Raw genomic sequence first — 120,394 nt, 5'->3', positions numbered from 1 at the left:
TAAAAGGGTAAAGTACAAGTTTGATCACTTATACTTATCTATGTTTACGTTTTGATCATCAAATATTAAAATATTATTATATGCTCATCACTTAATCTTTTATGTCTCATTAAATGTGCGCACAATTAAACTCCAGAAAAAATGAGTAAAAAGGAAACAGAAAAATTTTATATTTAGTGTTTTAAAATAAAATAACAAAAATAAAATCAATCAATCCTATGTGGAATTTATGTGACATCCATATGTAGAAGTATAAATGAATTAACCAATCACATCTGCTTACATTTACATCTTTTATAAGAATTAATGAGTGAATAATAAGGTTGAATTTCCTAAAAATATTGAAATTAAAATTTTTTTATTATATTAAGTCATTTTTTTGAAAAATTACGGGACTAGGTCGATTTTACAAAAACGCTTCTAGCTGGAAGTGTATTTTCCAACTAGAAGTGTTTTCAGCTGATTTGCAGAAAAAACGCATTCAGTTGGAAGTGTTTTTCTTGTCCGTCCTTCTAGGGCTAGGGTTTAATTTAAAAAAAAAAACAGGGTTAGGGTTTTGTGGATTTTAGGTTTAAGTTTTTGTAGTTTTTTTTTATTTTTTAAAGTTTTTTATATATATTTTATAATTTTTTGAGATGTAAAGTTAATAATATTCAAATTGTAATTGAGTTTTGATCGTTATTTGTAGTGCATTATTTTCAAACATTGATATTTGTTGAGAAAATATATCACAATAATCTTGGGATATATGATGGTTGAGTGAGGAAAAGTTTGTAGTTGAAATTACTAGAGGAAAAATGCTATTTAATAATATGAAAAGACAATGACAACCAATTTTGATGTAAAAACTATATTTATTTAAAAATATAAGGATGTACAACATCGATACAATTAAAACATTTCATATTTATTTAAAAAATTACATGACAGGTACAAAAATAAAATAAATCAATCCAATCCCTGGTCATAATGTGTGCCATATCGGGTGGTCAACGATTGCGAGTGAAATTCCTTCTTGGTTCAACCTCTAGTACAGGTTGTGGTCTCGGCCTCTCATCTTCTTCGCCTTTGTCTATAGTTGATTGCGACCGGTTGCCATTGTGTATCCTCCGATCTAGGAATAAGTGGTTGCAAAGATGGTTCACCTTGGTAGAACAATGATCCCGGAGGTGTTTACGACACCATCCGCGTAGGGGTATAACTATATTGTGTCCCATAAACTAATGGCATAACGATCGAACTCTCGGTCGATATTCCAAACATAGATGGCCTATATGTCGTCATCAACATCGTCGTCATTGGAAACGTCAATGGCATCGACATGGAAGATGCCGGGGATGGAGGTTCATAAGCAAAACCTGACATCGAAGTAAAAGCAGAGAAATGTGTTACAATATGTGGTACTTGTGTAAAAAAGACAGGGTTAGTATAAACACCAGAATAAGTTGAGTCATATTGACCGGGGGTTGGTGCGGCCATTAGTGTCAGTTCTTACTTAGGTGTAGACAATGGCCCCGCCTCTGCAGCTCCGTCGTAGCCTCCTCGTCTTGGCTCCTAGGTGTCCGTCGTAGTCTTTTCGTATATGGTTGCCTACCCCTTGCCTCTTCACCTAGCAGATATGACTTGCCATGGACATTAAACCATGGCATGTACTCCGGATAGCAGGCTAATTTAGAAGTGACAATGGCGTCGCGAGTATGTAAAAACTCGTACCTATTGCTCCAGATGTTGATATATTGCGTGTGGAATTTAGTCCAATACCCATTCGTTCTTCCCCGCAAGTCAATATGATACAGATCTTCGATGTCTTGGGGTGTCGGTGAAATCGATTGCCTGAACCTGAATTGCCGCAGCACTCTATCTAACTCGTTCAGCTCCACAGAAGTGTACACTACTAATGGCACATTCACGTGCCAAATGTTGGGATTGACCAAGAATTTCGACGATATGCATTCTTGAATTATCGGATCATAGTAATGCGTCCATTCAAACTATATTAAAATAATAAAAAAATTAATTATTTATATACTACTAATTTTTAAATGAATTACGTTAATATTATATAATTCAAATTTAAAAAATACATACCTCCGCTTCTGAGAGTTGGTTTAACAGAAGCCACATATCTCGAAGCTCATCAGTTAGTGACATAACTTGGTCTGTGGAACACTTGGTCCATGGTTCCACCTATTGAGATAATATGTTAACGCAACAATTTAAATTTTAAATTAATTTATTATGGTAAATATATTATCCAATGGATTTTACCTTGTTATGAGTGAGAATATATAAGGGTAGTCCGCTCAAGAATGTAAAATTGGCAGTCGGTGTTGCACCCATTATTGTAGTTGAAGCATGCAACCATCGATTTTGATTTTGTGCGGTTTGGTCACTCAAGACATCTCCCTGTACAAAGTCGTCAACACGACTGCCCCAACTGAGTTTGCCCGCTTCTTTAAAGTCAACGAGTTTTAGAAGTCACCTTAAATGGATGAGATTTCGTGACTTATCGGGCATCAGGAGACCCTAGATAATCATAAGGATGTATGCCTGAGCATGTTGTTCTCTTTAGACTTTAGTCAAATCCTCATCGAGCTTAGTCTTGTAATTTTTCAAAAAAAAAATCTAATCTGATATTTATTTTTAATTTTTGGCATTTTAAAGTTATTTTCTCGAATAATAACTATAATGTAATAAATTAAATACGTTTAGTGAATATATAATAGTTTTTATAAAAATTGGATAAATTAAAGACACAAACGTGGACACCATGTTTCCATCATTCTTAAACAGACAGACCATATCACTCTTCATACGTCAAATCGTATATTTAGAATGTGATATTTAGTAGGTATATTTCCATCACACAAACAAAATCCAAACAACATATATGTATCTAAAAACAGTACTTGTGGTTGTTGTTTCTTCACTACTTTCTACCCTTTCTTTAAAATTTCCACCTCACTTATCTCATTACACTCTTTCTTTGGCTTGTTTTATAAAAAAAATATATTAATTAATTAATTAATTAATTACGAAAATAAATTTATAAATCCTTTTATTATAATCGTCAGATCAAATTAGTCCTCTCAATTATTAAATTAAATTAATTATTATTATTAAAAACAATTAAATAAGTTTAACATTTATTGATAAAAATATCATTTGTTACACGATTTTAAAAAGAAAATAATAAATAAGAAAGAGTTTATGAAGCAATTATCCCTTGTGTCATGTTTGGTGCATCCTTAAGTTTTTTTTTTCAACAGCCAATTTAAAGGAAAAATTTTCATATCGAGTCTTTTATGGTTTTTTATCACACTTCAATTCAATGTCGATAGTGTGTCAGGTAACACAAATAAAAAATTAGTTAAAAAAAGTGATACCCCAACCAGTCAGACTGGCACCTATATTTTCTATAAAAAAACATCTCATTTCTGTAATTAATTTATTTTTCATATTATTTTCGTAATTAATTTATTTTTAATATTATTTTTATAAAAAAAAAAGCACCCCTTCATCTTCCCTTGAGGTGTCTAGGGTTTGTTTCTCGTGGGTTTGGGCTGGGCTTGTTTGGTCTTGTGCTAAGTGTCCTATTTTTTTGGACTTTGAGCCTTTATATTATGTACCGTTTGATGTTTTAATGAGATGCTTGAAATTTTTCAGTCAAAAAAAGAAATGCATGGACTTTTCATGTCAAAAAAATAAAATAAAATAGAATTCCACCTAACAAAAATAAAGATCATTCACCTAGGTTATAATTAATTCTAAAAATTTAGGATCCTATATATATTTTTTATTATTATTTTATCACATCTATATTTATTGTTTGCATATAGAAGATACATTTATTAATCATAAAAAAAATATAAATATTTATTATAAATTAGGAATAATAGAATATTTTCTTTTATCTTTGTTATAATAATTAAGTTATACAAACTTTTAAGATAAATAGTAATGGTTTATATTGTAGGTTATGCGGAAAGTTATTGATGATGGAGGTTTAAAATTTTTTTTAAGTAGAGTATTCAGTATATGATGTCTTTCTTCTTTATCTTAGAAGAGAAAATATTTATAGGAGAAAAAGGACTTGAAACCTATCCATTATATCATGATTGCCTCATTGGTAAGCTGGGATATAGAATGAAGTTAGAGTATGGCTTGGATACACTCAATGTAATTATCTTTAGAATTATTGACTTTGAAAAATTGAAAACATTAATAAGATTTGATCTATGTGAATATAATGGTTGTTACCAATGACATTGTGAGGATACTCCCTTCTTATTGGCAATGTTCTTTTTTTTCCATGGCATAAAATATATTCAACGCTTGAGGTATAACAATTTCTTTTATACAATATTAAAGACGAGATAACATAATTTGAATAGGTGTTAAAGAAAACCATTCGTAAGTGATAGAACTATTTTGATGTAAGGCACTTAGGTATCCAAAATAGTATAGGAGAACACAATTCATGCATGCGAGATATGCTTTTGATGCATAGCATTTTCCACTTCAACAAGTTTTTAGTAAATTCATGTAATCTTCGTATATTTAGTTAATTCTTTTTTTTTTAAATTTGAAAAAAATTGAAAATTTAATCGTTAACCCTATTAAAATTTTACATTAATAAATTCAATAAAAAATTAATAGTGCTAATAAATAGACCTAAATTCTTTTATTCATAATACAAATTGAGGAGAGAAATGAACAACAACAAAGTTTGAACCTTAATATTTGAAGTGCTAACAAGAGACTTAACTACTATTCCCTTGGCAGTAGACAAATGAATTTTAATGTTGAAATCTAAAAGTAAAAAGACTAAAATTCTTAAAAATAAAAGTATAAAGACTAAATTCTAAACATGCAAAGAGTAAAACATTTGGAACATATTTTATTTTTTGACTTACCAAATGTGTTATATTTTGTTAAAAAAAATCTCAATTACCAATAATTGTTAGATGTAATGATAAAGACATGTTGCACTCCTAAGAAGAGAATGCGGGTTCGAACCTTGGGGAGCAGATTGTTAGGAGAGGCATCCCAAACATCAAACATGACCGGTAAAATGAACATAGATAATGCTAAAAAAAAAGGCACAATGACTTATTTAGTCCTTCAATTTTACAAAAAAAAATTATTTTAGCCCTCCATTTACTTTTCACCTCTTTTAGCCCTTAAACTTGCACTGTTTGTCAAATTACCCTTAAAATAGATGGAAAAATTAATGCTCTTTTTAACTTTACTGACGTAGCATACACGTGGATGCCACGCCAACAATTAATTGATTTTTAAAAATTTTAAAAAATATTTTTGAAAAATTAAAAAGTATTAAAAACATATTTTAAATTTTAAAAAATAATTAATATCTAATGGCACACATTGATGCCATGTGAGTTAAATTTTTTTTTAGCTATTTTAGGATGATTTGATAAATAATACAAGTTTAAGTGCTGAAAAATGTAAAAAAATAAAATAAATGGAGAACTAAAATGACTTTTTTTTATAAAGTTAAAATGTTAAGTCATTGTGTTAAAAAAATTCTAAAAATAGTATATTTAATATATATAAAATTATAATTAGAAGATTAAAAGAAAAAATGTGCATGACATTTTTCCAATTCAAATTTAAAATCTACTTATTTAAAATTCGATCTATTGGAGGGAACGGATGTCCTATCGTTGAAGACAATAAAAAATTAACAAATGTATATTTTATTTACTGAATTTTAATTCTATTAATATTTTTATTATTGCAATAATTTGAATATGTCGAAGTCGCTGTCAACACCAAAAAAAGTCCCGTATGGTGTGTTTATATTTCACTTGCCGCATACTCACAGACAGTGTCGCCAATCGCCATGCCTTACTTAGATAACCTTATCGAATACCCCCGATCTCACTATTTTTTAATTGGTCGACGTCATTCTCTACCTGGATTTCACCTTCATGCTTTTATCCTTCATGTCATTTGGGTTTATCCGCCCCCACCTTTTAAGATTAAAGATTAAGAAACAATTTAAGAGCAGAACCGGGTTTGGTCTTAGGATCCCAACACCTAATCCCGACAACCATTTGTTTCATTTTGATTATATTATTCATAAATCACTATCCTCCTCCTCCATTTAACAATAATTGTAGCTATCCATCAAAATAATAACAATAGGTAAATTGTTTTGCCTTCATAGAAATAACATTAATAACACACACACACACAAAAAAAAAAAAGGCAATCCAATGGAAGCTAGATACATACAACCAACTTTTAAATCAACCTCTCTCACTGGTCTTTCTTTGGTTTAGATCCCATTTGGTTTCAACATGTCTTTAAAGTTGCTTTGGTTTGTATCTTCCCAATCAAACTTGGGGTTCCTTCATCATGGGAACCGGTCCTTGCCATGTCCCAATTTGTTGTTCCAACACAGAGCAGGTAAAGGTAAGAACCAGAGATGGAAACCCCATTTTTGTTCTTCAAGGACTCATGTTCCTGGTTCAGAAGGGTTAAGAAGAAGCAAGGTGAAGGTCACTGTTGTGTCAACCATGGCAGCCACTAGCTCAGCAGGTGAAATAGCTATGTCATCAGAGGAGAAGGTTTACAATGTGGTGTTGAAACAGGCAGCTTTGGTTAATAAGCAATTGAGATCACCTCGTGTGGATGTCGTTGTACCTGGTGATTTGAGCTTGTTAAATGAAGCATATGATCGTTGTGGTGAAATTTGTGCCGAGTATGCAAAAACCTTTTATTTGGGTTAGCCTTTTCTAATTCTTGTTATACAGTATCTTTGAATTAGAGTTTCGATCAAATACTAGAAAAAAAAAACAATTATGCTTAATTTTGCCTTGTTTAGGAACTTTGCTGATGACCCCTGAAAGACGTAGGGCTATATGGGCTATCTATGGTGAGCTTTTAAGTGTATGATGGATGACAGTAATTATTTGTTCACTTTCTTATGATGTTATATGCATTTATACAGTATGGTGTCGGAGGACCGATGAGCTCGTTGACGGACCAAATGCACCGCATATAACTCCCACTGCTTTAGATAGGTGGGAATCCAGGTTGGAAGATCTATTCAACGGTCGTCCGTTTGATATGCTCGATGCCGCTTTAGCCAACACGGTTAATAAATTTCCAGTCGATATTCAGGTTACTCGCATTAGATTGGCTTGTGCTTACCTTAAACTGAGCTACAGAACAGCTTCAAGTTGGCATCCAACTTATATTGCTACCCATAGATCATTTTCCACTCTGTTTGCAGCCTTTCAAAGACATGATAGAAGGAATGAGGATGGACTTAAGGAAATCCAGATACAAAAACTTCGACGAACTATATCTCTATTGTTATTATGTAGCCGGCACTGTCGGGTTGATGAGTGTGCCTGTGATGGGCATTGCACCTGAATCTTTAGCTAGCACAGAGAGTGTGTATAATGCTGCATTAGCATTAGGGATAGCTAATCAACTCACTAATATACTCAGAGATGTTGGGGAAGAGTAAGTTACATGGTGCTCTATGCATTAAAATGTACATTTTTTAAGTCTCATACAACATTTTGTACTTGAACTACCTGCAGTGCGCAAAGGGGAAGAATTTATCTACCACAAGATGAGTTAGCACAGGAAGGACTATCAGATGAGGATATTTTTAGTGGAAAAGTAACAGATAAGTGGAGGAACTTCATGAAGAAACAAATAAAGAGGGCAAGAATGTTGTTTCATGAGGCAGAAAAAGGAATTAAAGAGCTAAATGTATCGAGTCGATGGCCGGTAAGTACTCAATAAACTCGTCTTTCGACGTAACACGGAACATAATAACCAGTAATCAGTGTTTAAATTGTTAAAATGCAGGTATCGGCATCATTGATGCTATATAAGCAGATATTAGATGAGATAGAGGCCAATGATTATAACAACTTTACAAAGAGAGCTTATGTAAGCAAAGCAAAGAAATTAATTGCCCTCCCTGTTGCATATGTTAGATCTCTCGTGGCTCCATCAACAATTCGTTCTTCTCATCGGACTTAATTTCACCTTCTATTCAAATAAAGCTTAATAGTTCATTGTATAGTATTTGAATCCATGTATATTAGCATTATCTTTTTACGAATGTTTTGAAGCATGGTGGAAGCATATGTGTATATATAGTAAAATCATTTATACGACTAAAATATTCTAATAACCAAATAGTTAGATTTACGTTTGTTGCTTGCATTTAGTTTTTTTAGAAAATTTTACTTGTGACTGGTGTTTATCATTGTATTAATAGTAACATTTTTTTTCGTCTCTTAACTATAAAAAGCTACAAGATATTATCGAACTATTTAATTTTGTCTTTTTGATTACTAATTGACTAATGGTGACAGCTTTTAAAATTAGCATATTAGTAATTTTAACCCTCAACATTTATAAATTTTGTTAATTTAGTCTTAACTCTAAAAAAGGTTAACCCTCAACATTTACACGCCAAGTAATTTGGTCTCTTTTTGGGTAAACTACATTAATAGTATTCCAACTATGATTTTTTTCTTTTTTGATCACTTAGCTATGAAAAGTTACAAAATGGTCACCCAACTATTAGTGATTTTCTTTTTTAGTCACCCAACTATGAAAAGTTACAAAATGGTCACTCAACTATTCAATTTTGTCTTTTTCGGTCACCCAACTATCTTAAATTTTTGGGTGTTTCCATTTTTACCTCACCCGTTGGTGATAAAAAAAGACAAAATTGAATAGTTGTGTGTCCATTTTATAACTTTTCATAGTTAGGTGACCAAAAAAGAAATTTACTAATAGTTGGATGACCATTTTGTAACTGTTTATAGATAGGTGACCAAAAAAAGAAAAAACCATATATAGTTGGATGATTACTAATGTACCGTATATAGTTGGATGATTACTAATGTAGTTACCCTTTTTCTTTATGCAATTTTGTTTTTCTTTGTAACATTAAGGGTTAATTTTAAAAGAATGAGAAAAGATAAAAATTATTATCTTGAGATTTTTTGGTGTTTCCATTTTTTTTATATATTTCAATCAAAATTGGCTGATAAATTTATTTTTTTAGCATTTTAGGTGAAAGGATAATAAAAAACACACCAAATTACACAATGTGTAAATTTTGAGGGTTAGAATTTTTAGAATCAAAACTAAACTGATACAATATATAAAATTTAAGGGTTAAAGTTGCTATTATGTTAATTTTAAAACCTACCATCATTAGCTTACTTGTACTTATGAATAAAAACAACAAAAATTAAATAGGTGAATGAAAAATAAAATACTAATAATTGGATAACTACTAATGTAGTTTATCCATATTTTTATTTATTTTATTTTCTCACCATAATACAAAGCTACATGGGAACTTTTAATTCGAAACCTAACTAAAAATACTATATTTAAGCTAGATTAGATTAATAAAAAGACATTAAAATTTATTCTTTGATAATGAAAATAGTAATATAAGGTGATCAATAATTAGCGAGCTTCATGAGTTTCTTCCAAGCAGCTCGGTTAGAAATGGTCTCCCACCATGCATTTACATGCTTCCGTTGAGACACCATGTGCCACATCCCAACATCGTCGACCAAGTATCGAAGAGCGGGTAGATGGCTAAGGTCGGCCAAGGTGAATGAATCTCCAGCAAGATAGGCGGTGGTGGACAAGCGTTGCTCGTAGATGTCCAACACTTTTTCCAGCTTTTGTTGGCAGCTGAGCACTAAGGCCGTATCACCCTGCTTGCCCATTCGTGGGAGGATCAACAGTTGAAACACCAAAGTGTAGGCCAAATCGTTGAAGTTGTGGGCTTCTACTTCTAGCCATTGATCCACCATTGCTCGTTCTTCCAATGAGTTTCCAAGTAGGTTTGTACCTTGCTTTTCATATTTGGCTGCATAGTACCTTATGATTGCCCTAGACTCTGCCAAAAGCAAAATATTTACGCATTTGAATATAAATATGAAAGAGTAAAATACACCCAAAGTCACTAAATTAAGTTTACGTTTTAATCACTCAACTTCAAAAAGTAAGTTACAAATGATCACTTAACTATTTATAAGTTTTCATTTAAGTCATTGGCTATTTAACTTGTTGATGCATGGCCTTCTTCTCTATTTACAACACTTGCACCAATCAAAACATCACAAATCTACAAACTAAAATCTAAACAACTTTCTTCTCCAATTTTCGACATTAGCCATCAGATCAATTTGGATATTTGGTATGTTCTTCTACTCGTCAATAGGTACTGATCGCCTAGGGACGAAGCTAGAAAATTACTTTAGAATGGGCCAAAGATGAATCATAAATTATTGGGAGCTAAAATGTAATTTTATCATTATACTAACATGTACTTTCATAAAAATTTAAGGGATTAAATGACAAATCTACCATTTGGGGAGCAAGTAGGGATGGCAGAATCCAAGCCACCCAATGGATTCTAAACCGATTTGCTCTCTTTTGAAAAGTAGATGCGGGACGGGGCGAGGTGGACTTTTTTCTTTTGGAGTGGGTATGGAGTGGTTATGGTAATTACTTACCCCATCTCGACCTTCTCTAGATTATCATTTTATCATTGTATATATAAATTATTAAAAAGGTAAAAATATAATAATGTAATACTAAAAACAAGCTCATATATTTTGTGTTTAAATATTTTTTTGAAGAATTGTGTATAAATATTTACTAGATTTTAAAAAGATAAAAAATATTAAAGATGAGTAGCAAAATTTGAATTGAAGCAGAGCGGGGATAGATGTATTTAATATCCATGGAGACGATAATAGTTTTTAAAATTATACATCTATAGTGGAGCAGGGCGAATGGTGGAGCAGAGTATGCCAACTGTGGAGTTGTGATGGATTTAGCAATATTCGCTCTCGCCCCACTTCATTGCTATTTTTAGGAGCAAGGTCATTGCTTGCCCTCTTTATTTTTGTCCATGATCTACTGTACCAATTACCGAATCGTCATATAGATTTTGTTAGCCAGATTTTAAAAATAAAAAAATTAACAACACAATGACTTAAATAAAAAAACATTCGAATAGTTTAATGATTTAAATAAATTTTTTTAAATAAATTTTTTAAATAATTTAATAACCATTTTGTAACATTGAGGAAAACATAAACTTATTAGTTTAATAAGAATAATTTATCCTTAAAAACTTACAGGAACACATCCCAAGAGCCTTACCAAAAAGTTTGAAGTCGCCATCCTCTATAGCTGGGACTTGTCCAAACGGCTGCAAAAAAAGAAAACGTCAAAATACTAAGAACCAAAATAGTAAATATTATAATATAACAATGAATAACAAAGCAAAGAGACATGCAGTGCAGTACTTGACGGAGGAGGAAATCGGGTTTTTTATGATCGCCGGCTTCGAGATCGACGTCGACGATCTGAAATTCAACCTCTTTCTCAAGAAGGCATGCCAATACCCTTTGAGGGCAAGCTGCCTTGATTGGACCATACACTTTCACTACCATTCTTAAATTTTATTATTATTATGAACAAACTGATGGATTTTGATTTTAATTATAATTTTGCTAAGATATATATAAGATTGGGGGAGTGGGTATGGGGCAATGCTACTCACCAACCATAATATTGTTTCTTTGTGGGGGTTATCACGTTCTAATATTCAATATTATGCTATCCTCCACATTCCATACAGTATTTGAGCTGCCTTCCCCAATTCTATTTCTTTCCCTTAAATAATTTGTTATTAGTCCCTATTCTTTGTAAAGATTGTATGTTTAGTCTTACTTTAATTTTATTAATTTTAATCTCGACTCAAACGGTAATAATTAAATCCGTTCAATTGAATTCAATTACTAGTTCTATACTATGCATACAAGTGTATACTAAGTTCATATTCTACAATTAGATCATTCTAAGCTTTATATTTTTCGAATTTTGAAATTTTAGTATTGACACAAATGACTACCGTTAATCTATTAATTGAATTTTAAGTGAGTAATATGTGCAAACAACAAGCTGATATAGCATTATATATATTATAGTATGTTTTTTGCATTAGATTCTGAAAATAACTTAATAAAATTTTAATAGTTATCATTTGATGAGGACCAAAATTTTAAAATTTAAAAAGTACAGAAACTAAAAATGACTAAATAAAAATACATGAACTAAATCCTCAATTTTTGTAAAATATAAAAACTAATAGCAGAATTTAACCATTTCTTTACTCGTCAGTCAATCTCATAAGCAATCATACTCTTCCATTTTCCTTGCAAATATTAAATTTAGTCCTTGTTTTGTTTTTTTCTATTTCAGAATAATTTTTTTAAAAAAATCTCAACATATTATTATTAATTCACAATATATAAAGAAAGGAATAGTGTTTCTCTTTTTGACACTAAACTGCCTCTATTAGAGATTATTTATATTTTATTTCCAATTTTACAGTTGACATGTGAAATTGATGCGGAATTTTTAATGAAGTGGATTTTTTTTAACAGACCTTGTTTTAATGCAAATATTTAATTTCTCCATTTAAGTTGGGTTTAATGATTAAGATTATAAAATCATGAATGGGAAATTTTTTTAAAAAAAATGGATTTCCTCTTAATTTTAGTTTAATTTTGCCAAAAGAATTGAAGTTACCCATTTTTATTTCCAATTTAAAATAGTTGTGAAAGTAATAAAGAAACATAAAGCTTCTAATTTTGATGTGAAATCTTTCCTCTTTTTATAATTTCATAATATTTAAATATACTAGTATGGAAACAAAACTAAAAATGAAGAAATAAAATCTTTCTAATTTTGATGTGAAATCTTTCCAGTTTATAATATGCTTTAGAAATGAATAAATAGACATGTATTTTAGATAATTAGCCAAAATTTGATTGCAAAAGCCATGTTTAATCTCTTGAAGAAGAAAATGGTGCCCAAGAAATTGTGGAAGAACTTAGTTTTACTATTTCAACCCAAAGTAAAAATCAAACGTCTTACAAAATCCCAAAATCGAAAAAAAAAAACCTTCATAAACCATACAGCTTATGTCGAACCTCTTCCAGTTATTGGAAAAGAAGTTGTTCATACAATTACATCAGAGATGGAGTTTTTTAACAACAACGATGAAATATGGGAGGATCCAAGTGACGAAGAGGGCATTCCACTGTCAAGGGAAGTTGATGTGAAAGCAGAGGAATTTATCAATCGGTGCAAGGAAATTTGGAGGCTTGAAAGACAAAAATCCGAAGAGGAATTTCGAGAGAGGTTGGCTCGTAGTGCATGAATTTCTTTTTCTTCTTTTATGAATATTTTTGATATGAGAAAATTTAATTAGATTTAGAATAGATGGTATTTAATTTTATATGCAACTGTCTATAATTTGAGTTTTTCTACTAATACCGACCGGTAATTTGATCAAACGTTCTTCCTTTTGCTAATTTAGAATGAGGTCTTTTTCTCTTTTGATGATTCGGATATAGGATTATATATTTTCAATTCCAATGGTTAGTGGGCGTTTTTAGAAGAGTAAATAAAATTTAATTTATTTAGAGTTGATTATGAGTTTGATTTAGTTTAGGTTTGACTATAGTATTAATATAAATTTTATTTTGTTAGGCTTATATTTAAAATCTATATCAAATTTTTTTCTTATCCTCATATTAATTCGAAAAGTATTAAAAAATAATTTACGAAATTTTATATATTATGTTATTTTTATCATATTCGTTACATATAGATTGTGATGTTCCTATAATTAACTCTTTTAATAAAGTTGTAAGACGCTAGAGTAAACCTATTGACTTGAATTTTAATTGGTCATTCCCTTCATTGATTGTTGTTTTTCAGCTTGCTTTTACTTTTATATAATATATGTTTTTTCATTTAAAAAACTAATTATATAATTATATATGTATATGTAAATATTGAAAATTATGTTGAATTATCTATATTTAAAATCTTAATAAAAATATATTATTATATATTGATGAGCGCTTAAATGGGCTTCAGTTTAACAATCTACAATATGGATCAATATAACTGAAATTTGAAGCCTTTATTTTAATTCGTGGGATTGCAAATCTTGGGCAAATATGAATGATTTGATACCAAATTCTTATTATTTCATTCTTCTCAAGTTATTTATTTGTATATTAATTTGATTTGCTATTTTAAGTATTATTTTTAACCTTGAAGTTTAATTTTTTAAGTTTATGATATATTTTTCAAAGTAAAAATATGAATCAAAGAGACCCAGCCTCCAAGAAAAGGAATTTCAAACCGAATTCGATGACAAACGCAGGAGAAAGGATAAGTTCAACTTAATCAATAAGCTTGCGTAGTTATGTTAATCTGCGTTTTCCAAAAATAACAAAAAATTTAAATTTTTGAATATTTAGTTTTATTAAATACTAACTCATGCGAATTTAAATTAAAAATGACAAAAAATTGTAATTTATTCTTTTTCTTTAGCAGGATTGATATTGTAGTAATTAAGAGGATAACTAGCTTATTTAAGAGTTTATTTTTTAAAAGAATAAACATTATATAATAAAACAGTGTAAACTACATTTAAATTTATTAAATTATTAAAAAGGCTACGTATTAATCACTTAACTTCAAAAAATTATAAAATAATTATTAAAGTATTCATAAATTTTCATTTAAATCACTTAATTATTCAAAAATAAACCTCACCCTTTTTTCTTAATTTTTGTTACAAAGTATAAATTTATTTTCAATTTAATTCATCATAAATGATATAAAAAATTCGCTTGAGTTATAATTAAGATTATAATTATAAACACAATAATTAATTGAGACAAAAGGAATTTGAGTTACGATTGTGTTAGGAGTGGAACATGTCTGAACGTTTGTTTGTGTTGTTAGACTGACATCCACGAAAAGAAAAGAATAAAGCAATGCCCTTCAACTTTTTTCTCCTTCGGGTGGCCTAAGTTTCTTCTTACACAAATTCTTTCCTTGATTTGATTAAGACTAGCATTGCATTCGAATCTTCTTTTTCTTCTCTTCATGCATTTGCATATATTTCATTATTCCTATCCCCCATCTGCACTTTATCATATACCATAACCCCAACCCCAACCCCAACCATATATATATATGTATGAACAAACTAGTATTGCATATTAAAGAAGAAACAAAAAATGACGTCTACATCGACCGGGAAGCTTAGTGACTCCATAGCTTACAACATACGCAATGCCTTGAAGCAGAGCCAGTCTTACATGAAACGTTGCTTTTCTAAGTACATGGAGAAAGGAAAAAGGATTTTGAAAGCCCATGAATTGAGGGATGAATTTGAAAAAGTAATGGATGATAAAAATGAGACCTTGGGCACCATGTTTTCTTCAGCTCAGGTAAGTTTATCACATGCAAAAAAAGAAATGGAAAATGACGTTTTTTGAAAGATTATGAGGTGTTTTATAATTTGCAGGAAGCGGTTGTTACTCCACCTTATGTTACCTTTGCCGTAAGACCGACTCCGGGATGTTGGGAGTTTGTTAAGGTGAACTCCGTTGATCTCTCCGACGTCAAACAAATATCCTCCGCCGAGTACTTGAAACTCAAAGAGACGACCGCCGATGAGAATTGGTATGTCAATTTATGCTATGGTATTGTATCTTCAAAAGGTGTATGTGTTTATGTCCGTGTGTGTGTATTTAAGTGTTTAATGAATACTACAGGTCGAAAGATGAAAATGCATTAGAGGTGGATTTTGAAGCATTTGATTTCTCGATGCCAAAATTAACATTGGCTTCTTCTATTGGAAAAGGACTTAATTTTGTGTCAAAGTACATTACTTCTAAACTAAGTGGATCTGTGGATAATGCCCAGCCCCTTGTAGATTACTTACTCTCACTCGAATATCAAGGAGAGGTATATCTATATATATAAATATATGCATATGTACATATATGTACGATAAAATGCAAATTAATGGTTGTTTTCTCAACCTGCAGAAACTTATGATAAACGAGATACTTAACACAGCAGCAAAGCTTCAATTGGCTCTTATAGTAGCTGAAGTTTCCCTCTCAGATCTTCCTCGGGATACCCCATACCAGAGTATTGAGCTAAGGTAAAAACAGAATAGAAAAAGATATGGTTCTATCATGCTTGATGATTGCTTAGTATGTGTTTAAATTTTGTTGCAGGTTCAAGGAGTGGGGATTCGAGAGAGGGTGGGGTGACACGGTTGAAAGAGTGCATGAAACGATACGGTCACTCTCGGAAGTGTTGCAAGCACCTGATCCACAGAATTTGGAGAAGCTTTTTAGCAAACTTCCCACCATATTCAAGGTTGTAATCTTCTCTCCTCATGGATATTTTGGACAATCAGATGTGCTTGGTTTGCCAGACACTGGTGGACAGGTTGTTTATATTTTGGATCAAGTGAGGGCCATGGAGGAAGAATTGGTTCTCAAAATCAAATCCCAAGGCCTCAATATTAAGCCTCAAATCTTAGTGGTGAATACAAATTTCTCCCCAATAGTAGCAATTTACAGTTAGTTTCTAGCCTGAATGGTGCTTGATGAATGGTAATATTTAAGCATAATAGGTCACAAGACTCATACCTGATGCCCGAGGAACTAAGTGCAACCAAGAGTGGGAGCCCGTCATCGGCACCAAATACAGTCAGATCCTCCGAGTGCCTTTCAAGACTGAAACTGGTATCCTACGCCGATGGGTTTCGCGTTTCGACATTTATCCTTATCTTGAGACGTTTGCTCAGGCATGTGTAGATCTCTCTACTCATCCATCTGCTTCCATTTTGGTCTTACTAACTACCCACTTTTATTTGGATATCATTAGGATGTTACATCCAAGATCTTGGATGCAATGGAGGGTAAACCAGACCTTATTATTGGAAACTACACTGATGGGAACTTAGTATCATCTCTAGTAGCTAGCAAACTCGGGATAACACAGGTGTCTGTTGAAATTACACACACACACACACACACACACATGCTAATTTCTAACAAGTATTTCTATGTAGGCTACGATTGCGCATGCTTTAGAGAAGACGAAATACGAGGATTCAGACATCAAGTGGAAGGAACTTGACCCAAAGTATCATTTTTCATGTCAATTCATTGCTGATACAATTGCAATGAATGCTGCAGATTTCATTATAGCAAGCACATACCAGGAGATTGCAGGGAGGTTAGAGAATTAGCCATATCGAACTCCAACTGTTCATTTTTCTTGAAGTACCAGATCCAATATTGCTCACTTGTAACTTATTTTACCATGATTTGTGACATTGAATTCAATCATGTTGTTTGCAGCAAAGAGAGACCTGGACAATATGAGAGCCATGCTGCATTTACACTCCCAGGGCTCTGTAGAGTTGTTTCAGGCATCAATGTTTATGACCCTAAGTTCAACATCGCTGCTCCCGGTGCCGATCAATCTGTGTATTTCCCGTATACGGAGACCGGAAAACGATTCACATCATTTCATCCTGCAATTGAAGAACTTCTGTACAGTAAAGTGGATAATGATGAACACATGTAAGTGAAGGTCTATTGAATTATATTTTGCTTCAAATCACTTGGGATTATTCAACATCTTACTGAATTATTTTGCTTCAAAACAGTGGTTATCTAGCAGACAGGAAGAAACCTATAATTTTCTCAATGGCAAGACTGGATACAGTGAAGAACTTGACTGGATTAACTGAATGGTACGGTAAAAACAAAAGGCTAAGAAGCTTGGTCAACCTTGTAATAGTAGGAGCCTTCTTTAATCCCTCTAAATCAAAAGATAGAGAAGAAGTGGCTGAAATAAAAAAGATGCACGCACTCATAGAGAAATACCAACTCAAGGGCCAAATCCGATGGATAGCCGCGCAGACAGACCGTAACCGAAACGGCGAACTCTACCGTTGCATTGCCGATACAAAGGGTGCATTTGTTCAGCCAGCTTTATATGAAGCATTCGGTCTTACAGTGATCGAAGCAATGAACTGCGGTTTGCCGACCTTCGCAACCAATCAAGGAGGCCCTGCCGAGATCATCGTGGACGGAGTTTCCGGTTTCCATATTAATCCCACAAATGGAGATGAATCAAGCAACAAAATTGCTGATTTCTTTGAGAAATGCAAAACCAATCCTGCATATTGGAATCAGTTCTCAGCCGATGGATTGAAACGCATAAATGAATGGTAATAAAACAAGTTACAACCATGGCTGCTCATTTCTTTTGCAATATTAAAGCGCTGACTTGGTTTTTTTTTTTGGCTTGTAGCTATACCTGGAAAATATATGCAAACAAGGTATTGAATATGGGATGCATGTATAGGTTTTGGAAACAATTGAACAAAGATCAGAAACAAGCTAAACAGAGATACATTCAAGCATTTTATAATCTAATGTTCAGGAATCTGGTATATATATATATCTTTCTCTATTGCTGGTTCACCTTTCATTGCTTTGATTTTATATCTGTTTATTAATATTAAAAAAACATTTTACAGGTAAAAAATGTTCCTTTAGCAAGTGATGAAACTCAGCAACCAGACTCAAAGCCAGCAGCCAAACCACAACCTACACCGAGGCATGTCTAACTTCCATTAAAAACCCTTTTTTTTAAAACCCGAGTCTGAGTAATATAATTTCTACTATTAAAGATTTCTGGGAAAAAAACCAATTAACAAATCTACACATGTTCCATTTATGCAGCACCAAGCGATCGCAGTCACGACTTCAAAGGTAGAAATGATGTTTTCTTTTTTTGGATTATTATGTTTCCATATTCTGTAATGTATGAAAACTCACTGAAAGCATTTAACGATGGTCTCCAGGTTGTTCGGAGCTTAATCAACGTACACAGCTGTATATTTATCAACACTGATCTGCAATGGTGGATGTTTATTTGTTTCATTTGGAGATTATTGTTACATTATTAATCATCATGTAATAAGTTGTTTCAAAATAAGATAATAATAAAAAGTACTTTGAGGCCACTGATTTTATTATAACTTTAATGGATTTGCTACAAGTTTTAGCAATGTTGAGCTTTCAGCAAATGAGCTTCTGGTTTTTTATCATTGATTTGACCGAGTCAAATAATATATTTCATTCCAATAATGTTTTTATTACATTGGATAATAGAATTTAGGATTTATTTGAATGGCATCTCAAGAGATTAAAGGTAAACTTCATTGCTAATTACGCAATTGATGATCAGTTTTTTATTTAATTATGAAAAATTATAAAATGATTATTCAACTATTTAATTTTTTTCTTGGTCACTTGAGGTAAATAGTTAATAGGAAGATGATGTGATGCCTTTTAAATTTGATATACAATAACTTTAGCCCTTTTAACATTTATATGTTATATCAATTTAATCTTAATTCTAAATAAATTAACTCTCAAAATTTATACATAGTATAATTTAGTCCTTTTTATAGTTTTGTCTTCTTCTTCTTCTTCTTCTTCTTTTTGCTTAAAAAGCTAAAAAACAAACTTAGCAACTAAATTTGATCTAAAATATACTAAAAATAAAAATACAAAAAAATCCCAAATAATAATAGTAATCTTTTCTCTCACGAAAAAATAAGAAGCAAAACTACAAAAAGACCAAATTACACAATGTATAAATTTTGAGGGTTAAATTGTTTAGAATCAAATACTAAATTGACATAATGTATAAATGTTAAGAGTTAAAGTTGATATTATATAAATTTTAAAAATTACCAAATTATCTTTTTGGTAGTAATTTAATGGCGGACAATAAAAAAAATTCATTTATAATTTTTTATAATTGGATGACCGAAAAAATTTAATAATAGTTAGATAATTATCAATACGATTTATCCAAAAATAAATTAATATGTATTGAGTAGAATATTTAAATTGGAATGTAAGAAATATGAGGAGCAATCAGGAAGTTGATAAATCAAAAAACAAAACCAATTCGCACTAACAAAATTTATTAATAATTAAGTCATAGTTGAAGAATTAGCCCTTGATTTAAGAAACTGAATCATAATGCACAACCCCAACGCTTTTTGAGTAAATAAAAAAGAGGGCCCAAAAACAAGAAAAGAAGAGCCGGAGAAAAGTTGAGCAATAATAATTATTTATTTGCACAGTGAAGAATGCAATGGCAAGTTCACATTTTGATGAAAAAGATGGAATCGATTCCGCTACATGTTATTTTTCAGACACCAATCTAATTAAGCTCTTTAACTTTCCTCTGTTCTTTAGTTTACTGTCTCTTTCCTTTGTTTTGTCTCTAAACAAAATGTCGAACCTATCTTCTATAACTGCAACTGCAGCTCTTCTTCTCTCGCTCATCTCTACTGTCACTTCCCATTACTCTTCCTCCTCCTTCTCTTCTTCCCCACCGGCGCCACAGTCCACCGTCTGGCACTCCGCACGCGCCACTTACTATGCCGCATCGGATCCTCGCGACGCCGTCGGCGGTGCTTGTGGGTATGGAGACCTAGTCAAGGCTGGGTACGGTATGGCGACTGTGGGTTTAAGTGAAGCTTTGTTTCAGCGTGGACAGATCTGCGGTGCTTGTTTCGAGTTAAGGTGTGTGGACGACCTGCGGTGGTGCATACCTGGGACATCTTACATTGTCACCGCCACTAATTTCTGTGCTCCAAATTATGGGTTCACGGCGGAAGGCGGTGGGCGTTGTAATCCTCCTAACAAACACTTTGTACTTCCCATTGAAGCTTTTGAAAAGATTGCTATTTGGAAAGCTGGTAACATGCCTGTCCAGTATCGAAGGTATACAAATCTGGGTTTCTTACATTGTTGGATTTGTTGGGACAAAACAACTTAAATTCTGTCTCATTTGTCTTAAAACAGGATAAAGTGCAGAAGAGAAGGAGGTGTACGATTCACCATTGATGGCTCAGGGATCTTCGTGTCAGTTCTCATCAGCAATGTTGGAGGCGCTGGTGACATAGTTGCAGTTAAGATTAAAGGCTCAAGAACAGGGTGGTTACCGATGGGTCGGAATTGGGGACAAAATTGGCATATAAATTCTGATCTAAGGAATCAACCACTTTCATTTGAGGTCACTAATAGTGATGGTCTTACACTTACATCTTACAATGTTGCTCCTAAAAATTGGAACTTTGGCCAAACTTTTGAAGGAAAGCAATTCGAGGTCTAAGATGAAAGAAAAGCATCATCATCAACACAATGTAATGTTGGGTATTATTTATTTTATATATATAGACCAGACTGTCCTATTCTTTTCTTTCTTTTTGTTTATCTGTTGTTTTGTACTGATTGGGGATGGAAATGGAAGGGTAGAATTGGCGACTTTTTTATTGTGTGTAAGGACTTAAAATAGCAGGATATATCAATTTTGCCCAAAATTTCCATTTTTTCGTAGTTCTATGAGGTTTCACAAAATAGATGCTTCTGGTTGAACTAGTGAACTAATTTAATGTAAAAAATAAATATATTGGATGATTAACAAGAAATTGTATTTGACTTAATGAAGACCATGTGAACCATGGTGATATATGCAAACTTAGCTTCACAAATTGCCTTCAAAGCTCTTTAGTCAATAAACTGCAATATGACAACACTACGATGACTGGAGATTGTACATCTCAGACAAATTTCCAAACATGCACAATTCACTGCAGCTGTTATTCTTTTTACTATTTTGGATACTTAGGTGAATGGGAATCACTTCTACCTAACACATGCAAGCATTTATTGCAACAGAAAAGAATGCTGGAGTGTCCCGCAATACATATCTGCATAACTAACACATAAAAGGGGATTTCAAGTATAATCACAAGAAACACATACAAGATACCACACTATCTACACATCCATGAACCTTCCTTCTAAAAATGTAATACAAATAACATAACACAATTTAGGAAACCTATGACATTAAATAAAAAATCAAGCATAAAAAGCTTTTTATGTCAGGTACATGACAAATGAATCCTGCTACTCCAATCATTCTTATCCACCACCATCTTCTTACCTATAATCGATCTTGTGTAATGTCAATTTACTCGATCTTTCAAACACATGCATCCCTCGATCCGTGCCTTATATCGCCAAACCAATGTAAATGGTTTTCTATCACCTTACTCAACTTTGAGATGAATATCATCATATCTAACTACATCCTTAGTCTTATCATACATCTATCTTAACATTTGTGTCTCGGCTAGACTGGTGTTTTGTATATATTGCTTCTTGTTACCGCAACATTCCCTACCGTATAGCAAAGCAGGGTTCTTTTGTCACAAGTCTCCACCTTTAACCCTATAGTTAACATCTCCATTAATTTCTCCTATCTTTCTTAATTATACTGCCCCTAGGTACTTATAACAGCTCTTGACAATCAAATTGCTTCTTCAAATAAAGGTACACAGCTATAGACTCGATTTTCAATCTATACTCAATTGCAGTTATATATTGCAAAAAAAAAAACGGCACTAGAAGATGCAACTAATATTGTACAACAATAAAATTTGTTCACAAAAATTTAGATTTGAATCAATCAAAGTGTGATGAAGCTATAGTATACAAACAAATGAATGTTTGGTTTTCAAACATGTAAAAAAAAATTGTCATACAAAAAAAGCATACTTGTGTGTTAATCCAAATCAAGGGAAAAAACTGGCAAGAATCAAGCCTCTTCTTTCTTTCTCAAGGTTGCTGTAAAATAATAGGTATAATGAAAAAACAGCTAACAGGATTTAAGAGTAATCAAAGAGTTTGATGCGATTCAATAAGCAATGTATTTAGCATAATCTGAACAGCAGCTTCATAGATAGCTCTATCATAATGCATGCCATCAGATGTACAATGCGGGCCACAATTCCAAGTTAATGACTGAAAATCCAACAAAAACAGAGGGCCACCGGTTTGGCGTAAAAGCTTACTATCACCGAGTGCTTTATCATAGGCATGCCACATTGCATCATTCATCTTCGCCCTCTTCTCCTCTGTGTTCAACATCCCATTGATCAGCACCGGCATCCCGAGCCAAAACAGGTGGGATGACTTGATGGGGACTGAGCCAGTTACCGGTTCATTCATGGCTAACTCAGTTGAAAATGGCAACAAGGAAACTGCTTGAGTTTTTAATATACGCAAGTGCAGATCATAATCTGATGCATTGGTGAAATGAAGCATGTGCCAAAGACCAGCACCCATGATCATAACATCAGGGCAATTCTTTTGGGTCTTAAAATTCATCACCAAATTGGTCAAATTCATAACATAAGGTGCCCAAATGAAATCCAATTTCATACCGGTTTCGTTAACTAAAACGCTGTAATCGCTATGCCTTTTGAACAAATCAGCTCGAACTGAATCCATGCTTTGAGATTGAGGACCCAAAATCAGATTTAACAAAGAGAGGGTGAACAACCGTGCTTGTGAATCACCGGCGATGACCACCCAAGAGCCGTTCAGCAAGTCAGAAGCATCGGATTTAGACAATTTCGTAAACTCACAAGCTTTAAGCTTATAAGAATCGGACCAATCCCAACGCTTATCGTAAAAATCAGCAATGGAAGAGGAATTCTGGGTGTTGTTGAAATGATGAAAAGAAGCGTTGGGCTTGACTTCCCAAGAAATCTCGTTGACTAAATTGATACAAGAAGAACGGTGATCGAAAACAACGGCGGAAGAAACGGATGTGACGAAATCGGGAACCGAAGGGAAATAAGGAGTTAAATGAACACAAATGGCGAGAGAAATGAAAAGGGCACCACTGAAAAAGAGCATCTTGTTACGACTCAAGTGCCAACCAGCCATTCCCATTGGAACTAAAACCACCACGCACGCCGCCGCAGCCCCTAATTGCACCGCCCCTAACATCATCATCAACATACTCTAATTTTCATCATATTTTTTTGTTTGTTTTTTCCTCGATAACAGATCTGGGTATTTCACGATACTACAGTAAACACAACCGGTGAAATGGCCTTTCTTTCTCTTTAATTGCCTTGGGAATAAAGACTACTACACCTGAAAGCAACCGTACAACAATAAGCTTGGCTTTTTATAAAATATTAGAGTTGTTAATGTTGCAAATCTGGATTCTCGGCTGTGTAAAAATTCAAGGTAAATTGCTGTGTTAATGGCATTACTTTAGTGATATCAACTAAATTAAAGGACTCACCAAAAACAATCAATTAATCTTCAGTTATGGTAATTCTTTTATTTTATTTTAACCATTTTTACAATTGATTTTTCAAGGAAGATATTAAACACCTTAAAAAGGAAACTACTGTTAGTGTTGCGCTAAGCAAATCTAAAATTTGGATAATATTTTCCAATTTTAAGGTAATTTTTTGCGTTAATGGCATGAGTTTGGTGCCATAAACTTAGTTTAAAGATAGCAAAAAAAAATATATTTTCTAAGTTGTATCTTGGAACCCCTTTGAGATTGACAAAGCATAGTTGGGCGAAATAATACATGTCAATTCATAAGCACGAGAATAGTTTCAGTCAGGAAATTGGATTCATTTAAGTACCGACGGAATGGTAAAACTGGATTCAAGGTTCAGTGGGGCCGGTGGAGTGTTACGAAATGGAAATGGGGAATATATCCTTGGGTATAACAAGCATTTGGGAAAATGTTTGATTTTTTATGATGAATTATGGGATATTTTGGATGGGTTGGTCCTTCTTTAACGGCATAATTATAACAAAGTAGTGATTCATTCTGACAATTTGTAGTTGATTAAAGGTATCCAAGATAGTTCATTAACAGTTTCAAATTCTGCTTTAATTAAATAGATTGATTAGATTTTGGCACATAAAAATTATTGAATTTTAAAATATGTCTCTAAAAAAAATAATCGAGTTACTGATTATTTAGCCAAAATATGTTTTAATGGAAAAAAAATATTTATAAATTTATGGTAGTGGGTTTATATTTCAAAATAATGTAATCTAATGGGTTGTTGGTGTATATATTTGGAAACTTCAATACTAATTTTATTGTGAGATGTGGTGTAGGAGCTTTATTATATTTTTAAAAATAGAATATAAAGAATTTTCTTGAGTTTATTATCCTTTCCAATTGACTCTAATTTTGAAATTTGTTTTCTTCTTTTTCGGCTAATTTTATTCTTCTTCTGTCAAATTTAATTATTTCACCAAAACTTGAGAATATTTACATTATAAATTATTAATCATTATTTATATATTCACAATTGATCACAGTTTTATTTTTTAAATTTTCCTTCTCATAATCTTATTATATTTTTTTTACCATAAATTATAAATTATTTTAGAACGTAAAATTAATCTCACATGGTTGGTAGTGATGTGTTAAGCAAATTTGGAATTTTTTATGTTGTTGGATAAAGTTGTATCAGCACGTAATTTATTGTGTTCCACAAAATTAAATGATAGTCAATTGATGTATCAGAGAAATCATTTGTAAACAAATTGGAATATATTATAATAATGGTATTAGAGAATTTTATATAGCTAAATAAATACTAATTTTATTGCCCTATAAAATCATCACATTTAGTAATTTTTTTATATTCTTTTACGTAATTATTTTAAATTTGAATTTTGAAGGTGTCGAAAGGAAACAATTTTCTTGAATTTATTATTATTTTTCAGGTTTACTCTTAATTTTTATTATTACTTTCTTGTTTTTTCGGCTAATTTTATTATTATTCTCTCAAATGGATTATATATTTGACAAATTTATTTATTTCATCATGTTTATCATCAAAACTATACTATCAGATAATCTATTTTATAAGATTATCAATTATTAATTATATATTTACATTTTATTACAATTTTATTTTTTAAATTTCCTTTTATAATCCTATTATAATTTTTTAATAAATTTAAATTATTTTAAAATATAAAATAAATACACATAATTAACTTCTGCATTGTATAAGTTTTATAATTTTTTTTTCCAGTTGCTAGTATTGTGCTAAGCAAATCTGAAATCTTTTATATTGTTGTATAAGATTCTCCCACAATGTAAAACTTCAAAGTAATTTATTGCGATAGTGGAACGAGTTTAGTGACATAAGCTAAATTAAATGATAGACACAAAATTCATTAATGTATAAATTAAATATTTTTTATTGGAGAACCGTAAAAATCGACTGTAAACAAAGTGGAATATACTATAATGGTGGTGTTATAGATTTTTGTTTGTATACATAGATGATGCCGATTTGAAGCTGATGAAGGCATGCAGCTTGATTTAGTTGCATGGTTCATGAGAATGCATAATTAAGATTGTTGAGGGATGGGCTCTTTCAAAATAAATTTTTAAAGTGTTATCTATTAAATAATTGACTAATTTTTAACGAGGATTTTGTCTCTCGTACTCTACTAAGAATTAGTGTACCATTAACAATTACCCTAAAATTTTGGTGTACAAAATTAAAAATGCCTCACCTACATGGATATATAGCCACATACCAAAACAATATGAGCATCTCGTCCATGATGGGTTGCGAACCCTAACCTATATAGCATATATATCACTTGTTGAAGAAGATGGTACTTAAAAAAGTCCACAAAATTCTTAATCCTGCCAGGGAAATGGGCCATTGATTGTGTATTTGTTGAGAGTTTTCTGTACAGTGATTTGTATTTTGAAAAACTTTATCATTTTCAATCGTAATTTGGATTTCAAATTTGCAAAAAATTTGTATTGATTTCTTGTACAATTTGCCAAAATGTGAATTCCATTCACTAAAATTATTATTGTTTAAGACATTTGATATTTGATTTTGACAATGAATTCAATTATTTCAAAATCAAGATAAATTAAAGTAAGAGAAAATTCACTATCAACATTTACTTTTTCATTTTCAAAAGTTGAAATTGAAATTTTACTTAGGAACACCAAACTCTTTAACTAAATCAACCCAACAAGCTTGACCTAGTTGCATGGTTCATGAGAATGCACAATTGAGCTGGGATTGACTCCTTTGAACGACTTCTCTAATGTGCTGTCCGTTAGGTAACCAATCGAATTCCAAACAATTGAAGATATTGTCTCCCGAATAATATTTTGCCTCGTGCTCTGCCAAAGAGTTAACATGCCATGAACACCTTGACTATACGTGGGTGTTCAATCACCTACCAAGACGTTCAAACGATTTGAACGTCTCACCTTGATGAGATTAATGAGATTCAAACTTTTGATCTATGACATAGTCACTTCTTGTTGGGGAAGATGGTACTCAAAAAGTTGCATTGATTTCATATGCAAATTACTAAAATGTGAACTCCATTCACTAGAATTATTATTATTATTATTACTATTATTATTTTAAGATATTTGATATTCGATTTTAGCATTTAGTTCAATTATTTCGAAATCAAAACAGATCAGACTAAGATATATTCACTTTCAACACTTTTTTTTTCTTTCACAAAAGTTGAATCTGAAATTTTAGAACACAATACCAAATCGACCCAACACAAAATGCGACGAATTGATTGCAAAATGTAGATATATGTTATTGTTTTTAGAGCTAACAACATGAAAATGACCGCGTAATAACAAAAGCTCGTCCTAGAAGTATGCATCTCAATATTCAACATGTTTTCACTCCAACAAAAATAATAATAATTGTAAACAAAATGGGAATGGTGAAGTGAGGAATGCAAAGTTTTTGTTGGCATCAACTATGGTTTAGAATGGTTCATATTTCATACAACACTGCCAAAGCAGCCCAAAGCACCCATGCGCTTCCAGTCTGCTCTTTTCGTAATCATCGTCGTAGAATCTTTTGATAAACTACCTATCAACTGGTTCTGATAAAGCAAAGGTATGCTTACTTCTTGTGAAAAGGGAAGACCATCCAACTTCCTACTCACACTTGATAGAACGGTAAATGTGTCGAACAAAGAGCAGAGATGCACGGAAGCCAATAGCCCCAAGCATGAGGAAAAAGCCATAGCAAATGCAGGCCATGTACCCAAAGAAGAACGAAGTTTGCATGAAGCCTGACATGTCTGACCGTGCATTGTAATAATACAAACAGTAGGCGTATATGAACAGCCCGGTAGACCCACCACAAAGGAAGGACCTGATAGACCAAAGAAAACATCAATTAAGACCAGCTGATTATCGGAAATGAGACATGCCTCACATGGTATTTGCATGTCGGCTACCCATAAAATGATTCATATTAATAATTCAACAAATGATCCAAGACTGATAGATAAACTAGTCAGGATTCTCATATTTTGTTTGGAATTGTATAAACGGAGATCATGATTCAAAATTCTAGATTAGAGAAGAATATTACAGCATGAATATTGGCAATCCATCAATATTAGAAAAAGTTGTGCATATTATAAGTCAAAGATAAACATGCCACGTAGACAACAACCAATGAACAAACAAACAAACACAAAATACTTGAGCTCCCCAGAAGAATAATATGAGAAATTTTAAAAATGTTCTTCAAGCAGCCATGCATCTACATGTCAATATATGTTGTTTGGGCGTGATTTCCAAATGCATGTGTTTGCTTAGTATATGCATATCAGAAAGCTAAAAACGACATACCTCCACCACCACTCATGGTCTTCAGCAGCAAGTTGAAAATAAGTCAAAGCCACAGTGATAAAAGCAGTGACAATCAAGAGAATGATAAAGACAATAAACAGGATGCTGTATATGGTGTAGATCCTATGTCCCCACACGCTGGCAAATATGTAGTAAAGTTCAATATAGATAGCACTGAATGGCAAGAAACCTGCCATTGCCATCTGAGGAATAGTTTTCCGGTACCAAGGCAATGGTGGGATCTCTCTAGGATATTTTGTGGTGCGACAAGGGGCTTGAAAATCCGCCTTACTATTCTTCCCAGCAATACCTCCTAATACTAATAAAGGTGAAGTGACCAGAGCCCATATGAGAAAAATCACCACAATGGTTCCAAATGGCAATGCTGCTGTGGCTTTATAAGCAATTGCGACAGTATTAAGAAAGCAAAATGTGACAAAAAGAGGTCCGCAAAACAAGCTTCCGGTTAGTAATAAGTTTCTCACCTGTCATGAAAAAGGGTGGGAAGTGGGAACAGTCATCAGAATTTTGACTAACAAGATATTTGTATTTAAGCAATACAATATCACATACAGGAAACAGTAAGAAAGACAGGAATTACATACCCAATTTGTTCCTTCTAGCTGGCAATAGAAAGAAGCTGCAGTGTACCCAGCAATGCCAGATGTAAGGGCATAAATGACGACCAGAGCAGTGAAAAGAGCTCCTCGATTATATGGATAAAAGACCCCAACCAGAGCAAGGATAAAAATGAAACTTGTACTGGAAAAGGATGCAAATGAATAACAGTCAACAGACTGCAGATTGCTTGGAAACTAAGAGCCAATTAACTATGTAAGATGATACTCACAGAGTGAAGAGCTGGGTGCCAGAACCAAGGGCGGCGGCAAACAAGGACTTGTGCTTGGGGTATCTGAACACATCACCATGAATATACTTCCACCCAGACTCCTCCTGGTCATCTGCCGATTCCTCGTCATGTGCATACCTATTAAATAAGGAATACAGGAATTGAGAAATAAAACCAAGTATACATCGAATTAGATATGGAATTTTCCATGCATGAAAAACAGATGGAAACCATTCATACTTAATGAAATCATTCTTAAGGACTCGCATAAGAATGGTGGCCAGGAAACCAGTCAATAGCAAAACGGTGACACATGAGTTGATGATTGAGAACCAGTGGATTTCCAAATGGTGTGGCAAGGAAGAAGATAGCGAGTACTTGTCCATCCGTTTCTCAAAAGGAGTGTTGGTTTCCTTCCATTTAACAGTGTACATAAAATCCACATCAACTGGTTCATCTTCAGTGAGATCCACAAGGGCGTTGGGATCAGATCGAACAGTGACCTCAATGACGCGATCCTTGTTATGATGGATCTCAAAAACGAGATGCTTAAAGAGGTAATATTTGTAATCAGCTGGATCGGTCTTCCCTTCCTTTTCAACTTTCCCCAAGAACCCCCAAATGGGAAGGTCATCGTAGTACATCTGGAAGTAATAGTCTTTCGAGACAGCTTTTCGGAACTTGACCACTTCATCCCTCGTAAGCTTCCTTTTACAAGCAATTTCAGCCTCTTTCTCCGTCAAAAACTCAAGTTTATAAGGCGCACTCACTAGTCGATCGCCATTCAATACTTCACCCAAAGCTTCCTTCTTCTCCTTCACGGGAGCTGAAAGTACACAGCAAACCCTCAAATCACTCAATTTAAAGTAAAAAAAAATCATAAAATAGAAATCGACACGAAGTAAAATCAAACCTGAGGAACAGAACGGAAAATCGAAGTAACGGTAGGTCTCACTGTGAATTAAACAAAAAAGTTAACGGAAAACGAAAGTTGAGTTGAGATCGGAAAGCAAAAAAGGATGAAAGAATACCTGGGATTGTGATAAGGACCTACTTTATTAGCATAAAGAGGAACTTCATCACCAGCTTTGTAACGATGATCGGAAGCGGTGGATCTGACCTGAGGTACGCCGCATAAGGTGACAATCGCCACGGCTACCAAAAACGCCCTTATTCTATCCATTTTGATCGCCGGTTATTAAGGATTTGAATGAGATCGGAAACCGGTTTAAATCTTGAATTTTGTAAGATATGTTATATAGAGAAAAAGAGAGATTAATTTGGAGACAGTGTTAAATAATAGACTCGAAATAGGCTAGTAAAAGTAAAAAGACTATAATATGAAGAGTGAGAAGCACTCCACGGTCCGCACCTTCCGTGGGTAACCGAACCAACGAAATTGACCGCCCAACCGGTAGTTGTTCGGAATTTTTAGGCACATTTGATTTTTTTTCCTACCTCTTCCGCCATGTTTGATTCGCGAGGAATTAAATTAATGAATGGGATCACTGCAACAATGAAATCGAACTTAACTTCCATTTCAAATCTTAGTTATTATGGTCAATATTCATATTAGCAGTAGCACCAAAAAATTAAGCACGGTGATGCTGCTTTTGGGAAAAAAATTATGATTATCGTGTAATATTATTGGTTTTAAGATTATTTAAAAATTGTTATTTATAGTATGTTAAAGATTTTTAGCTAATTTAAATATAATTTATTTATTCTATATTATAAATTGGATACGGTTCAATTATCAAATCAAATATATTTAAATAATAATCAAACCAAATTGAATAAAATTGAACCAAATAATATGATTTGAATCAATTTCGGTTGTTGGGGGGTTTTTAAAGTATATCATTCGAATTAAATTCAAATAATAAAAAACATTCAACTTAATTATAAACTATAACTATTAGGATAAAAAGGTATTCAACTTTAACAAACTTTGTATTGTTTTTTATATTAAAAAAGAATTCCTAGCCCATGTGTAGTAATTAATTAATGCATTGGTTTCCGTGGTCAGGCTCTAGCTACGGTACTCACTCTTTTAAGTTTTAGTTAAAGGAGATGGTTTCCCCTTCTCATACGTTATCTTACCATTGGCATTCACTATCTTTTGCACACACGTGTTGATGTAAAAAATCTGTAAAATATTTTCCTGTAAAAAGTAGGACTATATTTACTGTGAAGTTGATGCACAATGGGTACAAATAGAAAAGGAACAGAAATACAACACCATTCATCCATAAAAGGAATGAACTCCAAACACCGACAGACACAATGGGTACAAATAGAAAAGGAGATAGCCTTATTTTCAAACAAGTTATTGCACAACTATTTTTGCGGTCTTTATTTATACATAAAACTCAACCATCTATTTTAAGTTCTAGAGGAACAGAAATACAACACCATTCATCCATAAAAAGAATGAACTCCAAACACCGACAGACACTTCCGATACCAAGGTTCTGTTTACCCCGAGACAGGCTAACTAAAATAGAAGTGAACATAAACAAGAAAACCAAGCATCCTATATACTGCAAGTCGGCCTAGCCAACTAAATTGTCAAACACATTGACATGGCTTTTATCTATGATTAATCAACTGCATCTGACAATATATATACATGATGAGCAAGTAAGTGTTTCAGTCTGAAACTTTGTCCAGTTCCTGGTGGCGATAAGCATGCCGAGCAGAAGAATAAGCTGAGAGAGCAGATCCAGTCATGCTGAAGGAGTGCTTTGCAAGGTCCATACTTTTCTTAGTACCCAACCATAAAACCCAAAAGAATCCAACCCAACCTGATTCATATTGACGTATCAGATGAGAAGCAGTACTCCAGAAAAATTAAGTTGCTTAATAAAAAGCATAAATCGATTTTCACTGAGAAGAATTTCAAGCTTCAGGGAGATAGTTTGATATAGCAATTATAAAGACATGAAACACATAATTACTTACGGTTACCAAAGTAGAATGAAAATGATAACAGTGCCACAGAAAGACAGCAATTGGAACAAAAGAGAGAAAACAGTGCAGATACGCTCAATAACAAAACTATTTAATGTGCACTAGGAAGTATATCAACTTAGGCATTGAAACATCTTATCCCATTCCTTCCAATTTGGAAGGCATGAAACACCATAATTGCATGAATCTGAAATGGAAAAAGAAGAAAAAATACAGCAACCACTGTGCATGAGGGTATGCAAACTCGCACACAAAAAACCACTCACATGGTTTAGCAAACGTGGTCAGTAAAAGGAATATAGGTCATTATTTTGTGCTAGAAGCTAGGCAAAGCCATACGGCAAGAGAGAGAGTGAGAGAGAGAAACCAATTAACGAACATACTCATGGTGATGATAGAAAGTGCAGAGTAAAAATCTAAATTCAGTTCCCCACTTTCAGTAAAAGGAATATGGGTCATTATTTTGTGCTAGAAGCTAGGCAAAGCCATACGGCAAGAGAGAGAGAGTGAGAGAGAGAAACCAATTATCGAACATACTCATGGTGATGATAGAAAGTGCAGAGTAAAAATCTAAATTCAGTTCCCCACTTATAGGCTGTGACATATCTTTTTTCTACCCTGGGACACCAAAGGGCCACCCCACAGATATGTAAATAAAAACTAAATTCTGTTCCCCACTTATAGGCCGTGACATATCTAAATAAAAACTTTGGGACACCAAAGGACCACCCCACAGATACACTCCAAGGAGAAAATCATGGATTTAGCCCAACATACTGCATACATCGACTTGTTGCAACTTCATTCAGATTACCATCTAAAATAACCCTTAAGGACTGAAATTCATTCAGGGACATGGTTTCCAGCAAAAATTTATAAAGATAAAAAAGTTCAACCCTATAAAAAGATAAAAACAAAAAGACTTCATCTTGTAGCTTCTAACCAAGTATAATCTTAAAACTATAAGAATGAAACAAAGTAAAAACTAAAATAGATGCTTAAAAAGATATACCTGTAGCTACAAGACCAGCTATAATTACTGAAATCGTTGCAGTTGAAATAACAAAAGCAGCAACCGATATGGCCCCAATATAAAAAACTGTTACACAGGCAAAGAAAAGAGCCAAGAAGCCTCCTGCAGCAGCCAAAGCAATGAGGGAAGAGATGATGACGGCATTGACAGTTGCAGCTAGAAAGAAAAGCATAAACACAAGCAATCCTGTCAAGGTAAGAAAAGCAATGGACCCAACCTGCAGAAGTATCGGTAAAAGGACAGTTACAGGATTCTGAAGAATGTAAATTAAGGGAGCTAGCAGACACAAGGCAAAAAAAGCAAACCAACAAATGTGATCAAAGTAAACACCACTTATTTATCATAACTAGATATCAATTTAAGCGGCAAGAAAGAAGAGCAGCATGGTGTATAAGGGATGCACAAAAATAGTTGTAAGAGCAAACATAGAAAAATTATAAAGTCCAGAAGGCACAAAGCAATTTGAAACTCATACCACAATCTGTAACTCAGCTATAGGATGCAACCATTATGAATTTAATGTTTCCAAGTAAAAAACGAAAGACTCATCCAAGATCCTAAAATGACGCGTTTTCTTTATGAGTCAATAGAACATTCTTAAATGAAGTCAGGAAGTAATTGTTCACTGGCCTTCGCTCACAACTGTAACCCTTTAGAGGATAACATCTGCAATACATGTTTCCTCAAGAGACATGACAAAATAAACAAACACTCATTTCATTATTTCATACAACATTACTTTTACTTATTCAAGAGAAAATATATATATATGTATCGTCAATAGTTGGAAACAATATAGCTTCATCTATTCAAGCCTCTCTCTCCACACAACTCACGCAAAAGAACCGATGCACACAAAGAAATCAGTGCCTATCAAAATCAAAAGTGGTCCTATTGTGTTACAAGTCTGCCAATTTAACTATCTCTCACTCAAGTGATGAAAATCTTCCAGTGCCCGGCAAAATTATACTCATTAAAGCTTAACTAGGTTGTTCTTGCTTCCTGCTTCTTTAACAATTGCTCTAAAACAAAATCATACTTGATTAAAAACGAAAAAAGAATGCCAAAAATGTATTACACCATCAAAAATTTAAAACTTGCTTAAAATGATTTCACCAAGGGATTTCTTCTACCTTACTCTACTTTTGTAAGAACAGTAAATCAAATAGATAGAAATAATATTACAAACTTCACATGATTTTGGTCAAGCAATGCGATGATTAAGAATTTTTTCTTTCCTTTAACAATTATCAATTCTGAAGCAGAAGAAAGGCAGAAAGAAATCGTTTAACAAAGAAATTTGAAAAAATTAAACAAAAAGAACCCTCACAGAGATGACAAGAAGAGCACGAAGGGGGCTGCCACTACGAGTCCACCGTATAACAGTACGGCTAGTGTTTCTAGAGGCTTCCCCAAGGCGAGGCCCATTCTCGGAAACAGAGATCTTGATCCGCTGCAGAAGCGGAGCTGGTGGCGATGACGATCCATCGGGGTAGATGATCGTCGAAATCAAACGGCGGAGAGCTTCATGGAGCAGCATTTCCTCACTTTGGGTACAGTTATTTTCGTCTACAGACGCACCGTTCATTTGCTCCGTCATTGTTGATGTGTTATTGCTTTGATGTAAGTTGAAGAATTAAGGAAAAACCTCAAAGATCAAAGATAGAAATGAAGAGTGAAGATGAGCTCATCAATTACACGTAGAATTTTGAATAATATTTCCTCGTTGGTTGTTGGGATTTTTTTAAATAAATAAATAAACTTTATTTTAAGTTGATTACATTCAACTCAAACACGTGTGTTATCTGTACGTCACATGGTTCGGAATGATTTTTTTAAGGGTAAATTCCACTCAAGTCACTAAATTATTATCAATTTCACATTTTGATCACTCAACTTCAAAAAGTTAAATGGTCATTGAACTGTTCAAAAGTTTTTATTTAAGTCACAACTATTCAAAGTTTTTTATTTAAATCACTGAGCTATTAGTTTTTTTTTAAAATCTAGCTAGTGAACTTCAAGCGACCATTCGTCGATTAGTACGATTGATCAATATCTATTGATGAGTAGAAGAACATATCATGGATCTAATTCAATTTGACAGTTAGTGTCAGAGATCGAAGAAGAAAGCTATTTGGATTTTAATTCGTAGATTTGTGACAATCAAAGTTGTTTCATGAAATAAACTAAATTGCAAAAGAGGAGGGAAAGAAAAGTTTTCACTTGATACAAACAATGGAAATGGGGAAGATCATACGACTACAATTTTAATAGTCTAATGAATTAAATGAAAACTTTCGAATAGTTTAGAGATCAATTTGTAAGTTTTTGAAGTTGAGTAATCAAAACGTAAATGTACATATAATTTAGTGATATTGTATGCAGTTTATCCTATTTTTAATGAATATTTATTAAAACGATTATATTGATATTATATGGCACAACAAAATGTAAAATATGTTAAGTTTTATATATATTTTTTTCTTGTTCCAATTCTAATTATATATCTCTTATAAAAAAATTCTAATTATATTTTAGAATATAAAGTATCATTAAATAGATATAAAATAGTAAAATTATGTCCAATTAAATTATAATATCAAGGTTTTGATAAAAATATAATATTTATAATATTTATTTTTTAATTTTTATTTATATGAATAAATTATAATAAAATTTTTAGTAAGTTAAAAATTGAATTACTTTGTGCAGTGTTAAAATAATTATGTTTTAAGTATTTTTTTAGTTGAGAATAACATCGAGTTGATCCGTCCTTAAATAATTCCTACTCCTGTTTTTATAAAAAAAATAATAATAATCTTTATTTGATATAAAAATAATTACATATTATTGAATCCAATTTGTCAAAATATTAACAATATAGAATTTATAAAATATGTAAAGTTAATTTAATTTTGCAATTAAGCTAATTAAAATTTTCTCATTAATTATATATTTAAAATTTAATAGTCACGAATGTCTATACTTTAATTAAAAATTATCCCCAAGTAATTAGATAATGAGATGCACCAAATTCGGATCTCGGAGTGTGTTGCTAGTGGACACAACGGAGCATTGGCCATCAAGTAAAGGTTTTCTCAACGGGGAATTTACATGGTAGGTCCCTTTTTATAAAGGATCAGATGAAATTAATCTATATACTATTAAATAAAAGCTTAATATAACATTTAGTACTTGAATTTGACATTTTTTTCTAATTTGGAATCTAAACTTTTTTTGGCCCAATTTGGTACCTGAACTTTTTTTGGCCCAATTTGGTACATGAACTTGTTTTTTTTTCTAATTTGGTACCTAAGCTTTTTTTATGTTCAATTTGGTACATAAATTTATTAAATGTTATACAAATTATGCAAAATACTAATGATGTTAATTTTTTTATGCTACAAAAATATTTTTAGCATTAGAGGAAATTCATGTTAAAAAAAATATATTCAACCATGCTTAACGAATTAATATTAAATAAGAAAAAAATATTTCAAAAACCCTAAATTAAAAGAAATTTATTATTTTCAATTAATAAAATAATTAAATAAATAAAACTAAAAGTAATTAAATATATAAATATAAAAAAATCATATTATCTATTATATGTCGGTCATACATTGATTATTTTGCTACCTTATAAAAAAATATTTTTATTATATTGGAGTAATTTGCAAAACATTTGACAAGTGCCAAATCAAACAAAAAAAATGGTTGGGTACCAAATTAGGAACAAGAGTCAAGTTCAGGTACTAAATTGAACTCTAAAAAGATTAAGTATCAACTTAAGAAAAAGTGTAAGTTTAGGTATCAAATTGGATCAAATAACAAATTAGGAAAAAGTATCAAGTTCTGGTGCCAATGTTATATTAAGCCTTAAATAAATGAGCAAGTTATATTAGTATTTATTTAATTATTAGTAAGTTTTTTTTGTCATCTTACTATGAATAGTTATAAGATTATCATTTAATTATTTAATTTTGCATATTTTAGTCTTTAGTGAGCTAATGATGCTAGCTCTTAAAATGGGCACAATAACAATTTTAACCCTCAACAAGTATAAATTATATCAAATTAGTGTTGACTTTAAAAAATGTTGATGTAAAATTAAAAAAAATTGTTAACATTGTTAGATTCAAGTCTATTATAATGCTATTTCTCATGACATGATTATCAAGCGAGTAACTCTTTTAAATTTTTAAAATACCAAATCAATAAATTTAATAGAAAAATTATACTGGTACTAACAATTAGACCTAAATTATCAAATTAAAAAATAGAAAGATTAAATTCTTAAAAAAATGTGAATTAAATTTTAAATATATATAAATATAAAAACTTAAATCATATTGTAACATTTAAATTTTAACTATTTAGTCTAAAAATGATTAAAGCTTATAATTTTCAAGGCATCTAAATTTTTAATTTTTTAAGGAGGCCTCACATTAATTAATATTCATTAAATTTAGTCTCTTCTTTATGGTTTGGTTTCCCACTTTTCTTCTCTTTACCGCGCTCTTCTCCATTATTTTCCTTTTATTTCTTTTCATCTCCTTTCTTTAATTTCCCCTTCCTTTCCTTTTATTATTAGTTATCGGCTACGGTAGAAAACCGCCGTACTGCAAAAGCAGAAGATGTATCTACGTAAAGCTGCCGTTAGTTTGCTAAGGAGAGTTCGCCTCCCTTCTCATTCCATCTCCACTTCTGTTTCTCCTCCAAAAACTTCAATGGCTACCGCCACCCCGTTGCCGTTCCCTCTTTCCAGTATGTTTCTCAATTTTTAAATATTTGTGATCATTTCTGTTAATTTCGCTATTTTTCCGGAATTCAATTTCGATTCAGTGACGCTACATTGAATCTGATCAAGCCCTTATTATCCTTTTAAATTTGAGAGAGTTCCAATTCTTAGATTAGAATGCTAATTATTTGGATTGTTCCCCAAATTGTTCATCATCTTTTGTTTATTATGTACCAGTGTTTGTTACTTGTGCTACTTACTTGCTTTAGGAACCAAAAAGAAAAAAAAAGTGAATTTGGATACAAAAGCAAACAAATTTAGAAAATGTAAAACTTTTTGGCAACAAAATGCTTGAGTTTACTTTTGATAGTAGAAATGGTGTTGCCTTTTAGCCATGTTCATGTTTGTTGACTTCCCTCGGAAAAGACGAAGAGGAAATAGTGAACCGAGTAGCATAAGTTACAAATTAACTCTGTCTGTAATGGTCTTTCATGTTTAGCTGTTATATTATCTAGTTCTTCCTGATATCATCGATTTTGATATTATTGCAGGAAAAATCCAATTTCCCAATCAATTTGGTAATGGAAGTTCATGGAGTACGACTTATGCTGATCCTCCTATATGGACTATACTATTTATTCAAGCTGGTATAACTTCTCACTTTCTCTCTCATCAAATTTTCCTTCTTACCTACTATACTAGTCTTTATCTCTGCACTGTATATTTTTTCTTTTGTCATTTCTACTGAAGTTCTTGTACTCCTCCTCAATCACACCCTCAAACATTTAAAAAGGACTCAGTTTTTCTTCTTTCTTTTTTTCAATGGGATTCTCGGTTGATGAGCTACAATACTGCTGCCTTCTATTGACTTGTTGCATTAGATCATATAGGGCGTATTTCTATGTTCTGTAAATCCTTTTATTCCCTGTTGGATATCTGGTTATCATTTTAATATGATTCCTGAAAATTCAAGCACTGTCTTATTGATTTTTTGGGTTAGAAATAGAACTGCAGAAAAGTTTGATGTTTTCTCCCTTTTTTATCGAAGTGTTTTGATTTTTTTGGTCTTTCACAATTCAAAATGTTGTTGAATTTCTTTGTAGCATATGTAGAATTTCTCGGGGTTTCAATCTAGAATTTCTTAACCTATATTGTTGTCTGCCTTCCTCTTTCTCATGTCTAATATATTTGAGAAAAAATGGTTTTTACTATTTTCTATTGAAGAGTATTTGTTTCGAATTGTGCACTGGATAGATATGCAAACAAAGAATATTGACATCTTGATATCACGTTTTAACCTTCTTGTTCTTTGAGTTGATCATAGATTTTTCTAATGTATTAAAAATTTTTCAGGAAATTGTAGTTTGCGTTGATTTTTGCTGGAGATGGTTTCCATATCTGATTCTGGTTTCTATTTGGTTATGGCTACCAAATTTGGTGCCCATACTATTGTCTCCCCCCCCCCCAAAACAACCCAAATTTAAAATCTTGAAGACGAATTGAGAGGGGAAGAATAAAAATAGTTCAAGTGGCCAAAAAAAAAAACAATCCTTGTCATCTTCAGACTTTCCAAATTTTGGGAAAATGCCATGTCAGTTTGTTCAAAGACACAATAACGAAGTCAATGCCCATGTTAGCAATGCCAATGGTGATAATTTGACATCGTTAGCAATTGAGTGGACATTAACAAATAATTTAAATAAGAAGACATGATTTAATATGAATTAATGTTGAGGCACTAAAAGTGTCACTGCGATCAAGTACTGAAATACATAGATAAAACACTCAATTAACCTACAAATCCAGGTTCCTCTATCAACATCTTAAAGATCATTGTGAAAATCTTAAAATCCTCAGAAATTTCTTGAGTTCTTGCTACCCATAGATCATACAAGTCATGACCCTTGGGCTTGTCCATTCATCAATAGACCTTCATCCTAAGTCTGTATTAAGCCATAGCTCAAATCATGTAAATAAAACCGAAATTAAGCATATTTTAAAAACAAATTATTGAAAGCTCAAATCTTAGCTTTGTTGTGCTGGTAAAATAAGATGAAGGGGATCAGCTGGAAATGGGAAAAAAGGGGTATAAAATAAATGGGAGTGAGACAAAGAAAGATAGGAGGAATGACACTGAATAGATGTCAGTGGTTTGCTGTGACTGCTGGGTGCTTGAAGAGAATGAGAGTAATTGCAAAGAAAGACAACAAATGCAGAGAACTTTTAGAACTTGAAGCCAACCATGCAGACACTTAGAGATACATATATTGTGCAAATCAAAGCAATAAATGTAAAGCAAAATGTTGCTAAAATTAACTGAAATTCGTTTTCCTATCAAATGATTTAATTGCTTTTCTTAGATCAGTATAGCTTCAATTATTGACCATTTAAGATATATTAGTTCATACTAATGTCTCATTTTTTCCATGTATTTTCGGTTTAAAATTGCATGCTCCTATTCTTGAAAAAAAGGCAATGAAGCTTGCATGCTGCAGTGCTTTTTCTGTACGCTATCCACGTTTCATTTTTTTGGTATTCATCTTCATTGCTGAAACTATGATCCTTGCATCCTTCTTGATCAAAGGTACTGTTATTCTTTCTTAAGTAATAGAGCTTTTGAGCTGAACTAAAACAAGAAAAAACACATTGAATCCTCTAATGTATAGCTAAACATCCAAACAAAATGCCTTAGCTTTTTAAAAGTTACTTTTAAATCTATCTCCAATCTTTTCTTTGATTGGTTATCGTCTTACAATTGATTACTGCTTATACAATTCTTGTTGATGGCTCTGTTTTCTTTGCAGCTATAATTTTGGGGATAAATGTCCACCCCATTTTTGCTGACGATGGCTCAAATGAAACAAATACAGAGAGTGAAGTCCAAGGCGTTAACATTTCTGGATTAAGTAAAATTGAGGATGGCTCTGTTATATCCAATGTACACACATCTAAGTGGAGGATTTTTACAGATAATGGGAGGGATTATTTTCTGCAGGCAAGCATTTTTTGCTCTACTTTTTATCTCTCTGTTTTAGTTTCTGACTTGCGCTCTCTCCCTCTTCCTTTTATAAATAATAGGGAAAACTAAAGGAGGCAGAAAAGTTCTTCCTTTCTGCAATCCAGGAAGCTAAAGAAGGATTTGGGGAGAGAGATCCCCATGTTGCATCTGCATGCAACAATTTGGTGAGTCTACTTCTCAAATGCCTTTGACTATAATCATGGTAGATGCAACATACATACTCCAAAAACTATCTATTTGTATCTTATCTTATGATTGAAGTACCCTAATGCTTCCAATACTTTCAAGTACATATCTAATACTGCACAAATTAAAAAATATATATATCTTTGATTCTTTAAGTATACTTATTCATAGCTATTTTTTTTGGTATGCAAAATATATCTACTTGTTTGTATAATTTGATAGTGAGGTTTTGGTGACATTTCTATTGTTTAGGACATTGACTGATTTTAAAACTTGCTTCTAGGTGAGAAAGGTTTGAAATATCTCTAAGGCTTAATGCATTATTTAATTTCCGAATTAGACACTTTTTTTCTAATGTAGTACCTTTGATTTTTTTGTCTAATGCGGCACCTGTATTTGACAAAAGTTATACATTTTAGTACCTAAAAGTTAGACTTGATAATGGGCCGGGCCATTGCAAAATTGTAGGCCCATTTTCTAGGCTCAGGCCCATCCCAAAAATGGGCCTAAAATTTTGCTCAAGCTTGGTCTGACTGAAAAATGCTAAACCCGAGCCCAGCCCGTATTAACTTTTTATATATTAATTTTTTATATAAAAATAAATTTAAAAATATAATACATCAAATACACTAAAAACATTAAAATAAATGTTTCCCAACAAATTGAAAATACATTAAAAAATAGTCTTTATACTTAAGTAGCATTAAGATAGTTGCAACTTAGCAAGCAATTCCTCTAAAATAGTAGCAAAATTAATAATAAAACAAGATTTATACAATATCCAAACAATAATAACAAAATAGTAATGATATGATAGGAAAATGGAAGCAAAACAACATCAATATGCCAACAAACAACAGCAAAACAGCAGTGAGAAAAACATTTAGGCAAATTCGGGCCGGGCCGAGCTAAAAAATTTTTACTCGAGGCTCGACCCATTTAGAAAAGAGGCTTTATTTTCTTGTTCAAGCTCATTTTTTGGGCCTATACTTTTATCCAAACCCTCCCACTTTTAGGCATACCTTTGGGTTTAATTGGTGGCCTGGCCCATGATCAGGTCTAGTAAAAGTAATAATTTTAATTTTTAGTGTTTAATTCGAGTTTTAGGGTTAATTTGTTGAAAATTCATAATTAGTTAATAATATTAGCAATTAACTTTCATTGAATCAACCCTATAACCTAAAAAATCACATCAATCAAACTATATTTAACAAATTAGACAAATATTAAAAAAATTCACAATTAACAAACCATGAAAATTCTAACCTAATCATATTAGCAATTAACTTTCATCAAATTAACCTTAAAACTTGAATTAAACACTAAAAAGTATATCTATTTCTACACTGGACAAGAAAAGAGCACTAGTTTTGGCCACATTCTAACCATTCTCTTGTACCAAAATGTATATCTTTAGCCAAACTAATATAGGTACCACATTGGACAAGGAAAAAATACTAGTTTTGGTTTTTTAGCTTGACACAATATATATTTCTACATTGGATCTGCTTTCATCAGTTTCATTTGTTCTCTGCTTAGAGTAATTGCTCGAGAATAACACCGATGCCAATGTTGAATTTGGTTTGGTATGTAATGTTGTTGTGGCTGGAAGCTTTTGACATAGGTGGTCTCTCTCAAGCATGTTGCATAGTCAAAATTTTTTAATACCTTGAAAATTTCAATCACTGGTATGTTTATGTGGGTCCCACGTCTATTAAACAGTGTGGACCCATCACACCTTTGGGAATGCTTAATAGACCATTGGTTGTCTTATATTTACTCTAGGTGTCCACATTGTCCTAATGAAAGTAGTGATGTCAATTCTTTCTTCTCATGAAGTTGAGATAAAAAGCTTTTCTCTTTTCCTTGCTTTTTTCTTCTCTAAATCTATTTATTTACATTGCAATGTAGCTTCTTCTGTTTAAGAAATTCATTCCCTTGTTCCCTTTACTTTTTTCCACTTTTTTCCCTTTCATCCTTTTTAGGCAGAGCTTTACAGAGTTAAAAAGGCATTTGACAAGGCAGAACCTTTGTATTTAGATGCCATCCGCATATTAGAGGAGGCATTTGGCTCTGAAGATATACGGTAACTAGCGCGTTACTTTTTAAACTTACATAAGGATCATATGTCATCAGGATTATATCTCAAGTATATTATTCTGTACATTTTGCTTTCATATAATATTTTAAATTTCATGAAGATGCCATGTTCAGATACACTTGCACAGGTAAGTAATTTTCTAGTAATTATTCATGTTTATGTTGGCATACATTATACATAATCTACGGTACAGAATCTGCTTTGTTTAGTCTTGTAACTGTCAATTCAGGTTAGGATTTGATGTAGAAGAAACTAAGGCGCATGCAACGTAGGTTTGAAGGAAAAGACTAAGATTTGGGAGTTGCCTTTTTGCTTGGGTTTCAGATCTGGTTTAATTTATATCAAGGAATATGAAGAAAAAAGGAATTAATCAGATAAGAGGAAAACATAAAAGCCAAGATGAGAGATTGAAAATCCTACGCAACTTAGTTTATATAATTCTACATATCTGGAAAACATTAAGTTCTTGTTGAAATTGGACACATGTCAGAGAAGCTTGCAAACTTTTCCAAAGTTTGTCTTTAAGTTGAAACCTGATAAACCAATTCACAAGTTTAAGATACAAAAACCTGTCACTGCTACTTCTTCAGTGAATGGTGCTAGCAAGATTGTTTTGTACCAGACAGCTGTACCTTGCCTAATTTTCCAACCATTAAGACAAATATGATCGATAAGGAACCTAAAATTTAGAAAAATCAAACTAATGGAATAACCCATTGCAACTTTCTTGTCCAAAATCTTTGAAACGGTTGAAGGTGTCCAATGGAGATGGTCTTAGTCCAAACATGAGATATATTTGGAATCAATCCTCTTAAGGAAATTAGTGCTGTTTTCCTGACATACTCCATTTTCCAGTTTTATTGTTCAAGAAGGTAGATGTACCTGAACACAGATTTTATATGAGCAGACAGATTTCATTTATGTTAATAATACAGTAGTTTCTTATACTGTACCAAAATAGTTGTAAATGGGTGCAAGCAACTGCCTTATTAATCTTATTTCTTATTGTTCATTGAACTATTTTATCCATATTAATAAAGTGTAGGAGTTGCCCTGCACAATCTCGGGCAGTTCTATCTTGTCCAGAGAAAGTTGGAGGCGGCTCGGGTGTGCTACGAGGTAAGAGAATATGGTTCATTGACTTGGAAACTTTTTTGATGCTCAATATTTCTATCTGTATCAATTTGGATCTAGTGGATTTGCATACGGAGTTTTTAATCATATGATCCAGCTGGTGGGTTGTGTCAGGCATGAGAACTGTGAGCAAAGACCAAAAAATACGCAATTTATTGTGGCCTCCTTTGTTAACAGCAGCTAATTCAGGGTATTAAGAAACACAGCATTTCTGGGAAAAATTGATATCACAGTTGGTGTAGGAGAAATTTTCCTTATAATTTTTGTTCTGTTCAACTGTTGCTAGTTTGTTGCAGACTGCAGTTTGCTTCTATCTAGTAAGGAATGTTTTAATTGGAAGACCAGGATCATATTGTGAGAGACAGCTCCTTAGTTATTATTGGATAACTTGGATTGTTTGATACACTATAAGCATGATGGAATATCGTTTCCCTACTCTGATTACCATGTCAACTAGATGTCAGAGAATTGCAGTATTAGACTTTCTAAATAGCTAGTTGTTTGTTAGTTAAACTAAAAAAAGCTAGTCCTTTTCTGGTGTCCCTGCTTCATTCTAATGCCAATCAAGAAATTATGTATTCTCCTTTCATTTGGGGATGGGAATGTGTAGTTGAGAATCTCGTCAAATTTTAACTTGTAATTCATATGAATTCCAAAGAACATATTGAAGCATCATGTTTGAGTAGCTTTCTATTTTTCTTTTCTTTTCTGTTTTTTTTAAATAACTGTAAAAATTAAAAGTATACTATTATTATTTTTTATACTCTTGTTTAATCACAAAGTACTTAATTCTAAATGGCCTGGCAACAATTTGATAGATTAAATTTATACATGCATTGCAACTGTTTCTTAAACATGTACAACTGCTAGTTGTTTCATGTCTATCGTATTTTATTAGTATTATTAACTTGTATATATGTTTGGCATTAAATTTTATGGTGTGCAACGATAGATTTAATTAATTCAACTCAATTGCATTCATCTCCTAAGTCTCTATGTTTATTTACCTATTTATACTTCGATACTTACAGTTTATGACAACTTCATCTAAAATATCTTCTTTTTTTTTTTTTTTTTTTTGGTAATTCCTTTGACAGAGTGCTTTAAAGGTATGAATCAGATATTCAAGTAGGTATGCCTTTATATACACATGCGTGCACGTGCACCCACACATATGCATCACACAGAGACGTATACATGCTTAGATATCTTTTTACTGATTTTCATCTTAAATGCATTTTGTGACTCAAATTGAAATTAGTTTTCCTTTTCTCTATTATACTTTCTTTAGAATGACAGAATTATGCTACAAAATGGTTCAGATAAAGGGACGTGTTCTTGGACGTGGCAGCGCAGATTATGCGGATACAATGTATCACCTTGGAACGGTAATTTTTCAGATATCCATATCATTTTGTCACCCTTCTGTTGTTTGATTTTGCTACAGCCTCTTGTACTATTAATTAGTTCTCATCCTTGTGTTCTGCATTTTTTCTTTATAATGTGCATCAGTTGTTGGAGGAGATTTACATTTTGTTCATCAATCCACTTCAAGAATGATTAGAATTTCAAATTTTTAAGCTGTCTTCAGATGAGGGATTCTTTTAGTAGAAATAATATCAAATTTAAATCTTGGCAAATTAAAAGTTGCCTAACTTACAATTTCATATTCCATATTGTACATTTTTCTCTTTTTTTCTCTCCCTAACTTCATTATTTTTTTTCCCTCCTCATCAAATTCTGGTACTTCAAATTTCATTCTAAGTATAGAATATATTACACCGGAGTTCTTTAGATTTACCTCGATCTACTCTCTAGTTAAGTTGTTTAGAGATTCTACATCTGCCCCAATGATGGAATATGAGCATTTATCATAAACCCAATATGGGTGTGATTAATTTTGCTTGCAAAACAGAGGCAATAATCAACCTCTTGGTATTTCAATCCAACGTCTCTCATTCTTTATCATGAACTGCAAAAACCTTTAATGTAAGATTTCACCAAAAAAGTAGTTGATTTGAATGCTTAGATTTCTTTGGTCAATTTAAATGAGTATTGAAGAAAGAAACTGAAAAGAATTCGGGTTTGCTGAAAGAAAATTTTTTTCTTGAGTACTTCATTTGAAGTGAAAAAGAGGACAACTTCTGAGCAAGATTTTTTGTTTCTTAAAGATTCACCAATTTCATCTTGACTAGTGAGTGAAACACTAACATTTGTGGATTTGGGATTTAAAACCTTAGTTTTAAGATTCGTTAGCTTCTTTTTTTTTTTTAATTAGAGAGTAATTCAAAATGATGCAGTACATGCTACTCATGCATGCATGCATGCCTATTGAAGGTTCGAGTTTTTAGCAATGCAAGAAGCAGTCTTTTGGTGTGGAGTGTGGGATTCTGAACTGTCGGACTTCAGTGTTTTAGGGACAAAACTGAGTTTCTCGTGTAAACTGGAATTTAATAAGAAATACTTATCCAAACAATGCAATTACAAATGCAGATATCATAATTTATGCTTTTTAAAATGCTTGAAAATTTTCAATTTCCTCATCTATATGCACTCTTTGATTTAAGTGCTGCAAAATGTCTTTTCTGTGGTAATGGATGCTGAGATTCATGCCTAATTATGACAGGAGATATTGTAGTAACGAATTCTTTGTGCCTGTAAAATTGTTATATATCCTACTTTTGCTTCATTGTTATAATCTTTGTCTTCTGCTGTATTCTCATTAATGTGTTTTGATGTTAGAGTGAGTTGTCGTTTACTTGTAGGTATTGTTTCTCCAAGGTAGACTAAATGACTCTGAGGTCGTTATTCAGGATTCTATCAGAGTACTAGAGGTACATTTCTATTCTGGTCAAAGTTAGTGTTAATTATGGGTGTTATATGGTCATGGGTTTGGTGGTTTTCTATTTTTTTAATGTGCTCAACTATATATAGGAAAATGGTCAGGGGGAGTCAATGGCATGCATCAGGAGATTACGATATCTGGCGCAGGTTGTAAATCTTCCTGTCCTTTTTATAGCTTTTTTCATATCACTTAAATAGCCTTTGGTTGATAGGATGTTTACCTGGTTAGAGTAATGAAAAGGCTCAGTTATACTTCATTGGAGGATCTATTGAGGCAAAATCTCGCTTCTTTGTAGTTTCCTATTAACACTTGGTCTTCTAAGGCATCCGAAGGGAGGCCCTCATTAGTCAATCTTGATGGAAGTTGACTATATTTGGCAGGTTTTAATTCCATGTAACCATGTGGAGAAAAGATATTTGTATGCTTATCATGCTAGTTACAAAATTTAGACAGCCATTAAGTTCTAGTTGAATTTTAAGGACACTATATTAGGCCTATCTGGTTTTAGCGGTCATCCTTTTTTGCTTTTTTCCCTTTATGTTACGTTGTGAGCATGTTGTTTATATATTTGTTTGTTAACTATGTAGAAAATAATCTACTTTTAAGTTCTGCAACCAACATATATCAACAGATTGATTTGTTGAGGATGGAAATTATAGTCCCCCTCTTTACCACTCAAGTTAGCATGTTCGTAAAATAATAGGAATTTTACAGCTGAAGAAAAATTATATATTTGAGGTTCAACTTGTTACTTTTGCTGACCTCAACAAGTTGTTTCCCTTGCATGAAAATTTTATTTGAACAGAGGTAGCATCTTAAGTTACAATGCTAAGACTCCAGGATAAAATGTTCATGCTAGATGATGCACATGATTGAACATGTAATCCCTTTTGGTGATATTTTGTGTTGCACATTCTTCATGCATTTTTCTGAACACATGATGTACTAATATTTTCATGTTTGTGGCACTATACCTAATTGTTCATTTCCGAGGTATTGGGTTACAGATGCTTCTTTATTTTGCTTCATCTGACTTGATGCAACAATCCAGAAGTTATATAAATTGGTTTTAGAAATACTATTTATTTTTTTTCTGTTTTATCTGTACTATATAATTTGCAATTATTTTAATGAGTGTCAATGGCTAGGATTAGCTGTTTAGATGGGGTTCATGTGTATCCAAGGGCTAGGATAGAAAGCTGCTGTGACTCTGGGATAAATTGTCTGTTAAACACATTAGTCAAACTTATTATACTTGGGTATCATCATTAATGGTTCTACAAATAACCATAGTTTTTCTTGTTCAAACTTAAAATTTTGTCATTGTAGCATTAGTACAGATTTTCTTTACTGTTCTGGTTTTTTTTCTACTAGTTATACTCCTGTAATGCATCAAATCCACTTACGTCGTTGCTAATTTTTCTAGATATACATAAAATCCAATCGTATTTCAGAAGCTGAAAATATAGAGAGAAAGGTCCTTCATATTATGGAATTATCTAAGGTTTGAATTTTATTCCTCTGCTCATGTATGTTCTTTTACATGTGTAATTATTGTGCTTATGTTTTTTACTTATGTTTGTGGGTATTTCTGGGTGTGTATGAATTTCTGGGTGAAACTTTTCCTCTCTGAAGACATTCTTGTTATATGTTATTATTCATTCCAAATTGTTTGAAGTTCAAAAGATATTGACTTCATAACTTGTATTTTCTGAAGATACTTCTATTATTCCTATTAGTTGATTTTAGGATAAAACCACCTCCTCATGGTTCTTTTATCAGCTTCTACATGATTCATGCAAATCAATGGATGCTTATTGCCATGTACTCGACAAAAAGTTTAAATTTATAAGTGCATGCATTGGACATGTTGTCACCCTTACTGGCACCTTCTAACATAGTTTGTTAACGTTGCTTGATACTTTAAGTATTAGGTTGTTGCTTCACTTGGGGTAGGGCCTTTCCTTTTACCTTTTATACCTCAGGTAGTGAAAGGATCCTGGAGTCTAGAATGTTCCTTGCAACTATTGGAAGAAACATCTTTTAGGGTTCTTTTGGAATTTGTTTCTTTTCTCCTCTCTATTTTCTCCACTCTATTTTCTCCAATGAGCTATGCAAGCACATTTACTGCTGCCCTTGCAACTTAAGTTTCTATTAAGTTCTCACAAAATACAATTCAAAAGATTTTTACTCCCAAAAATCTATCTCAAGAACCGAATTGCCTTCAAATCTCATAAACAATTAGATAACATAGTGATTAAATGATTGCTGTATTGAATCATTTTCTTTAGTGACTAACATTATTTTCTTTCAGGGATGGAACTCATTGGACACTGTAGTTGCTGCAGAAGGGTTGGGCTTAACATTACAATCATCTGGGAGCTTAAAAGAAGCACAAGAACTTCTTGAAAGGTTGGTAGACTTTAATTTTTCTTCAATATTGTGATAGTTTATCGTTCCAGACATCATATTCTTTCATGCATTTTTCTTCTTAGGTGTCTTGATGCTCGGAAAACATTACTCCCTGAAGATCACATCCAGGTTTGTTGTTTTGATTTTGTACAGATAAAAATATCTAAAAATCAGATTTGATATCATTTTGATTAGTTGTTATGATTCAATGAAGTATTTTCATTATACTATTAAATTTCTAACAAAAATGATTGCTAGTTTGGAAAGTTGGAATTAATCACCAAGTGTTCCTAATTTCTTTTAAGTCTTAGAGACTTGAAAAGCATAATTTTGAAGTATTTATTTCTTATGTCGAGTTTCAAAATTCAAATCAATGGATAGTTGTTTGTTTGAACTCAAAATAAGACCCTTCTTATAACTATAAAAAGGGATGACTGATGGTAAAGATAAACATGCATGAACCAGATCAGTTTACTAATACTTTATTTGCATGAACAATGTATTTGTAGGGACTAAGCCAAAAGTTTACTTTCCATTAGAAAATAATCAATTATTTTTATGATCTTTTTGTTGCTAAGTATTAAAAAGTAACAACAATAAAGTAAGATCTGTCTATGTTGATAAAAGGCGCATATGTGTGCCTGTGCCTTTGTACATTGTTATTCTGGCAATGTAGCTAACTTTTTTGTTCTATTTTACTGTCAGCCATCTTGATTATTGGAAACAATATTCTGGAATCCTGGACCAAACCCTTGTAAATAAAAACACTCATCACTAAACACTGGTTGTTAAAAAGAACATTTTTGTTGTCGTGTTTGGTAACATGTTTTATATAAGAATGCTGGCCAAACCTGTCAAAACAAGTGTTTTGGGTTTTGTTTTTAACAACAGGCGAGTATGGTAAATAACTTCAAGGAGGTGGATGGATTTGTCAAAAAATTATTGTAGTTAAATGGTTTTTTATCAGACTCAAATGTACTGTGTACAATTCATGATTGCTTCTCCCACTTTTATGTTGCTTCTCCCACTTTTATGTTTAATGCACTGCTTTTTATGGTCTATACAAATTTTAAAAGCAATTTGGAAGTCTCTCATAGTAATCAATGTTTATGAGAGAAGCTTCAATGTTTGGACATATTCACCAACACTATTCTACTCAATGTATCCCAACATTTATATAAACTTTTGAAATATTCAATAAGCTCGTTTGGATATGTATGTTGAATGAGTACAAACATTGCCAAAATGGAAGTCTAATAATATTTTGTTTCTTCGCTATTTCATGCCATCTTCCTATTTCACATATAAAAATAATTGTAAGAAGAACAAAAAATGTTACTGAGAAAAGCAATAAGGTAAATTTAAGAGGAATCACCTTTGTTTTTCCTGGGGACAGATTGGAGCCAACATGCTTCACATTGCTAGGGTTGTAATGCTTAATTACAATCAACTTAGGGGGATGCATGTTTCTGATGCAATTGCTGAGCTTGACAAGGCAAAAGGTCTTTTAAACAATGCAATAAGGTTAGTGCTGTTTCATTACCAGAAAAAGAAAATAGGGGCTCTACAACCTATCTTTTTCCACTTTTTACTCTCCAATTTAGTTGATAATGATTAACATAGGTTAATTTGTTATTTCCCTAGTAATAATTTATTCTCTGCCCTTGTCTGCATATCATATATTCGAACAAATATGTTTACTCATTTCTCTTTACGTGATAGGATAACAAGGAAAGTTATTAGTAAATCGAAAACACAAAACAAGAAGCAAGGTTATGGAGTTTCTGGAGAAACTAGGCGAGATGGTTATGCAGCAGTGATCATACTGGTTAGTTCCTTGTCAATAATAGATTATGTTGATAATATGAATCCCTTCTCTTGTATTTTCAACAGAAAAATTTACATTGCTATTTATACTAAAAGAGTAGGCCTAACTAAGGAAACATAATCAATACATTAAATCAATAATCCTAATTTTAAGCTAATTCCCTAAAAATCAGTAATGAGATAAGCTGTCAACAGATTATCTGTCAGCTTCTTTTATCTAAATGTTTTAAGATTTTGTTGTCTATTTATGTGGAGATTTAAACAAGTCAACTTTGTTTCCTCCCATGGAAACAATTTCTTGTCAAGTTGAAAAAATTGGGATAGAGGGAGTATGAGATAAAATGATATTGTTTACAATTTGATCATTTATATTATTTTATTTAATGAACTTGGATCCTTAGATTGTTAATGGCCAGAATAAGGTGATAATGATGTAATTAATATACTTCCCAACCATTGTCTTTTATTTACAGTTCTGTGCTGATATTTTATTGTTTATTCTCCTCCATTACCTGATAAAAGAAGGATGCTTTTATTATCACTGCATTCACATTTTTTTGTTATGAGCTACCAGTTGACAAAGTCGATTTGAATTTCTTTCTTTGGCCTAAAAACTAATGAATAGGTGATATCAATATTTAAATTGAAAAAAAAAAAGTCAACATCATGCTAAATGTTAGTTTGTTAAAAATGTGTTGCTTTTAAATTATAATTCTCTTTGTTATCATGGGATGTGACAATTTTTTTTTTTCATTGTGGTTGCAGTTGCAGTCGCTCAATGAACTAGGGCTTTTGGAGATCAACCGGCAAGAACTGCAGGAATCAGGGGTTAGTATTGTTACCTTCTGGTTCTCGGCGTTTGGTTCAGGTTTCTTTGAAACGATTAACGATTTACGGTAGTTCTTGCTTTGGTCAAATTGACATTTCTATTTAGTGTTATTCATTTGATACCCAAGTTATAGTTAATGTTTGATTTGGCACCTAAAGTACCTTAGGTACTTTTGTTTTTCAGTTCGCACAATGAGCTCCCCCACACAATGGGTAAAATGACGACAAATAGTTAGTAAAATGCAACATGAGGCTAATATGCCACATCATTTTATTGGGGTGTGATTTTGTTTTGGGCATTTTTTTAATTTCTGAAATAAAATAAGAAAAAAGATAAAGATAAAGAACATTGAAAACAAATTGGTATGTGAGAATAAAGGAAATAGGAAAAACAAGAGAGGGGCCTTACATATGATGATCTCCATTGAAATCAAATACCATCATGCTTCTCCTATGTTCTTTTGTAATTTTCCCTTTTTAAATTCAATAGTTTGAACAAATGTATCAGATATGTTTTTCTTCACCTGAACTTATCTGAGATGTTTGAAGATATTGAAATGTGCCCATCGATGTCAATTTTCTATTCATCCTTGTGTTCTTTATGTAGTGACATAATTGGTATTTTGGACCTATTTATTTCAAGCTGTCCTTTGACTATTGTACTAATAGTTACTATGGTTCCGTTGGGCTACAGGCAAAGTTGTCATCCACTCCTGAGGTCAAAAATGCACATTTTGAATGCATTTCTTCCTACAAAGAGGTTCGTCGCCTGGCTAATGTCTTATATTTATTTTAATCACTCATTTTATTTTACTCTCTTACATTGGTGGGTTGACTTGTTCTTTTTCTTATGCGGTGCCTGGTTTCTTTTAAATTCTTTCCTTGTCATAACCCATTTTTTTCTCACTTATCCTTTGGAGTTGAGTAGAACCATTCATGTTGCTCAGAAACCTGCAAATTAGGTCAATTATCCCTTTTGTACTATAATTTCTTTATTCCAAATATCATCTATTATATATGCTTTGTATTTTTGGAGCAAAATTGTTTGTCATATCGCATTTAAAAATCTCCTATGCGGCCTAATGCATCCGACAGCACTTTGAAACCAAGTTAAATGCAACTCTCTTTTACCCTTAAATTATGGCTTCATACTTGCATGTTTTCATTGAAATAGAAAGCTTAAATCTTGAATTAAATGTATGTTGTTGCAAGAATGTCAATTGTTTTAAACTATACAATGCAGTTGGCAACTGAAAGGTTAATTGGTGATTCGACGCAAGTAAAGGCGGAGTATCTTTCTTGTTTGAAGCATCTTTCAAGTTTGTTAGATGCTAAAGGCACAACAGAATACAGAGGAACAACGTTGCAGGAGCTGAAGGATGAAATCAAGCGTGTAGAAGATGATATTTCGCAGTCGTGGAGGCATAAAAGCTAAGCCAGACTACCCAACACGTTATTTTGATTCAATTTTGTGAAATATACTTTCCATTCCTGTTTGAAGAAAATTTTATGACTTCTTCAAATAAAATTTTATGCCAATTTCATTCCAATGGATATGAAGGAATTGAAGTGCAAATGATTGTTAATTTTAGAGGGATGGTTATGTTGGGATGTTAATTCTTTTTGAATGGCACTTTTTTTTCTTCACCATCTTAAAATTGCATGTAAACAAACATGAAAAAATTACGCAAATAAGAGTTAACAGTTGGTTCGTTCATTTATTAGATGAGCCATCAAAATCATGTTATGCCAACCTATGACCATTAATTTGTTTAAATGCTGAAGCTAACAAACTTTTTAGAAAAAAAAAGAAATTATATTCGTTTATGATTTTATTTACATGCTCATTAATATTGTCTTTAGCATCTTTCTTTTTGTCGAAAAAAATATGATAGTACTTGAAAAAGCTTCCTTGTGTTTCTTTTGTCCTAATAGGACAAATTTTCTTCTCTTCGAAACTTCCAAATGGAATATAATCTTAAGTAGACCAAAATCTTCGCGATTAGTCAAATGAGTGCTTGCTTGGTTTGTTGGTTATGGGGAATGGGTTAGTTATTAAAATATTTAGATTTGGTGTTCTATTATGTGTAATTAATTATGATGTGTGGATTTTTGATTCTCGTACATATGTAATAGTAAAATTTTCTCAAAATGTTAGAGTTGTATGATCTGAATCCTTATTAAAGAAATATAGTGGTAAAATAATGGGATCTGTCTAAGGCTATATTTTTTTTATTTGATATTGATTAAAATAAAGTTTTTCAACATGCATTATTTGTAATTTATATTATATTTGTACTTATAATTGCATTTATAAATTCTTTAAAAAATAGTCTTTTTAACTCGATATTTAGATTTAATTTAGTTTGAATTTGAATTCAAATTTTATTGCATGTTTGATTTTATGTAAGATGAATTTTTTTTATAAAATTTAAATGTTTTTATATTATCTAATGTTAAAAAAAACCAATATACTAAACTTTAAACTAATGCATAAAACATTAAATTTAAACAAAAATTTTGTTCTAATATTGGGACTAGATTAAATTAATCCTTTTTATTTTTAAATGAATTAATTTAATCATTGCACTATTAAAAAGAATAAAATGAATCAAAATTATAATAGATTTAATATTTACTATATAAAAAATGTCTTGAAAATTATTTTTTTCAATTGTAGTTCAATTTTAAATAGAAGATTTTATTTACAGAACCATAAAAACTTTAAAAATATTAACTCTATTAAACCCTAAATGATATATTTTGAATCTAAATATTTACTATATTCTAATTTGAACTAAATTGATCTATTTAATAGTAATGTTGGGGATTGACTCGATTCAGCAACGAACAAGTAAAAAATAGTGGAAGAAATTGAGAAATTGAACACACAAATTTAACGTGAAAAAACCCCTCCAAAGAGGTGAAAAAATCACGAGCAAAGATAATTTTACTATAATGGCAAAAGAACGAAGAGTACAAAAGATGAAGATAAAAATTAAATCCCGAAACCCGAAAACAAAAAACCCTTAAAACGTAAACACAAAATTCTCCAAAAGTGTTATAAGTTCTAATATTTTAATGGATGCATTTTCTAAGGTTGTAAAAGAGTCTATTTATGAGCTAAATTCATAAGTTAAATAATAAAAAATAATCTACACTAATAAGAGTTTGACTGAAACAAATAAACAGAGTTTAATTGGAAGATTATCTTTCAAATTTGACTGAAATACGTGGCATACTCAACAAATCTCCACCTTGACTTATATTTCCACAATACCATCTTTACCAAAGCTCGTCACGGGCTATCTTGAACTATGTAGGAAATTAACTAAGTCGAATATGTACTTAGAAGCTGAAAGATTTCTAGCCTTCGACTTGTGCATTGCCAAATCAAAATTAACCCTAGTATGATTTTCACAAACACAGTGCCCTAACTTTTCAAAACCTGTATCCAAAAAAGAACCTATCTTCAACAAAATAGTCATACATTTTTCCTTCCTATGACCAAGTTGCATTCGCTCCAAACAAGTTGATTTCGACTCCATAACAAACAAGGGATATACGGTTTCATCGATCACTATAGAACCCTTCTAGAATATAAAAATTGTTGGTCCTTTTACCTTTTAACAAAACGAGAGCCCCACAAGACACTTTAATGCCGCTCGACTTGATGTTAATTCTGCAACTTTTCCAGTCTAAAATACTGTAACACCCCTAACCCGTATCCACTGCCAGAGCAGGGTTTCGAAGCATTACTACCATTTATAGATCACTAAAAAAAATTTAAATACTTACCGATTCAATGCATCATATAAATAAATATATTTCCATTCAATCAACAGTTTGACACTTGTATAAGCATCAAACAGCAACATTGTTAGTATACTTGCACATATCTCATATAAATTCAACATTGATATATCTATTTTCTCGACATATCGCACTTGAGTTTAATAATAGTCTCAACTTACATAATTTCCTTGTATCAACATATCAAAGATAATCATATATGTACATGTCATGAAACATATCATGCTCTTACTGTTTCTTCATAAGCATATATCATTCATTTCATTATATCAATATTTCATGCTCCATCATTTCTATATATTTTATGTATATTTATTCCAATAATAGCTTATATCAAACTTAACATAAATTATATTCCATGTACTTATACTTATTTCGTTTATCTATCTTCATAATTATTTCATATAACCATTCGTCATCTGATACATATTACCTGAATATCAATTGTTCAACAGATGTTAGAGCGTCTCCCATCCACGGTCTTATTTATCTTTGACATGATGCCATAGTGTCTTTCAACTATGGTCTTACTCATTTTCTGTCATGTTGCCATGGTATCTTTCAACCATGGTCTTGTTCATTTCATATCACGTTGCCATGGTATCTTTCAACCATGGTCTTACACATTCCATATCAAGCTGCCATGGAATCTTTCAACCATGGTCTTACACATTTCATATCAGAGAGCACACTCCCGCGAACCTCATCCTTATAGTGGGATTACCAGTCCAGGCTAAATCCCCTGCAACGACAATTACTCTAATGAGCTTGGATCTGAATTACCAGTCCAGGCTAAATTCAGACCCTAATTCGGATTACCCGTCCGGGCTAAATCCATTTTACACGTATTCTTAGGGAGGGCTATATCAAAATAGGATCACCCATCCGGGCTAGATCCTTTTTACCGTCAATTCCTTTTCAGAGATCCATCGAATTTTCCTTTCATTCAACTGGGATTTATTTTCAATTTATATCGAGTATTATCAATATTTCATCAAATATCATGAATTGAACATTCAAATCATATTTTCATCACATAACCACATATTTCAAGTATTTAAAATACAATTCAAGTTACACAAACTTACCTCATTACTTGTTTGTGTTTATAATTTCATTAATCCGATATCTTTTCTTTTCCACGATCAAGTCTCATATTTGAGTCGCCCGGATCTTTATAAATAAATTTGATCATCATTTTCATTCATTTCATCTTCTAATGCATTTAATTAATGCTCTAGGAAAAATTACCATTTTGCCCCTAAACTTTTAATTAATGATGATTTCATCCTTAGGGTCAGGAAAATAAAATTCTTGCAATTTAATACTTATTTCCAGCTATTATTCTCATATATATTGATAACAGTCCATGAATTCTATAAAATATCAGAATTTTTCATAATTTCAACACTTTTCAATTTAATCCCTAAAACATGTTTTCCCCCGATCTTGAACTAAATTAATAATTTCATTCAATTTTGTAATTTAAATAATAAAATAATTCATTTCATGCAATTTGGTCATTTTTGACATTTTTACAAAATTACCCATAAAGTTTTACTTTTATTCAATTTAGTCCCTAAGCCTAAAATATTCAAATTAGCCATGCTTAATGAATATTCATATATGTTTTTCCTCCTCCTACTCTCCATTCCACATCCCTAATCTAGATAACACACTTGTAAGTAACATTATCCATAATTTTTATTATTTACTTTTATGAATATTCAAGCTATCTATCTGCATCATAGTCACTAAATTATTTATATCTGGATCTATAGAACTCAAAATTAATATCCGATAATTTTACCTGAATCTAGACTCATATATATTCTTACCATAAAAATTTCAGAATTTTTGGTTTAGCCAATAAGAACAGTTTATTCTTTAAAGTTACCCCTATTCTGCTGTCTAACAGTTGTGACCCTTCTTCTCTAAAAATTAATTATCTCCTTGTACAAAATTCGAATGATGTTCATATTTGTTTCTATTGAAAATAGACTCATTCAGGATTCTAAAAATATAAATTTAAGCCCATAATTATTTTTATCCAATTTTTTTATGATTTTATAAATTCAGAACAGGGGAACCCAAAATCATTCTGACCTTGTCTCACAAAATTCATCATATCTCATGATTTAGAATTCCATTACTTACATAATTTTTTCTATAAGAAACTAGACTTAATAATATTTAATTTCATATTTTATTCATCCTATAATTAGATTTCTAAAATTTTTGATGATTTTTCAAATTTAGACTACTGCTGCTGTCCAAAACTGTTTTAGTACAAGATATTAATTACCATGTTATAACATCCTTATTTTCTTTTTCTACACCATTTCTCATCACTTTCTCTTATTTTTTCTTCACTAACATATCAAGAACATAGGACCTTATGTAAGAAAACTCTACTATAACATTATTTCCATGCTTTATCAATAATAACAAACTTAAAAACATATTGAAATCTTGATGTACTTACCTTTTCTTATTGACTTCAATCTTTAACTTGATTTTTCTCTCTCCTCCAGCTTCGATTTCTTGAATCCAACTTGATATTCTTGCTCCCCATCATCTCCTTGCTATCTTTCTCTCTTGATGGCTATGGAAATTCTTTCAATTTTTAGGTGAGAATAATGAATTTTTGGTGGAAGGACTAAATTGTAAAGAAAGCAAACTTCTTTTCTTCTTCTTATCTTACGTTAGTTTGCATGGGAAAGGTAATGTGTTGATAATTCTTCATCTTTCCTTCCTTTTATACTAAATAAATAATAATATAATAATAATAAACATCTCATAAAATATTAATAAATAATATTTATTTAATTAATTAATTTAAAATATCATCAACATAATCATTACATTCTAGAATTCTCTCTCTTACTAATTGACCATTTTGCCCTTCATGATCTTTTAGAATTCCATCCTTGAGTCATCACTTAATTTGGTAAAATTATAATTTAGTCCCTCATAATTTTTTACCTATTCAATTTGGTCCTAATTCATCAATTTTTCTTGGTTTCTAGATCATTCCTCCCTTAAAATATTTGCACCATTAGTCCTTCAACTTTTTTATTTTTACACTCCAACCCCTTAAATTTTGAGTATTTACTCTTGTGCAACAAGACTTTTCTCATCTTTGCAATTTAGTCCTTTCTTGAATTAATATATCATAATATACTTCTCAATATTGACATCACTCAAAAATTCCCTTTTTGTCACTTTATTTCCTTATTTTACTATATCACGGATAATATTTTACTGTAAAAATTTTCGGGGTATTACAAATACTCAATGAGATGAGATTCTTTCGTAAATCAGGTACATACCTAACATTTGAGAGTGTCCTAATCATCCCATCGTGCATCCTAATTTCAATAGTACCAATATCGATTACCTTACATATTGAATATAGGATCCACTCGGACGTAAGATCAGAGTTATTGCTCGTTGACACTAACAAGAAATTATCACTGCTTTCATCGGCCAAATTAGCACCGGCTACATCTTCCTCGTTACTCTCAGCAGTCATTTTATTTCGCAGTTTATAACAATTTACTTTGACGTGAACTAACTTCTTACAATAGTAACACATTTTGTCTCGCTTCTTTGATCCTACCAAAACAAAAGCTTGCTTATCTGCATTGTTATCGGAACCAACTCATTGTCGAGTTTGTCTTTACTCAACAAATGACCCTTCACATCCTCAAACGAGAGTTTATCTCTGTCATAAATCAGGGTCTCTCTAAAAGACTTGTATGAAGAGGGTAAAGAGTACAATAATAGCATAGCCTGATCTTCATCATCAATCTTAACCTCAACATTCTTTAAATCATTCGAAAGAATAATAAATTGACTAATTTGATCTTTAAGAAGTTCACATTCGTTCATTCGAAACGTAAATAGCCGTTCAACACTAAATGGTTAGCCATAGACTTAGTCGCATAAAGTGTTTTTAACTTTTCCACAAGGCAGATGAGGTTTTCTCTATCAATACCTCCTGCAATACCCTATTCGCGAGGCACAACTGGATTGCAGACAGGGCCTTTTCATTAAGCTCTTCCCATTCTTTCTGATCTAGATTTTCATGTCTTTTTCCTGGTAACAACTTTTTTAGGCAAATCTGAACTAGAATTGGCATCATCCAAACTTGCTACAGATTAAAATTTGTGACACCATCAAACTTCTCAATGTCAAACCTTGTTTTTGTCATCTTTGAATGGGCTGATCTACAAAAATTGAATTAACTCTGATACAACTTGTTGGAGAGTGACCCGATTAAGCAATAAACAGGTAAAAAATAGCGAAAGAAATTGAGAAATTGAATATATAAATTTAACATGGAAAAATCCCTCCAAAAATGATAAAAAATCACGGGTAAAAATAATTTTACTAGAATGGCAAAAGAACGAAGAGTACAAAAGATAGAGATAAAAAATTAAACCCTGAAACCCCAAAATAAAGAACCCTCAAAACGTAAACACAAAATTTTCCAAATGTGCTAATCTTTTACTAGATATATTTTTTAAGATTGTAAAAGAGCATATTTATAGGCTAAACTCATAAGTCAAATAATAATAAAATAATCTATACTAATTAGAGTTCGATTGAACCAAATAAACAGAGTTTAATTGAGAGATTATCTTTCAATTTTGATTGAAATACGTGGTATACTCAACAAGTACCGGAATTAATTTGATCATATTACTATAATGGAGATAACTCTAGTACATTCGCACAAAAAGAGGCATAACTTTGATTTGATTTGAATGACAAGGAAGGCTCAGAGGTGCGGCTGTGTTGGAAAGTAGAGGGAAAGACATAATAATTTATCGTAAATTCAACTGTTTTATCCTTTATTAGGGTCTGAGTAAAATATTAGATCCAAAAAATGGGATTGAGCAAAAAGATTATATCCGTTTAAAATATAACCAGGGTTTATGTCCGAATCTGGCTTGACTCGTTTTTAAGTTGATAATATTGTATATTATGTTATTCTTTTATATATTATATAGTTTATAACACATAAAAATTAAATCTATAGTAATATGTAAAGCTCCGCAACAAGTTCGAGTGTTCTTGTGGCTATTGTGGAGAGATCGTATTTTGACCAATGGTGAGATATCTCGAAGGCACATGTCAAATGAGAGCCATTGTCTCCGATGTGGTCTATTCATACAATTCAAGATTGTTCTTTCTCAAGAGCAGTTTGGAATGTTGTGGTTTCTTCCAATACTAGAAGTATTTTTTTCTCATATGATCTTAATGAGTGGTTAGTGTTAAACTTGATTAATCAAAGAGGCTTTGGGTGCAAAGAGATGAACTGGCCGACTTTGTTTTCCATTATATGTTGACTATTATGGAAACCTTGTAATAATTTTATTTTCAAAAACAACCATAGTAGTATCGAATCAATAATTTCTACAACATTAACATGGACTATGAGCATGGAGAAATCAAGTACAGGTGATTTTCTTAGACATACTAGAGTTACTTTTAATAATTGGATTCCTTCGAAGCAGGGTTTGGTCAAATTAAATATAGATGGTGCTATTTCGAATAACACTAATGACGCGTCAATAGGAGGAGTTTTCAGAGACTCGTCTGCAAACCGGTTACATTGCTTCACAATGAAAATTGGGAAGGAGAGAATTTTTAAAGTTGAAGCTAGAGCTATTTTAAAAGGACTCTAAATTGCATGGGAAGTTGGCTATAGACATTTGGAACTAGAATGTGATAATGCGATGGTAGTTGAAGTGATTTTGGTTGGAGAGGTTGCTGTTAATAAGATGACAGAGTTGTGACTGATTAATCAGCTCTTAAAACGCAATTGAAGTATACAAATTCGATATATTCCTAAAGACCATAATAAAGTTACCGAGCATATGGCTAAAGTAACTAGTCATAATTTTAATAGTTTACATAGATTTGAAGAACCCCCAGATTAAGCTCTAGAGTTGCTGCATGAAGATTTGAATGCAACGTCCCTTATTGCTATTTAGGAATTTTACTAGTTTGTAAAAAAAAATGAATATTTGGTATAATAATAATGTATTATTTTTATTTTACAAGTAAGCTTAAAAAATTGACATGTGTTGTCAATCTTATTCATGAAATTTAAAAATTCTATTGGGAGGGTACTGAATATTTTTCATTATATAATATTACTCTATAAAGCAAATATTAAAAAATAATAAGATAATTAAATATAAAATTATAATAAATAAGAAATATAAAATCAGTAAATATTAAATGAACTTAAGTTACCATTAACAAATATAGACAGAGTTTGCAAAATTTTAAGGTCATTCTAAAGCAATCTTATGCAAACATGAAATATATTAATAATCCCAACATCAGCCAGCCGACACGACCCGGCCACTAACACCTCTAACAGTAAACAAAATGAAGTAAAGAGAAATGCAAAAACCCAAAACCAGATCGTTAAGAAAAGGGAGTGAAGTGAAGGACGCCACTGCTCACCGTATAATCTTAAGTCCCCTCCAACTACAACCCCCCCCCCCCACTCGCAGTTTCAGAGAGCGAAAGAGAGATGGTTTATCGCAGGTTTCTTTGCATAAAAGATGCCGTAGCTTGCATTAACGACAAAGTTGATTTGATCGCCGTCATTCTTAGCATCAGTTTGCCCCAAACAACCAGAGGCACCGGTACGTACAACTTCTTTACCCGTTTTAACTGTGATTATTACTATCACTGGTTGTGTTAATACAAAAGCCGGACTTACGGCTGCTACCGCTTATTTATGATCCTTATTTGAAATGGAAATGTGAAAGATGATTCTTTTTTGGGGGAAAAAAATCTTTTCTTTTTCTATTAATGTTCTTGATGGTATTTTTTTTCCTGGTTGTTGTAAACTTTATTTTGCTCAACCAGAATTTATGGTTTCTTTGCAGATTATGTATGTAAGCTAAAAATAATTGATGAATCACACCCCGAGATTCCTGTTCATGTATTTGCTCAAGAAATAGACTATCTTCCTTTTGTTGCGGCTGTTGGTGATATTATTCACCTTTCACGTGTCGTGGTATACTCTGAAATTCTATGTGTTTTCCTGTTTTCCTTCTGTTTTCGAAGTTTTTTTTCAAGTTGATATTGCTTGTGTTTGATCAGTTCTTATTTCAATTTTATTTATTATTTTTCTTGAAAAGCTTCTATTCTTTGTTGAAGCTCTTCTCAGTTAAACAAGTGAAGGGGATTAGGAAGAAATTATCTGAATTTAGTATAAGGAACTAATCCTTGGTTAATATTAACCTTATAACTGTACCCATTATCCATTAAATAGAATTTGGTGATTGAAATTAGTATAAAGAGGTTATATGTGACCTTAATATAAAATGACTCAACTTGATGTCAACTGCACTTGCTTATTATTGCACTTGTATTTATAACTACATAGTGGCAGGAAGGATTTGAGTCTCATGGCTAGTAGTTAAGAGGCTTTGGTTGCATGTCAGCCAAGTATCCTAAAAGTTTAAGGTATTAGCTTTGGGTTTGATTGAAACTTAATGTCTAGCATTTTATGAAGTATTTCTTGTTGTATGAACAGTGGTCAGTCAGGTGAATAATTTATTGCCTTCAAGTTTCATATTTTTCATTTTAGATGGTGTTTTATTTTATATAAGTTTAGTTTGAAAAATGTAATTATCTTATGCAGATGAGAATCTATGAAGGAGATGTATATGCTATATTCAACAAAAGGTTCTCTTCATTTGCTTTATATGACGGGAAAGATGTTGAAAATTTCCAACCTTATCAAGTTCTTTTGAGATATGAAGCGAGAAAACATGATGCAATGATAATAGCAGGTCTGAGAAAATGGTTAGCGAGTTCACATGTCATTGACGGTATGCTTCTTGTTTTCTATTGATATCTATATTTCACCTTTAACTGGAAGGTTATTTGTTCTTAAGTATTGATAGTTATAATCTCTCAATTAACATCAATCTAAGTTTGAATGCTCTAACAAATGTCAAATTTGTATAGTTGGAGTAATATAGTTTTCCGAAGCTGTTTGCATTCCTACTCCATTCTCATGCTTCTGTTAAAAAATTCAAAAACTTCATATTGTTATTTTTTGTTTCTGGATTCAATGCTTATCTAACTTTTTTTGGTTGGTCTTTGGTTTAAGGGTTTTTTTCTATTTAAGAGTTTGCCATCAATCACTTTTGTATTATGCTAAAACAATGCGTGGGGATTTCATTTCCATGTGTATATAGATTAAAAGCCATGCATGCGCACTGCCTCTTTTTGTGTGATTCTGTCATCTAATTATGATGCCAAATATCTGGTCATTATCATCAACAAAAGCAAAAAACTCACCATTCCTTTTCTTTTTCGTAGAGCCGAACTTCTCGTTATTGAAGGAGATCAACGAAGTGGGTCTGGTAAATTTAGTATGCAAGGTATTAAACCACATCTTTGGTTATCCTGTACTACTTTTTTTTTTTTTTTTTAGTCTTGGGATTTTTCAAATATATCCAATTTATTCAGATGTTAATACTGCTTTTAGATTATTTTGAGGTGTTCTGATCCATCTTCTTATTTAATGTTTGGTCCTACTAAGGTACTACATATATGCAAAACTACTGATGATAAGTGGATGGCCTTTATTTGGGACGGAACTGATGTGCCACCTATAAGTATTTATAAAAAGTGAGTTGATATCTTTTAGTTTCTCCTCTGTTTATTTAAACCTTCAACTTTAAAGTATAGGTGAAACTTTCTAAATTTCTAAATGTACATAGCAAAATAAGTTCTAATTTTCTTCAAGGGCTGCACTGGCATGCATTTAACTTCTCATATAGAGAAGTTTCTATAGCAGGAATTTAGACCACCTCAATGAGCTACCATTGTTTTGGTATCCTTGCAACCAATTTTTTTCCAACGTTTATCCAAGTACTTAAAACTTTTAATAGTCATTTACATTTATACATAATCAGTGAGTTATTTGGTCTGTATGAGCTGGCTATTTTCTGGTACTATTGTTGTTAACTTTGTTACTTCTTTGATGTAAAAAAAAGGACTATTCATCACCCCCAAAAGATCTATCAACAGTTTTGGGGAACAGTATCTTCTTAAAATTTAGAGTAGGTCTATCAACAGTTTTTACCCTGTTATGATCAAAGTTGACTTCATTTATGACTTATGCCTAATTGGACAGCTTTTAGTTTTACAATCACAATACTGATGCTTGCTATGCGCCTATGTCTAGTTCTTTCTTTCTTTATTGTAATCTAACAGATTTATTCATTTGATGACTATGCTCCCAAGGCCAGAAGATGAAGGGCATAATCCACTCCCTCTACATTTCAAACCGTTGCCTTCATCAGGAGATGTGCTACATACATTTCCTACCGTTGGAACTATATTAAGGCTGATCTTTGATGTTGAGTGCATGCCATATATCCTTCAGTTGCTGAAAGTTCGTCAATGGTTCAAACTTTTTTGTGTGGAATGCAAAGTGCATGAAGGATTATGGTATGGTGTGTTCACATCATATTCGAAGATCCAAGATATACCAAATGTTGATATTCTCATTCTTGAGCGCCAGAGGTGATCTTTTTGTCAATGGATTAAACAAATAGATTGTTTATTCCCTTTTGATTGATATTCTTTTTGGAACTTTTCGATAACTCACTTTCTTACATTATCCATACATGTCAGCAATTATGACTGCCGGTCATTAGGTAATCTAGATCGGATGCCATCCTGGAGCTTTCCGTGGCCGTCAAAAATCACAGGTCACATGTGACTATAATTTGCTTTAATTTCCTATTTATTAATATATTTGATTCAATCTCCTACATGCAGTTGTCACATTTTTCCTGAAACATATTGAAATCGATTAGAGATGCTGTACTTGTGATCTTTTTATATGCCCTTGACCAGAGGTTAACTGCAATGCGCCATTTGCTACATTGATGGATGTTCTCACTTGTCAAAAGGTATTATACACTCCTGCATTTTTCTTTTGATCAAAAGGTATTATACATTGATGGTCCCTGTCCCCTCTTTCCCTTGCTGTCCCAGCCACCTCTTTCTCTTGATCCATTACTTCACAAAATACCCGAGCACTTTTGAAACCTTTTGAATCATCTGCAATCCCTTTTTTTTTCCTCACAATCAATCCCCTACATAATTGGTCTGTCAAGGTCAGGTGAGCTCCGGTTGAGCTTGTTTTGAACTCGGTTTGGGCTTTGTAGTGTACATTCTTTTTTGTTTCAAGGTTGGCTGCTTAATTGCCGTAGTGGTTCCAATTGGCATTGGCTGGCAGGATGGTCTAAGTAGTTTGAGCATTGGTTATTTTCTGTTTTCTTGTGATGAAAAAGATGGTTTTCTTCTCTTTTTTGATTGCAATAGTCTTGTTTGGGTGCTTTTCTCTTCTTTTATCTTGATGTCTTGGATAGGCTAGTGACTACTTTTGGTAGAGAGGACCAAGCTTGAAGGTTTTACCATGTTCAAGGTGTTTCCATTGAGAGTAAAGGGGATGGGGAATGGTCATATTTAGCTTGAAGGCTATGGCCACAGCATTTTAGAATTAGAGAGTAATGTTTTAACTGGAGTAGTGTTTATTTGTTGTTTGGATAACCTTCCAGGTAAGAAAGAAATTCAGGTGTGTAATACGATTCGTTGCTGTAATTCCATGGCGAGTAGAGGATTTCCGCTCTTCTGATGGAGTTTATAGGGTTAAGTTCACCCTAGAGGATCCAACTGCCCGAATCCATGCTTATTCTTATGCTGAAGATGGGGTAAGGACATACATTCAACCATTTCTCAATCATTTTACAGGAACTCTTGAATTCAATGTTGCAGACTAGGATCATGATTGCAACTTTGTATATATCATGGCATTCCTCGTGCGTCCTGTATATTTGGTTAATTCTATTTAATCTGCATTGCTTAAGGAGAAATTTTTCAATGGATTATCCACTGGTGGACTGAAAAGGAAGCTAAATGAGTTGCTTGGAATACCTAATAGTGATGATGATGGACAGGAGGAAATTGAGGGTGGTGCTAGAAATCCACCATGGGTACAATGTTGCTTGAAATCTCATTCCATTAAACGGCGCCGTTGGATATTTGATACCAAGCTTGTTGGTTAACAAGTTTGACTGTACTTGCTTGGTATGTAGGTAGGTTAGGTTAAGCTTAGGACTAACAAGGAATTAATTTAAGATTGATTAGGCCTTTGATTGTGCACTTGCTAGCTATGTGTATATTTCGTAAGACATTAGGGACTACATTATGTGTATATATGTAAATCTGATATCCCTTTGCCTTAATAAAATATATATATGTATGTATATATTTTTTGTATGTCATTGGCCTTGGAATTAGAATACAGGATGAATGCCTCGCATGCATGCTCGTGGGTTATTAGCAAAAGGGCCAACCTCACCCCATCTGGGTTTTGTTTGCTGATCTCTATCAGTTGGCATAGTCTCTCACATCCCTCTCCCAATTTTTGTTGAAATATACAAATTTTCCTAATCGGTAATGTACATGTGTTACTATAGATAAAATTAATAAAGCGCATCACATAAAACATGATTAAGTGATGTATATGTTATCATATACTAAAATGTTAAAACTAAGTAATAAAATGAGTATTATATATAATATCACAAAATGCCAAATATTTCTGATGTTTCATAATTTTTTGTCATAATTTATTTATGTAGCTTTATACTTCATATCTAATATGTAAAAATGATCAAATGGTTATTTTATTAAGTATACAATATTTGTAACATATACATATGTAATACATAAAAATGAGTATTATAAACGTTGTATACATGCAACAGCAAACATATTACAAGAAGTTTTAACAATTTATGTAGTATAAAATATTAAATATTTTTAGTATCGAGTTTATCCTATCAGTAATAAAAAATAATAATAATTAGATCCATGCTATGGCGGGGCATCGCATTTCCAAATTGGAATGTGAAGGGAAAGACAAAACAGAGCATACACATGAAAAAAGAGAGTTCCCAAATAAAAGAAATGCCATTTTCTATTTTTCATAACAAGTAAATTCCTAGGACTGTGACGTGGACAACCCAAAACCCAACTGTTTGGTTTTTGGATTGTCGAAGTCAAGTGAGAAACCAACCCAACCCAACCGCATTAGCTTAACTTTCAACCTCTTCTCTTTTAGTGACTCGTTCATTGCCCTTTTTCATTTAATGCTCTCATTCATTTCTAATAACCAAGCAATCTCCCGATTTAGATCCCAACCACTCCCACCCTCCTCCTTCGTTAAAGCCAAAACATAACTATGACAACCCAATATCACATGTTCTAAGTGACTGAGTTTTCTCATGGCAAACAAGGATTTAGAATTTGTGAAAGCAGCTGCTTGGGCATGGTACCAGCGTGGTAGTTCCGGTTCCCCTATGGCCATACCAGAATTTGATGTCATACGGACTCGACGAGCTCCTGGTCCTGGCCCTTCACGTTACAAGTTAGAAGCCATGAGAAACAACAACAAGAACAGCATGGGATCTTCCACCACCACCACCCATAATTCTCTACTGGATCCTTGGGAAGTCCAAAGCATTTCAAAGAGACTTGATCATCTTATTCAGCTGAGTGGGATCCAATTCTACGAGGAGCTTTTGAGGATAGATGCAGATTTTGTTGTAGATGATCATCAAGACCCCAGGAAAAAGAGCAGCAGATGCAGTAAGTTGAAACGGTTTCTGCTAAGGCGTCGTGTATGTGGCACAAACCATGACATCGTTGAAACTGCATACCGTCGCCCTATACCCAAAAAGCCGACATTTGGTGAATTCCATTAGAATTTTTTGGTCTACTTGTTCTAGGTATGTCATTTCCTTCATTCAGACCCTGCCCTGCCTTGTATCCTATTTGCTTCATTAGTGTTCTTTTTTGGGGTTGTTGTTTTAAATAAATGTATTTTATGATTTAAAAAAAGCAGAAAAAAAAGCTGACTATCAAAGAAAGGTGCTACGTGGTCCTAAATTCAATCTCAAAATATGTTATACATCGCTACTCTTTTTTCTCAGGTGGTGTATAAGGATTATTATGAACCTACGACATAACATTTAATCAATGTTACCAGTTGAGTTCAGCAGGTGAAAACTAATTAGATAAAAATTGAATCAATGTTTAACCGTTATAAAATCAGTAGAATATCGAATTGGATATAACTAATGAATTTTACATTTTATCTTAAATATCATATTTACATTAAATTAAACACTTTTTTTTTTTTGAAAGGAAGTTTCAAAGTGCTTAAACAAGTGAAGAAATCTGTTTATCTTAATTCCATATTTTTACCCTTATATTAAATTCTGATGAAATCCGAGATTCCGAAACAATCATCTTTAATTTTAATTTTAATGTATAGTTTTCTTTTATAATTCATTTTTTACATATATATATATTTAACAAATACTTTTTAATAATATAACTGGAGTTCAATGTAGAGTAAATACTAATATTTTCACAATATTGAAATGATTAACTTGTGCAATATGCCTGATTATTTCGAGACATTCAAACAAAATAATAATTGATTTTTAATAAAACAAAACACAGTGATTCTTACATCCCCAATAATCAATCAATGATTCCAAACCACAAGTGATAAGATAATCCTAATAATAAAAATCACTGTGGGGATATTAAAAAATGACACCAAACGCTGCCTATGTTTTAAAGGAAAATGCACTGTATATTTCATGGCAGGCTGATGTTCCTACAATATCTAAATAGGAACGAAAGAACCCAATGGTTGCAACAAGGAATATGAATATGGAGGAAATTCAGCTTAAGAAAAGAAACATCTCGGCCACAAATCAAAAGGGGCTGATATGACGTGCCAACCTTAACAAAATCTCCAGCACGAGGCGTTTCCTCGGAGGTGCCGAAGCATCCTTGGCAAGAGCTTCCTCATCACCAGCATGTATGACGGAAACCACATGATCAAATAGATCATCTTTTCCTCCTCTTAATGGATCCTGCATAGTAGTAGTAAATTTTAGGGGTATCGGTAAAATTCTTATGGAGGTCCCTGTATTAAAAGTCAAATTGTATTTTGACCCTTTACTTAAAAAATGAATAAATTAGTCCCTATACGTTAGTTCAAAGAGCAAATTGGCCTTTTCTGTTAAAAAAATTCATCAATTTGTACTACAAAATATAAGTATCGTGGACAGGATAAATACGTCACGTGCCATGTGTACCTCATGCTGACATATAAGAACAAATTTTTAACAGTAAAAATAGATGTAATTTTTAACAAAAAGATTAGTTTGCTCTTTGATCTAAGATATGGGGACTAACTTGCCTATTTTTTAAGTAGAGGAGGCAAAATGCAATCCTACTCCTAGTACAAGGGCCTCCATGCTACTTTTATTGAGTTTATTGATGCCATATTGACAGATATTTGTTGCAAATTTAACTGCTCAAGGACTGGAAAGCTGGGAAACCTTCAAGTGCCGTACCAAAAAAAGAAATGCAGTAGAGATCATTGTTTGGTGAATTGGGTGCATTTAGTGAGGTAATTCCAAGCACCAGTAAAACAGCATATGCTAGTTGTCAGTACTATTAGAATTACTGTTTCCAAGTAAAGCTTCAAGTAGTTTGAGCTAAGTTCACAAAGATCTCGGGAAATTGATTCATTTCCCTGTTAAGTTAAACTAAACCGAAGTTCGACATTGTCATCCCAGTTTATATGTATATTTAAAAGGACCATGAGTCAAGTATGATAATGAATGTGAAATGCGATTTTTTTATATTAGTTTATTCACATAACAAAATATTAGAGGTGGATGAGTAGACTGCAGTAAAACAAGACTATTAAAACCTATATTGACATTAAAAAGCTAGCAATAATCACTAACCTGTAAAAACAGATCAGTATGGGATTTTCCTTCATATAAAATTACTTCTGCCTCAGCTCCTACCCCCTTAAGAGCTTCTACAAGGTTTATACTGCACAGTAAACATCAATGTCAAGAAACAATACACCTGTTTCTGTGAAAAATAGCAGTAAATCCATTGCAGCAGTATGATGTCTGTTCATCAAAATACATTCACTACAAAGCACAATCTGGCAGAATCATTCCAATTGCAATTGTTATTACTTAATACATCTTATAATTCCAGAATAAAAATATAGTAATGGAATTAAATAGAAGTAAACGAAGGTATTAAATGGTTAACATCTAGGTGCTATATCCGATAGAACTTAGTTACCACTATGTCAACAGGCATTCTAACCTGGCATCTGATGGTATTGAATAATCTGAAGTTCCATGAAAAAGTTTAATAGGAGGAAGAAAAGAAGCAGCTTCTCTATTGCGTGGATCTTTTATTCTAACTTCAGGAGAAAATTGTTCAAAGGATTCTTCCCCTTCCATGATGCTGTAACATTGAAACAGAGCTTTAGCTGGCCAATAAATGGTACATGGGGTAGTAAAAGGAAAATAATAAGCATAGAAAGAATAGTTACCAGAAAATATTATAGGGACTATACCTTAAAAAGATGGAACGATAAAGGCCTCGATTGTGAAAATGGTCGACCAAATTAAATAAATTGTACCTATTCACAATTTAAACGGGAATAAGCACGTATCCGGGTACAACTAGCAATCTATTTATACAATTTAACAGGGGAATAAGACCATATAATGTACAACTATCAATCAACAGAAAAGGATTAACTGGTTCCATAAGAAAACTAGTTTCAGTTAATGTTGTCTCTTTTAAAAGGCAAAATTTAGTGTGTAGTAACTAAGCTAAATTTCTTTCTGGCATATGACAGGTAGGAAGCAGGTTGCTTACCGGCTGATACTTGAGAAATCAATACACCACAAAATGTCTTTTTAAAATAACATAACAAAAAGCACCGTACACAAGACATTCCCAGTGCAGTGATATTGTCTTGCAAGATATCTTTTAGGAGATTCAGAAAGGATGGAAACTATGATAAAAAAGATCAAATTCCAGAGTGAAAAGATGCATGAAATCTAAGGAGAATTATTTACAAATCATGAACTTAGAACAAACCATCAAAACAAAACAACAGCAGTGATTCAAGATATTGACAAGATGTACTTTCCAAAAAAAAACCATCAACAAATGCTTCACAAAAAAAGGTATAGCTAAATGTCTTTCAGCTGGGTATTATCTGAAGCATTAATGTTCATAACCATTTCAATGAGACAGTCATGCACCCTACATAAGAAGAAATGAAAAATGTAGCTGGTTGCTCATTCATTATTAGGACAAAAACATTTTTATCATACAAAAGGTAATAAAAGGGTATTCAGATAGCATCATGAACATGGTAGCCACATAAAGATCCTGGTGAATCGTTAATCCCGTTGCTTATATACACTGATTAAGCCCCAAAAACTGGGAAAGTATGACATTCTGCACATAATAGATAAAAAACCATAAAAGTTTACCCTCCAGATAAGCCAAAATAAGCTTTTATTTGGGAGACACTCCAGGTAGTGCTTTCTCCTCTAGATTCTTTGATTGCTTGCTCCAAAAGAACACAAGCAGAAATATGTGCTCCCGCTGACTGCCCCATTAAATAGATTCTATTCAAAATAACCATAAAAGAGTAAATTGAGATAATAAGGAAATAGAAGAGGCATGCAAAATCAAAGAAAGCAGTCAGTCACCTATTAGGATCACCTCCAAATCTGTCAATGAGATTGCAGACAAATGAGATCCCTTGAGATACATCTTTCACCATATCACTAATGGTTCCCTGGGGAAAGTTCCTGCATACAAATATCAAGCAAAGATGGTTAGCAGTAGAAGAAAAAAGAGAAGATTCATAAATGAATCAGTTAATAACAGGGGAGAGAAACTGTATGGAGCATAGAGGCAAAATCATTCATTGGATATGGTATTTTGTTAATGAAGTATTTATTTCGACACTTAGAATACTTCATACGTGGGTGGCATTTTTGGCAAACATGAACTCTAGAACCATGCCGTGGCATCAACCAAAGTAATACCTGTAATCAACACATGCTACTATGATATCTCTTTCTGCCAATTGTAGTCCTAGAAGAGAACCCCAAGCCTTGTACCTAAATCAACAGAAAAGTTCAGAAACATAACATTAAAAACAATGAATAATATTATATACTTACAATAAATATTAACGGTCAGCTAGACATGAAAGAGGTTGATACACCGTTTGATCATTCAAGTCCACTGAATGAGCAATTTCAGCCTTAAATTCTCTTTGGGTTTATAAAGACCTCAAATAATAAATTTCAATAGATGATCATCGAGTTCGTAAGAACAACCCAATGCAGAACCCTTCATGAAATATTAAGGAATTTTAAAGCTATATCATGTATTTCATACTTATGTTGGATTTATGGTTGGAAGCAACAAAAGCTTGATTTAGTTCCACCCATTCTTCCACCTCATGTTCTCTCTGCCTCCGTTTTTCCCTTTTATAAAAGTTTGATTTAGTTCCCACTAATTCTTCCACCCCATGTTCTCTCATCCTCCAAGTTCCCACTCATTTTTTCAGTTAATCAAATCAATTCATCAGTTTGGTCAGTTTTATGTCAGTTTAATCAGTTTTTGAAACCGTCTGAACCAACGAACGTTCAACTCTACCAAATTAAATGAAAATGCAAAATCCACAGTTGTATATTAAAATGAGACCGATACACCATGCAGCAATCTCAAGTCACTCACCCAATTATCCATGCTCCCCCAGTCACAAACACCACAACTGGCTTTGGGCCATTAGTATTTGTGGGCAAGTAGAGATCCAATCTGTCAATCCACCATCAAAGAGAAAACAGCAGCATTAATATATGATATGTAACAAGCAAGTTCGTAAAATCTTACTGCTAGTCTTTTTGTTTGATGAGCCAGGTTTGATCCATAGCTACTAGAAGTAAGAGTCCAGCATTCTGCCAGCATAATGCATGGTTCTTGGCCTAACTCCATAATTATATGTGTCACATATTCACATACCTATTCCTTGGTTGATCTCCATAAACAATACTCCGTCGCACTTGGCTCGAGAAAAAGTAACAGTACGCAACTGCAAAGATTAACAAGAAATGCTTAAGAAATCATATTCTATCAATCTGAAGATATTTGAAAGCAACCAACAAAAGTAACTATTTCTGGCATAGGCGAAGAAAAAAGCAGAGAGCTGTATGATCACATTCTTCACAAATATAATTATCTCTAAACTGCCTAAGCATGAAGGCAAACATAAGGCAACTGTCATTTATCCCCATGCAAGCAGCTGTATGATCACAAACTTGACTGCAACTCCCAGCAGACACGAAAAGTTGTCCCCCTTGAATCCAGTTAGTGGGAGAACTATGACACATAGGGTAGAGTTACAGCTCAGTCAATGAATTCACTTGGTCACTGACACTTCAAAAAGTTCTAGAAACATATATTGTTAATGAATATTCTAAAATGACCCCACCGGGAAAGAAATATTGGGTCAATATATAGTATTCAAATATTTTTGTAAAATATCATGCGGGTCATATATATATATGAGCTTGAAAGGAACTCTGATAATTTCAAAAGTTTTTAGATAATGCTACATATCAAATGAGCTAAACAAAAAATAATGAATAGGTTATGCAAAATATACTAAGTTCCCAACACCTTGAAGTCCTTTTCCTTTTTCCTCATTTTTATATTTACCCTTTTTGCTTCTTAGATGATTTACAAGAGGCAACCTCTTGTTAAACTTTCACTTTAGCCAAAATCTACTATTTTCATGTAAGAAGAAAAGTAAATTATTCCTCATAACAAGTTTGCAAGTTCATACAGAAGATATCATCAATCAATAATATAGAAAATACCTTGAAGAAAACCAGGCATAAGAAGCAAAGCATAACAAGCAAGGGCAACTAATCTTGTGTACCACCGGTAGCCTACCCTGAATGCAAATGTATGATTAAAACAAATACATATAATAATGAAGTTGAAAGCAATACAAAATAAGCTTGTGGACAATAAAACATGTACACATATATGCCTATTTGCATGCACAAGCTAGATTGTTTTTGTTGTTCACTGATTCTATCTCTAAAATCTAACGTAAATATACATATTTGTGTAAATGATGCTAAAAAAGGAACTATTTTTGTTCATTAATTTTATCTCTAAATCTACCTTGCTACAACTCTTCATCTTTCTTTCAAACATCCGTGTTTAATACCCATGTCCAACAAACATGTTTGATATGACCCTCTAAGCACCCTCCACGTAAATGAAAAACCTTATAAAATTTAAACATAAGGTAAGTCGGGCTCATATTCATATCCAAAAGTCACACCAGAGTCCAAATAACATGCCTAAAAGTACCGAAAAGATGATCAACAAAACACTATGCAGCAAGCAATTTTGAGAAGAACCAAGCTCAAATGTAGCAGAATAAGGTTGAGACTTGAGAGTGATAAAAACATTTCCATTAAATCATAAAGCGGGTGAAAATTTGCTCAACCTAATAGAGCCGCAGATCCTCAATTGGAACACAACGCGACTCAACCTACTTTCTCTCAACTCCTAAGCAAACATTCAAAAAAATTACGTAATTCACTTTGCTTCTCTTCTTTCCTTCAACTACCTAGGCAACCAAATACCGCCTAGAATCGAAAATATTAAACTAAATTAATTTCAAAAAATATTAACTCGATTCTTATAAAAGTGCCACTTCAACAAAATTCAGTATAAAATGAAAGCAATTGAAATTCGCAAATAATATGTATAATATAATATCAATGTATATTATATACCCGAGATATCGAAGGAGAGTAAATGTAAGCCGCGTAATAAGATAAGTCTCGGCGGCCGCATGGCCGAAGTCTCGGCTAAAAGACGACTGCCTCTCCATATTTTCCGGCTTCCGAGGGAACTGCTGTTGCTGGTGGTTTCCGAAGGTCTCCGTCCCAAAAATGAAGCCGAGGAACCTGCAAATCAAACACCTAACGTCCAAATAAAAATGAGTAGCAGTTTCATCGTGTTGACGGAGGTCATGTATCGGCGGTGACATTGATGCCATCGCCGGTCCCTAAAAATTAAAAAAATAAGAAAGAGCGGGGATCTCAGATTTACGAAAGGAATTTTTTCTTTATTTAAATTTAATCTGATTTTAGTCAATGATTTGTGTTGTTGCCTTGCTTTGCCTTGCTTTGTTCAAAGCCTTTTTATTCTTTTTGTTTGGTTCAAATTTTGTTGTTATTGTTGTCATTAGGTAATTTTTTTCCTTTGCTTTTGGTATTGATGTTACTACTTTGGAGTACGATTAATGTCGTGCCACGTGGCAAGAGATTAAATAGTGGGGTCCATCTTAGAATACCCCAGACACGATAGGATTGGATTGCCAATTTTTTCATTTTTGTTTTCTTCTTTAAGTAAAACAAACATATTTATTTAATACATAAAGTAATTTTAAAATATTCCTTCCAAAAAGTAATTATCTAAAATATCACTACCACCAAAACATCTAAATTATAAAAATTCTAATTTTTATTATGAATAATTTTTGCTTCATCTCTAAATAAATTATATTTAACTTTTAAATTTCATAAAAAAATATTATAATTTATTTCTTCACCTAATAAAATAGATAAGATTGTATTCCATTTTTGGTATAATAATAACATTTATTTTCTATCACTATAAGTTTATTTTTTATTATTATTTTAATCAAATTGTTTTCCTTTAAATAAAAAATTGACGACACCATTAAAATACTAATAGCTTACATAATAATTTTCATATATTTCATAAAAATTTAAAAATATTTAAAAAAATTCTAAATTTTTATATTAATATTGTTAAAATTTGAATAGTTAATATTTAAAATGTTGAATTCCAAAGTGATCTAAAAGAAAAAGAATTAAAGCTAAAATGATAAAACAAAATAAACGTTATGATTATAATTTTATTTTTATAAAAGATTGAAAATTACAAATAATAATATTTATATACGAATCTAAAAGTTGAAGGTGGCAGCTATTTAAATGTCAGAGTTTGATTGAGTAGAAAATGTATATTTTATTAAATGGATAAGTTTGGGTTTAGTGTATACTTCGCCAAAAATAGAAATAATCACACTGTGGCTCATGCCAATCAATGCGTCGTGGGTCATAACCAGATCAGCAACGCTAGTGGATCATGGATGACAGCCTGCCTGTTTGATTTGGCGATGTTGGGTACAATTACATGATAAAAGTGCAACATTGTTAAATAATAATAAAATATGTAGAAACTATATCTAAAATTATTAAACTATTAATAAATTTATATTTGAATTACTCAATTTTAAAATATTACAAAATGGTCACTGAATTATTTAAAAGCTTTCATTTAAGTCATTAATTTATACAAAAGTTTTTATGTAAGTCACTGAGTTGTTAAATTTCTTTTGAAGTTTAGCTAACAAGTTTGAAGCGACAATCTGATGATCGATACAATGGATCAGTACCCATCGACAAGTAGATGAATATACCTTATATCCAAGTCGATTTAATGGTTAGTGTCGGAGATTGGAGAATAGAATAGGAATGAGAGTTTTTTATTGGTGTAGGCGATACCAGGCTAGTTCTTGACATTTTTGGGGCCCTAGGCAAAACAATAAAATCGGATTTTAGGTTCCTTAAAAGTTAATAAAAAAATTTGAGCCCTTAAAATTTGATAATTTTTTTTTTACTTTTAAAACTTAAAAAAATTGGGCCCATTAAAAATTGAAAAACAATATTTTGGACCCTTTTTAACCTTAGGCCTTAGGCGGCCGCACCTCCAAATGACCCCCAAGGTCGGGCTTGGGTTGTACAAACAAAGAAGACCTTTGATTTAAATGAAAATTTTCGAGTAGTTTAGTGACCATTTTGTTACTTTTTGAAGTTGAGTAACTGAAACATAAACTTATTAATAATTTAGTGACTTTGGATGTACTTTAGTTATAAAATATTGGGTAAACTACACTAAAGTCACCAACTATAAAAAGTTCTCATTTTAAGCACTCAAAATAAGAAGTTTACAATTTAAGCACTTACGTTATATAATTTGTTCATTTTAGTCACTCTTATTAAAACTTTAACGAAAATATGACATGACATTTTTTTTTAGAAGTAAACCAATCATTGGGTGTGACATTACCACTTTCAAGAAATAAAATATAATTGGTCAATACTAATTGTTAATAAATAAATAAAAAAGAAAACAATAATTAAATAGTTAAAACCCCCCATAAGTCTAAGCTGACATAATTTTCCTCAAATTTTAACTTAGAATTAAAAAAAATATTTTACTGTTTTACATCGTCTTTCTCATCTCAGATCGCACAAAGATAGATCCAAAAACAATTTAATGAATACAGGAAAAAAATCTGATGATAAACAATCAAAACGAATTTTTTATGGATCTAATAGCAATAAAGAAATAATGATTTAAAAAGAAAGAAACTTGGATGACCAAAGAGCATCAATAGTGACAATGACGCCCCACATGGTGGTGGCTTGAACGTTAGTGGGTTGTAGATGTGACCCAAGCTTAAGGAAACAAGGTCCTTTATCTTACCATTCCTGAAATTCCCAAATTTGATTTGAAAATGAAACCCTAACCCAAATTCCTTTATCTTCCCTTTCCAATTCCTCCTTCTTTACCGTTGCGTTTAAAACTAACACCAAAAGGCTCACAAAGCAAATATCCCAATTTTTTAGGGTTATGCCTCATTTAAATTAAATAAAAAGTTTGGGGACTAAAATGATAATTTTTTTAATGAATGACAATGACATGGATTTTCTTTAATTACATGGAAATCAAAATTTAAAAGAAAAAACCATGTCAACTTACTGCTTATGATTTTAATATAAATGACTGAAATGATAAAATTATATAATATGGATGCCTAAATTACTAAATTTTTATTTTGAATGTCTAAAATGAATTTTTTTTTATAATTGGATGACTATGTATATAATTTCCATAAAATATAATGCAATAAAAAAAATTTCATAATTAATGTAACATTTCAAAATTTATATAAATATCAATATATTTTTTTATGTGGTATAAATATCAGTATAATTATAATACGAAATAAATAAATAAAAATTATTATATCTTTTCCTTTTGTTTGTTTTAGATTATAATATTGAAATAATACAAAAATAATTCAAATCTAATGTGATAGGAAACAATAATATAAATTTGATAACATATTAAATCAATATAGAAAATTATTAATGACTTAAAAATTTAAATAAATTTATTGTAAAAAAATTTTAATATTTTAAAAAAGGATGTTATAACATATAACATGCATGAATTATCATTTTCGATTTTGGGTGATCTAAATCTTATCTTACATCTTTTTTTAATACAAAATCTTATCTTATGTCTTAAATAATAAAATTATAATATAATAATAGTATTATGTGTTAGACTCAACTCAATTTGTTTCTTTTGCACGTTTCTAAAGACAAAGATAATCCCATATCAAATCTATCTTTAGGTTTCGATCCCAAATAATAATAATAATAATAATAACGAAATTCTATGTTTAGCCTTTAGGCTTTCTTTGAGTCGGATTTAATTTGTCCAACTGATTTAAATATTTTAAAATCATAAATAGTTTGAATTTTTAATAAGAATATATCTTTTAGGCATGATTCGCCTTGATTGATAAAATAGTTTTTAAAAATTATAAATTTAAAAGTTACAATAACTTTAAATTTGTGCATTTTTTGTGTTTTTAAAATTTAATCTTTATATTTTTATTTTCACAAATTAAATTTCTTTTATTAAATTATAATTTATTAATATAATATTTTGAAATTGAAAAAAAACTCAGCTACAGAACAAAATATATATTGAAATGGATTTAATTTTAGGAATAAGAATATAGTTTAACCGTATTAACATTTTTTTAAAATTCACCTAAACATATTTTAATAAAAATAAAATATTTAAATGAACTAAAAGTTAAAATATCAAATAATATACAAAAAATAAAGCATAAGTCTCAAACTTAATTTTAGTATAAGAACTATTACTGAAAATTGATCATTGTTATATACTAAGAAAAAAACCCTTAATCATTATCAAGTGGACATGTGTCATGTAAGAATATTGGACTTATCTTTTTCATATACTATCATAGATTGCAAGAAAAAGAAAAACTTCTTCGCATCACTTTCTTGACAGCAAAAACAAACAACATTTTCAAGCTGTCACTTGCTAAAACACACAACTGGGATGTCCATCTTCAATGCAATGCCAAAACATATCAGATTATTATTATTATTGCTAATATTGTGAGACTCAATTCAGAGACTCAATTCAAGGGTTGTAGGAATTATCACATACACTGCTGTCAATGTTCAATTATGTAGTAGACTGTAACTTGTAAGGCAGTACCCATAGTTCTCACGTAGCAAGTTTATCTTGCATTTTGGATGTTGGAATAGAACTTCATTTTATCCCCCCTCCACCCAACAAAAAAAAAAAAAAAGCTAGAAAACGAAGAAAGAATCCTTTGTATATTACTTCTATCTGGACCACCATTTCTGAATTGCAGAAACCGGAGTGTTCAAAAATGGTACATAACGCAGGATAAGTGGATTAATAGTCCTCCCGATCTTCGCCCACACACTCTGGTGGTAACCAGCGCTAACAGGAGAATGGTACATAAGCTTCAACAGCTGTCAGACAGGGGATAAAAGCAAAGCACAAAGGGTTTAGACCGTTTGAAATGCATTCGATGTTGAGAAAGATTTCTATACAAAACTATTTCGTATTTAATATTTTTCCCCATAATATTAGTAAAAGCATTGTTTGCATCAATGAAGTAACAGCTCCATGATCTGAATGAAGTTGAACATATCATTGATACGAACAATGCAAGAGAGAAAAATGGGGACAGAAGCACTAGGAAGGGAAAAGGACATATCTGAAGATCAATCCAAGAAGAAACATCAAATACCAATCTTTATATGCAAAGAAAATTATATAAACAAGTTCAAGAAACTTTATATTCAAAATCATTTAAAACTAAAAATGGAAAAAGAGAGAACTAATAACTTGTATTTCAACTCTTTTTCTTTTTACAGAGCAAAAAAATTAATTCCTGAATAATAAGATGCATAAAAATCATACAGCACAAGCAGAACACATTCATTAATATATGAACAAAGACCAAAGGATCAATAAGTATCTAACTGACAAGTCATATGCTCCAATACTAGTTTTTTGGTAATAACCAAACTAGGTACTGAACCCACCTATCATGCCATTGCCATCCAAAGAATCACTAATAAACAAAAAGGTAAATACATGAAAAGTAAGAAGTAGTGTTACAGACCTGCCAGTACATGAAAGTTTGTACAATGTTGCGTTGCCACCTACAAAATTTAATAGAAAATTTCAGCAAATTAGAAAAGCTATAGGTCATGGAATGTATAAGCTTAGAGGGAAATATGAACCAAAAAGAGAAAAAAGATATCAGCAACTGACGAGAACAAGGAAACAAGTAGAAGCCAGCCAAGTCCAATCTCAGCATGTGATGATAGAATGCTCAGGGTGGTGGTGTTTGATTCTACCCACACACAAGGATCTTCCAAATACTTCCTGTTCAATAAACCCTCAGAGTTACACATGCACATGCATGACGCAAGCATTTCATTTCATCCAGGTTTGAGGTGACATCAAAATGAATGTCATAAAACAAATTGAAGTACTATACATCTGGGGAATTTTTTTTTTTTTGAGAGAATACATCTAAGGAATTGGTTAAAGTGAAAAAAGGGATAAGTAGCATTAACATTCACGAAGTACATTTTTTTGTTTATTAGCACCATTCCTTTCAGCAAAAGTTGAGTGTATAATCTTCCTTACTGTGCCTTTTCAGATAACAACACAATTTCCATCCATCTGAACTTTATGCCATTTCATATAAGGAAATATCACCCAGCAAATTTAACTGAATTTCTTGTAGTGAACATTAATAGTCTGATCACAAGATTAATTTAAAAAAAAAAAAAACCTAAACCACTGTAATACAGAAGATAGTTTATCTGAATAAAGGTCTACCTGTACAAGGTAGAACGACTAAAATTATGCCTTAAGAACTTTGCAATGCGTTCGACTGATCGGCATAAAATGGGAATCAAAGCAACTGCAGTGAAGGTCCATATCAATTCATCATACTACATAATAATAAAGAGAATTCAGGAGCAACAATGTAAAAAGTGTTTATGAGCAGAAGAATGCTTACATTTAAGGCAAAGATGTGAAGTGACAAATGTAAGGCAGTAGATAAAGTAGATAAAATCTTTGGTTGCAATTACTGATTGAAAATACACTTGAACATCTTGTAAAGTCCATGCTCTTGGCCTCTGCATAACATATAGAATAGGTTCAACAGAAAAAACTATCATATATATATATTTTTTGAAAAAAAGAATGGCTGGATTATTATTAAAATTAAAACAAGGCCCGGACTCTCTCAAAACAAAAGAAACTAAAACAGACAATCCAAAAAAAAAAAGAAGGTAAAGAAACACTGTAACCCAGCCACCCAAACAGGCACTTTCCTTATCCAAAAAACTATCATATATTTACCAAATGTATGACAAGTCAGTAGAAATATGTTTACCCCATATAGTGCATACAAAGAGTATACAGAAGAACAAGCAGTGCCAATAAATGAAAGCCGATAAGCCCTATTTGAAAGACTTTTAGGGACAAGTGGAAAGATGGCAAGCACAGCCACAATAAAAACCTGCAAGATAAAAAACAAAACTAAGCAAAAAAGAATCTAACAAAAATATGTACATGAAGTCAAAAATGGCCCAAGTTACAAGACTAGCAACTGGCTAAATATTACATCTTATAAATTTAATTATACATTAACCGCCAATCAGCTCCTCGACAAGGTGGTCTCTCTATGGCAGATGCAAGAATAAAGAGGGAAACAAAATGCACTCTTTACTCATTTAAAAAAAAGGAGGGATAAGAAGGCAAGAATCATCTGCTAATATACAAATATGTTCATGTGGGAGAAAGAAATGGAATAGTGGGGCGTAGTATACCCAAGCATTGACAGAAAATTGTATTGTGTGCCGATCCCAGTGCAGAGAAGTTGTATTTGAACCTGAACCTGCTGATGGCCCTGAAGTTCTAGCTGTAGAGCCTAGATCATGAATTTACGATTGAGTTCAATGAAGGAAATAACACCTTAATAAGGAAGATCAAATAGAAAAATTATCCAATTTTTATGTTATTTATTACGAGTTTAGTTTCTTTCCATAACCTCAATTTCAGAAGCAAAGGTTTTTTACCTGCACTGTGCGCTCGAGCTTCACCATTTGCTACCAATGATGAGGCTGACGATGAAGTTGGTTTTGCTGATCCTGTTTGTGCACTTGATGACATAGCCTCTACCACAAGATCAGGATCCTTTTCATGAAAGACATCCCATAAATCATTAGTTATGAGCAGGTCAGGGAACTAGAACATTATTGAAAGAGAAATGTGTTACAATGTGAATTACCCTCAAATAGCAAAGTAGAACGATCGCAAGAAATTGCACAAACAACATTAACATGTAAGCCAAGTACCATTGAAATAGGACATGCATTCCCTATGATCCTTATGTAGACCATTTTAACAATTAACAACTATGAATATATTAAATTATTTCTTTTACCACTTGCCTTTAGTATTTGGAGTTGCATTACACTTGAGCTTTCATTCTTAATAAATAATGGTCTTGCTTTATACTGTTTACTTAGTTTTTTTAGCAACTCCATAGGAATTTGATGAAGACTTGAGAAGTAAAACTTCCGAAAACAAAATCAAATTGGGTTAGAAGAAAAGCAATTCGAAATTGTTTTTTGTGTTGCTGTCTTATAGTATCTAATAGCCCAAAAAAGCATCATACTAATAAATAATCATATATAAATTAACAAACCCCAGAAACAAAAGTTAATAAATAAGATATTAAGAAAACCCTAGTGGAAAATTCCAAATGTCAATTCCAAGATTCTTGAATATCACACTAAAAGAAGAGAGGAAAAAGCAGACGTGAGATAGCAAAATTCCGTCGTAATCAGCTAAGAAATCAAGATTGCAAGTTGGTAGAGAAATAAAAACTCAGACAGAGAATCTCAAATATACCCAAATTGGTAAAATTATGCAAAGAAAAAGAGAAGAAAAGGAACAAACGATATAGCGCTGGTAGAACTTGCGCTTGAAGTGATCAACAACATCAGAGCGAGAAGCCATGTGAGGAGGAATCAAGATATTGGACCAATAATCAGCCCACCTGGGATCGTTCTCGTAATCGTAGGCGGCCGCAGCTATTTTCTTGAGTTTCTGGGGATCTTCACTCATTTTTAATTTTCTTTACTTTTTGTCGCTAAAAATGGTTACTTTAAAAAAGGAAAAAAAAAACAAATCTGCTTCAGTTGAGAAGGCAGCAAAGGAAGACGATGAAGAAGAAGGAGAAGATAACATGGGGAGTAGTTTTTAAAATGCTGTTTTAGGTCCACTAGCAAGTCTTCTCTTCTCCTCTCCGATGTTCATCGACCCAAAACGACTTTGTTTAAGCCTGGTCCAATATTTTATTTTGGTTAAACTGTCATTAGTCCCTGTACTATTCACAAGGTGGATTTAATTCTTACATTTTGATTTAGTCATTTTTAGTTCTTGTACTTTATTAATTTTAAAATTCTATAAAATTCATTACATTATATTTAATGTGACAAATATATTGTCACATATATAGTGTCATTTTAGCTTGATGTTTCCACATACTACTTGCAAAAAAAAGTACTAACAATTTAAAGTGTAATTTGCATCAAGATTACAATTTTAAAATTCAAAAAGTACAAATACTAATAAATTATCTAATTGAAGAACATTGACTAATTTTACAATTTTAGACATAGTTCAGGACCAATTAAAAATTTTAATCAAATAGATTTAACTATTACTATTTAGTTAGGTTTGAAATTTCAAAATTTAAACACTTCAAAAATAAAAATTGACCAAATTAAAATAAATGGACTAAATCCATAACTTCTGCAAAGTACAAAGACTTATAACAAAATTTGACCTTTGATTTTTGGTCCTCCCCTCAATTTTCTCCTAAACTCAAGTTTGTTATAACTTCGATTTGAGGTGAGATTTGAATAAAATAATTTTTATTGATTTTCTATTCTAATGATAAAATTAATACTTTATAAAACTTTAATTATAAAACATACTTTTTTATTATATAAGTTATCGGAGCTAATCCAATCTAAATGAATTTGAATGAAAATTTTAAAAATTTTCCACTGAATATGAAATTTATAAACACCTGTACTTAATAGAAATGATAATAGGGTAAGACAAAATGATTTTCTTTTTTTTATTTTTACTTAAAAATATTTTTATTGACTTTATTTAGAAAATTATTTATTGTAAAAATATAAAAGAAGTAATGGTGGAGGATTTGAGTATTTATAATTTCAGGATAAATTATTGAAATATGTGTCTCTAATCCTATCATGTGTATATAATATGTATAGATTTTGTAGGATTTTTTTTTATTCCTCGTACTTTGTGTTTTATATTGGTTTAATTTTATATCGTAGTTGGTCAAATATATTTGTATTTATATTATATTTGTGAAAGTATTGTATTTATAATAATAAAACTCTCAAAAAATTATAGTTAAATATAAAATTAGTACTTATAGTTTTTTTTTGTCCACTTTTTTTCCGTCAACTTAATCAGAGTCCAATACCATTAAATTCAGGACTGATGGCAAAATAAAATTATTACATATGACATAAATAATGTCATAATCTAAAAAATATATTTAAAAAATAATAAAATTAGAAAAGAAAAAAACTAATATTAAAAATATTTTTTTATTTCTTTTTCTTTTCTAACACCATCAGCGTCATTATCTTCTTTTATTTGTTAAAGAACATGAAACCTAGGAACTGCCATTCCATGGAAGATAACATTTATTTTCTACTCAAATTTCCAGCATAATGTTTCATTAAAATATGGAACAACAATAAACCTTCAGTACTAGAAATTTACTTAATTATTATCAGTGACCCCATTGTATTTGAAGGTATCATAAAACTAGAGGAACTATTTTAAATGCTAACTCGAATCCTCTGTCATTGTTCCGCGAAACTGCAAACTATTCTAAATCATATATAGATCATAGCTAGCTTAATCTCGAAATTATTGATTATGATAGCTGGCCTTGTTATACTCCCTTGAACCATATCCAGATTCGGTAGTGCATACTCTCTCAGAATCCTCTTGTTGCGTGCCACATTTATATTTGTGGGTAGTTATGGTGGTGGTGGATCTTCTAGATTGTTATTGTTAGCCTCGTCGAGCAATGGATTCTGACGTGGTACGTTGCCTACAACAAGTGGTGGATTTTGCATCTGCTGTTGCTACTGTTGTTGTTGCTGACGATTTCTGTGTAACGACTCGCATTTTATGATTATCAGAAAAAATTATTTTCAGATTTTCATTTCTGAAAAATGGATTCGTAAATATTTATTAAAAATATTTACGAAGTTAATTGAGTGATTAATTAGAGTTTAATAAGGTGAATTAGCTTAAATTGAGGCTAAATAGGTATAAGGATTAAATTGAATAAAATATGAAAGTTGAATTATAGATTAAAAGAAAATGTAAAGGACCAAAATCAGAATTATGCCATTTGTCCTAATTTACGCGGCAAAAGATGGAAAAAACTAAGATTCTTCTTAGAATAATTAATTTATTATTATGGTTATTATTATTTAATTGATATTAAATTATTATATTATTAAATAAATTAAAATAGTGACAAATGTGGTGGTAATAAAAATATACATGTGTAATAAATATTATAAATACATTTGTAATACATGTATGTATTTACTTATTATTTAAGTAAATATTATTATATTAAAATTATTATTGTATATTAATTAAATAAAATAAATAAATAAATAAATTAAAGCAAGACAAATGTGTGATGATGATTTGATACAAGTATATTAATAAAAATACATATATTTGTAATACTTGTATTTAGTTTTTAAATAGATAATTATTAAGTAAAATATATCTATTAATTAAATAATTATATTATAAATTTTTTATGTAATAAATAAATTAAATTATGACAAATGTATGGTTAAATGGATACATATGCACTAATAATATACACATATATAAATAATAAATAAGTATTACTAATTTAAGTATAAATAATATATATAATAGTTTAATGAAAATAAAAGAAAGAAAAAGAAGGAAAGAAACAGAATAGAAGAAACGAAACAAAGAAGGAAGGAAAAAAAAGATAGAAAGGAAAGAAGAAAAGGGAAAATTAAGGGTTTGAAGTTTGAAGTCTAAATAGATAAGTTAATTTAGCCTTTTTTACTTAATGTTTTAAAAGCCTTGGAATAAGGTTTTGATGGAATTAAGTTGATATTTTGGAAGATATTAGATTTCTAAATATGGTTCATGTTGAATAAAATGATGAACTAGGGATTAAATTGATAGAAATTCAAGTTACAAGTGAAATAATGATTGAATTGTAAAGTAATTCATAAGTTTTATGCTTTAGGGACTAAATTGAAAGAAATTTGAAATTATGAATTTATGGAGAAATTAGAGAGTTGAAATTTGGTTTTAAGTGATAGTTGAGTGAAAAATAGAGAATAAATTGCAAAGAAAACAAGTTAGTTTGAATTGGGATTAAATTAGAAGTTATGTAAATATTGAGTTGAAATTGAAATAAATAAAATGAAATTGTATATTGATGAATTTTAAATTGTTTTAATTTCCGTAGCTAACATTGTGCCGAAAATCTCGGCTAAGCAAGAAAAAGGCAAAGTCGACGAGGGTTAGCTCGGAAATTACGGTTTGTATTTCTATAATCCGAACTTAGTTATTAATTGTTATATTTTTTATTCAATGCATTTAGTAAATGTTGAAGTGAGAATTATTGTGTTTATAATGGAAATGGATTAATTTAGTATGTGATGAATTTATATTGATTGAATTAAATCGAATTATATATTATAAATATATATATATATATATATGTGTGTGTGAATGTGATATTGTGCAATTATGATGAACTGTACTGAATGTAACACCCCCAAAATTCAATTGTCATAATTGCACAATATCACATTCACATACATATATATATATAATATAATTCAATTTAATTCAATCAATATAAATTCATCACATACCAAATTAATCTATTTTCATTATAAATTCATCACATACCAAATTAACCCTTAATTTTCCCTTTTCTTCTTTCCTTTCTATCTTTTTTTCCTTCCTTCTTTGTTTCGTTTCTTCTATTATGTTTCTTTCTTTTATTTTCATTAAACTATTATATATATATTATTTATACTTAAATTAGTAATACTTATTTATTATTTATATACGTGTATATTATTAGTACATGTGTATCCATTTATAATCATACATTTGTCATAATTTAATTTATTTATTACATAAAAATCTTATAATATTATTATTTAATTAATAAATATATTTTACTTAATAATTATCTATTTAATAACTAAATACAAGTATTACAAATGTATGTATTTTTATTAATACACTTGTATAAAATCATCATCACACATTTGTCTTTCTTTAATTCATTCATTTATTTACTTTAGTTAATTAATATACAATAATAATTTTAATATAATAATATTTACTTAAATAATAAGTAAATACATACATGTATTACAAATGTATGTATAATATTTATTACACATGTATATTTTTATTACCACACATTTATCACTATTTTAATTTATTTAATAATATAATAATTTAATATCAATTAAATAATAATAACCATAATAATAAATTAATTATTGACATAATTGCCATTTTGGTCCTTTACATTTTCTTTTAGTCTATAATTCAACTTTCACATTTTATTCAATTTAATCCTTATACCTATTTAGCCTCAATTTAAGCTAATTCACCTTATTAAACTTTAATTAATCACTCAATTAACTTCGTAAATATTTTTAATAAATATTTATGAATCCATTTTTCAAACACAAGACCCGAAAATAAAATTTTTCGATAACCATAAAATTCGATTCATTACATTATTATCTTTCTAGATTTGTAGTTGGCTCATAGGTGTTCCCCTACTACAAGTCATACATTAAACCCAAAAAGATAAAATTAGTAGAAAATAAGAAAATTAAATTTATAACTATACCTAAAAAATTTCTAATTATTCTATTAATATACAGAAATTAAAACTAAAATAGTGACGTTGCCTTCCCTGCAATGGTGCCAACAACTTGACCGCCTCCAGACGTACCAACGTCCAGAGTAGAAATCCTGCACAAAAGATGCGAAAAGAGGTATCCGCAAGTATACAGGTCAGGTTGTAATATAGTTACAATGGAGTAGGTAAGTACTCCGAGGATTGCACCCAAGGGAAGCAATCACTAAATTAATTCTAATCTAATCATAAATAGATCTAATTAGTACTTTAATCGAATTATAGTACGAAGAATTAAAAAAAGATTTTTGATAAAAAATAATAAGAAAGGAAATAAATGAAAAACAAGAAATCAAATAATAGAATCGGTATCAAATCTGGGCATGAGTGATTAGCTCGCTTTGGTAGTCATAATCAATTGTCGTCTTGGGCTTTCTTGTTCAATCAACTAGTTAATTCCCTAGCAGGATCTTTCGATGCATCCACTAAAATACCAAGTCAGCAAGAACTATTTTTCTTCTGACCTCACAGTCTAGACCGATTTAGGGTTAAGGAGTTCACGGATAGGCCATACCAATTTTGGGTTAATTCTCACCTTGATGACTTCCTAGGGTTGTCAGGCTTAAGGTTTAGATTCTTCATTTCCAGAACAGCTGATTCGTTAAGAAATCCCTACAAAACAGTTAATTATTCATACCTCCACTCACTAATCCCCCACAAGAAGATTAGTTCCTCATGAATATAATTAACGATATAAACTTGAATGAAAGAATGAACATAAAGAACAATTCAAGAATAGAGTTTAGAAGAAGCCTAATTTGTACTTGAATTTAAGCGCAGAATCCTTACAGAGTTTGACAGTAATTCCAAATTTTGATTTATTCACAAAAATAAAATAACAAGAATAGAAATCTAAAACCTAAGAAAGAGAAAATCTAAAGATTAAATCTAAAGAGAAAATCTAAAGATTAAATCTAAAGAGAAAATTATACAAATCAAAAGGTCTCGGTAACATGTGCTAAATGAGCCTATTTATAGACTTTAAGGTGGTTTTCATCCTCAACCTTAGGTCAGTTACCATCCTCGTGCTTAATATTTGATTGTGAGGACCAAAACGCCCTTGGCACGTAATTATTTCCTGTTCAGAGGCGATGTCGTGACACACCAAGTCCTATGTCGCGACATCGAGGGTAGTATGCTCAGCTTCAGGGTGTCTTCAAGGGTATGCCGCGACATCCTCAGGTTGTGTCATGACATTAAAGGCAGTCTTGGAATTCTTCTATTCTGCTCTTTATGTTGCAACATTGCATGCTCCGTGTTACAACCTAGTGACTAGTATTGGGTTAATATGCCCTCTAATGGTCTCCTACACACTTATTAAGTATATTAGCTCACCTTTAGGCCTCATTCGGCCCCTATGGTCAATAAAGGACTCAAATTGCAAATTTTATTAACATAAGTAATACTTACGAAAATATAATTAAAACTTAACTAAAATGCTCATGTTCAAGCTCCTAAAGTGCGAAAACTAGTTTAATCTGTTACACTGAATTATGGCGAATCAGAACCTTACGTTATGGGAACCCTGTTACATGTTCTGCGAACCCGTATGTTATGCGAATCCTATATATTGTATGAACCAATGTACATGCGAACCCATGTTATATGTGAACCCATGATAAATGCGAACTCATGTTATTGCAAACCTATATGTATTGCAAGCACTGCAAAATGTAAACTGTGATATTGCGAACTATTACGTGAGAGCTCTGCAGTATTGCAAGCCCCATTATATTGTGTATTGTGAATGTGTTAAAAATGATATGTTGGCATTGTAAACACTTGAAACTGTTGGATATCATTGGCATGCCATAGGGTTGTGAGTCCTCACCCTTTTTATTATGTGTTAGGGCATTGTGGCCCAAAGATAGCGTTGGAGAGATAAAAGAATTTTGAGCATAACTCCATTCACCGTAGATAGCATGGAGTGTTTGAAGAGTGTGAGCACTTGTGCTATACTTCTTGGAAATAGTACAAGACTCTTTGAGTCCTTTGGAGTGTATGGAGATCTATTTATCTAAAGCATATAAATTATGATTTTGTTTCACATTTACAAATTGCCAATATATCACTATAATGTGTATGAGTAATGTAATTGTTATGTGAGCTGTTATAGCATGTTTAAATTCTAGCATGATTGATGTGTCTATATGTCGTATGCTTAAGCATTCACTCAGCTTCAATAAGCTCACACTCCTTGCACATACCTTGTAGATAAATAGCATGCAGGATAAGTGGTGAAGTATGGCATTCCAGTGATCCATTGCAAGGAAAATCCCTTGAGTATATGATAGGTTTCTAAACCTTAAAAAGGAAGGCAATGTGGGATTGTTTTCATGAGATTAGATTTAGACTTAGAATTTTAAATAAATTTTGGTGGGTTGCAAATGGACATTATGGATTGTTTAGTTTTGGATTTTGGGAACTTTTATAATTGCTTAATGGGATGTTGAGTGATTGGACTATGTTGCATGATGGTAGTTGATAAATTGATGAACTAACATACTTATGCAGAACAAAGAGTTCTTCAGATTATGAGCTATGCCATTATATCCCATGTTTGTTTGAATTAAAATGAAACTTAGTATACATTAAAGGCAAGTTGTAGTATGATATATTAATACCTATGAACTGTACAAGAGAAGTGTCAATAGGTAGACTTAGTAATGTCTCACCATTTATGAAAAATGATGTTATATACCACAACAATTAAATTGTTTAGTAAGATATAACTATATTGGGGGTAAAGTTTGCCTAATTATATAGTTCGCCACTAGGAGAGAGTATGCCAAAATAGAAAGTCTGCCAGGATAATAGTTTGCTAAAGTGAGGGGTTCGCCACAACCACGAGTTCGTCAATAGGGTGTCTGCCAGTAGGGTACATGCCAAAAAAGAAGGTTTGCCAAGGTAGGTCAACTCGCTTAGAGTAACTAGGTTCACCAATATAAGTGGGTACGCCAAGGTAAGGGAGTTCGTAAACGTACCACCAACAAAACAACCTATTAACTCAGGGGAAGATTAGTGTCTGAGTTTGCCTAGTAGAGGGGTTTGCCAACAATAAGAGTTCGTAGGGCAAGTTGGAAACAAGGTGTCTGCGAGGTAAGTCGCAACCTAGGAGGTTACCAGAACATCTGCAAGCTACTAAGGTTTTTAATTAGGTTCACTACAATGTGGGTTTGCATGAGGCAAAAAAAAACTAAATTTTTCAAACTGTTTTAGGGGTGTGTTGTAACACACCTTACCTGTATCCCTTACCAGAATAAGGTACGAGGCATTACTGGAGTTTACGGAATCATTTTTCATTAAATTGAGTCATTTTACTATTCATATTCTGAACGTAATTGTAATGTCCCTCTATTGGGCTCTCGAAACCCAAAACATACATTAGAAACGATTCGAGACTAACTCGGGATCATAGAGAAATTTTCGCATAATCTCCAAAACTTTTTTTCTCTATTATAGGGGTCACATGCCCATGTCCCTAGGCCGTGTAACTCCTTGATTTGCAACTCATGAACAAATTGATCTCACACGGCCAAGGCACACGCCCGTGTTGCTAAGCCGTGTGGTTAATTTTTATTTTCAAATTAGGTGCAGGATTCACACGGTCGTATCACACGCCCGTGTATTTACCCATGTGGACAAAATCAAAGCTATATCCAAGCCTCATTTCTCACCCACTTGGTCTTTTACTTACACCAACATTTAAATATGTTCAAGATTCAATTTATATGGTTAAATATCTAAAATTATCAATCAACTATTCATATATAGATAGACATATTCATAAATTTTTATAGCATTCTTAACCATCATCTTCATCCCTATACTTATACCATCTCATCATTTGTTCATTTTAAACCCATATCAAATATGATAAAATCATAATTATATGTAACTCAAAACTTACTAAATACAAGCCATACCAATGGCTAGTTACAGTTAGATCATTTATAAACCAACATTAACTAATTGAGCTATACATGCTATTATAACCATAATTCATTTACCATTCATACCAAAATATGCCGATGGATAGTGTGAGTGATCTCCGTCGAGCTTCCTAACCAACGAGCTTCTGAAAATTCACTCATTTAAATTTAATATAAACATACAAGGCATATTCAATCATCTTGATCACGAGCCCTAACACATAACCTCATCACCCTTGTTAGTCGTACACTTCATATAAATACCAAGAAACATGTATGGGCTCAATTCTCATTAAGTTTCTCATGTATATAGACAATTTCACATTATGTAATCATATAACATATAGCAACCATATCTCTATATTTTAAATACAATTTCATAACAACTTGTCTTGATTTCATACTATTTTATATTTAAGCTTTACTCATCAAAGTATTTGAAATATCATCTTTATGCAAATAGTACACATGAGGTACATAATTCTATAACTATGAAAATATTTATCAAACATATTCCATGTTCATATATCATAGTCTCATGTCTCCATATATCAATAACCATCATTTTCTTGTTGATAGTCGTGAAACTAACTAAAAATTCGACTAAGGCAAGCGCACCTATCGAACAGTAGTATAGTTATGGTGAGATCAGAAATATCGTATCCACAATGACTAAAAGTACTAGTAATTACTATCTTTTTATTATCTAGCCTAAGAATTGAAAGACTGTTTTCTAAACTAAACTAATTATCCAATTAACTAAGATTATACAGAGATTAAAATTGGAAAATACTTTTTAGGAAACCGATGGAGAAGACAATACCCAAGGAAGAATCCACCTAGACTTCACTTATTACTTCTGAATTAGACAATTTATTTACTTGACTTAATCCGTAGTAATCCCTGATTTATGTTAATATCTCTTTCGAGACTAAAAACAACTGACTCTAGGTTGATTAATTGAAACCTCTTTCTAATTAAAACCCATATTGTCGCGTTAACTCGGTCTATGGATTCCCTTATTAGATTTGACTCTAATCCGGTAGATTTATGTTGTCTTATCTCTAGGATTGCATGCAACTCCGCTTAATTATGAATGATCTACTCTTAAACAGGGACTTTTTCTCCACTGAATAAGCACATCAAAAACCTGAATTAATATATTGGAATATTAAAGCAAGAATTAGAACTCACAATTAAGAATAAGAATAAGTATTTATCATATAATTCAAATAGTAATAAGATTCGTCCTAGGTTTCATCTCCCTTAGGTATTTAGGGAGTTTAGTTCATAATAATAGAAAACATCTCAAAATTAGGAAAACAACAAAACATAAAGAAACCCAAAGAACTTCTAGGGAAATTGAATGGAGATCTTCAGTCTTGAAGTAGATCCTGCTTCCAAGCTGATTCCGATGGCTGTCCTTGAGTAATTTCTTCCTTCCACTCTGCGTCCCCCTTTTGATCCTCTTCTAGGGTGTTTATATAGACTTTGGAATGCTTCAAAACCCTCAAAATTAGCCTTTTTCGAGTAGAATTAGACTTGGGCTCGACAGGGACACGGCCGTGTGCCACGCCCGTGTGAAGGTCCTCAGGCTGTATGCAATTCTGACTTGGTTTTTAGTCGACATGGCTATGACACACGGGCGTGTGGTTTATCCGTGTGAAAATGCCTAGGCCGTGTGAAATATTGGGATAAGCCCATTTTGTCCATTTTTGGCCCGTTTCTTACTCTTTTCACCTTCCTATGCTCACCTGAGTATAAAAAATGAAATTAAAGGATTAGGAGCATCAAATTCACTAAATCTTATGATAAATCATCCAAAAATATGCCAAATATGGGATAAAAAAATATATATTATGGTTTATCATTTGTGTTTCAAATAAATACTTGTAACCATACATAAGTATGCAATTCGCTATTTCTTCCTGTCAATCACAATTTCAAATGATAAATTCTTGTGAATACGCTCACCAATTTCATAATTCCATGTATTTACTGTTTTCCATATTTATCCCATTGAATTTCTCAGAATTTCAATGGTTCCTATAGTACACTCATGGTGTACAATTAACTGTTAATTCGTACACATATATACATAAGTCCTTTTCAGAGACCACACTTTCGCGAACCTCATTTCTTATAGTAGGATTACCAGTCCAAGCTAAATCCCTTGTAATGACCCGAAATTTATGGGTATCAGAAATTGTATTTCTAGGTTACTGTTCTCATAAATTGGGTTCGTAAATATTTATTAGAAATATTTACGAATGTTAGTTGAGTGATTAATTAGATTTTGGTTAAGAGAATTAGCTTGAATTAAGGTTAATTTAGTATAAGGACTAGATTGAATAAAGTGTGAAATTTGAATTATAGAATAAAGAAAAATCAAGGGACTAAATTAGCAATTAAGCCATAGGTGCCAAATGTATGGTAAAAATTAAATACATGTGTAATAAATATTATACATACATTTGTAATACATGTATGTATTTACTTATTATTTAAGTTAATAATAATTATTACTATAATATAATATAATAATATAATAAAACATAAAATAAGTAAAAGAAAATAAAGAAACAAAATAGAAAAGAAACAGAGAACGAAACGAAAAGGGAGAAAGAAAGAATGAAAGAAAAAGAAAAGGGAAAATTGAGGTTTTACGGTTTGAAGCTTAATTTGGTAGGTCAATTAAGTCTATTTATTTTAATTTTGATGTTTTAGAAGCTTTAAAACAAAATTTTGTTGAATAAAGTTGACGTTTTAGAGTTTTATAAGTTTTTAAGCATGGTTCATGTTGAACAAATTGTTGAATTAGGGATTTAATTGAATGAATATCAAGTTAGAATTGATTAAGGGATTATTATAAAAGAAGCTATAAGTTTTGTGTTTGAGGGACGAAATTGAAAGAAACTTGAGATTAGGGTTTTATCATGAATATTTGATGGTTAGGGTGAATATGATAGGAAATCGAATAGAAATGAAGTATGAATTGAGTGATACAAGTAAATGAGTTAATTAGGATCAAATTGAAAATTATGTTTGAATTAAATAGAAATTCAATTATTTATTGTGAATTAATGTTGTATTAATAGTGTAAATTGTTTAATTTCCATACCTAATATAGTACCGGAGACTCCAAAAAAGAAAGGAAAAAAGAAGGTTGACGAAGAGTAATCCGAGAATTGGAAAAAAGAAGGTTGACGGAGAGTAATCTGAGAATTACGATTTGTATTACTATAAACCAAACTAAATAATTAACTGTTGCTTTTATTATTTAATGTGTATGGGAAGTGAGATAGAGGTAAGAATTGCTATTTTTCTATTGGATCAAAATAAGTTGTGAATATTGAATTGAAGTGTGAATTGACTGTTATCTGAAAATTGAAAGTGAAATGAATACCCTATTAACAGTATCAGGCTAAGTCGGATATAGTTGGCATGCCATAGGATTGGAAGTGTTCAGGGATACTTCGATCTCGAGTCGATGAGGCACTATAAGTGTCGTACTGTTACTGTTACTTCGGTTAATTCGATGAGGTACTGAGTACCGTACTGTTACTGTTTATTTTGGCAAAGCCAATGAGGCATTAAGTGCCGTATTAGTGTGTTGGTTGGATCCGTGTATCCGTTTAGGTCCGAGTTATGTTAATAGAGGCAAACTATTGTACTGAACAACTGAATGACTGTACTACTGTACTGAATAACTAATTGTTATTGATTGATTTTGAATTGAATTGAATATTTCTTTGAGAATGAGTTGTGAATATAGTTATTGTTATAAAATTAAAATTTTATAGTTTAAATGAATTTGAGTTAATAATTGATTTAAGTGTTGATTTATAGAAATACCACTGAGTGTGTACTCAGCGTATGGTTTGTTTCTGTGTATAGGTTAGGTACAAAAGTGACTAACTACTCAGCATCCAAGCCAATCCCGAACTCAAATACGTGGTGATGTATTTTCTCTTTTGAAAATGGCATGTACCTAGGTTGTCTTTTGATATCATTTTTGAGATGTGAATATTAATGGTGTATAAGATAATATTGGTTGATCTATTGATCCCGTGATTTTGTGATAGGTTTTAAATATTTATAATTTATCGTTCTTGAAACTAACTATTATCGCGATGTAGGCAAGTGTACCTATCGAACAGTAGTATAATTTTAGCAAGACCAGATTGTCGAACCCAAGAGAACTAAAAGTACTAGTAATGATTGTCTTTTTATTATCTAGCCTAAGAATAAAGAGGTTTTTGTTTTAACTAACTAATTATCTAAACTAAGAATTCACAGAGAATGGAATTGGGAATTGCTTTTGGGAAAATCGATTGAATTAAGACAATACTTAAGGAAAAATCCACCTAGACTGTACTTGTTATCCTGGCCCCGAATCAGACGATTTATTCATTTAACTTGTTCCGTAGAGATCTCTAAGTTATGTTATTATCCCTATTCAAGACTAATAACGTCTAATCCCTAGATTGAATAATTGAGACTTTTCTCTAATTAACACCCTAGGGTTGCATTAACTCGATCTATGGATCCCCTTATGAGGTTTCACCCTAATCCGACAAAATCTTGTCACCCTATGTCTAGGTGCGCAAATAACTCCGCTTAATTATGACAAATGTACTCTTAGACAGGGTCTATTCCTCCTCTGAATAAGAGCTTATCTTGAATCAGTATCCTGGGATATCAAAACAAGAATTAAGAACACATAATTAAGGACAAGTTAAATATTTATCATACAATTCAGAAAATAATAGCAAGATTCGTCTTAGATTTTATTCCCCTTAGGTATTTAGGGAATTTAGTTCATAACTAAAAAGGAAAACATCTCAGAAGAATAACGAATACAAAACATAAAAAAAACCCAAAACTCCTGAAGGGAAATTGAAGAGAGATCTTCAGTCTTGATGGTGAATTCGGCTTCTGAGATGGATCAATCGGCTTCCTTGTAGTAATTCCTTACACCCTATTCTTTGCCTCCCATTTCTTTCCTTCTCTAGGGTGTATTTATAGGCCTTAGGATGCCTAAGAGCCCTCAAAAGTGGCCTTTTCCTAATTGGACTCAACTTGGGCTCGACAAGGACACGCCCGTGTGTGATTATTTCAGGCCGTGCTCGAGCCTGTTAGAATAGCACGGTATGTGTCTACCTGTGTGAGTCATGCTACGATTCTGCCAAATTGACACGGCCGTGTGGGCTGCTCGTGTGAGGAAGTCCAGGCCGTGTTGATTTCGTACTTTGGCCCATTTTCTCCTTTTTTTGGCCCGTTTCTCGTTCCTTTCGCTCTTCTATGCTCTCCTAAGTACAAAACATGAAATTAAAGCATTAGGAGCATCGAATTCACCAATTCTAATGGGAAATCATCCATAAAATGCGTTTAACATGGGGTAAAAATATGTATAAATTACGGTTTATCAAATACCCCCACACTTAAGCATTTGCTTGTCCTCAAGCAAAATTCTCAACTTATAATCAGAATAAATTCTTCTCAATTTATAATTTCTATAGATAATATCTCAAAATAATCCATAGGCAATCATACATTGAGAATTCAACTAAAAGAACATAAAAGTTTCAAACATTCCAAGTTGAGTATTTAATCATGCAAACATAGGTGTCTCCCCTCATCTAAGTAATTACCTTTGATTCAAAATATCACAGAGTTTCACATCCTCACTACAGATTCACTCAAATCACTCGAAGTGTTTTAAGGACAATAAATGAAGTACTCAATAGTCAATAATGAAAAGTCATTACCTTAGGCTTGCATGAAAATCAAATCTCCACCACTATAAATTGAGATGAAACATCAATCAAAAGGTCTTTAGAAGGTTGTAACGAGGCTTGGTTAGGGGGGGTGGTCACAAGCTGAAAGAAATGGTTAGAATCGAGATCGAATTAAAAAATTGCCTAACTAGAAAAAGAGTTAACATCACTTGCGTACAACAGAGCTTCTTCTCAGAATATGGAATTACTAATTTTTATACATAGTTTTTTTTAAGAACAAGTTAAATAACATAGACTAACTTATTACAAACAAGACATAGCTAAGCAATTTACTCAACTTAAATCTCGAAAAAATAGGGATCAAATTAATTTAGGGGATTTCAATAATAATGGGTTAAGGGTTGATATTGAGGGTAATACAAGGAATGGCTTGTTAGGCTCAAAAGGGTTTACTAAGAGTTAATCGTGGAGGTAGGCTTTTCATGGCATGAGTGGGTTAATCCTAAGTGCCCCTATCATCTTGACATATCAAATCAAATAGTGTAGTCTTGACATGCATAATCAGGCAAGTTCTAGAATAACAATTCGATATTGATGCACTCAAAGCAATAATAAAAGTGAGCATGAAAGAATTAATAGATGCTCAAACGGATCAAAAATCTCACAAAAATTATGGCTTTTTGATGTTTAAACTCGTGAATTCCAATTCAAAGAATACCTAGACTTGGGGAAAAAACCTATAATTTTAAATTCTTAAAAATCAACTTATCATGCTTGATTCTCTAGTGTCTTAAAGTTTAAACAATCAATGCATAAATGCCTATGTTTTAATTCAAGATATATCAGTAAAAATCATAAATCAATCAAAATTTATCCTACATATGATATGAAAGGTTTTCAAGAGCACAAGGTAGTCATTTAGGGATTTTTTTGATAATGAAATAAATACCTCCCACACTTAAGATGTACATTGCCCTTAATGTACAAAGGTAGATATTAGAATATAAAAATAAGATAGGGAGAGAAGTGAAACTTCTTGAATTAAGAATGGATGATATTCTTGAATTGGTGAGATCGAATATTGGAAATAAAGCTGGAGGGCAAGCATGATTCTGAATGATAAAAGGAGAGTTAAGGGAATAATTTGATAGTAGTGATAAAGATAAGTCGTGTTTAAAAACAAACAAATGAATCTTAAAAACTTAATAAAAGAAAAATAAAATAAAATAAGATAAAATAAGATAAATAATCAAAATTTTCAAGTGGCACGACCGGTGCACATGCCTGTGTGGATCGTGTCCCGTCCGTGTTCGTCGCGAATTGAGATGTCGTCACACGACCTTCTGGCACGCCCGTGTGTCTAGGCCGTGTGGCTACATGATTGTGTCACACGGCCGTGTCTGGCACGGTTCGCTTCTCCCACGGTCGTGTACCTCTCCGCACGCTCGTGTTATTTTGATCGTGTCGTCCACGGGTGCTAGACACTGGCGTGTCGCACATCCGTGTTGTTTTAACAGGTTCACCCACGGTTCTTCTACACGGGCGTGTCTCACCCCCATGTTGTTTTGGTAGGTTCAACCACGACCATGTTGCACGGCCATGGCGTTTTATCGTAGCTCGTGTTTGGGAAAAATTGTTGTCCTGTTTTCACACGGCCCTAAGCACGCCCGTGCTCTTGGCCATGTCCCTGTGGAAAACCTTTATTCAAGCGCTCTGTTAGTAAGTTAGATGTTGAAGACGAAATTTTAAAGAAGTTAATACAGTTAGTGCTCGGGTTGCCTCCCGAGAAGCGCTTATTTATAGTCTAAGCTTGACTTACCTCTCCGTTGAAAGATCATGGTGGTCTGAGGAGTTTATATTGAAAGATCATGGTGGTCTGAGGAGTTTATACTCCTCATTCCTGCTATTAATCTCATCAAAATAAGGTTTTAAACGAGTGTTGTTTTCCTTAAAAGTGCTGAACTTAGGATGACTCACATCGACCGTACCGAATGGGAAAATACTGAGTACCGTAAGAGGAATTTTTTCATTTGATGTGGTAGCGACAATGTGGGGATTTGTGGTATCTAATTAGACTCTATCTCCAACCTTAAGTTGATTTGGAAAGGGATTGAGCTTGTTCTATCGTAGATTCGGTTTGTCAGGTGTTCTCGGTTTATGTGTCTGCCATTCATCTAGCTCCTCGATGTGTAGCCTTCGATCTTCATGAATGGGTCTTCTACTATTGCTTGAGAATGCTTCATGTACTTCCTTCAGACTCATTTCCTGCAAAGAAGGTTGCACCATATTGTTAGTTTTAGTAGAATGGTTTAGACGATCACCTTCAATTTCCACTGTGTTGCTAGAATTGCGAGCTTGAAGGGTATTGTTTCGTCTCCCACACGGAGTGTGAGTTCACCTGTGCCAATATCAATAATTGTTTTAGCAGTTGCTAGAAAAGGCCTTCCTAGAATTAAAGGAGTGTTGCTATCCTCCTCTATGTCTAAAGCAATGAAGTCAACGGGAAATATAAATTTATCGATTTTCACTAGCACATCTTCAATAATACCCCTAGGAAATATTATAGTTTTACCTGCTAATTGAATACTCATCCTAGTCTGTTTGGGTTTCTCGAGACCTAATTGTTTGAACATTTTGTAAGGCATGACATTAATACTAGCCCCCAAATAAGCTAATGCATTATTAACATCTAAACTATCAATTAAGCAAGGAATTGTAAAACTCCCTGGATTTTTAAGTTTGTTGGGTAGTTTATTCTGGAGAAAAGCTGAGCAAACTGCATTCAGCTCCACATGCGATGCCTCGTCCATCTTCCGCTTATTTGCTAAAAGCTCCTTTAAAAAGTTCATTGCGTTTGGCATCTATGATAGAGCTTCAATAAATGGTAAGTTAATATGTAATTTTTCTAAGATTTTAAGGAATTTTCCAAATTGTCTATCTGAGCGGTCTCTCTTTGTCCCGTTGGGGTATGGCACACGAGGTTTATATTCGACATTCACCGATTTGTTTTTATTGTGATCTACCTCACGTTGACCTTTGCTTACCACAGTTTCTTGCCTCGGTTCTGACTCAAGCTCAACGAATCCTTCTTCATCTTGAACATTAATCGCGTTGAGCTGTTCCCTTGGGTTAGGTTCAGTATTACTTGGTGAGCTCCCTTGTGGTCGTTCAGAGATTAGTTTGGAAAGCTGGCCTATTTGAGTTTCGAGCCCTTGGATTGACGCTTGTTAATTTTTAAGTGCTGTCTCGGTGTTTTGGAAACGGGTTTCTGACACAAGGTAAACTTTGTGAGCATCTCTTCAAGGTTCAGTTTCTTTTTCCTGTTGGTAGGGTGGTTGTTGGTAGCCTGGAGGTGGTTGTGGTCTTTGATTTCCTTGACTGCCCCACGAGAAATTAGGGTGGTTCCTCCAACCTGCATTTTAAGTGTTACTATATGGATTGTTTTGAGGTCGAGGATTATTAGCCATGTAATTTAATTGCTTCGTTATCGATGTTGTGCCCATAAGGTTGGTAATCCGAATGGCTTGTTCTACCTCCACTTGCTTCGCACTGCATTATTGGGTGAACCTGTGAAGAACTAAGAAAACCATCAATCTTTTTATTTAGAAGTTCTACCTAGTTTGATAGCATAGTAATCGAATCGACATTATAAACGCCTACTATTTTAGTTGGTTTTGTCCTCATGACTTGCCACTGATAGTTATTCAGTGACATCTCCTCTATGAACTCATAAGCATCTTCAGGTGTTTTATTATTAATGGTTCCACCAGCAGCTGTGTCAACCATTTGCCGAGTCGAAGGACTCAGGCCATTATGGAATGTTTGAACCTGAAGCCAAAGCGGTAACCCATGGTGAAGGCACATTCTCAAAAGGTCCTTGTATCTCTCCCACGCATCGTAGAGTGTTTCTAAATCCATCTGCGCAAAAGAAGAGATATCATTACGTAATTTAGCCGTTTTAGCCAGCGAAAAATATTTTAGGAAAAATTTTTTGGTCATTTGTTCCCAAATAGTAATTGACCCTTGTGGTAACGAGTTCAACCACTGTTTAGCTTTGTTCCTCAATGAGAAAGGGAGACGAATGGAATCGTCAGAACGCCATTAATTTTAAATGTATCGCATAGTTCCAAAAAGTTTGATAAGTGAGCGTTGGGATCTTCATCCTGCAAACCATCAAACTGAACAAACTGTTGTATCATTTTAATTGTGTTAGGTTTCAGTTCAAAAGTATTTGCAGCTACAACAGGTCTAACTGTGCTTGATTCAGTTCCTGTTAAAGAAGGTTTAGCATAATCATACATAGTGCGTGGAGCAGGATTTTGATTAGCCGCAATTGCAGGAGGTAGCTGATTGTCTTGGTTTTCAGCCATCTCTTTGATTGGGGGTTGAGTATCGTCTTCTTGCTCGTTTTCTGTGTATCTTAGGCTTCGCCTTATTTCTCTTTGGTTTCTACGAACTGTACGATCGATTTCTTCGTTAAAAAGTAGTGGTCCTGACGGGTTTCTTCTAGTCATAAACTATAAAAACCTGCCAGAAGAAAGAAAGAAAATTTAGTAAATTAGAATAAAATTAAAAATAAAATTAGATTGTAAGAAAAATAAAAGGCTAAAATAATAAAAATTGAGTGTTCCTAATATTTTAGTTCCCCAGCAACGGCGCCAAAAACTTGATCGCGTGATTTCATGATAGGTTTTAAATATTTATAATTTATCATTCTTGAAACTAACTATTATCGCGATGTAGGCAAGTGTACCTATCGAACAGTAGTATAGTTTTAGCAAGACCGGATTGTCAAACCCAAGGGAACTAAAAGTACTAGTAATGACTGTCTTTTCATTATCTAGCCTAAGAATAAAGAGGTTTTTGTTTTAACTAGCTAATTATCTAAACTAAGAATTCACAGAGAATGGAATTGGGGAATTACTTTTGGGAAAATCGATTGAATTAAGACAATACCTAAGAAAAAATCCACCTAGACTGCACTTGTTATCCTGGCCCCGAATCGGACGATTTATTCATTTAACTTGTTCCGTAGAGATCCCTAAGTTATGTTATTATCCTTATTCAAGACTATAACGTCTAATCCCTAGATTGAATAATTGAGACTTTTCTCTAATTAACACCCTAGGGTTGCATTAACTCGATCAATGGATCCCCTTATTAGGTTTCACCCTAATCCAGTAAAATCTTGTCACCCTATGTCTAGGCGCGCAAACAACTCCGCTTAATTATGACAAATGTACTCTTAAACAGGGTCTATTCCTCCTCTGAATAAGAGCTTATCTTGAATCAGTATCCTGGGATATCAAAACTAGAATTAAGAACACATAATTAAGAACAAGTTAAATATTTATCATATAATTCAGAAAATAATAACAAGATTCGTCTTAGGTTTCATTCCCCTTAGGTATTTAGGGGATTTAGTTCATAACTAAAAAGGAAAACATCTCAGAAGAATAACGAATACAAAACATAAAGAAAACCCAAAACTCCTGAAGGGAAATTGAAGAGAGATCTTCAGTCTTGATGGTGAATCCGGCTTCTGAGATGGATCAATCGGCTTCCTTGGAGTAATTCCTTACACCCTATTCTCTGCCTCCCCTTTCTTTCCTCCTCTAGGGTGTATTTATAGGCTTTAGGATGCCTAAGAGCCCTCAAAAGTTGCCTTTTCCTAATTGGACTCAACTTGGGCTCGACAAGGACACACCCGTGTGACACGCCCGTGTGTGATTATTTCAGGCCGTGCTCGAGCCTGTTAGAATAGCACAGTGTGTGTCTACCTGTGTGAGTCATGCTTCGATTCTGGCAAATTGACACGGCCGTGTGGGCTGTCGTGTGAGGAAGTCCAGGCCGTGTTGATTTCGTACTTTGGCCCATTTTCTCTGTTTTTGGCTCGTTTCTCGTTCCTTTCGCTCTCCTATGCTCTCCTAAGTATAAAACATGAAATTAAAGCATTAGGAGCATCGAATTCACCAATTCTAATAGGAAATCATCCATAAAATTCGTTTAACATGGGGTAAAAATATGTATAAATTACGGTTTATCATCTATATATACAAACATATGTCTTATAATATGGTCATTTACATGGTTTACTTTGAATTGATTTGGATGGTATTTAAATAAATTGTTTAGAGAATTTATGTTAGATTTTTATAAACATACATGAGTTAGATCGTTATATTGACAGTTTTGACATGTTTTAAATGTATTTAATTGTGTTTTGCATTGATTGAAAAATTAGATTTTAAGTTGCTTGTTATTCAAGGTTTACAGGGTTGGTAAACTTGAATTGAAAGGCTCATTTTTTAGTCCATACACCTAGCACACGGGCGTGTGATCAGACCGTGTGTGATCAGACCGTGTGAGACACACAGCTTATACACGGGCATGTGGTTAGGCCGTGTGTCCCCTGCACCTTTAATGTTGTAAACAGAATGCCCAGTAATAGCCACACTGGTAGAGACACGGGCGTGTGTCTCAGCCATGTGAGGCACACGGCCACAGCACACGGGCATAAGCCCTGGCCGTGTGAAAATTGCATTAGATTTGAATTGAAAATAAATCCACACGGGTTAAGCATATGAGCTTGTGTCTTGACTATGTGAAACTAATTTGCTCATGAACAATAAGTCAGAAAGTTACACGGGTAAAGGACACGGGCATGTCCTAGCCGTGTGAGCCACACGGTTAGTCAACACAGACGTATCATGGAGACACACAAGCGTGTCTCCTAGACCATACGGGTGTGTAGGTACTATTCATAAGAAATACTTCGGAAATTTTACGAAAAGTTTTATAAGTTTCTGATCAGATTTTGATTCGTTTCTAACTTCTTCTTTGGGCCTCGAGAGTCCATTAAAGGGTCAATAAGACAAATTATTGAACTGTATAATAAATATTCTTGTATTATTCGTGTTTAATCTATAGTGACTGGTAATACTCCATAATCCTGTTCCAATGTCGAAAAAGGGTTGGGGGTGTTACATCCCCTGTAAGAAAGCACACTCTCGCGAACCTCATTTCTTGTAGCGGGATTACCAGTCCAGGCTAAATCCCCTGTAACATATGCTCAAAGAGTATTGTCAAGATTACCAGTTCAGGCTAAATCCCCTACAATGACAAATACTCTATAGAGCTTTCTCTGGATTACCAGTCCAGGCTAAATCTAGACTCACATTTACTTTGAATTACCCGTCCGAGCTAAATCTATTTCACACATATTCTTCGGGAGGGCTTATATCAAGATCACCTATCTGGGCTAGATCCTTTTAACACATATTCTTCGGGAGGGCTTATATCAGGATCACTCATCTGGGCTAGATCCTTTTTACCTTCAAATCCTTTTCAGTGATCCATCGAATTCCATTCTATTCAACCGAGATTTATTTCTCTTTTTATTGAATATTATCAACATTTCATCAATAATCATACATTGAGAATTCAAAATACATTTCCATCACATAAACATACATTTCAAACATTTAAGAATACAATTCAAGTTACACAAACTTACAATTCGGTTTTTATACCATAATGATAATCTTAATTTCATAATAAATATTTGAAATAAAACATTATATCATTTCTAATTCAACGTTTATCGATTATAATCGGGCTTGTGATCAATTTATACACAAGTAATTCATATATTTTCCTCCTCCTCTCCATTCCACATCCTTAATGTATATATCACGCTTATAAGTAACATTATCTATAATTTCACTATTTACTTATATGTATATTCAAAGCTATCCATCCGTGTCATAGTCACTAAATTACTTTTATCTTGAGCTACAGAACTCCAAATTAAAATCCGTTTGATGTTTTTGAAACTAGATTCATATATCCTTCTACCATAAAAATTTCAGAATTTATAGTTTTGCCAATTATTATAGTAAAATCTTCAAATTTATCCTTGTTCTGCTGTTTGACAGCTTTGACCTTTGCTTACTGAAAATTAATTATCTCTTAACACAAAAGTTGGATGATATTCCTATTTGTTTTTCTTGAAAATAGACTCAAAAAGAATTTAAACATATATATTTAAACCCATAATTATTTTTCTTCAATTTTTGATGATTTTCCAAATTCAGAATAGGGGAATCCAAAATCATTCTAACCTTGTCTCACGAAATTTATTATATCTCATGATTTACAATTCCATTACTTACACCGTTTCTTCTATGAGAAACTAGACTCAACAAGTTTTAATTTAATATTCATTCATCCTCTAATTTGATTTCCACAATTTTTGGTTATTTTTCAAAGTTAGACTACTGCTACTGTCCAAAACTATTTTAGTACAAAATATTGATTACTATTTTTCCCCTAAACTTTTGATACATGATGATTTCGTCCCTAGGCTCGTAAAATGAAATTCTTGCAATTTAATCCTTATTCCAAGCCTAATTATTCTCATACATACCAATCACAGCCCATGAAATCCATGAAATTTTAGAATTTTCCAAAAATTCAACACTTTTCAATTTAACCCCTACAACATGTTTTCATCCAAAATTCTTTAATAAAAGACCTTTAAACATCCATTAACATCTCAATTTCATCATCAAATAAAAAAAATCATATGAACTTACCAATGATAACTTCCAAATTTTCAACAAAATCAAAAACTAATAGAATACTAAGTTGGACCTAATTGTAAAAGTCCAAAAATATAATAATTTAAGGAAAAAGCAAGAATTGAACTTACTTGAATTAAAATATGAAATACCAGCTCAAAACCCTTTTCCATGGCGATTTTTTACAGAAAATTGAAGAAGAAATGACCTATAAATCATTAAAATCAACTTTGGCCATGTAACTTTTGTTAAAATTCCACTTTTGTCCTTTTCACATAAAAATCTTTGATTTTTTTCACGCTATGCCGCCTCAGCCATTTTAAAATGGTCCGTTTTCCCTTTTAATCCTTCCTTTTTTAATGGTTAAGCTATTTAATCACTTTAGCAACTTTTGCACCTTTTCACTTTAGTCTTTTTTATCTAATTGACTACCTTATTGACACTCCGTAAATATTCATAAAATATTTATGGCTCGATTTATAATACCGAGATCTCAATACCTCTTTTTCTCAATTTCTTAACCAAATAAATCTTTATAAAACACAACTTACTATTTCAAAAATCTTTTAAAAGCTACATTTGGCTCGTAAATATTAAATAATATAATTTACGAGTTCATTTGCCGGATTTGGTGGTCTCGAACCACTATTTCCTACATCGCTGAAATTTGGGCTATTGCTAGAAAAGCATGCAAATAGGATTTCTTTTTAATATGTATTATGTTGCAATGGTGTGGTGTGGTGGTTGGATGGTGTGTTCCGTGGTGTTATAGAGAGTGACTTTGGTGGCTAATGTAACGTTCGAAATTTAGGTTGGACTGTCTCGTCCGGGTTTGGGGCTCTAAGTGTTCACGGATAGGCAATACCAATTTTGGGTTCATTCCCATCTAGATGACTTCCTAGGGTTGTCAGGCTTAGGGTCTCAAGCTCTTCTTATCGCAATCAGTTGATCCGCTAAGAATCCCTACATAAGAGTTAATTATTCCCACGTCCACTCATTAATCCCCTACAAAAGGGATTAGTTCCTCATGGATCTCATAAACATCATAAACTTAATTGAAAAGATAAACATAAAGAACATGTTAAGTAAAGAGTTTAAGAAGAATCATGATATATTGATTTATCACGAATGATAATCCACAAAAAGTCGATTATCTCCCCAAATCAAAATCTTCGAAGAACTAAATAGAAAAAAAAGTAAAATTACAATGATAAAAGAAAACCTAAGTACAAAATAAACTAGAAATAAACTAAAAACTAAACTATATGAAGTCGTCTACTGAAACTTGAATAAAAACCATTTTTGAAGGTTGTCTATTTATAGGCTTAGGGTTGGTTGGTGTCCATTGACCTAGTTCGGCTGACGTTTTTGCACTAAAGTTTGTTATGCAGACCAAAACGCCCTTGGCTCATCAATTCTCCTCGTCAAGGCGGTCTCTGTGTCGTGACACCCAGCTTGTGTCACAACACTGATGGCAGTTTACAAGCTTATACTGGATTGCAGGGATGTGTCGCAACACACTTTATCTTTGTCGCGACATTGAAGGCAGTTTGCTCCTTTTGAGTGCTTTGTTCACTATGTTACGACATTAACGCTTCCTGTTACAACATCGCGACCAGTCTTGTGTTCCTATGCAGTCAAATGATGTTCTGCACTCTCACCGAATACGTGAGCCTTCCTTTAGGCCTATTTTGGCCCCTAAGGTCATATAAATGGCACAATTCACATTTTTTATTATTTATGAACTAAAAATGAAAACTAAGTAAACACATAACTAAATTGCTTTTATACGAGCTCCTTAAGAATAGAAATTGGTTTAATCTACTACAATGAACTGCAGTAGATAACTTCTCAGCCTTGGTCTTACCCAATGCATGCCATAGTTGTTGTACTAAACAAAAAAAATGTCATCCATATGTTTTAAGGCCTATGAACAAGTAGTTGTTCCAATATAGAAGCAAAATTCCTTATTTTCTCTACAAAATTCTTCACTGCTCCAACAAGTCTCATAAATAATCTTTTCTTTCTATCGAATGATGTTCTCATTTATCCTTGAAATTCAAATTACTTTGTCTGTGGGCTCAAACAAAACAAACCAAGTGCAAAAAATAAAAACTTTTCTTAGCTTTCAATGGAAAAGTTAATTCTCTCTATATAATCGAAAACTACGAGTTTTTCACAAAAATATAAATTATTCTAAAAGAATAATTTACCACTATTTTTTGACAGAATAATGACACTCAATATGTGTTTAAATAGGTTAGCTCATAGTTTTTAATTATAGAGAAACATTACAAGAGTTCTAATTAAATAAGGTGTAATTAAAAATCATATTTTAATAGAAAATACAAAGTTCTATGTAAAGTAAAATAAAGGGGGTAGCATCCCTGGGGAAACTAGGGTTTGCTACCCCTCATATTGAAATTGGGCCTATGGGGCTTTTCCTATATTTGGTACAATTATATGTGTTATCTAGACATTTATCTAAAAGTTATAACTTATCCAACCCAATAACTAATTTCTATTTCCCAAAATATTATTTATTTAATTAATTTAACTAAATCAGTTTCCCAATTAAATTATTTTCTCAACCCAATTCTTATTTCGTTAAATTCATGACAATTCTATCATATTAGATTCTATGAGGAAATATATTTAGTTGTCTCATTCAAAAAATTCATGATAACTAATTAACTTAGTTCTCACTTTCGAACTTCTATAATTAAAATTAATTAATAATTCAATAAAATTAATTTAATTTCTAAGTAAAATTAATTTAATTTCTAAGTAAAATTAAATTAATTTCTAAGTCACCTTTTGTACTTAACAAGAATATGAATTCACTGCAGATTGTGATACATGCAATTCATTTCTCTTACTCACTATTTTCACTCATTCCACAATGTTGATTCTATATGCAATTAGTTTTAGGTTATCTCAAGCTAGTAGAGTGGTCGATTAGACATATACAACTAGAGCTCAAATAATTTATAATTAAGTTTAAGCTCTTTGCCTATTAATTATAACATTATTTAATTATGGAGTCATTCCACTATAATACCATGATTAAACTTTTCCTTATTATATACCATTGTGAAAGCTATCCATCAACTGCTCGTCCAATAGCCTTATCATAAGTGTGTTATTCTCATAGGATGTCCTTAATCTCTTTGGGATAAATTTGTTTTCCAAATATAATCCTATTTTATCTCATGGTAGCCATTACATCTTCCTTTATAAAAAGTCAATTACTAGCAAATAAAAATTAGGTCATTTATCTTTAAGACAAATGACCTATGGTCACATTACTTTCCATCTATCATGTAATGGCTATGAGAGGACATCATTATCCTTTGTTGAGCTTTGAATTCCACTATTGCAAGTGAAGTTGTGTCATGTAGAAGTTGTGTACCAACGTACTAGCTATCGGTTCTATTATCAATTGAACACAGGCTATGAATACATCGAAATATATGAGTCACGCACACATAGTCAATCACTTATTCAGGATTGAGATAAGTCACATTATAAACGTCACAAGTTAATAAACCCTTAAACATATTTAGGATCTATTCTACTTGGTTCTTGTCCGATGTAGTGGTAATCTAGTCAGTCACACCTCTGCCTATATTTTTTAGGAGTTATCCGCTCCGATACCAAAGATAAGGTACCTCTCTATTTGGACTTGATAGATGACATATTAGTATTTTAATCAATTTTCTCAACTCCGATTATACTAAGGACGTATTTAGATTATCTACTAATGTAAGTTCTTTTCTCGAATTACGATCCTACCACGTAATGCAACCTAATATTAGTTAAACGTTTAGATAATCAATGGGTCAATATTTACTTTCATTTTTCTTTGTGTACAAAAACTGTTGAGAACAATATACAAAGATATTAATGATAATTATATATTTTATTAAACCAGTTTATTTGAAAAATTACAAGTACATAAATAAAATCACTACACTAAGACATTAGATCCCCAACATACAAGAAGATTGTCTTTAAAATAACTCTAATCAATTTCTATAAAAAAATAAAGTGAACTGATCAAAATGGAAATGATTAAACCTGGCAACCAGACTGATCTCAAGTGGTATCTTATAATGCAATCAGTTACTTGAAAGGCTATAATTAAATGGGAACAATTAAAACAAATTAGAATTCCAAACTACATCTTTTCATTTACAAATTCAAACTTAAAAACTATACCATATCTAAAGAATCTGAGTTTCAATTTCAATTTCGAATAATAGTTGTCTAGTAAAAATCATTACACACCATGAAACTAGAATGCCTTAGATATGGCAAAATAAAGAAAAATGAGGCTCACAAAGGTATGTGCTAGTAAACAACCATTATCTTTTTAGGATGAAGTAAACAAGGTACACTTGTAAGTCACATCATTTTGATGAAAATATCGAAGCACAAGACATCTTGAATCATATGTAGGGCCTTTCGTTAAATGAATTAATTGTTAGGAAGCTTTTGGTTGTCTGATGCATTCTAGTGATAACTATTCAACTTGAAATCTTATTTTGCAAAATTTGGACAAATAACAAACTCATTGGAAGAATTATTAAGGGAAAGCAAGTTTTTCTACACTGGAGAATAGAACTTTTTAATGTCTTTACAAGTGCACACAAAAGAATCATAAAGCTTTAAGATAGACTAAAAGCGAAGTATCCAAATCTCTAAATAGACTGAAACTTAACTAAAGAGTGTTGCCTAACTCATTTGAGCATCTTACAATTTTGTATTTAGTATAAAAAAGAAAGAAATCATGACACGTAACATAAAATTTTTCATGCCATCAACTTTATGAATTACATTAATTTATTTTGTCACCCATCTAACCTTTCAACTAAAAATAATAACAACCCCAAATCTTAACTTAATAATTTAACTTAAATAAAAATTATTTTAGAAAATTATTTCAATTAATTGTAAAAATATAAAAAAAAGTATTAATATATATGGTAACTACAACTAATTTACTTGTACTCTTAACCTTGTTATACCATAAGCGATGTGAATATTAAATTGCAAAATCTCTATTTTCCTAATATGGGGTTTTTATTTTGTACACAATTGGAAAAAAATCATCAACTTGTTATTGCATAATTTAATATTAGGTTCAAAAGGTTTACAAATTCAACTATAAAATGTATAACATATCTCATACTTTGTACATAACTAGCTCATCTTCATATAATCAATTCTTAGTTATATCTCTCAATAGTTTGCAAACAATGGCTTCTTGTGGCATTGCTTCTTGTTTCGTGATTTTGATTGCAACATTTTGTAAGTATATACAATATTTCTCTACTCTAATTTTTAATCGTTACATCATAAAAAAAAATTAGTACAAAAGAGTTTATAGTCTAAAGATAAAAGAGGAGCTGCAATTGTTGTGATTTAAATCTCATTTGTCTCAAATTCATTATATATATATACCTAAAATAGATAATTAAATAAAACAAATAAATGATGAAAATTATTGTTTAATTTGCAGGTGTATTGAACTCAGAAGCATGTACTCATGACTCAGAGTGTCAATTGAATTGTGAACATCTCGGCCTTTGTGACTTAAAAACCAAAAAATGTAGTTGCTTGCCAGTATTTGAGCCACTACTGTAACACCCCTTACCCGTATTCCTTACCGGAACAGAGTATGAGGTATTACTAAATTTTTAAAAATTTTCGACAGCATTCCTACTTATTTTTGCTTAAACCTCCTGCAAATTTAGAACACATTCCAATATACCAACCAATTTCATTTGTATAAACACACATATAGTTTAACTATTAATAAACACTACATTTAAAAGGGAACCATAACATATATTTACATGATGATCCCACATTACATAAAGTGTCTATACATGCCATAAAATTTCGGAACACTAGTAGTAAAATACCCCAAATGTGAAGGATAGTGTAGATGATTGTCTGACTTCGTTCCAATTTCCGAGTTGTTGGAAGTCACTATAACCAAGAGAAAAATAAAATCGAGTAAGCATATAGCTTAGTAAGTAAACACATGATAAATAAGTAATTACTCCCATAACTACACCAAAATATAAACTTATTCATGAATAACTTTATTGTTTAGGCAATTTCCAGCAAGCTGTTTTTCTGCGTCATAGTCGCTAATTTATTTTTATCTGGAGCTACAGGGCTCCAAATTGAGTTTCGTAAATTTTCCCTGAAACTAGACTCATATACCATTTCACCATAAAAATTTCATAATTTTTAACCCAGCCAATTAGTACAGTTTATTCATTAAACCTTCCCCTGTTTCACTGCCCAACGGTTCTGACCCTTCCTCACTAAAATTTACTTAACTCTCTGTACAAAATTTGAAAAATGTTTTTCTTGTTTCTAATAAAAATAGACTCAATAAGGATTCCAGGGATATAAATTTCATGCCATAATTATTTTTTTACAATTTTTGGTAATTTTCCAAAATTAGAACAGGGGATCTCGAAATCAATCCAGCCCTGTTTCAGTAAAATTCAGATATCTCCAAAAATACAACTCTTTTGCTTATTCTATTTCTTTCATATGAAAATAGACACATTCAGCTTCAATTTCATATATTATTCAGCTTCCCATTCATTTTCCACCATTTATGGTGATTTTTCAAAGTTACCCAACTGCTGTTGTTCAACACAGTTTATAATTAAATCGTTCCTTTTGCGTTTTTGATATTTTCTCCCATCTCATACATGGGTCGATTTAGTATTCAACTCAATATTTACCCCATAAAATTTTCCACCATATGGAAATATTCATCTTCCACACTTTTTCGTTGAACACTTGGAATGTTAACCGTTATTGGTGGATCTCGCACTTAGCACCACCGCTGAATCGGGGAATCAGCACTTAGCAACCCCTCGGGGGAATCAGCACATAGCAACCCCCTTTCACATTTCAAAGATATGGTGGATATCGCACTTAGCACCACCAATGAACCGGGGAATCAGCACTTAGCAACCCCTCGGGGAATCAGCACATAGCAACCCCCTTTTCACATTTCAAAGATATGGTGGATCACGCACATAGCACCACCAATGAATCGGGGAATCAGCACACAGCAACCCCTTTATATACAACATACTCCGGCTTATTCCGAGTGTTCAACCCATAAACCATATATTGCAACCCTTTACCACCTTTCCCGATTTAACAACATTTTTAGGATATGGCCAAACATTTATTTTAATTCCAAATAAATCTCAACATATATCAAATAATATCAAAATAATACATTAAGTCACGTGTTTACTTACCTCGGTGCAAAATATCGTAATTTTGCACTTTACTCCCCTATCTTTTCTTTTCCCCGTTTGATATACTCTTCACGTCTTTCTTGATCTATAATAGCAAATTTAACTCATTTAATGTTCACACTCATTAAAATAATCCACCACCCAACTTTTTGAAAAATTACAATTTTGCCCCCAAACTTTTGCGTAATTACACTTTTGTCCCCAAGCTCGGAAATTAAACTTCATCACTTATTCTTAAGTTTTATAACATGCTGAACATTTTTCCCTTCTATGGAAACATCAAATTCCCACTCCAACACATACTTTTGAATATTAATTATTTTTACCGATTATGTCTATTTACCCGTTTTCGCTTAAAATTGCTTAGCAAAAGTTGTTTAACATAATTTATAGCTTCATATTCCACCATAAAACAGCAAAATAAACACATTTCACCTATGGGTATTTTTCCAAATATGAGCCCTAACACGAATTATTGCTAGAATAAGCTAAACCGAGTTACGAGGATTCCAAAAATGCGAAGAACATTAAAAACGGGGCTAGGATGCACTTACTATGAGCTTGAGAAAGCAAAGAAACCTTAGCTATGGCTTCCTTCAAATTTCGGCAGCAACTAATGAGGAAGATGATGATTTTTGTCATCTTTTTCCCATTTTATTTTTTTTATTACCAAATGACTAATATGCCCCCACTTAAAAAAATCTATTTCTCTCATTTCTTATGTCTATTTTTGTCCATCAACTAACTAATGGTCTAATTACCACATAAAGACCTCCAATTTAAAATTTCATATCAATTAGATACTTCTACATATAGAACTCAACTTTTGCACTATTTACAATTTAGTCCTTTTGACTAAATTGAGTGCCCAAACGTCGAAATTTTCGAACGAAATTTTTACGAAAACTTTCCGTGAAATTGTAGATCATAAAAATATAATAATAACCATATTTTCCCTCGTCGGATTTGTGGTCCCGAAACCACTATTCCGACTAGGCCCAGAATCGGGCTGTTACAACTCTCCCCCCTTAGGGATTTTCGTCCCCGAAAATCTTACCGGAAAAGAGGTTTGGGTACTGTTTCCTCATAATTTCCCCGGTTCCCACGTAGCCTCTTCCATTCCATGTTTTTGCCACAACACTTTCACTAAGGCTACACTTTTATTTCTTAACTGTTTGACCTCCCGAGCCAAAATCTTTATGGGTTCTTCTTCATAAGTCATATCTGGTCGAACCTCAATCTCTGTAGGGGAAACTATATGTGAAGGATCCGAACGATAACGTCGCAACATCGACACATGAAATACATTATGTATCTTTTCCAACTCTGGCGGTAAAGCTAACCGATATGCTACAGGGCCAACTCTCTCGGTAACTTCATATGGTCCAATAAAACGTGGACTTAGTTTGCCTTTACGACCAAATCTCAGAATCTTCTTCCATGGGGATACTTTCAAGAACACTTTATCACCCACTTGAAACTCAATTTCTTTTCTCTTTAAATCCGCATACGACTTTTGCCGATCTGAGGCAGCTTTTAGGCAATCACGGATTATTTTCACCTTTTCTTCAGTTTCTTTCACCAGGTCGACTCCATGAATCTGATTCTCACCGAGTTCAGTCCAATATAAAGGGGTTCTACATTTACGCCCATATAATGCTTCATACGGTGCCATTTGTATACTTGACTGATAACTATTATTATAAGCAAATTCAACCAGTGGTAGATATTTCTCCCAACTGTCCTTCATTTCTAAAATACAACACCGGAGCATGTCTTCAAGAACTTGAATCACCCTTTCTGATTGCCCGTCAGTTTGCTGATGAAATGCAGTACTGAAATTCAATTTCGTACCCAAAGCTTCCTGTAACTTTATCCAAAACCTCGAAGTAAATCTCGGATCTTTATCCGATATAATAGATTTAGGCACCCCATGTAGTCTCACTATTTCAGCAACATATAATTCAGCCAACCTGTCAAGTGAATAATCAATGCGTATCGGAATAAAATGGGCTGACTTTGTCAATCTATCCACAATTACCCAAATAGCATCTTTCTTCTTTGGAGTTAAAGGCAATCCTGTCACTAAATCCATCGTGATACTGTCCCACTTCCATTCTGGAATCGTTATCGGTTGAAGTAAACCCGATGGCACTTGATGCTCAGCCTTCACTTGTTGACAGATTAAACACTTTGATACAAATTCCGAGATATCCTTTTTCATGCCTGGCCACCAATACAACTTCTTCAAATCATTATACATTTTCACACTACCCGGATGAACTGACAAGTCACCACTATGTGCCTCACATAAAATGGTCTGAATTAACTCATCATTTCTTGGTACACATACTCTATCCCGGAACATCAAGCAATCATCTGAACCAATTTGAAAATCTGAGTCAACACCTGCTTCACACTGAGCTCTCTTGGCTTGCAATTTACTGTCATTCTTTTGAGATTCCCGAATTTGCTGAAGAAATAATGGTCTAGCTCTCAATTCAACCAACATTGAGCCATCATCAGATAAAGTTAACATCGTACCCATAGCTCTCAAAGCAAATAAAGATTTTCTGCTCAAGGCATCAGCAACCACATTAGCTTTCCCGGGGTGATAATCAATCACTAGCTCATAGTCTTTGATTAGCTCGAGCCATCTTCGTTGCCGCAAATTCAAGTCTTTTTGACTCATCAAATATTTCAAACTCTTATGATCAGTGAAGATTCGGCACTTTTCACCATACAAATAATGACGCCAAATTTTTAAAGCAAAAACAATGGCAGCCAATTCTAAATCATGCGTCGGATAATTCTTCTCATGCGGTTTCAACTGTCTCGAAGCATAAGCTATTACTTTGCCCTCTTGCATTAACACACACCCAAGGCCATTCAACGATGCATCACTGTAAATTACAAACTCCTTCCCGGACTCAGGTTGCACCAACACTGGCGCCTCAGTCAATAATGCCTTCAACTTTTCAAAACTCTGTTGACATTTATCGGTCCATTCAAACTTGACATTCTTCTGCAGTAACTTAGTCATAGGAGAAGCAATCATCGAGAATCCCTTGACAAACCGTCTGTAATACCCAGCTAAGCCCAGGAAGCTTCTAACTTCAGTCACATTCTTTGGTGGCTCCCAATCAACAATTGCTGAAATTTTGCTTGGATCAACCCGAATACCTTCACTTGAAACTATATGTCCCAAGAATCCAACCTCACGAAGCCAAAACTCACTTTTGCTGAATTTAGCATACAATTTCTTTTCTCTCAGAATCTGCAACACAGTTCTCAAATGTTCTGCATGTTCCGATTCATCCCGAGAATAGATTAAAATATCATCTATGAACACCACCACGAACTTGTCTAAGTACAGCCGAAAAATTCGGTTCATCAAGTCCATAAAAATAGCTGGAGCATTAGTCAACCCAAAAGGCATTACCAGAAATTCATAGTGTCCATACCTCGTTCTGAAGGCGGTTTTCGGCACATCAGACTCTTTAACTCTCAACTGATAGTAACCAGACCTCAGATCGATCTTGGAGAACACTGTTGCCCCTTTTAATTGATCAAACAAATCATCAATTCTCGGCAAAGGATACTTGTTCTTTATGGTCACCTTATTGAGCTGACGATAGTCAATACAAAGTCTCATAGAGCCGTCCTTTTTTTTTCACAAATAACACAGGAGCACCCCAAGGAGAAAAACTCGGTCTCACAAATCCTTTATCTGTCAACTCTTGTAACTGAGCTTTTAATTCCTTCAACTCAGTCGGAGCCATTCGATACGGTGCAATAGAAATCGGTGCAGTACCAGGTAACAGATCAATAGAAAACTCAACTTCTCTAATCGGAGGTAACCCAGGCAATTCCTCTGGAAATACATCTGGAAATTCACAGACTACCGGCATTGATTCAAGCTTCGACCCAGTTATATCAGTATTCAACACATAAGCAAGATAAACTTCACATCCCTTTCTCAAGTATTTCTGAGCAGACATGTGCGAAATCACCATAGGCAACTTATTCGGCTCCTCTGTTTCAATCCGGAGAATTTCACCATTTTCACACTTTAATTCAAGAATTTTCTGTCTACAATTCACCTTAGCATCACGCAATATCAACCAATCCATCCCCAAAATAACATCGAACTCATCAAATGGTAACAACATCAAATTAGCCAGGAAACAGTGACCTTGAATTATCAGGGGGCAATTCTTGCAAATCTTATCAACTAAGACATACTTGCCTAATGGATTTGATACTTTAACTACATATTCAGTGTTTTCAACAGGCAATTTCTTACTAGATACCAATTTCATGCATACATATGAATGAGTAGAGCCGGGATCAATCAAAGCAATAACATCTATATCATGAAGAGAAAATGTACCAGTAATCACATCGGGAGATGAGGCATCCTCTCGAGCACGTATGGCATAAGTCCTGGCAGGCGCTCTAATTTCTAATCCTCCAGCTGCATCTTTCATCACACTTTTACCACTGACTTTGCTTCCCACATTTCTCGGCGGTCTCCCTCTACTAACAATATCACCCGATCTAGCTCTTGGCAAATTTTCTTCCTCTCTTCTCTCAGGGCAATCTCTTACGTAATGCTCTTGGGAACCACACCTGAAACAAGCTCGTTTAAATCCCCAACACTCACCAATATGTCGCCTGCCACACTGTTGACATTCAGGCCGGGTGTTTCCTACATTGCCCACACTTGCTACAGAGGTAGCTCGAGTTGTAGCTCCAGAATACGACCTCCCTCGGTCTCTGCGTGAATACCCAACTGAACCAGTTGGTCGTGGATCCATCCCTTTAAACTTCTTCGAATGAGATTGAAATGTTCTGCCCATTGTCCTCTTCCTTACATCTCGAGATTCCATCTCTGCCCTTCTCTTTTCTCTACTCAGTTCTTCAGCTTTACAGGCCCGATCAACTAATACCACAAATTCTTTTAACTCTAAAATTCCAACATGTAATCTGATGTCTTCATTTAGCCCCTCTTCAAATCTTTTACACATAATAGCCTCCGTAGGCACACATTCTTGGGCATATTTACTAAGCCGGACAAACTCCCGTTCATATTCTGCTACTGACATTCGGCCCTGTTTCAATCCGAGAAACTCTTTGCGCTTCTGATCAATAAACCGTTGGCTTA

At 32.4% G+C, this 120,394-nt stretch overlaps 12 protein-coding genes and 1 non-coding gene across 16 annotated transcripts; 7 read left to right on the top strand and 6 right to left on the bottom strand.

The window, feature by feature from the left end:
* The first annotated feature begins 5,983 nt into the window (after positions 1–5,983).
* Positions 5,984–8,202, top strand: LOC107899374 (phytoene synthase 2, chloroplastic). Its single transcript, XM_016825070.2, has 6 exons — positions 5,984–6,753; positions 6,854–6,904; positions 6,980–7,152; positions 7,265–7,500; positions 7,581–7,773; positions 7,855–8,202. Exons 1-6 carry the CDS (start codon positions 6,327–6,329, stop codon positions 8,029–8,031), a joined length of 1,257 nt encoding a protein of 418 aa, XP_016680559.1. The 5' UTR covers positions 5,984–6,326; the 3' UTR covers positions 8,032–8,202.
* Positions 8,203–9,476: 1,274 nt separating this feature from the next.
* On the bottom strand, positions 9,477–11,492 carry LOC107899373 (glutathione S-transferase F12-like). Its single transcript, NM_001326873.1, is given in 3 exon segments — positions 9,477–9,925; positions 11,200–11,248; positions 11,346–11,492. Coding segments are annotated over 3 exon segments (645 nt in total).
* Positions 11,493–15,096: 3,604 nt separating this feature from the next.
* LOC107899372 (sucrose synthase 5) lies at positions 15,097–18,976 on the top strand. The gene is made up of 14 exons (XM_016825068.2): positions 15,097–15,362; positions 15,440–15,597; positions 15,690–15,882; positions 15,966–16,084; positions 16,161–16,473; positions 16,565–16,738; positions 16,819–16,935; positions 17,006–17,172; positions 17,298–17,522; positions 17,609–18,175; positions 18,259–18,397; positions 18,488–18,567; positions 18,693–18,722; positions 18,815–18,976. Exons 1-14 carry the CDS (start codon positions 15,150–15,152, stop codon positions 18,828–18,830), a joined length of 2,511 nt encoding a protein of 836 aa, XP_016680557.1. The 5' UTR covers positions 15,097–15,149; the 3' UTR covers positions 18,831–18,976.
* Positions 18,977–19,990: 1,014 nt separating this feature from the next.
* LOC107899371 (expansin-A13) lies at positions 19,991–21,371 on the top strand. The gene is made up of 2 exons (XM_016825067.2): positions 19,991–20,756; positions 20,838–21,371. Exons 1-2 carry the CDS (start codon positions 20,122–20,124, stop codon positions 21,145–21,147), a joined length of 945 nt encoding a protein of 314 aa, XP_016680556.1. The 5' UTR covers positions 19,991–20,121; the 3' UTR covers positions 21,148–21,371.
* A 1,112-nt stretch (positions 21,372–22,483) lies between these two features.
* On the bottom strand, positions 22,484–24,085 carry LOC107899370 (uncharacterized). Its single transcript, XM_016825066.2, has one exon. The coding sequence runs from the start codon at positions 23,847–23,849 to the stop codon at positions 22,719–22,721; it is 1,131 nt and encodes a 376-aa protein (XP_016680555.1). The 5' UTR covers positions 23,850–24,085; the 3' UTR covers positions 22,484–22,718.
* Positions 24,086–27,454: 3,369 nt separating this feature from the next.
* On the bottom strand, positions 27,455–30,899 carry LOC107899369 (transmembrane 9 superfamily member 4). The gene is made up of 7 exons (XM_016825064.2): positions 30,418–30,899; positions 30,300–30,340; positions 29,627–30,212; positions 29,387–29,524; positions 29,142–29,298; positions 28,537–29,021; positions 27,455–28,051 (listed from the first exon to the last, which is right to left on the bottom strand). Exons 1-7 carry the CDS (start codon positions 30,567–30,569, stop codon positions 27,832–27,834), a joined length of 1,779 nt encoding a protein of 592 aa, XP_016680553.2. The 5' UTR covers positions 30,570–30,899; the 3' UTR covers positions 27,455–27,831.
* A 778-nt stretch (positions 30,900–31,677) lies between these two features.
* On the bottom strand, positions 31,678–35,142 carry LOC107899368 (uncharacterized). The gene is made up of 3 exons (XM_016825063.2): positions 34,723–35,142; positions 33,372–33,609; positions 31,678–32,193 (listed from the first exon to the last, which is right to left on the bottom strand). The coding sequence occupies exons 1-3, from the start codon at positions 34,990–34,992 to the stop codon at positions 32,039–32,041; spliced, it is 663 nt and encodes a 220-aa protein (XP_016680552.1). The 5' UTR covers positions 34,993–35,142; the 3' UTR covers positions 31,678–32,038.
* A 2,754-nt stretch (positions 35,143–37,896) lies between these two features.
* Positions 37,897–54,202, top strand: LOC107899367 (kinesin light chain 3). 2 transcript variants are annotated; one of them, XM_016825061.2, is made up of 18 exons: positions 37,897–38,159; positions 38,685–38,780; positions 40,938–41,128; positions 41,212–41,316; positions 43,324–43,424; positions 44,480–44,558; positions 45,671–45,682; positions 45,896–45,961; positions 47,339–47,407; positions 47,508–47,564; positions 48,845–48,922; positions 49,733–49,830; positions 49,914–49,959; positions 51,227–51,354; positions 51,553–51,658; positions 52,423–52,485; positions 53,180–53,245; positions 53,729–54,202. In XM_016825061.2, the coding sequence occupies exons 1-18, from the start codon at positions 38,030–38,032 to the stop codon at positions 53,918–53,920; spliced, it is 1,683 nt and encodes a 560-aa protein (XP_016680550.2). In that variant the 5' UTR covers positions 37,897–38,029; the 3' UTR covers positions 53,921–54,202. The 2 variants fall into 2 exon arrangements, with proteins under 2 accessions (XP_016680550.2, XP_016680551.2); XM_016825062.2 differs by lacking the exon at positions 48,845–48,922.
* A 7,546-nt stretch (positions 54,203–61,748) lies between these two features.
* On the top strand, positions 61,749–67,627 carry LOC107898193 (protection of telomeres protein 1b). The gene is made up of 11 exons (XM_016823726.2): positions 61,749–61,767; positions 62,799–62,969; positions 63,216–63,346; positions 63,977–64,166; positions 64,663–64,724; positions 64,886–64,974; positions 65,593–65,874; positions 65,986–66,062; positions 66,211–66,266; positions 66,918–67,070; positions 67,227–67,627. The coding sequence occupies exons 1-11, from the start codon at positions 61,749–61,751 to the stop codon at positions 67,422–67,424; spliced, it is 1,428 nt and encodes a 475-aa protein (XP_016679215.2). The 3' UTR covers positions 67,425–67,627.
* Positions 67,628–68,648: 1,021 nt separating this feature from the next.
* On the top strand, positions 68,649–69,128 carry LOC107899366 (uncharacterized). Its single transcript, XM_016825060.2, has one exon. The coding sequence runs from the start codon at positions 68,649–68,651 to the stop codon at positions 69,126–69,128; it is 480 nt and encodes a 159-aa protein (XP_016680549.2).
* A 720-nt stretch (positions 69,129–69,848) lies between these two features.
* On the bottom strand, positions 69,849–77,307 carry LOC107899365 (isoprenylcysteine alpha-carbonyl methylesterase ICME). 2 transcript variants are annotated; one of them, XM_016825059.2, is made up of 11 exons: positions 76,110–77,307; positions 75,174–75,245; positions 74,317–74,386; positions 74,032–74,112; positions 73,332–73,406; positions 72,990–73,091; positions 72,768–72,905; positions 71,834–71,899; positions 71,578–71,721; positions 71,199–71,289; positions 69,849–70,313 (listed from the first exon to the last, which is right to left on the bottom strand). In XM_016825059.2, the coding sequence occupies exons 1-11, from the start codon at positions 76,168–76,170 to the stop codon at positions 70,152–70,154; spliced, it is 1,062 nt and encodes a 353-aa protein (XP_016680548.2). In that variant the 5' UTR covers positions 76,171–77,307; the 3' UTR covers positions 69,849–70,151. The 2 variants fall into 2 exon arrangements, with proteins under 2 accessions (XP_016680548.2, XP_016680547.2); XM_016825058.2 differs by having other exon boundaries at positions 75,174–75,250; positions 76,110–76,781.
* A 3,279-nt stretch (positions 77,308–80,586) lies between these two features.
* Positions 80,587–84,947, bottom strand: LOC107899364 (transmembrane protein 33 homolog). Of its 2 annotated transcripts, none has more exons than XM_016825056.2 (9): positions 84,547–84,947; positions 83,661–83,778; positions 83,412–83,512; positions 82,976–83,101; positions 82,595–82,715; positions 82,411–82,495; positions 81,835–81,948; positions 81,683–81,722; positions 80,587–81,023 (listed from the first exon to the last, which is right to left on the bottom strand). In XM_016825056.2, the coding sequence occupies exons 1-9, from the start codon at positions 84,712–84,714 to the stop codon at positions 80,871–80,873; spliced, it is 1,026 nt and encodes a 341-aa protein (XP_016680545.1). In that variant the 5' UTR covers positions 84,715–84,947; the 3' UTR covers positions 80,587–80,870. The 2 variants fall into 2 exon arrangements, with proteins under 2 accessions (XP_016680545.1, XP_016680544.1); XM_016825055.2 differs by having other exon boundaries at positions 83,661–83,829; positions 84,547–84,912.
* Positions 84,948–103,185: 18,238 nt separating this feature from the next.
* Positions 103,186–103,292, top strand: LOC121204427 (small nucleolar RNA R71). Its single transcript, XR_005899352.1, has one exon. It is a non-coding gene; the product is annotated as a small nucleolar RNA R71 (small nucleolar RNA).
* Positions 103,293–120,394: the final 17,102 nt, after the last annotated feature.

The sequence above is a fragment of the Gossypium hirsutum genome, chromosome A07 (assembly GCF_007990345.1).
Source record: "Gossypium hirsutum isolate 1008001.06 chromosome A07, Gossypium_hirsutum_v2.1, whole genome shotgun sequence".
NCBI lineage: Eukaryota > Viridiplantae > Streptophyta > Magnoliopsida > Malvales > Malvaceae > Gossypium > Gossypium hirsutum.
This window is presented reverse-complemented; position numbering and strand designations above follow the sequence as displayed.

Bases quoted from the DNA above. Each gene is read 5' to 3' on its own strand.
- LOC107899372 (XM_016825068.2), top strand. From the start codon at position 15,150: ATGACGTCTACATCGACCGGGAAGCTTAGTGACTCCATAGCTTACAAC. The intron at 16,739-16,818 runs GCATGTGTAGAT...GGATATCATTAG, and splicing joins ATCTTGAGACGTTTGCTCAG to GATGTTACATCCAAGATCTT. The intron at 17,523-17,608 runs GTAAGTGAAGGT...GCTTCAAAACAG, and splicing joins GTGGATAATGATGAACACAT to TGGTTATCTAGCAGACAGGA.
- LOC107899367 (XM_016825061.2), top strand. From the start codon at position 38,030: ATGTATCTACGTAAAGCTGCCGTTAGTTTGCTAAGGAGAGTTCGCCTC. The intron at 38,160-38,684 runs GTATGTTTCTCA...ATATTATTGCAG, and splicing joins GTTGCCGTTCCCTCTTTCCA to GAAAAATCCAATTTCCCAAT. The intron at 49,960-51,226 runs GTTTGTTGTTTT...TCCTGGGGACAG, and splicing joins TCCCTGAAGATCACATCCAG to ATTGGAGCCAACATGCTTCA.
- LOC107899371 (XM_016825067.2), top strand. From the start codon at position 20,122: ATGGCAAGTTCACATTTTGATGAAAAAGATGGAATCGATTCCGCTACA. The intron at 20,757-20,837 runs GTATACAAATCT...GTCTTAAAACAG, and splicing joins ATGCCTGTCCAGTATCGAAG to GATAAAGTGCAGAAGAGAAG.
- LOC107899365 (XM_016825058.2), bottom strand. From the start codon at position 76,375: ATGGCATCAATGTCACCGCCGATACATGACCTCCGTCAACACGATGAA. The intron at 72,906-72,989 runs GTGACTGACTGC...TATTTTGAATAG, and splicing joins TTTGGAGGTGATCCTAATAG to AATCTATTTAATGGGGCAGT. The intron at 71,900-72,767 runs GTAAACTTTTAT...AATTGTGAATAG, and splicing joins TATTTTGGCTTATCTGGAGG to GTACAATTTATTTAATTTGG.
- LOC107899369 (XM_016825064.2), bottom strand. From the start codon at position 30,569: ATGGATAGAATAAGGGCGTTTTTGGTAGCCGTGGCGATTGTCACCTTA. The intron at 29,299-29,386 runs GTGAGTATCATC...ATCCTTTTCCAG, and splicing joins GGCACCCAGCTCTTCACTCT to TACAAGTTTCATTTTTATCC. The intron at 28,052-28,536 runs GTATGTCGTTTT...TTGGTCTATCAG, and splicing joins GACCATGAGTGGTGGTGGAG to GTCCTTCCTTTGTGGTGGGT.
- LOC107898193 (XM_016823726.2), top strand. The intron at 64,167-64,662 runs GTATGCTTCTTG...TCTTTTTCGTAG, and splicing joins GAGTTCACATGTCATTGACG to AGCCGAACTTCTCGTTATTG. The intron at 65,875-65,985 runs GTGATCTTTTTG...CATACATGTCAG, and splicing joins CTCATTCTTGAGCGCCAGAG to CAATTATGACTGCCGGTCAT.
- LOC107899366 (XM_016825060.2), top strand. From the start codon at position 68,649: ATGGCAAACAAGGATTTAGAATTTGTGAAAGCAGCTGCTTGGGCATGG.
- LOC107899374 (XM_016825070.2), top strand. From the start codon at position 6,327: ATGTCTTTAAAGTTGCTTTGGTTTGTATCTTCCCAATCAAACTTGGGG. The intron at 6,905-6,979 runs GTGAGCTTTTAA...GCATTTATACAG, and splicing joins GGCTATATGGGCTATCTATG to TATGGTGTCGGAGGACCGAT. The intron at 7,153-7,264 runs GTTACTCGCATT...CTCTGTTTGCAG, and splicing joins AATTTCCAGTCGATATTCAG to CCTTTCAAAGACATGATAGA.
- LOC107899368 (XM_016825063.2), bottom strand. From the start codon at position 34,992: ATGACGGAGCAAATGAACGGTGCGTCTGTAGACGAAAATAACTGTACC. The intron at 33,610-34,722 runs GTGAGGGTTCTT...ATACTTCTGCAG, and splicing joins GTGCTCTTCTTGTCATCTCT to GTTGGGTCCATTGCTTTTCT. The intron at 32,194-33,371 runs GTATATCTTTTT...AATATGAATCAG, and splicing joins AGCTGGTCTTGTAGCTACAG to GTTGGGTTGGATTCTTTTGG.
- LOC107899370 (XM_016825066.2), bottom strand. From the start codon at position 23,849: ATGTTGATGATGATGTTAGGGGCGGTGCAATTAGGGGCTGCGGCGGCG.
- LOC107899364 (XM_016825055.2), bottom strand. From the start codon at position 84,714: ATGAGTGAAGATCCCCAGAAACTCAAGAAAATAGCTGCGGCCGCCTAC. The intron at 83,513-83,660 runs GTAAAAAACCTT...TTCATGATCTAG, and splicing joins AGCTCGAGCGCACAGTGCAG to GCTCTACAGCTAGAACTTCA. The intron at 81,949-82,410 runs GTAGACCTTTAT...TTTATTGAACAG, and splicing joins AGTCGTTCTACCTTGTACAG to GAAGTATTTGGAAGATCCTT.